The sequence below is a fragment of the Epinephelus fuscoguttatus genome, linkage group LG4, assembly GCF_011397635.1.
Source record: "Epinephelus fuscoguttatus linkage group LG4, E.fuscoguttatus.final_Chr_v1".
In the NCBI taxonomy this organism is placed as follows: domain Eukaryota; kingdom Metazoa; phylum Chordata; class Actinopteri; order Perciformes; family Serranidae; genus Epinephelus; species Epinephelus fuscoguttatus.
In genome coordinates, this window is record NC_064755.1 from 31419295 (window position 1) to 31545643 (window position 126349).

At 42.1% G+C, this 126349-nt stretch overlaps 1 protein-coding gene across 14 annotated transcripts; it reads left to right on the top strand.

Moving 5' to 3' along the window:
- The first annotated feature begins 496 nt into the window (after positions 1–496).
- On the top strand, positions 497–118690 carry LOC125887746 (neuronal cell adhesion molecule-like). 14 transcript variants are annotated; one of them, XM_049574790.1, is made up of 32 exons: positions 497–738; positions 50713–50791; positions 78681–78856; positions 81210–81315; positions 82336–82529; positions 82891–83013; positions 86367–86537; positions 87094–87150; positions 89894–90005; positions 90192–90376; positions 90565–90699; positions 92409–92552; positions 92661–92772; positions 92851–93017; positions 94463–94610; positions 94796–94920; positions 95248–95277; positions 96050–96151; positions 98447–98644; positions 99997–100067; positions 100264–100489; positions 100637–100752; positions 100844–101048; positions 102084–102206; positions 102580–102756; positions 104655–104690; positions 105167–105226; positions 105474–105590; positions 108719–108880; positions 109483–109614; positions 111736–111814; positions 116576–118690. In XM_049574790.1, the coding sequence occupies exons 3-32, from the start codon at positions 78772–78774 to the stop codon at positions 116820–116822; spliced, it is 3945 nt and encodes a 1314-aa protein (XP_049430747.1). In that variant the 5' UTR covers positions 497–738; positions 50713–50791; positions 78681–78771; the 3' UTR covers positions 116823–118690. The 14 variants fall into 14 exon arrangements, with proteins under 14 accessions (XP_049430747.1, XP_049430752.1, XP_049430750.1 ...); XM_049574791.1 differs by lacking the exon at positions 497–738 and adding an exon at positions 42722–42815; XM_049574795.1 differs by lacking the exon at positions 105167–105226.
- The last annotated feature ends 7659 nt before the right edge of the window (positions 118691–126349 follow it).

Here is a 126349-nt window from a genome sequence, read left to right on the forward strand (position 1 = left end):
ATGGCTCCAAGTAATTAAGGTCCTGAACAGCTGGAATGAAGTTCACTGTAAAAGGTGAAAGCACTCATACTGGACTAATGTTAGCATGTGGATTTGTTGTTTTATATAAATTTTGTTTTCATTCTCTCGCTCATATTTTGCAGACCTGATTAATGAAATGTAGGATTATTAAAGCTTTAAGGCCGGGAATTATTTCTGTGTTTTATTTCTGCTTGTAGCATTCTGATGCTTAAATTCAACAACAATAATGCAACAGATAAATTATAAAGCAGCTCCCTGCTGTTAAATAACAGAAAATGGCATTGCTGAGCATTAAGAGAACTTTTTGCTTGCTTCATCCTAAAACTGGTCCAGCTGTTGTCCATCTGTGATTGTGAGCCTGCAGGGGGCTAAAGTACTATTAATGTGCGTATTTGGATAACAATTTGCGAGAATGGTTCAGTGCCTTGAGGCCACCATACATCGGCAGCGGCGCTGCAGTGCGCGCAATGGGCGTGCGCACGCCCCGGAGTGCTGCTGCGCGCCCCCGCATGCGTGTATGTGTGTGTGTCGGTGAACTGGTGGGAGAGGAGAGGACCAGTGTGTGTGACTGAGGCAGAGGAGACAAGTGCAAAAGAGGCTCGGCGCTGAACGGGACTCCACGTAAATAAACACAGCAGACGGTATCGCTCTGGCGCAGGGGAGGACTGAAGACACGGAGAAGGCTTCGCGTTTCGCACCGCCGAGGGAGGAGATAAGGTGAGCCAAATTATACCATTCATAATAAACACGTGTCGTGTGGCTTACAGTTCGCTGTCAGGAGTTTGTGGGGAGAGGAAAGCGGCGCGTTGAGTTGGATGCTGATACTGTCCTCCTTTACCGCTTGTCCCTCATGAGCGCAAAGATGCGGGGGTTGTTTTCAAAGCTGCATCTCTAAAAATAATTTTCAGATAGCCTTCAGCTTGTGGTCATCAGCGAGAGCAGGTGCAGGTGTGCAGGATCCGGAGCGCGACTGTCAAAGCAAGGCATGACACATAGCATGGTGCTGAGAAGATGCTGAGACTCTGAACCTTTGATATGATCTGTTCTTTGCTTCATGATGCTCACATCAGATCACAGATAGATAGATAGATAGATAGATTTTCTGTGTCTGACATTTGTTTTTGTGCCATGTGTTGATGAAATAGCTGTCCTCTTACACAAAATCCTCCCATGTCCTTAAGCTGATTTGCTCCCCACATGTTTAATTCTCCTCATATTCATATCACAACTCTGTCTTGTTTTGACTGACCGGTCAGTTTGTTTAGTCTAATTTCCCCTCATCACACTCAATCTGATTACGATAGCCCCCCAGAGATTCACCAATTACATCCCATGCCATTTATTATACAAGCCAAACAAATGCTTCACTGAAGAAAAAAAACCCTCATTCCCACCCAAATCCTCTGCTTACTCCCCCTCCTCCTCATCCTCCCCCTTCCCTCTGTCTCCCTTTGGTCAAAGCTTCAGTCAAGGGGGAACTCACCATCATGCAACAACACCCCCCACCCCCTCTTCTTCCTCCGCTCATCCCCAGACACTCTCACACACACACATGCCTCAGCTGCACACTTTCGCTGCTTGCTCAGATAGCCTGTATTAATACAATGCTAATGACCTCTGCTTTATTGTGTGAAGCTCTTGTTCTTACTTTCTCTCTGAATGGGCTGACACACTTTCTAGCAATGTTTATTCACTCCAGGCAGACTATTGTTAATCTGTCTAAGAAGATAACAATATCCCCCCTATCTGTGCCTTATGTCTCGTTTGCATTAATTCACAAACAGGCGGCAAAATGTGTGATACCACTTATGCATATCCCCGAGACTCTGTTTGTGTGTGAGCCTTTTGGAGGTCTCTTTAGTCATATCTCCACTGTCGTAAATCAGGATGATGCTTAAGCCCGGAGAGCCACTACTCTGCAGCTACTCGAGCTCTACTGACAGGACATTTCAGGCTCATTTGACCAATGTGGAGAAATCGGGACAAGATATTGACCTACATTGTGCTGCCATCTTTACTTTCACCCTCAACACAAACGGCACTAGGCAGGGAGATTTGCATAACTAAGGGATTATGATGACACACGTTGGCCGGAGTTATTGTGAGAGCACCAGTCAGTCACAGTGCTGACCTAAAACCAATGGCGGGCAGCTCTGCTGTGGGGGCTATGGGAAAAGCTTGGGTGTTGAAGGGAAAATGCCACTAATTTCACCCCGTGGGCATCAGGAACACGCAGAGTATTCTGCGAGAAGTGATCAACGCTCCTTCTGTGAGCGGCCGTCTGTGGCATTATGAACTCCGCCAACCGCAGGACGGGACAAAGTGCCTCATACATAGAAAGACTTGTTCTTGTGTCACTTGTGATGATGACATCATTTCTTACAGGAACTGATCTGAACCTGAGAGGCTTTCATTCTGTGATTCATTTCACCAAGGACGAACTTCATTTATGTCACAGAAAAGTCTGTGTCATGTAGATGGGAATATTAAAGCGGCCTCAACAAACTGCAGCATTTAAAGAGAAGGAACTCAAAGTCTCCTGTATTGTCAGGCTTTGAAAAAGTAGAAGCAACATTTCTGAGGTTACATCTGGCAAATTACAACTTTGTTCTTACTTTTGTGGCTTTGACTGTTATTTCTTCGGTTTGTTTTAACTCACTCAGCCTGGTCTCACTCCCAGAGTGTCAAAAAACGCTGCTTGGGCAGTGTCTCTGGTGGGGATGCACGATATTGGATTGTTTGCCAATATCCTATATGCTGACATGTAATAATTAATTTGACTCACAAGCAGATGGAGACATGAAATAGAATACCTTTCAATGTATGTAATATTCATTCATTGTGCAAACTAAGAAAAAGCATTTTTGCCGATTCTTATGGTTCATTTTCAAGCCAATATTGGCTTACACAGATGACATGCTGACATTATCGTGCATCTCTAGTCGCTGGTGTCAGTATAATGATGCCTAAAGATGCGCTACAAATGCAAGTTGAGCTGGCTTTTTCAGTGCTCCAATGACGTAATGAAGCGTCAACCAATCCTATGTTTTTGTTTCTAGCCTTGGTACTGTGTTAGCTTAGGTAGCTGATGCTATGCTAGCTTTACGTGCACATATTGATGCAATATCTGCTGATACCGATAACAATTGATATTATTGAGAATCCCTAGTCTCTGTTGTCACTATAATGATGCCTAAAGTTGGATTCATGCTTCTGCGTTGAATCAATGCCATACCTATGATTTATGCTGTGTTCACACAACTAGCGACATAGCAACAGGCTACGGTTCAGTTTCAATGGAAGCCTGTGACATGAAGCTAAAAACTGATGCCTGACATTTGTCTCTGTGGAAGGTGGGTGTGATGTGCTACAAATCAAAATTGAGCTGGCCTCAACTTTTTTCAGCACTCCAATGATGCGGTGAAGCGTCAACCAATCCTGTGTTTTTGTTTCTAGCCTTGGTACTGTGTTATTTAGCGTGGCTATCTGATGCTATGCTAGCTTTATATGCACACAGTGATGCAATGGGGCAGTGAAATGCAATGTTAAAATGGGGCTCATACATTGAACATAAACATTTTTTTGCCAAATACAAACTTTAGATAATGTTTAGTCAAGGTGCTTTGTGGCAATTAGCAGACACACATAAGTCGGTGACAACATAACGTTAAGGAGCACTCGAGGAACACTTCAGTGGTGACTCAGCAATAATACAGCTGGTCATGCTGTTGCGTCATACAGCATTAGGCTCTGCGTAGACCTGTACCTAACGCCATAGCCTGATGTGCATCTCCCCAGAAATGTGAGTACACATTACAACGACACAGATGTCCTGTTTATTTTTGTAAGCTGAAAACATTTTCCCTCAGTGGAAACAAAGCTTTATTTACTTTAATTTCATAGATAAGAAACAAGTAATTGTGAAGACAATTAAGTCCCCACAAAATATTATTTTAAGTCCTGTGTGTGGCTTCATATAGAGAGGAAAGTTTGCTAGCTGCTAGGCTAATTTATGCAATGTCAAATGTCACAGACTCATGCTAATAATGTTAGCATGTTGGTTTTGTGGAGAAAACATGTCTACTATAAGACAGTTGTTTTGTCAGTGAACCTTTTGAGTTATAATGGAGCCAAGTTTTGTACTTGTGTTTGATATTGTCGCATAGCCATGTTTTATGTGTGTTTAGGTGTGTCAAACTTTCCAGCATTTCACAGAAACCCTGCCGCCACCTAGAAGGTGTCGTAGAGCGAGACAGACACAACACCATACCAGTATAAATGCGCTGTTGACCACTTGCGTAGGCTATGACACGTAGAGCCTATGCACAACTATAAATCAGGCGTAATTGTGTTTTTTAGCGACATCCACGATCTTTTCCAAACCATAACCAAATAGTTTTGTTGCCTAAACCTAACTGCCGACTGCTGCTTACTGCGGACCCCTTCTACTTCAAGATATAATGCAAAATGCTGCCACGGGCATCATTTTAGTATCGTTTCTGTACAAGCAGTCAGAAATATGAATGGAGATGAGGTCATTTTGACTCACCAAACTAATTGCTAAAATCTGGAAGAAAGGAATGCCATCTAAAAGGGTAAGAAATGAGCGATCAGACCAAGGCTTTTAATCAAATGATTGATTTTTTGACAGGACATTAATTATTATAACTGTTTTGATAATGAAGTTATCATTTTAGTATTTTTTCAAGCAAAAATGACAACAGTTCTTCGGTTCCAGCTTCTGTTTGCCCTCGTTTTCTCCTCAAAAAAAGTTAGACTAACCTGGAGGCTTGTTAACAACCTGTGTGGTCGTCTGGCTACTTGTATTTCCCACCCCGTCTCAGATCTCAGAGCAGTGTTAGTGTAGGCATTACTGGTAACAGTATGACCAAAACTACAACATGCACGCCCAAGTTGAATAAAACCCTAATTATCCTTTCATAAATTGCTGCGATAATTTATTTTCCGTCGAGAGTGGCAGACGCACAGTTAAATAAGGCCCCATCACAGGTCACTCCAGCTGATTGGCTGAATGATTGACTGTGTTCTGGAGACACGTGTACTCGGCTGAGGAGACGATCCAGCAGCCGTTGTGAATAGAGGAGCTGTGCTACTCAGCTGTGATGTGGCCAAATCTCCAGGGAGTGATGGAGGCCCATGCCTATCCATTAGTGTCACTGCGGTGTGGGTGTTTCTTCCCAGTGGGCCAGGCACACACAGCAGCACAGCACACTGTCATTGCCTGGACCTCCCTGTCACAGGCATGTTCGTCTCATTTTGGGACTGATGAGCGCCTCATTAGAGGACCTCAGAGGGAATGCTGTCCCCCCCACCCGCTTCACGGCTGTTTGAGCACTCGCCTTAGTTGTAATTTGGACAAATGTATGCAGGGGCAGATGAGTACATGCAAAGAAGGACATACATGCTTAATACACACACACACACACACACACACACACACACACACACACACACACACACACACACACACATTCTTTCTGCCTCCCTGTGTGTGTGTGGGTCCTGTATGGTTGCAAGCTGGTGGGCGCAATTAGAGTTTCACACTCAGTTAGGCAGCAGTCTCTAATGGGGATTGACACGTTCCTGCGGATCCACTCCACACAGCTGCAACTGTTGATGTTTACATACTAGACCTGTATTATATTATTAGGAGTGGATGATGACAGAAGGAAATTTGATATTGGATGATTTATCTGTTGCTCTTAGCGAGACTCTGGCTGCTTTTCTGAGTAATTAGATAAAAAGATGTGCATATACTTTTCTATTTTCTGTTACTATCTCCTGCAACAACAGCCTCAGCGGTTTATACGGAGTTATTGATTAAATTAGTGGGTTAATCAAAACAGAAAATAATCAGCAGCAGCTGACAATCAAATAATTGTTTAAGTTATTTATTAAGCAACCATTCTCCAGCTTCTTAAATGTGAGGATTTGCTCCTTTTTTCTGTTTTGTATGATTGCAAATTGACTATCTTGCTGTTTTTGACTGTTGGTTGAACAAAACAAGCGATCTGAAGACGTCTCCTGTGGTTCTGGGAACTTGTGATGGGCTCTTTCCAGCATTTTTAAGACTCACTGATTTGTCAAAAGGTAATCAACAAATAAACTGTATGAAAGTAATGCTAAATTGCAGCCCTTGTGTTGAAATAATATGGTATCCTAAGGTGCATTTCATCCCAAACAATTTGTTAATTAATCAGTTAACTGTAGAAAATTTGATGATGTATTATTTACTTGAGTTGTTTCTTGAAGCAAAATGCCAAATTTGTTTTGGTTGTAGCCTCTCAAATGTGAGTATTTCCACTGTTTAGTCTTCTGTGATTGTAAGCTGAATATCTTTGGGTTTTGATCTGTTGGTTGTACCAGGGATGCACCAATTTATTGACCAAACATTGATATCGGCCAGTATTTGCCTTCTTGGCTGACATCAGCCTATCAGCAAATATAATGACATTCATCAATGGCAGTGGCCAACCTTTTTTTTTGTTGTTGTTGTGTAACACCAATTTTGTGCAAGCTAAAAAGCAAGGGTCGAGACTAACGGTGTCTCATCGTCACGGGTACAACATAAAACATAAAACAGAGGTCTTCCCCAGAACGCCTCTGGGACAGAGCGACACAGTAAAACCACTATTGACGTGTCAGGGGACACACCCTATTGTTTCCCTGATAATGCTTTATTGTGAACAATAACAATTATTTGTTGAAATGAGCAGGAACAGAGTTAGTTAATGTTAGCTGTTAGCAGGTGGTGGCCGCACCTAAGAGCTAATGGACGTTGCATTGAGTTACATTTTGACGCTTACAAGCTAAATTCAGTAAAAATGAGTATTGGGCGAAGGTAAATTGTCCTCATGGTGTTTTCAAATGCAATGTTCTAACCTGTTTAGAACCAAATTATGTTTAAAAATATTGTAATAGTGGATTTCTATACTAAATGCACTCATAAATCATTAGAAAAACATTTGATTAGGATACTTAATTATGTGTTGCTGTTTTTTTCCGTCCACTCTAATGGTTGAAGAATCTTAACGAAGAAATCACCAAACTGGAAAAATGTCAATAAATGGTCTTAATAGACCTTTCTTCAACAAAAAATGTATTTATTTTCAATGAGTAGTTAACTCACATTAAAGGAGCTATATGTAAGAAATCTAAAGCAAATAGTCGTAAAATCATCCTAATATGTCACAGAGACTAAGGAATAATGTTCATATAACATACTGATCTCACCGACAACAATAGTACAGCCAGAATATTCGCATTTAAAAAAAAATTTTACGGTCCGCAAATCATGTTTATGTTTTGAATTTGTGTTTTGGCCTGTTGCGCCACCCACCGCCGTCTACCAGTCACGCAGTCAGTAGAGTCTCAGCATCAGTTACAGTTACGACTGAGCTACAGCAGCATGGCAAACAGCATTAGCAGTGTCCCAGTACATAGCATTAGCAGCCGGCTCCTCCTCAGCTGTATCCCGGCAGCAGCGTTAGCAGCAGAGAAGACGGACTTGCTTGAACGGTCCGCTGGAAAACCGAAGATCAAGGACGCGGCGACGCGGCCCTGCCACGGCAGCTGCCCGTGGGCAAACAAATCAGTCTCCAGCATGCCACTGTCCAGCAACCTCGAATCTGTAGGGGAGGGGGGGCGGACACGACTCGCGGCAGTATTTTGAATTTGAGTGCAGTAACCGTTTTGGCCACATTCTTACATATAGCACCTTTAATGAAAAAAGCGATGCATTATAACACATTGCATCTATATTTTGCATTGTATTTGTCATCAGGACTCAACATTTCTGAAGTATTTCCAGAAAACAGTAAGTTGAAAACTTCCTCAGATAAATAATATGTCTACATAATCAATGAAATGCATCATTGCAGATTGTATTATTAGAAAATCAAATTAGAGCAGTATTTCTTCTACTCATTTTCCAGTGACATTCAGATCTACTGTCCATTCCAGTGGGCGGATGTTTTTGAAAAAAATTAGTAAAAGCTACTGATGTTTTGTAGGATTTTTTGACATGTATAAATTATGTAACATCTCATGTTTACTTTAAACACAGTCTAAACACAAGTTGTATACTTCAATAGACTAAAACTTACCTTGCACTTCCTCCTTGCCTCACAGTCGGCCATGCTTGTTTAACAAAGGGGGTGTGGCTCTACTGCAGTCCACTTTAGATGATGTGGAACACTGTGATTGGCTCATAGACATCCCATCAAATAAATCTGTGCACTTGGGTGGAGTCAGATGACACTAATCATAGATCTAGACATAATAGAAAAGTTATGTCCACTGGAATGGACCGGGGATCTGAATGGGTTAACTGTAGTTTTTGGAGCGAAACTTGGAGGCCGTTTACACATACACGGTGATTTTGATAAATGGAGACATCTTCCTTCGTTTGTGCCCTTCGTTTACACGCAAACGGAGAGTTCTCCTTTGAAAACATGTCTTTCTAAAAACTCCAGCCAGAGTGGAGATTTTGGAAAACTCCAGTTTTGCGTTTGCATGTAAACTGAGATAAATGGAGATAAACGGAGGTAAATGGAGTTATAGGCAGCCGACGTCACAGTATGCGCTGGAACTTGCGCCTGTGTCAAAAGTGCAACTTATGTTGCTATGGTGACAATGGATACATGGAAGGCTTGAGCTTCTCGTTACACTGCCACCTACAGGTTTGGCATGCTCTTGTGTATATGTACACGGGTAAGTGTAAACGAAGATCTTTTTGAAAATGGAGACAGTGAAATGTCCGTTTATGAAAATAGCCGGCCACGTGTAAAGGGCCTCTTGAATAAATACAATTGTTTGAAGGGAAATTTGTTGATGATTTCGCAGCAGTTTAAATCAGATATTAGAGAATATTAGGGAATTATATTCATGAAGACGCTTTTGGAGCAGTCACATTTTTCAAGTGAAAGAAGCTTAGTTTAAGGGTTGTTTCAGAAATGTATGATTGAATTAGTGCTCATTCAATGGTAATCTAATGAAGGACAGAGTCACTTTAAGGCTGTTCAGTCATTTTGTATAATGAAGACTTTGTTGTTTCCCTGGCACAAAAAGGATAGATAGATAACAAAAAAAGCACACACTCAAAAAAAATCTGTATTGGTGTCCCAGAGTTTCAGTCAGCGCATCCCCAGGTTGGACCACACAAGCAACTTGAATATGTCAGTTTGGGCTCTGGGAATTAATCAGCAGAATCATCAATAGTGAGAGATGCTGTTAGTTGCAGCCCTGATATTGTCTTTTCTGAATTAGAGGGCTGTGCTGTTTCATTAGGTTGCAGTTTTTGGGCAGCAGGTAATGTTGACAGATGGCGGGTGAGTAGCGGTCAGTGCGGATGTCCCTGGACGGCCCACTGTGACCGAATCATTACACCAGAGCTTTACACCATGACAGTCATCAAGCCCAATCACTCAAGGTTACCCGGGGAACGCTATTATCGCCTCTGTCAGGTTATTACACCCCTTGGAGAGAACAAAGCATTTAGAGTTGCTCTTTTCTGTCCAAAGCAACTGCAAGGGAGTGACGGCAATAGAGGCCCCCTTTGAAGTGGGAGGTTGGGGTAATGGATCGTAGTGTTGCGGGTTTTATGTTCCCTCTCTACCCCCAGTAGAGCGCCTGACAGGTTAACTAGCTGCACGTAGCACTAGATCTGACTCGCAGTCAACCTTGAGTTTAGGGGCTTGATATGCACAAATGAAGATGAGACTTGAGTTGTGCATGCAGAGTATATTTTCTGAATGCTCATGAGATGATCTGCTGTCTTGCCACCCACTGGAAGAAGTGGAGGGAGGGAAAGGAAAAGCAGGAGTGTTTTTGAAGCTTTCAGGGTTGCAGGAGGGAGGAGGGGTGGATCATGTACCTCGCTCGACGCTGAGAAGGGGCAGGGGGAACAAAGGGGGTCTGTTTTCTGTGTCTGTACTGGCGGGGCGGCTGTCCTCGCCTCTTTCTTGCAGCGTAGGGGGGGTGATTCAGGGTTATGGCTGAGGAGATCCACAATAGAAACTCGGGTGTTGGAGCCTCTGTTTGAGCACACATTTGTTCCTGTTGAAGAGGACTGGAGAGGCAGTTCTTGCTACCGACTGCCTCGAGCCCGTTGAAGCTCTGGCCAACTTTGGATAGGCAGCAGATGTTGGAGAGAGGTAGTTGGTGGCCCAGTGGCATCACATAACAAGGACCACTGCTTCCCTTTCCCGTCCTGAAAACAACAGGAGGTGGGCATCGCTCCACCGGCAGGGTGTAGGCTCGCCAAAATTACAGAGAATTCAGGAAGAGTGTGCACTTGAATGCTTTTCTAGTCTGTTCTCAAGCCTCCATCTTCCTCCTATTTGCATAGAGCTTAAGAGTAACTCGGCCGCACATCCCACTCTCTGTTGGCACAGTGACGCAGCCCACTTGTGTTGTCTAATGGTTCAGCAAATACATTGCCACATTCTGCTTTTAAAATCTGAGATTTAAAGAGTGGGCCCTGCCAAGAAATCCAAGCCTCCACACTCTCTCCAGCCTGTTGTTGAGCGTTACACCCAATAAACTTAAAGAAGTGGGGGTATGCGGAGATAAGCAGAGCGAAGGCGTAGATTATCTTTTTGCCCCAGCACATGATGCAACAGTGATTGAATCAACAGGAAAGACGGGGACACTTAGCTGTCAGCTCATGAATAAAGTTGACATGGAGACACAAAGTGGCTTTTCCATGGTTCAGGAGGCTCCCTGACCTCGAGGTCTTATTTAGGCCAGGCCCTCTAATGCCCTTACCCTCTGCTCCACCCTCTACCCCCTCCCACACCCCGGCCGAGGGTAAGACACCATGTTAGCAGCTCAGCAGCCACCACTGAAGGGTCCTTAATCCAAGTAGGATGACAGCTTGGCTCTTGATGCTGTTTCTGTGGCGCTGAGACCAATGGGCTTTTCTTTCCCTCTTTTTCATCTCTTAAACCCCCCAAACACAGCCACAGGAATCCTGGGAAAAAAAAATTCTCCCGGGGGAGACAAAGGAATGGGATGGTAAACAAATCCAAGTGTAGATCTGAGATTCCTCCATTCAGAAGAAGATAAATGTGCATGTCCTTTGAGACATATACAATGCTGCCTTGGGTTGCTTTGTTGTTGTTGTTGTTTTTTTGTCCTGGTGCCACGTGTTGTGTAAAAAACATAATCTATACAGAGATAATCTTTGTCCGGGCTTCGGAATGATTAGGGAAGATTGAGGTCAGGAAACCATTAGAATCATAAAATTTGGTGCCACTGTCAAACCAGATCCCTTTTCCTCCCTATACGCCAATCAGCTGAGCCGACCACAGATCACATGCGGATAGAGGTCCAGACGGGCCAGTAGTCACCAAATGATACAACAATGAGCATCAGATACGTTTGCCAGTTGACTGAGTGACTCTGCCAGGAAGCTCTGACAAATTGTCCTTCTCCCCATTGATCACGCTGACACACTGATGTGTAGTTAACACTGGAAACATTCAGGAGCCTCAGTAACATGCTGCTTTTCCTGAAATGTGGGGGTTGTTTAGCCTTGTTTAGTTTGACTATTTGAAAATTTTTAGCTCTGAAATTTGTCAATTGATTTGTCCAGTTGATTGACGGGACAGCCATAGTCATTCATCAAGTGAAAAGGTCAAATATTTCTTGGTTTTATATCAATTTAAATTTAATCTGTTTGGCTTTTTGAGCGGTTGTCAGACAAATGATCATCAATCATCTTGCATTCTGGGCATTTGTTTTTAGTTTTTTCTGACATTTTACAGACTAAGCAAATTGGTAGAAGAACCAACAGATTAATACATGTTGAAAATGATTATTACATGTATCCCTAGAGATCTTTGGCCAGGAGATAATATAGAAAATATTTATCTGAATTTATAAAATAGACCTACATTAAAATAGGGCTGGGCAATATGGAGAAAGTATTGTAATAATTTTGACAAGCTATTGTGACAGTGTTGTAAGGTTCACTTTTTTACTTTTACAAAATATTCACAAAATGAGATATTTCATAAATAACCATCAGTGTTGTGGGTAAAATGACTAAGTGGATAAATGCAAATAATAGAACAGCTACAGCAGTCTGGTAAGTTCAGAAAATTTACTCTAATGCAGCCTTTGAAACCAGGAAAAGACAACACTTATCATATTACGATACCCAAAATCTAAGACAATATCAAGTCTCATATCATAATATTGATGTGAATCCGCTTTTACGTCTGGAATCTCCCGTCTACAGCGGGCTTGAGACGCGTACTCATTGAAGACGATTCCGAATTGCCGTCTTTTCCTGTGGGCTCCTTCAGGAATCCGATCCCATTTGGTTCGGCGGTGGGAACCCCTTGCGACCGTATGCCTTTGCTGACATCTACCCCAGCAGAATTCCAACCGTGGACATTCTGCACAGAAGACGAGTGCTCTAACCACTACACTGGGGAGGCCCCATATCTTAATATCGATGTAATATTCACATACTGCCCAGCCTTAACCAGAGGTGTGGACTTGAGTCACATGACTTGAACTCCAGTCGGCCTCAACGCAAATTGAATGACTTTAGACTGGAAATGAAAAATCACAAAAGACTTGACACTCAACTTGGACTTTGATACCAATGATTTGTCTCCAGTAAGTTCAGACTTAAGCTTCTTGATTTGAAAACACTTCATTTTTTAAGTACAGTGAATTTTCAGCACAGAGCTTTTATTTTGAAGTGCCATTTCCTGCTGTAGTGTGAGAGACTAACCAACAGCTTCTTGACAGAGACGGCAGACTAGCTCTACGACATGGCCAAACACAAGCATGATGCCAAATGTATGAACTCTGTGGACCTTGAATTAACGACTAAGGAGAAATCTGGACCCTGTGGCTGGACCAGCTGGGAACCACTGATTTAAAAAGTGCGCCACGAATCAGTGAATTTCCCCTCATTCCCTGCGAGTCGACGCTGAATTCCCTAGATCTACTTTGTTAGAGCCAATCTGACAGTGTCCAATCAAGTTGCAGCAAGGAACTATAAAGACTTAAAGTTGAGCACCACATGGAAAAAATGACACCAAAGATAATTTTGTTGGTGTTAAAAAGACTGCAGTCGTCAACATAAATGAATTGCAGTACGCAAAATGTGCAGGTGGAAAATTACAACTTCCAACAAACTTGTTTTAACAAATTAATACACTTTTTTTTAAAAAAGCAGGTGTGATTTTTCTAAGTGTAATATGTTTTTACTCTTTTGTTAAAATCATATTACATTTGGTGCAGAGTGCGTAATGACTTCGGACTCAACTACAACAACTTGAGACCTCCCTTTCACTTGCAAAACATTGACTCGGTCCTTCCTCTCATTTATACTGTACACTGTATGTGTGCCATATTTATTTTACCCTCTTTTTCCTGTAATTGCACAACACAGATCACCAGATTTAAGCAGTTTTCAGGACTCCGGTTTTATCAAGGACATAATTTTTAGGGGTAAATTGCCTACAAATTTGATTTATTAACAGAAACCCAAGGACATCCACCGTGGAGTTCACTGTGCTCAGGCCCTGTGCCAAAGCAATTTAGGATCAATTGCGAGCAATGGAATAGCAATCAGTATAATCTCCTTGTGGTCAGTCCTTTCCTGGGTTCTCAGCGCTGGGCGTCTTTAGGAGCTGGAAGGATGTAATTGTCACTAAGATAATTCCTTGCTGTGGGCTAGCTGGGCCCGGCTGCAAGGAGGGGAGGATGGACAAATGGCAACTTCATTTATCAGGATCTCCTCTGAGGCTGGCTGGCCTGATAACCCAATCAAACGTCTAGTGTGGCTGAGAGCTGTCTGGGCCAACACTGGGCTTTTTCAGCTCTGTGTTTGTCTCTCTGTCTGTGTGGAAATATCAATGAGTCTTTGTCAGTGTGCCATGGTTTATAGCCAAAGTCCCAGAGTGTTAAGTCTCTCAAAGCAGAAACAACACTAAATATCTTTACATTTCACAAGCAGAAGTCTTCTTGTCCATGTGCTCCGTTTCCTGTATATTTTATCACACAATTACACCATTGTTTATTTAGATCTTGGCGATGAATGACATTCCTTCTGTTGGTTTTAGTTGGTATTGTTCTGGCAGAGGTTGAAAAGGCTCTGGTCTGAGGCAGACCTAATGCTCGGGTCTTCAAGGTTGGCTGGTTTTGGGCCTCTCAGGGCTCAAGTCACAATGACCAGGTCTCTGTATGAGCGGAGCCATGGTGGACATGTTACTCAAAGGGGTTACAGCGTGACAGAGAGCACGCCTCCACAGATCCTGTGAGGGGAAAATAGGACACTTTGACTCACTAGTCATTTGTGATGTGTCATTGAGGTGGAATTCATATAGCTCCTGGTTCTGAAGTCAGTATCCTGATTGTATTTGACATGTTGGGGTATGTGGAAGGCCCAGCTTGGAGTCAAGGGGCACTCTTTAGATGTTCAGTGATGCTTTCATGAAATGTGATTGGTGTGTGGAATAGTAGATGAAATTGTTAGCTGCTGTACTCGCTCTTGGTTACATGCATTTTGTCAGCTTTGTGAGTGAAACTTAAGTGCACATCTGAAGCTTTTACATAATTGTTAAAACCGCTATCTCAGTAAAAATCTCAGCTCCCCTTGATTGAATGATAATGATTAAAAATTGTACTTTCAAAGCCGGCCTCTGAGATCCTGATGGGCACGGTGCTTATGGAATTATTAAAACCTGTTTTATAATCTCAGCTTGTAGCCATGTGATTTAAATAAAGGAGCAGTCGCTGCCCTGAGAGCAGATTATGCACTGATCTCTACCACTGTCTGTCTCTGACTCTCTCTGTTCCTCTGAGTATTTCCTTTCCTTTCTGATCCTCTTTCTTCTGTATCACTCTCAGACTATATTTCATATCTCCTTTTGCTAACCTGGCACCAGCTATTTGTAAATCCATTACTGACTTGAGAAGTCATGAAGTCAGGGTAGTAAAAAAGCTGCAGCACATCCTCCAGAAGCATGCTTTTAAAGGGATAGTACACCTACAAAATGACCATTTGTATATCACACTACTCACAGCGAGCCACCTTGAATTCATTAAGAGCACTTTGTTTTTCTTGCATGCCTCCACAGTAAATGGAGAATCCAAAAAAGGCGACCATTCTTCATACAGCAGCAAAACTATATAAAAAAATCTGTTTATAAACTCTCACACAACTGGTGCAGTATAATCCAAGCCTAACTTATCCAGTCGTATGCTCAGTACTTCCCAAACACATGCATTTTTGCTGAAATATTACAATTTAAAACAGTACAGACAGTTACAGGCATGGCTGAGTAGTGTGCCTGGGCACACGCATGCCTTTTCAACTCTGCTCAAACAGATGTTTTGACAGTTTTGTTGTTACAAATGTGGTCCCCAGTGACTCTTTGGATTTACCGTTCACTGGGGAGGCATATGAGAAACACATTTCTTTTTTTCCCCACAAATTCAAGGTAACACGCAGTGAATAATAAATGTTGATTTTGCAGGTGAAATATTGTCGTAAGGGAGTAAGCAATATAGTAAAATTAATTGCCAATCTCTTTTAAATGTAAGTATGACATTGTTGTTTAAAATGTCCATACTATGTTAAATATTAATTTATCAATACATATTGATTCAGAATATTTAAAATGGTTTCAATACTCATTTTCCACAGTATCCATACACCACTATCAACTGCTTTCTCGCTCTTATTGTTTATGTTTACTTCAGTCATTCTGCTGTTCCCTGCTACTAACCAAGAAAAGAAAAGTTTTACACGTCATGTTCTAGCCTTGTTGTATTTATCTTTGAAAAACATAATTCAAGTTTTATGCCTTTAATGTCAGTTTTCCTCTGTGGTATTGAAAACTTTTGAATACTTTATTTTGAAGTACTGCATCGGACTTAGAAATCCCAGGATTGTGACAACACTAGTCCATGTATGGAGAAATATGTGCATTTCCAAGTTAGCGTAGTATTCATGCACTTCAGAGCTGGAAATCTTATTATACTAAACTAGCGTGTCATTTTAGTTTGAGGAGTTTTTCTGTGAATTGTAGTTTAAAACCTTCTTAGCTTAGATCATGTTTAAACAGCATTTTGATCAAGTGTCAAGTCAGATGTGTCGACCATATGCTATCACCTGCAAGCTGCTGTTAGCTTACTCAGTTAGCAGCAGTCACACCTGGCATAGATATTTAATGACAGCTTATTTCTGTGTAAAAATTAGTTGTGTGGTGTAGCCTGTTTTAATTTAATGATGCATAAATCTCCACTCAGCGGCCTATATGACAAAACAACAATGGCTCCTACTGCATGAACAGGTCACAATGAGGAGAAATGTCACTGTCCCCCCCCCCCTTCTTCCCTTCCTTTCACTGGGTTTGTCAAAAGGACATTTAACCATATGAGTCAATGTAATGTCACTCACAAGGGGACAGCACTGCATGTTGTTGCTGCAGAAATGTCCATATTACAGCCTACAATCATCTGAGTCGACGTTATTATTATAATTCTTGAATCATACATGTTTACACTGTTTTATTCAGGGGTAAGGCCTTAGGCAAACCACTAGCATTCATTATATCCATGCATATTTTATGAATTTATAGATTGACTGTCTCCAACATTGCCATTAAACGTAGGAGTTGTTCAGTGATATAGTGTCTAATCAGACCAGAATAGGGGAACTACATGGAGGTCGGACTGATTGGATTCTCCACGGTCATTGGCGGTGAAAAAAATCTAATTAAGCCTTAGGCGTCCCAAGTCAAACTCCTCAGGATTACCCTGGCCCTGCACCCAAAACCCAACCCTGGGAGAGAGTGATAACTAGGCTCCCATAATCTGAAGCGATGGTAGAGTGTGTGTGTGGGGGGGGGGGGGGGTGATGATGAAATCATTGCAAACTGAATCTACCACCCAACTGCAGGGATGGCTTTCCTCACCACGGGTTCAGTTGTATGTCAGTCACGTCATTTTGGAAGCAATAGAACACCAGGTGAGTAAAAGTTTGAGAAAGTGGACCCTGTGTTAACGTTCAGCGCCACAGCAGGAAGCAGTGCATATAGCTACAGTAACATCAGCATGTTTTTTGGAGATAATGATGGAAAAACTGATTTCATGCAGAGTTTCATCCGTATAGCTCACAATCCCCCGCGCTTTGAAGTCAAATTAGAAGTGTGTCTGTATGGGTGGAAACGACAGACAGATTAGAGAACAGAAAACATGCTTTGAAGGAGCGTTGAACCCCTCCTCTCGTCCTCCTCTTCAAATCTGCCTTTTGTGACACAATATAAACCCTGCAAAGTATCTTCCCTTTTGTCCCAACTTTAGGTTGTGGGTTGGATGTACACTTTGAATTTTAGGGTTTGCCTTTCACTCGCTCTTTTGTTTTACTGTCCGCTGAGTGAAAGTGCGTGTTTACTGTGGTCGTTGCTCTTTTAACGGTCCATGAAAAGAGTCCATTTGTGAGGAGAATGACTCCCAACAGGAGACTATTGATCAGGTGTTTGCCCAAAGGAAGTAGGGATGAAGGGAGGAAAAGGTGAGGGGGTCAGGATGGGGTGAGAGACAGGGAAGAGCCAGTGACCAGGACATGCTCTCCCTCTCACCAGGATGCAGCCAGGTCTGAAATATGGCTCTTTTCTTTTGATTATGGAAACAATGCGCCTGCTGGAGGCCCGACGATATGTCCTCTCCCCATGTGTCCTCTCCCATGTCTCCAAGGTATCACTGACCTGTACCCATGTGAATACAGGCTCTGCTTTTCTATTATCACTGCATCAATGACTTGACTTGGACAATAACGCCGCAAAAGTTAAAAAGTTGCTTGTCACCTCTGTTTGCCTTCTCTTGGGATTCGATTGTTTGTGAGTTGTTTTTCTCAGCCTAGCATCAAAATGCAGCCAGAGCGAGAGCTGAATATGCTGTTTTGTCCTCAAAACAAAACTCCCTGAATTTGTTTCACTCGCTCTGTTTATCTAAGCTGTGATTCAACCGAAATGGGGCTTTAGATATGAATTTCGAGTGGGAGCAGAGCGTTGGCAGCAGTGGCAGGGCCGCGTCCTTGACAGCCCCTGTTGAATTAATTCCTTCCAAATGGCTGGTTTAAAGAATAAAAGGGTAGGTCTGAACAAAACCTACCACTGATCCAATGCACCGCTATGATGGAGGTCCATTTTTACCCATAATGTCTTGTGAAACCATCCTTTTTTATCCCTGTGACTCATATTGTGTGGAATGGAAGCATAATGGAGTAGGTGGCCACAGAGAAACCACCCGAGACAGCTCGTCATAGCACTTCAGTTTGATTGACACAGCACTTCTTTTTTCACATCAGACATGGTAAAGTGGTATAAAAGTGGCTCTTTAACATAACATTGGACAATTGCATGCCTAACCTCCTTCATTCACCACTGGGCCTCTGTGAATTCAAACTGGAGCAACCTCAACATATCTGTGTTTTGTAATGCTAAAATTAGCAGAATCTGAGGCATGTGCTTGATATGGTAATAAGGCAGGAAAACTGTGTTTGAGTGCTGGTTTTCATGTTACCATGGATATCTGCCAGGTTTCTTGAATTAGACTGAAAATTTGTTGGTTTTGGTTTAACATTTAATGTGGGAAATATTAATTAGTTATATGTACATATACATAGTTTTATATCAATATATTGTGATATAGTGCATTTTTGGAGAAATCAATATAGAAACTTGAGCTTTAAGGTTCATTCTTGACCTTGGAAACAGCAGTGTGACAAAAAATCTTATCACTAGATCCACATAATAGGTTTTTCAGACGTGACAGCCACATCAGGGTGCCTTTATCGGCAGCAGCTTTTACGGAGATGTTTTTTATATCTGATCACCTGATTTCATGTGACCGAAACTCAACTGAGATGGTTTATTGATAAAATAATCCATTGTGAATGCTTTTTTTTTTTTCATTAGTTCAATAAATTAAAGGTCCAGCATGTAGGATTTCCTTATTTAACAGAAAAGTAAAACTGTACTCCTTCTGGATTCAACTTTCTCTCTCTTATTGAACTAATTAGTTTGGTAATTAGACGAGCTTAACTGCCTTCTTAACTCATCGAAACATGACAGAAACAAAATGAAACTCACTAAAACCTTCTCGTCAAGTCTTTCCACTGTTCCAACAGTCACCAACTCTGGTTTGCTCCAGATAAACCCTTAAGTCACAGGATTAGATGTATAAATCTTCTGGCTCTACATGTTGTTTTCCCTCGCTGTCCCTCTCTGTCTCTCAGCTGCCCACTGAGCAGCGGCTCTCACATGTTCTTCAGAATGTAGCAAAATATAATGACAAAAATCACCACGAAAAAAAACAACAACTGCTGATGTATTTAGTCAGTTGCCGATAACAGATATATTCGTCCAGTCGCTCAACCATAGTTGCAGTCTTAAAATGTTTAAATTATTTCTTGAATTGTACATGTCCTATTTTGTATTTCACTTTCCTAACTCTAGATACAGTAGCTTTTGACTCTCTGTTTAGCTACTTCATGTTTCATCTACTGTCTCTTGTTGATGATTTTAAATGTCGCTTGCTTCATTGCTATTTAAATGGCTAATTTAACATTTGGTCAAGGGGACAGCAGTTGAAAATGATCCTTTTGGCTAACGCTTGCATGTTTACAGAGATGTCGGTCACTCTCTTAATATAAACTGACAGGGTCGATGATGTGCGCTGTCCCTGCAAATAACTAACTAAATAAATCATTTTGATGCAAATATAAGTTTGTTGGCTCAGATCCCGCTCAGAGTCCTTTAATACTGGGGCTGCAGTCTACAGTCCTTTTGCCAAAAAAGGTTCCTAACTGAGTGAAATGATGGAAGTAAGTGGCAGCCATGATAAGAGCTTGTATAAATGCTAAGGAAAGGTGCTCTCCTCGTCCTTCCTAATTTCCTTGAGCATAGGATACACTGACTAGACCATCTTTTATGAAAGGAAAATAAATAATACCTTGTGACAGCAACATTTTAAGGTGACGCAGCATTTGGTCATTCACAAAAGCAAACAATCAACAACCTTGGTAGTAAAGTCATATTTTCAGCTTGTTATCCATGTTTATATAGCTCGCATGAAACAACACAGTAACACACCTGCTCTGTTTGGTTCGGCTCAATCAAACTCAAGTTCATACGCCCCCATGTGCAGTTTGTTTGGGCAGGTGTGAACACAGCAATCACACTTAGGTGCGCACCAAAACAACCAGACTGAGACCTTCTTGAAGAGGTGGTCTCGGTGCGGTCACAGACAAACTCTGGTGCGGTTCGTTTGTGGTGAGAACGTGTTCCGACCTGGATCCGAACCAACTGCAGTCACATGACACATTGTTTGGGTTAAACATGAGCATGTTACAGTCCTGGAGAATTATTAATGTGCACCTCCTCCTGTACTGCCTTAATATGCACATTCAGCACATCCAATGCATCAAAACATTGTTTTCTAGTTGGAGCTGCGCCTCGTTTTCAAACTGTATGGCTTGACTAAAATGAACAATGACAGCAATATAGTCCACGATGAGTAGCGCTAAAATCAACCTGTGTAGCTGTCCCTCCATTGTGACATTAGAAAGTGTCACATTTATCTTGTAAGTGTACTCTTCTTCAACATTTTGTTTACTTCCTGGATTTTCCACATGGAAATTCTGACCAATCAAGAGCAGCTTTCTCGTGCAGGGCATTTGATCTGGTCTGCTTGTAAACACTGCTGTGAGAACACAAACCAACTCTAGGCAATTATGCAACTTTGTGATAAAATGAGTTCCTGATTCAGACCAAAGCAGGACCGGGAGGGACTTGGAGTAGAGCCGCTGCTCCTCCACATCGAGAGGAGCCAGTTGAGGTGGTTCGGGCATCTGGTAAGGATGCCTTCCGGGTGCCCCCCTTGGGAGGTGTTTCGGGCGTGTCCAACCGGGAGGAGACCTTGGGGCCGCCCCAGAACACGCTGGAGGGACTACATCATCTGGCTGGCCTGGGAACGCCTCGGGGTTCCCGCGGAAGAGCTGACGGAAGTGGCTGGGGAGAGGACTGTCTGGGCTTCTTTGCTGAGGCTGCTGCCCCCGCGACCCAGACCCGGATAAGCGAAGGACGACGAGTAGGACGACGAGTACGAGCAAGACAACTCTAGGTCTGACAGCACCCTAAGATGTGCTTTTGGCAGTCCATCTTTGGCACATCGTAGTTTCACAATGGCAGACTTGCATCTGCTGTCGCATAATTACATAGCCTAGTGGAAGTGCGGTCGGATTCTCTTCGCCTCGTGGTTGTCTTTTCCTAAATCCTTTTGAATTCTCCTCGACACCTTTTTTTGATCTCAGGACATTTTCCATCAAGATCAAGAAAGTGTTTCGGAAGAGATATACCAAGTCCAATTCAATAGTTATGCTCACTTAAATCCATCCATCCATTTTCATCCGGTTATCTGAGGCCGGGTCACGGGGGCAGCAGGCCAAGCAAAGCACCCCAGACATCCCTCTCCCCAGCAACGCTTTTCAGCTCTTCCTGGGGGACCCCAAGGCGTTCTCAGGCCAGATGAGATATGTGATCCCTCCAGCGTGTTCTGGGTCTGCCCCGGGGCCTCCTACCAGTGGGACGTGCCTGAAACCCCTCCAACGGGAGGCCCCCAGGAGGCATCCTGATCAGATGCCCAAACCACCTCAACTGACCCCTTTTGACGTGAAGGAGCAGCAGCTCTGAGCTCCCTCCAGATGTCCGAGCTCCTTACCCTATCTCTAAGGTTGAGCCCAGCCACCCCACGGAGGAAACTCATTTTGGCTGCTTGAATCCTCAATCTCATTCTTTCAGTCTTACTTAAATGTTGATCAGATATGTATCTGACATATTGAAGCAACAGCTGTAGCGTACTTGATCCAAATACTGACTGTCCTGCATGATGTGAATAATAGTTAGACTGGGAGAGTACGATTTCTGAAATTGATGTGACCTGCTTGGGAGAGGATGTATCACTCTATTGGATTTGTTGTACCTAAAGATACTCTTGCGATTGTACAGCATTGCTGAGTCTTCCCACACAAACAATATCTGGCTGTGTACAGTCAGCGGCGGCAGAGAGCACACTAACCTTGAGGCTTTATTCCATCTTTGTCTTTGCTCTCATGATATCACTGAACTCATCAGATGAAGTGGGACATTTGCTCAGCCTTAAACGTGGATCACTATGATTAGCCTAACCATTCTGACCACAGATATGAAAGTGTGGGGATTAAATATAACACAAGATATCATCTTATTAATCCCCATGGGCTAATTTAAAAAGCTTCTGTCATGGTGCTGCACAGTTTCTCCTCTGCGTCTAGAAGAAACTGAGTTTTATTAGAGAAAACTAAACAAAAAATAATGCAGCAAAACATCACACAGAATGGTGCATTGTGCTGGATGATTTCTGATAGTGTTGGTAGCTGTGGCATAAACGAGCACTTCTGTGACACTGAGATGTTTTCACACATAGGCTCACACAGTAGCAGCTCTCAGCTGTGCCGAGTGCGGCTCTAAATGTTTAATGGAGAGTTAAGGAATGAGGGGCATCTTCTGTCTCTCTGTCTCTGTCTGCATAGTGTCTCATTCCCACCTGGCCGAGCTCCAGTGCTCACTGCAGCATTCTGACCCACTATGCTGCTGCATTGAGACCGGATACAAAGCCTCATTGGAGACTTTTTAGCTCCACTGAAGTTATGCGGTATATTGACGAGTTTTTGCAGCACAGGCTTCTGTTCTCAAACTTGGCTGTGACTTTAAAGTTCCCCTGTCGCTTGGGTTTTGTGCACCTGCATTTTCTTAAGTGTCAGGGCAGTATGCAGGTTGCTTGACCACCACCCACCAGCCTGTGTCACGGTCACAGCCTCAGCGTTAGGGGAGAAGCCCTGGCTGTCCTTCAATGGCTCTTTCACTGCCGCTTTGTGACAATGCATTTTTTCCATGCCATAAAGCAGATGCTGTATTATAGCAGCACAATGGTGGCCCATCTGAAACTGTTTACCATGTGAAAGGCACACCGGGATCAGGATGCCTACCACTGTGTGGGGCTTTTTGACTTGCCACTCTATAATGAGTACACACTGGAAGGAAAAAAAGGAGCAGGCAGCTTTAACTGGCATTGTGATCACTGCATAGAGAGAGGAAATGCAGTATAAAGTGCTGATCCAGGCCATTCTTCTAAGGCTGGGACTTTTTATTCTCACCAGAATACAGAGATTACTGTGACATCAAATGAGCTTGTCAGCAGTTACACCCACAACAGATAAACAGGCAAGAAATTTGCAGTTTAAGTGTTTGTCCACCCCAAAAAAGATTATCCTTCATGTGATTTACTGCTATGAAGATAATTTTAGTGGATTTCTCGTCCCTGACCCGCTGCAGTCCGATACAACTGTGGCAGGTGTTCTCTGGGTGAGGACACTGATCTTTAAAGACCTCTTTCACTGAAAGTCAACAAATCAAGAACTAAGAAGTGAAGTGAAAACAGCTTGACTACAGAGGCTTAACCGGCGGAACAGAAAAGCCCTGCAGTTAAGTGATTAGCCTCCTTTGTGTGACTAGTACCTGTCTTCTCTTGTCTCGCTGTTTGTTGTCGGTCAGTTGAAGAGGCTCCCCTTGTTCCGAGTTATCTGCCCCAAGGCCTCGTCGTACTATATGATGCCCCCCCCCCTTATAAAAACAGCTAAAACAGTGTTGAACCAGCGCTGCCGTTGGACTTACTTGTAGCCTGGTAGTCAGCAAGGCTCTTAGTCACTAATTGAGCACTCAAGCAGAGAGGGACCTTGAAAGGCCGGAGGCACCCTACCAGACAGGCTGGTTGGTCAGTCACCCTTCAGTCAGACTGATTTCAGGCCCTAGAAGGGACCACTGGAGACAGGCAGCACTCAGACCCTCTCCTGAAGCTAAGTCCCCACCCCCCAGCACCTCTCACAGGGCTTATCCTCCCTGACAAGAGCTCTTTGAGGTCTCCAGTCCTCAACTGGCCATCAGTCATGTCAAGGACACACATCTATCATGTCAAGAGCCTGGAGAAATCAGAGCAGCACTGCACACATAAAAGCTCAGACGGGGACACGTTTAAGTACATTAACCCAACTCCAGTCCCACCTCAGAAGAAGGATGTCACTGTGGGAAATAAGAAAGTAACTGTGGGTGTATAAACCAATTGTGTAATTAGATTTCTGCCTGTGTAGCGGGTTGATAGAGCAGCAGTTGGGTGAGTGCAGCTGCACTCGCTGAGAAAACGGTGTTGCTGCCTGTATTTTAAAGGAGGACTGTGTTCCCCTTTCTTTTTTTCAATAAATACAATATCTCACTTTTGTTTGCCACAGTAACAAAAGAACATCAATATCTGTCCGTTGATTGGTTGGTTAATTTGACACTTTGGTCCAGACTGAAATATCTATTGGATTACTGGACGGATCACCAGAATGTAGATGTAGAATGTTGGCTTTTTCTCTTACTGCAAATCACGGATGTGTTGCATTCGTACATTTCACGTGTAGCAGATATGCTGAAACTTTACGGGTTTTTTTATGTTTTAATTTTAAATTTTATGCTGTGACACTGCCCTGTGCTACCTCTGCCAGTGACAGCTTACCGGCTTCAAACTGTAGTTGGGAACACGGTGGCTTATTAACATTAAAGTAGCTTGACTCGTTATTAGCTGCTAACTAGCTTCTAGCGGTCCGGACCGCTCTGCAGAAGGAAGGATAGTGAGGCATTCAGGTGCCATTCCCAACAATGGCTTTAGGCTTTATTGCAGTCTTTACCACGAAACAATAAACATGGCTTTCTCATGAGGTTTAACAGTAGCCGTGAGCTTATCTAGACACTTTTTCTAATGCTATTATCACTCTTTGCCGCCAGCTATCTTTACCATGACACCCTGAGAGAGCTGCTTCCCTCCACACACAGCATGAAGTGCACGTCACACCCTCACAGGTTACCCACAAGGCCATTGCTGTTAAAGGGGAAAAAGGGTGAGCTGGCAACATGTGGTTAAAATGCAGTTAGGTTTAGACACAAAACAATGAATGACATGGTTCAGTTTTGTGGTTATGGTTAGGAACACATGTTTTGGCTTAAGATAAATGTTCCTGTGTTTCAAATACATGGGCCAGACATGGCTATCGAACAGGCTGGGGGAGGTCTGGCACTTTGTAGTTTCCAAAGCACTTCCTCTTTTTGCATTCCTTATATGAGGTGGCACAATCCCGACAGGAAACACAGCGATGTCTTCGTAAAAACAACAGCTTGTTGTGGCTTTATCTTGGAAAAATAGCGAGGGCTTACTAAGATAAACCTACATTTAGGAGCTCAAAAGCTGCAGGAAACACAGTGATAGGTCCCTAAAAAATGACCGTTTTGCTGTTTGTTGGTCTGGAACAGAGGTCTGTAGCTTGGCATGCATCTTGCCTAGGTGTAATGCCATCCACTGTCCCCTCCATCTCTTGATGAGAAAGTCAGATCATATACCACGTCACTAACATGGCTGGACATGTCCCGAACTGTTGTTAAAACACATCCTGAAAAGACCTGCCGTTGTTGGTCTCGAACACTGGTCTGCTGTGTGTGGAGTGTATAAAAGTTACATATCTGTGGTTTAAAGAAATGTACAATGCCAACATTTTATTCTGGTGTCTGAGCTGTTTATACAGACATTCATGGTCCTCTGAGGATAAACGCTTCTGACTGTGGTGATCCTTTTGACACTTTATCTATCATGAGGCTCACATTTGTAATTTCAAGTGAAATATCTAAACAACTATTTGACTAGTTGCCATGAAATTGGGTACAAACATTTATGTTCCCTCAGGATTGATCGTAATAACTTTGGTAAAAGCTTAACATTTCCTTTCATGTTTTTAAATTTGTGATGACTTGCCTTAATGCAGTGTTTCAGTCAGTTTAAGTATAAGTGGGCACTTTCTGTCAAGAACTCTGTTGCAGTAGATCCAATTCCACTCTATATGCTACACAGCATCTTTGAAAGCAGTTTCGTGCATTTGCTTTTTTCTGCCCAATCTGTCCATAAAGGACATCTGGTGTAGATAAATAAGTGGAAAAACACTTTTAAGCATGCTGTCAGTACATTCAGCTCCCAATGAATCCCCGCCAGCCAATTTTTGAATTAAAAAATGTTGATCTATTCACCCAAAAACCCATTCCATCACTTTTCTTATTATGTAGCTGTCTACGCCGTCATCTAAGTTATTTCAGCAGTGAGCATCTGTCCTATTTTGTTGTATCATTTCCCCGAAGAGTACAAGGTGTCTTGTCACAACTGCGGCAATGTTAGTTTTGCTTATCAAGAATGGAGCAGAGGGAACACAGACCACAGAGACTCGCACACATACAGTGGAAGCTGTGGGAAATTCGTTGTGGTTGTGAATGGCTGAGCATGCAGCACAGATACCACAGAAATCATATCACTGAGAAAACTCAGGCCCAAAAGCCTGTAAATGACAAGGCTGTTGTCTCCAGCAAATCAAGTGAAGGCATGTTCTCGCAGCTTCTTCTTATCTCCGGAGCCAGTTTTCTCTGACATGGTGCATTCAGGCAGAGCTTGTCTGTCAGCTTCGTTTTGTTACTAATTTATTCATCTGAGCAGCAGCAGCCACATTCAAAGACAATGGTGCACAAGCTCTGCGTTGAATTAACCTCAATAATTATGCAGATTTGGGGGAAGAAAAGCCCAATTGTTACACACTCCTAAAAAATTCCTGCCCCCTCCTGTGCCTGACATCCAAGTGAATAAATTACCAGACTCAAGAAAATGTTCAAGCCTCCTCTTAAGACTGCACTCGCAACAACAGTGCACTGCATTATTTTTGTACGGATATTTAGATTGTACCTTCCAAGGTCGGCCATTCTTGTTTATGTTTGCATTACTGATAATTTTCTCATAGTCCTCAGCCTAATGGAGCTCATGTATCCACAATGAGTGCATTATGCCATTGCCTGTAGTGCAGGTGGGTCCATTTTCTCAAAACATTTTAAAGGAATCCACTTAAAGTGTTTCCAATAAAGACCCGGTTCAAAGTGCTAATGGGTCGTTTGATCAATACACAAGCTTTTCCACTGTAAACTAAAGTTGGTTGAACACATTTCAAGAAGAGCATCAGAATCCATTAAGTGCTTGAATCCAGTCATTTGAGCTGCAGTAGGATGTTTATGGATGTTGTGTTTTGGAGCTTGTATCATATAACTCTGATTTAGTCTTATTATGAAATGTCATTCAGTTCAAATTCAGTTACTTATAGTCTTATTCAATTTCATTTGGCCGCTCCCACATGGAATTACAGAGCAAAAATATCACAATATAAGAAGATATTTTAAATGAAGACATACACACAGCCACGAGAAAATCATCTACGTAAATACATCTGCTTAAAGAACAAACAATTAACAGAATAAGACAAGGAGAGTGATAAAGTTTTGCAGCTTTTATAAACCAAACAGAGCCGCACTAAAATGCTCTACTAATGGTAAAAAACCACCCCGGGATATCTTAATGCATCACCCATGTAAAAAATATATTTGTTTTTGTCCTAGTTATTAATTAACTGCATGCTTCCCAGTAAAAATAACAATAAAAACAACATGAAGCTAATTTTCAACTCATTTTCCACATCACTGAGACGGCAACAACGCGCTCTCACACGGATATTGTAAGGTAGTTCACGATAGTTAAGTTTGTGCCTCCTCTCTTCCCTTATAAATGTTTTCCGTGTTGTCCTAGTAAAGGTGCTTGCAACCCACTGCATGCTGTTCTGTGCCCGAGCTCGAGACCGCAACCAAGCATTGGTTGCCTTCACTGATGTAAATGGCTGTATGTTCAGTACTCACCTGCCCGAGTTAAGTAAAGTGCAGAAACAGAAGATTCCTTGTCGTGCAAAGTGATTTTCACTCACACACATCCAGACGGAGAGGCCTAGCTTACTTCATAAGCTGAAAGCTCGACAAAATACTACCCAGTTTCAGCTTGGGCTGTGACAAATGATTATTTTCATTTGATGAATCCGCCCATTATTTTAAAAAAATCAGTCCAAAATATTACGTTATTCAATTTATTATCGTGTATGACAATGAAATGCATCAAGTTTTCACATATAAGAAGCATGATACCACCAAATGTTTGACATTTTTGCTTGAACGATTATTCGGTCATCAAAATAGTTGCTGATTTACTTTCTGCCAATGATTAATTGACTAATTGATGCAGCTCTTGTGCCAGATCTTAACTAGGCATATAAAGATCTTTGCTTGCAGTGTTATTTACTGTCAGGAAACACTGTTTCTCTCAACATACAAACGATCTTTCACTTTGTAAAATAAAGGGTATACTTACCTACTTAGATCATCACAGACTGATATGTTTACCCTTAAACGCCCTGACACACCAAGCCGATAGTTGCCCATTGGTCAATGTCGGGACATTACTGAGCGTCTGTTGCCCTAGTTTTTGCAGCGTGTCCCGCAACGTTGGCACCAGTCAGCCCTTGTCATTTTTTTCCCCTGGCAGATTCAGCATGTGGAATTGGTGTCAGAGCTGTCATTGAATGAAATCACTCTGATTGACAGTGCAGCTCAGGGCACAGGAAGAGAAACAGAAGTGAGGAAAGCAAACAAACAGCTAAAGTCAAGAGGGAGTGAAATCAAAACAAACTTATTATATTGGTTGAGATGATTTTTTTAGCCATTGAGCTGTTCAGCAATGATCAGAAATGATTAGTAATTTCACCACCAGGTTGTCTTGTTCATGTGTCAACTGGCTAACAAGCGTCTTGAATTCATCCTGTAGGTCTTCTCATTTCCCTTTTTGGCTGAGGAATACAGACAACCACTGCCTGCTGGTATCGAGAGTTAATTCTTCTCACATAGGTACAGAACATACGTGCTTGTTGACCGTTTGCTGTAGTCTTTGTGGTGTGTTCAAGTGCAACTCTTCGGCTTAGACACAGTTGACCTTTGTCGCCACTTGTTCTGATGTGGGTTTGGTGTGTCTGAGCCATAATCAATATGTCATATTTCAGTAATGCATATCTTCCACTAAACCTCACATGCTTTCCATCCTATACCCCAAATTTGTTGCATATTTTCCTTTAAAATACTGCTGAAACTTTTAGTTGATCAATCAAGTAGTTGATTAACTTAAAGTATATTGCTAATTAGTTATTTATCAACTAAAATGCCAAATATTTGCTGGTTGCAGCTCCTCAAACGTCAGAATTTGCCACTTTTCTCTGTTTTATAATCGTGTAAATTAAATATTTGTGGGTGTTGGACTGAATAAAAGAAGCTATTTGAAAACATGAGCTTTGGCCCTGAGAAACTGCGACCTATATCAGAAGTTGACATGATGACTGATAATTAAAATAGCTGTTAGTATTACAAACACTCGAGGAAAACATATAAAACTCAATCTAAATGCAGGACAGATGCTTCAGAAATAGCACCTGGCCAGATCTAATCACACAGTGGAGATATAACACAGTTTTGGCTGACTGTGGAAGAAACAACAGACACCAGCAACAGTAACAGAAGCCCATTTGCATCCTGTACTCGGCTGCTAAAAACAAGGGCAGCTGAAATTCTGCCTAATGCACAACACAGTGGAGGAGATGAAAGCTTCTCTCCAGCAGTGCGTCTGGTACTCAGCCCGTCTCAGATGAAGTGTAATGACGGATCTGGAGGATAGGAAGCCCAAGGTTGTTGTTTTTATTCAGGTGTTTCTAAGAATAGGACGGCACGATTCCGAAAAAGTCTCCTCTCTGTCTGTGTTTACACGGCTCATAATTGGCTTAATATCTGAGGTAATTTGTGCTGTAATGATGCAGGATCAGTCAGTGGGACGCGCGTTAGCCTCAAACCACAGTTATTTCCTGCTTCTCTCCGTATCATTGTGTGTTTGTGACCATCACCTCCTCTAAATGCTCTCAGTAACTCAAAGACAACCTGCGTCAATGGTGTGTGTGTGTTTGTGTGTGCGTGTGTTTGGGGATATATGTGAGGGTGAATTATTGATGCAGTGTAAATCCAATCTGCTTCATGGCAGGTGCACCGTGTGCTGTTTGCTATGTGTGTGTGTTTATGTATGTGTGTGTGAGGCATTGTCAGAGAGGAGGAAGGAGCTGTGCTGTAATTAAAAGGCAGCACAGTCTGCAGTCCTGCCCACACACGTTCAGCTATAGGCACACAGGCTATAGGCTCAGTGTAGTTTGCATACACACACGACCACCAGAGTTCACACACACACACACACACACACACACACACACACACACACACACACACACACACACACACACACACACACACAGTGATGCTACAGAGAAGGCTGATCCTCCTCAGTCTCCTCTCCTTTCAGCCTCAGTGTTGCAGTACAGTTTGTTTTTCTTCTTCTCTCCCTCCTTCTCTCACCCTCTGCCTCCCTCTCGCTCTTTGTACTCTTCTCTCTCTCCCACAAACTCCACAATGTGCCACACTCGAGCTGCAGCAGTCTGTTATTGTGCAGCATGCAGACAAGCTGCTAGGAGCCGACTAGTGATATCATCCCATTGTCCCTGCGCTGTCACCTGCACCAGAGAGCATGGAGTCCGGGAAGAGAGGGGAGGAAAAGAGAGCTGGAAGGAGAAGGGAGTAGGAGAAAGGAGAAAGGAGGCAGGGGATGAGGGAGGGTGAGGGAGGGTGAGGAGTCTTGAGAGGGATGCAGGACTGTGTGGTCATTGTCCAGTGGCAGCCAGTCTCACTCCCAATTTGTCAAATACCGACGCTTGGTCAGTGGCCCCTAGTGTCAGATACCGAGAAAGTGAGGCACCTTTTAGTGGTGGTATGAGATGCACCTGTGCAACTGTTGTAGTATAATGACATATCCTCATACAATGGTTCATATGATATCCTACAAACACTTACAACACCCAACGAGTGATGTTACCTGCTTAATGTGAAGTAACATTCTTGACCTAAAGTTGCAGAGGTTACATTTTGCCAAGTAAAGTTACTGTGGTCAGGTTTAGGAAGAGAAACATGATAAGGACGTACCTAAAATGACCCAAAGTTGAAACGGTTCCAAACACCAGTCCCGGGGGAAAGTACCATGTTTTGTGACCCATCCAAAACTCCAACCCACCCCCGTAAAGGACCATTTCCTTCTGTGTTCCCATCAGTTTTAAGTTTATTTACTTTAGCGCACAGGTCACGTGATCTCGGCCTTTCCAAATACTTGGGTTACACACAAATTATTGGCCCATAATGACATGCAATATATAGAATTTTGGTTCATCACTTTTCATGGGAAAACGTACAAACTCTGCTTAAGAATAAAGAGTGACAAAGTCCGCATAGGGCGGCGGCAGTGGAAATGCACGGGCCAAACAAGCTTTGAACTTTCACCCCGGAGACAGCTGTGAGTCCTGTGGGAAACCAAAAGTCAATCAAGTTATTATAATAAACGACATAGTGTCCTAGTATGTGTATCATACTGTGCTAGTGAGGTTTATCAATAGATGTATGTGACATGTCACATGATGTTACATTACAGTACGTTAGTAACAAATGTACTCATTTTCAGCCAAACCACAGCTATTTGACAAGTTGCAGGCAGGAAGCAACCTCTGAGGCTGAAAAACGAAGCCAATGCAGAAATGCCAAAAACTGCAGTTCCTCTAATGGCCACTTGAGGCTGGCTCCAGAAGTGAGTCAATCCCCACAGACCCTCATGTTAAAGTGCCGAACCTTACAGTAGAAATAAACATGTTTACAGCCTGGCAGACTGGTACAAAAGTCTCTATAGCTAATTTCAACATTCATGACAACTATACAGGGATGAATTTTTATACAACTCACCCACATTTTATCAAGGCTTAAAGTTACGCATAATTAAGGGCGTGGCTGCCTAAGTGACAGGCTGTCTGCGAGATGTCACCACAGTCTATGAGTCAGATCCACCCCTTGCTCCTCCACGGCACCAACTTCTCATCCAAATATGGTCATTTCTGGCTCCAAAAAAACAAGAGGGTGAAGGCTGAAATGCTGAAGTTGAGTATTCAAAACAGCAGTCTATAAACCAATGCGTGGCTTCGTCCATTATTTTATACAGTCTGTGGTTGGAAGTGAGAATGTGTTGCCACTGGGCCACAGTGAAAAACACAAAAACTCTGCAAAGACACTTGTCTTCTGGGGCAAATAACAGAGAAGGCCAAGTAGTAATCATATACCCAACACTTGGGTTGAGGCCTGTATTTACCTTTATTTGAAACAGGGTTATGAGACAGGCCTGTATATCTACTAATTTCCCCCATCAACATCATACAGGTAATTTTCCCATCCCCTCAATGCCTTTTAGCCAGCCTTTATTTGTTTGTCCCGGCTGTTCACCCGGCTGTTATTTGAGAATTTACAGTGCACACACGCACTAATACACACTCACACAGGGGATTCATGTTTCAGTGATGTACTTGTATGCCAAACAGACACACAACTTCACACTGGCCACCGTACAAACACAAACATTTGCGGATTCATGTTGCAGGAGCGCATACATGCTTCTCCCTTCCCACTCACGCTCACATATATATATTGTTCAGTCCCCACGCACAGAGCATCTAACTAGCCAACACCTCCACTGGCCTTCACTTCTGCTCCTCTCATTTGCTCCTTTGGCATACCTTCTTTTCTCTATATTTCACTCCGTCTCGGTCCCTGCCTCTGCATTTTTATCTCAGCACCTGCAGCAACGTAGTGTGTGTGTGTGTGTGTGTGTGTGTGTGTGTGTGTGTGTGTGTGTGTGTGTGCGTGTGCACGCATCAGTCTGCCACAGACAGGCTGATTAAACCCTTCAGCGCTGTCTCCTTCACCACTGGCTCAGCACACCTCAACATAATGCCACGTCACTGACACTCCCACCCCGCCAGCTGTCTGCGGCTCGTTTCACTTCTATCACAAGTTATTTATTTTTTATGAAATATCTGTCAGCTGTATGTGCGTTGAAGAAGTGAGCAGTTGTTGTTATTTTTACTCTGCCTTTTCTTTTTTTTTTGCTGTTGACTCATTGAGCGCAATATGGATTTCACATCAGAGCAGGAGTAGGAGGCAAAAGATCAGATTGTCGGTTTTTGGACTCACTAGAAAGCAAATAATTTTGTCTCTGAGAAAAGCAAAGCGCTGAACATGAAGCATTTTCTGTGATGCAGGTGCTTCAAGGTGTTTCTCCTCTCCTTTTGTTTTGCCATCTGTTTCATCTCGGTAGCTCTACCTCGTGTAGTTGTGTATTTAAGGTGACGCCTGTAGAAAGACGAGTCTTCATCACATTTCTGTGCTCATTCAGTGCACTGCAGGTTGGTATGCCTAGGCAAACCCAAGGCTAAAAGCTGCAAATTCAAAGACATGACAGCCTTCTTTGTGTCTCCAGACTGTTGTCAGTTTGTCCACCACTTTGGTTCAGACTGAAATAGCTCAACAACTATCGGATGGATTGTCATGAGTTTTTACAGACATTCATGGTTCCCAGAGGATGATAGGTGAAAATGAATTAACAAATCTTTTCGAAGACTCTATTTAATGTCCAGTATGTTCAGCCTGTTGAATGTCAGTGCTCATGAATCCCCGACTTTTCCCACTCACCCACTCGCTGTTATCAAAGGGTGCTGCTTGCACTGTACTGCCTGCTATGGTGAGTGATCGAGAGGCGATTGAATCACACTCGAGTCAAAGCCTTCACCAGCCAAGGCTAAGTCATAATGTGGAAACAACACAGACATTACAAATAACTTGTGTCGTATTTTATTGCCCAGAGTGTTTAAACAACATGCTGAAAACGAAAAGCAAAGGAAAAGCTCATTTCTCAGATTATTCCAACACCACATGAATGCAACACAAGGCTGGAGAGGTAACTGGGATGTCTGCTACTTCCCCTTAAAGAAAAACAAATCGATGGTCAGTGACATTTCGGTAACATCAGAATGACCTTACATAGCCCGCCTACATAGAAGTGAAACCCTGAATCAATGTGTTAAAATTAATATTTATCTTTATTGATGTAAACGTATACATTAAGTCTAGTTATGCAGTGAGGAGAAGTTTTGTGGGGTAGGCACTTGCTGTTGAAAGTATATAAAAGAGTGTCACAGAGAAACGGCACCATACTTTACAGAAAGTATTAAAACTCTTAAGGTTCAAAATGTTCAATACATTTACACGTATCATGTCAAAGGAACTGATACTGTGACAAGACTCGCTCCAATCATCACTACAGAGGATGAATCCTACTGACTTTGGGGATCCCTTGACCTTTCCTCTAGGTTGACATTTGTGGTTTCAAGTAAAATGTCTTTACAGCTGTCGGATGCATTGACATAAAATGTGGCACACACACATTTGTGTTCCCCTCAGGATGAATTGTAATAACTTTGGTGATCCTTGAGCCACTATCAGGTCAGACTTTCTGTTTGTCTAAAGTCTAACACTTTGGTTTATGACAAATTTTGGCAAAAATTTATAATGTTTCAGTCAGCCTGAGCCGCACTTTATGATTTGTGAAAATTAGCAAATGTCAAACTAAGATGGTGAACATTCCCTGCATTCACGTGGTGTCGAAATGATCAGGAAAATGTGTTCCTGTATCGGAAAATTCACATGAACCCTTCCTCAAGTGGGAACAACAACTCAAAAAGTTTTGGTACACGAGTTGGATCTAGGTCAACGTCATATAAGCCTATGCAGAAACATAGCAGTGTTCATCTAATAAAGTTTTTATTAGTCAGGTAAAGCAGTATTTTGGTAGTTTTGGCGCATCAGCTGGTGCAGCAACAAGTCTGGGACAAAATCATTTTGTAATACACAGCTTCAAATGTTTATCAGTGTCATTTAAAGCTTTGAGCAATAAAGAAACAACCTGTCTTCTTTGCAACAGCCATGTTTTTTCCACATTTTGACTTTAAGCTTATGAGCCCACCAAAGTCAGAAGAATGACTTATCAACTCTGCTAATGGGGACCATTCGAGGAGCATGTGAAGACAGCACTTGCACCTTCTAAAGATTAACATGCTAGCATTATGATTGTCAGCATGTTAGCATGCTGACATAAGTATTTAGTTTAAAAATCGGCGTGCTTAAGTGCCCGCAGGGCTGCATGAATGGCTTTAGACTTTTACTCTTGTTTTGCGCTGAATACCTGTCAGCACTACTGTGTCACTTCTGTTTGTGTGGATACTGTGTGTGTTCATAAGGTCTTGGGAGGCTCGGGTTGTGCTGAGGAGACAGGTGGTGTGAGAGCTGAACACACAGCGTGGGTGAGGATGAAGAAGAGAAGAAGAAGGAGGGATGAAGAAGAATCTCATTCCCCTCCTGCTGCCACAAACATGCACTTCAAAGATGACACAGGGGTCCCTCAGCTGTTGTTGTGGTTCGCTAATGAAAACTAATGAAATGTACATTAGTGATGACAGTCGAGCAGCAAACTCAAGTTTTGTTTTTGTCCCTTATTGACGGGTGGATGCTCTAGCACGGCGTTAAATGAAACTGACGTCCATCCATCCAGGCCATGACTGGTGTGTAATGCGTCAGTGGGGCAGGTTGTTTGTGCTTATGGCTGCAGTGTTGCCAACAGTAATGAACAGCCCGGATGGCGCGCCCCGCACAGCATCGATCGCGCTCTCTCACACAGACGGCGGATGGAAATTGGTCCTGGTGGGGAAGCAAAGGAGGCGCACACATGCCTGCACCTTCTGTGGACACATATGGATGCAGGGATCAGCACACATGTACATACTGAGAGAGTGTGTGTCCGTGGGTGTGTGTCTGTGGCAGTGTGTGTTTATTGACGGGATGCTCACTGGACCGAGGATGATCTTCTTATTGGTGACAGTATGGAGCATATAGAGGGGGAGACCTGCTCAGTGGGCCTTTCTCTCTGTGTGCTGCATAAAACTCTGGATCTCTTCCACCTCCCCTCACGTCCTCAGCTGGTGCTCTCTGTAGTTGGAGGAAAGCCCCACACACACACTGTACCAAACCAGGCGGTAGAGCTTCCTCTCCTGCTTCATTACCACATGAATGGTTGCCATATTGCCATATACTGTATGGCTATTGTTGGCAAGTCAGTCAAAGTCATTGGCTCGTACATGGTGAGCTAACAATAGCAAATGGAGGAGGGGTTCCTGTTTGAGTTGGCAACAAAAGCGTAATGGTGGTCTATCTTTAAAGCAAAATTGTGGTTCACTATAACTTTGGCTTCATTTGTTGCAGTTTTGGCCATTATTTTAATCTCGTATTTACTCATCAAGTTGATTGCTGAAATCTGGGAACACAACAACACTGATGATCAAACGGGTTGTAAACAAGACAACACTTATTGAAACCACTTTATAGTTAAAACTCACAATGAGCACAGTGGAAATATCAGTGATTATGCTTCATTGCACGGGGAAGCTGTGAAACCTAACAAACAGGAGGGCGGCAGACAATAGAAAACAATCCTAAAGAGACCTCGGGGAACAGCACAGTCAAACAAAAACAGCGTCGATAACAAGTGTATTTGCTTTAAAGTTCTTCTGAGATACAAAGCTTATGATACTCACCGAGTGGGAAGAATAATATGGCTTATTACAACTTGAGTCATTAGTTTCCATTGCCGCTGATATCACTGTACTCACCAAAGTAATTACTGAGATCCGGGAACAAAGCAGCGTTGCTACGAGTAGGTGCAACGGGGAAGCAAACACAAGCGTTCAGACGATCGTACAAGTTCTAAACAAGTCCCAAGTAGCTTATTTAAAGGAGATAATTTCCCAAACTGATCATTTTTAACATCCATCATAATTAGATTGATTTCCTGGTTTAAATTTGAGCTACTCTGCTTGCCATTGTTGTGCACTTTTTATGCGATGAGGGATTGTTAGCAAAGTAAGAAAGCACTTACTTTGGGTTTGTTGGGTTTGTTATGTTCCAAGATCTCAGTAACAACTTTGGTGAGTGCTCATTAGACTTAGACCAGACCTCTGAACTGCCTCAGACATCTCAGATTTGTTGAGTGATTTGATTAGGTCAGGTGTTGGAGAAACAGCCGGCCAAGCAGACATCAAGAAAACGTATAAAGCATGGTCACATATGAGTGAAGGCACATAAGAGACCATCGTCTGCTAAGGCGATTTTGTTGCCGAGTAAGGACAGTGCCTGATGTGACAGATACCGAAAGTAGCTTGCAAGCTAGTATTAGCTAGGTTGCTAATAAACACTGAGAGATATGATGTCACTGACATTCCATGACTGTCTCCCGACTCACTGCCAGCCAGGCCGCATCTCATGTGGGGTAGCTGGTATTTTTCGTGGTCAGTATTATAAAATATCGGCTGGGTAGACACGGCAACAGTCGATGTCATTCATTCATTTTCCGTAATTGCTTATCCTGTTAGGGGTTGTGGGGGGGGAGTGGAGCCTATCCCAGGTGACATTGGGCTAGATGTGGGGTACACCCTGGACACACCTACGGACAATTTAGAGTCACCAACTAACCTGCATGTCTTTGGACTGTGGGAGGAAGCTGGAGTACCTGGAGGAAACCCATGCTAGCACAAGGAGAACATGCAAACGCACAGAAGGGCTCCCACACCTGGGGTTCGAACCCTCTTGCTGTGAGGCAACAATGTTTACCACTGCACCACTGTGCCACCACACATTTAACATAACATAAAAAAGAAAACATTACATTTTGATTATTATGTCACTTGCTACTGATTGGGTAGAGCAAACAAAATACCCCCCCCCCCCCCAACAAGAAATCTGCTTACATGAACACAGTGTCAGCCTAAATGAACAAAGTGAAACAAAATGACAATTTAGACACAATGACTCGAGCTAACAATAAAACCACAGCTGTAATAAACTGTTGTTTTTCTTGAACCGCAGAGCACTGAGTGTCAGTCTTTCCATTGTGCGTGCCAGATTTACTGTTTTCAGCAGATTATTAATGCAAAGTGATGGCACAACAATCAGGAGTAATCCAGGATTTTAAGATTGTTTTCTCATCAGCCAGAGTTACGATTTGTTTTTGTTTTCTCTTACAAATAACTTCAACTATGATGAGGGTTTGTTTTAAAAACGTGTGTCACCATTTGTCTTGTTTCCTTGTCTGACTCTTTCTTTGCAATGTTGCTGCTTGCCCAGATCTCGGCAATTAACTAAATGAGTGCAGAGTTATTGTTACTGATATGAATTATGGTCAAAACTACAAAAATAGGACCCTCATGGAAAGAAAACAGGAATCACAGAAACAGTATCGATGCTGAAAACCGTTAGGAGAAAGAAAAAAAAGAGACCACTGCTGCTCTGGCCTCTGTTAAATTAAGACTATTGTGTGTTTCGGATTGTGTCACTAAGGGTCTTTCAGTTAAAAAGAAATACGATACAGGCCGCCACAGGTCCTTAACCTCAGGGACGGTCTGCTGCCTGTGTGTGGTAAATCTCTCCTATTCTACACTTTCTTTGTTTTTTTACTGCGCTCTCTCCTGCGCTCTCTCTGCCTCTGTCTCTCCCTCTGTCCTCTTCTTTTTCTCTCCATCATCCTCTCTGTTGTCTGTGAGCATGTTAACACTCCAGCCCTGTCAGTGAGCCTCATGGCTCCATGGTAACCAGTCACACCATTCTCTACCAGTGTGGCTTTGTGCATGTGTGTAGCCGAGGCTTCCTCAGTGTGTGTATGTGTGTGTGTGTGTGTGTGTCGATGGGTGGGATCGGGGTCTTGTTTAGTTTCAAAAAGCTGAGGAGAGGTCGCGGCCGTCCCTGTGGGTCTCTTGCTGTAATTCATGTAAATTCCCTTAAGACCCCGACAGCTTTGTTTTCCTCAGTGTCAGATCAGATGCCCGTGTCATCGATGCAGCTTGACACATTTTTTTTTGGTCTCATATGTGAAATTCCTTCACCTAGCTCCTTTGATAGTTAACCAGATACCTTGATTTATCATGATACGCTTGCCACGTGATATCTCTGACACTAGACACCTCAGTGTTATTGTGCTGTAATGAGTTCAGAGCCAGAGTTAACAAGGCGAAAATTGATACAGACATGGATGAGGACAAGACCAAGTGATTGCCAGAGGACAGTGCTGCTCTGCGTTATTAGGGTTACTGTCACGGTTTATTACGCGATAGAAAACCACATTTAAACAATCACTGATTCGATTGCGACGTGAGCGCTCAAACAAGCGTTTAAAATTATCTTGTAAAAACAGGAATGCATCGGGAGCAAACTTAAGCAGGCTAAATCATCCATACTTGTCTTGAAGTATTTCACAAGTGTCCCCCCACCCTGCTTCGATAGCCTTGTGAACTCAGCCCCTCATTCTCTCCCTGAACCAATCATATTTCACTCCCATTCACATTTCTGAATAGGGGACTCGAAAGGAGCCCTTGCCACGAACACCCACTGATGCACACTCTCACACGCATACACGGAGACAGCGTGCAGCTCTAGTTAGGAGGCCTTGGTCTAGACCGCAGCATGAACTTTGTTCTGCTAAAAGTTGCCATTGAAATATGCAGTTGCCATTGAAATATTGCTATTCTATTGGTGTCGTGACAAAGAGCAGGGAGGGCGCCGCTCCTATCTCAGTGTGAGTCTGAAGGAGCAATGGGCCGGCGGGGTTCGCCCAGTGTCTCAGCTCAACGGAGTCAGTGTGCAGAAATAATGCCCATTAGACTTGGTCAATCACGCCCCTCGCTCAATGAAATATGGCCCTTTCACTCATTTCATACCATAATGCATACACCTCGCCGCTATCCATCATCTCTCTGAAAGATGCCTGCCACTATGAATGCTTTTATTTATGATACAATTTTTTTAAATTAATGGCTTCTCATGTGGTGACGTCGGATGCTGAGAAAGCTCAACATGCTGAGTTATGTTTGCACAGAAGACGACTGCAGCCGTTCATTAGTGAATTAGGCTGAAATTCCAGCGTAGAGGTCTCAGGTCTTTTGACCACCAGAGAAGCCCTGACGGCCCGTAGGCTGACGGTTTCATCATGGTAAGTGGGTGGATATTATATACTTGCAGTCGCGTGCAACAATGACCATGTTGTGAAGCTATTGAGCACGTCCCTCTGGTGCAGACAGGATTCATATGCCTTTGTGGGATTATTAAGTGGCTATTCCCAAACCCGCGAGGAACACTGCACCAGGAAACAACAGAGCAGCAGCTGTAGAAACACCCCGTGGGGTTTACTTGTAAACAAATAAAAGTTATGTTTTACATTCAGTGTTATGCAGCAAAACACAATGTGTGTGTTCTTGACTCAAGCTCAAACAAATGTGCTAAATGCATTTCCTTCCACATAAAACATTTGCAAAATCCAGCCACAGCTCAGTCGCCATAAGAAAATGTTTGCATTGTACATTTCTGCAAACCATGAATACATTGCGTTGCACCGACTACAGGTCTGTAGCATAAGAAATGACAGGAAATTAGGTATTATAGAAGTTCAACATGCAACCTATATTCTCCCACTCCACCCTCCTCCTAATGGACAGTTGATGTCAGTGGTACGTCAATCTACTTTCCTACTGACTACCCGCTGCTTTCAACCCATCAGGGAAGCAGGTCAGTTTTTTCCCCAATCTCACTGCCCCAGTCTTCCCAACACACCAGCATGGGATGAGATGTGCACCTGTATCACCCCACTGACCTGAACCAACATCACATTCTTTGTTCCACCTCCTCCTTATATTAAAGGTGTCACTACCTGGTGGTCCTCCTTTTTTCCTCTGTGCCACCTGCCACATGTTGCATTTGCACGTTTCATGTGTATCATAACAACGTTTCCAAAGTGACAGTATATAAGCTGACTTTGTCATCAGGAGGTGGAGGGGATGGTGGATGTTGTGTCACCTAGGCGAGACACTTGTCAAGCTACAGACCACTGTTCGAGACAAACAAATAACAAACCCAGTTGTCTTTTGGCGACCCATCACCGCTTTTCCAAGTGGCATGTGAGTCACTGAACCAGGGTGTATTTCACCGACCTGTTTGTGTTTTTGTGCCACCAAATGTGGGTGTTTAAAGCACATGATGATTTTCTTGGAGAACCATTGTGTTTAAGTGTGCAGTATTTTTCTGTTGCAGAGTTTTTGTTTTGGCTTTTTGCAACACATTTCTGTTGCTGCATTTGTTTTGGATTTTTTGTATGTGGTTGTGAATTGGCATCGTTTTTGAAGCTGCAGCACGTTTCTCCTAATAGCAATGTTATTGGCTGCAGCACGTTTGCCCTTGGCGACCGCCGCAGTCGGGCCCCTCCAAAGGGTCATAAGGTAGATCTGAAGCGTTGTATGGTGCTTCATGGGAGAGGAAAGATGAAAAACGAAAGGTTCTGCTGCACAAATCTTTTCTCAAATCGTTGCTTTTTTTGTTATTGACATGAAACCATAAGAGAAGAAATGTCTCTTTAGTTGAACTGCGAACAACTTGTAGACATCTGAAATGTGACAAGGGGCCCCAACTAGACAGGTCAGGAACCACTGCTTTAATATCTGTAAATTTTTTTTATGAGATCATGACATATATTTGTATTTAAAATCTTAATCTGAGGTTTAAAATAAGTGTAGTGGAGCAAAACTATCTCAAATTGTATACTTCAGTACAGTATTCAAGCAGCCTGAATGTACTCAGTTACCTCCCACCTCTGCCACTGAGAGGGGACAAAGTGTGAAAGAAAATGTTTTTCAGATACTGGAGTCTAAATCATTGTTCACTTTGATGGACAATGTGCTTTGAGGCAGATAATGTTACATTTTCTGTGCTTTTGTAATGAGAGGAGCATTATTTAGGGCCGGGCCCAGAGAATAGTGACTCTTTCAAAGGGATAGCTCCCACCATTGTTGCTCTCTGCAACCATAGCTAACGGACGTCTAAAGACCTTTTCCCAACATCTATTCTTTTAAAGCGGGTTGCAATAATACCAGTGAGGAGTCGGCAATAAATAAGCTTCCCCTCACTGAGTCAACTAGATTAGATTGCATGGGGACATCTGTTGAGTGTAGGTGAAGACTTTCTCCAGCTCTGTATGGGAAAGGAAGTCCTCAGGATGTGCCTTGAGGCTTTTTTTCCTTTCATTCGCGTAGCTTTAGTTGGTTTTACTCCACCTCCACCCTCTATTGAACATCCAGAGAGCCGCATTGACTCAAGCACAATCAGTGCAGCTGACAGTTATTCCAGTGTACACTGGGTGCCATTTGATTTAACATGCAATTACAGTGTCAATGTTGCTTTTATGCTCTGCCAAATTCATATCGCAGGATGTTATGCTCTGTCATCTCCTCATCCTGCTGACAGTTGTGTCAGATACAGAATGTATCTGTACAAATGTGTTTAAAAATCAAACAAAAAAAAAAACAACCACCCGGTAACTTTGTAGATTCTGGTAGCTGTTCATGTGATACCAGGAAATGTTTAACCTCTATTGTGGAGAGACAAAAGGTTGTTTTAATCCCACTGTGAGAAGGGAGGGAGAGGGGGAGGGGGGGGGGGGGGTCAGGGGAGGGACGCGGGAGGAGGGGAGGAGGGGTTGTGGGTGTGTTGTAGGGGGATGGCGTTGTGGGGGTGATTTTGTGAGGGAATCGGCTCGTCTCTCTTGACTGTCACTCAGTCACAGCAGACACATCGAGGAATACACAGCCGCTGGGATTATGACAACTGAACTATGCTCTCGCAGGACGGATGCACACACTGAGGGGATTTAACACACACACGGACATAAAGGTGATGTATGCTCTCTTTGGTTAATGGGCATTTTAGGCCATGTAGTCACCTGTTGGGTGGAAAGTGCAGCTTGTGATGCTCTTAGTTTGCAGGTGATCAAACTCTTCAAGATGTTTTACACTATTGGATGTTTCTACTGGTGAAACAGTGAATCAGTCTAATCACTAACAATTTTGATAAACAAGTAATCATTTAAGTTATTAATCAAGGAAAAATACAAAATATTTAAAGGTGCAGACCTCTCAGACATGAGGATTTGATGCTATTCCTTCTTTTATATCACTGTAAATTAAACAATTTGGGATTTTGGACTGTTGGTAATATAAAACTAGACATTTTGCAATGTTACCCTGACCTTTCAGAACTTGTGATGGCTGTTTTTAATGATAACTCTCATAACACATCTACATTTTACCACAACACACTCCCGTTATATTCTTACTGTTTATGAAACTACTGTTTTATGTCACTTTACTTTATGTTTTGTTGTATTTTATCCTTTATTTTAACTTGCGATACTTCATATCCTCATTTATAGATTCTCTTTTTGTTTCTACTCGTGTGATTTTAATATTATTTTCATTTTTTCATACGTCTTTCAAAGGCAACTGCTCTTGTAATTGTTGCACATTTGACAATAAATGACTTTGAACTTTGAAAAATAATTGATAGAGCTGAAACAGTAAGTCGATTGTCAGAAAATTTAGTCGCCGACTAACCTTTTCAGTCAGTTTTCAAGCAGAAATACCAAATGTACCATGGTTAAAGTTTCTCAGTTGTGAAACCTTTCTGCTTTTCTTCGTCTTATGTGATAGCCAAGTGATTATATTTGAGTTATAGACTGTTCATAGTTAAAAACAAGACTTTTGAAGATGTTAGTTTGGGCCTAATGAAGATGTTTTGGACATTTTTCACAATTCTTTGACATTTTATAAACCAAACACTGAATCAATAGGGAATATAATTGTCAGTTGCAGCCCTAGATGATTCCTAAAATCTCTAATAAAACAGCAAATCCAGTTTTCTACCTGTAGCCTGTGACATATTGACAGGTGAGGATGTTAAGATATTTCTTGCAGTGTGGTAAAACTTCCGGAGCATATGTCTTTTTTTGTAGTGAGACATCTATAAGAGCTTGTTTCCTCTGACAATCAGCTGTCTTATTAACATTTTCATGGACAGTTTACACTTTTCCAGCACTTTCATATCAACACATCATCTTCATTCTGCTGGATCTCAGCTGGTCCTCAGCATAATGGCATAAGAGCACATCTCTGTCTCTGCGAGCAGTGTCCCCGTAATGTAAATTCATCATAGGGGAAGAGTGTGTTTCCGGCTCTAATTATTTCTCCCCTCTTTGGCGGTAATGATGCTTCATCGGGAGAGCGGTATCGTCTGCAGCCACACTCTGCCTCTCATTAGGCAAGAGACTAAAATTAAACCCACAGGCCGCTACGCTGGTGCTGAGCCCCATTCCCCATCAAAACAACACAGCCTGCAGGAGAAAACCAGCAGACTCTAATTAGAGAAACGTGTGACACCTCACTACCTGGCATTATCTGCAGTGAGCCATGCTTGTTCAACCTGATGACATCTCATTCTACTGGACTCTCATATTCTGTGTGATGGGACTAGTGGAAACATAAACCATGTTTAAGTGTCTTTTTCTTTAGTCTTGAAAGCAGCATGAATGAATGAAATGAACAGCATTAATTCATCTTTGTGTGAAGTCAGCACATCCACATTGTTAAATACTAAATATTTTATATAACTGTATCTATATTCATGGAGATGTTTCTACTAAAATATATTGTAATAATTTACCCTCTTAAGATGAATTATTTATGTTGCTGTTCTACTTTTTTGGAGCTAACGTGCAGCTTTTTTTGGCCACTGGAGGGCAGCACAACAAGCTATTCCCACAACACTCATATATTATCACCTTTTAAAGCTAACATGGCTAACATGCTAGCAAGCACTTCCTAATTTACACATCTAGCAGATATGGTGCAACATTAAGCTGGGCATACATTGTACGATTTTAGCCTTGTTTAGAAATGTTGTTGTTTAATTCCGGCACGCACTGTACGAGAAAATCGTCTGTGATGCAGATAGAATGTTTTTTGCGTAAGTCTATAATGTTAGACCACCACAGGTTCACAATAACGCACTATTGTCAATGTATCTCTCCGAAACATCAAAAAAACACAAATACTGTTGCTGCAGCTCGACCACCTGGCCTCCAAATTCTCTGTCCATAAGATGCATTGCTTTGCCATGGCACTTTCAGACGCTCTGTTTGCCACTTTGCACAGGCGAGTGAAAAAGAAATGTACTGATATTGAGGAATCAACTTGTGGCTATGCTTTAAGTGAGCCTGAGGATGGCCGATCATAATTTCTGGCATGTCAGAAAATCATCCAAACATGTGATGGCCAGTTGGGAGCAGTGAATCGACCCACAGTCGGTCCTCACTCCTCCACACTGCACGGACACCGCCGCCCAAGGAAGCTGAAATCGGTCCAAGTCTAACATGACTCACGAGGCTCAAAAATTGGATCAGAAACAGGCTCAAATCGTACAGTGTATCTTAGCTTTAGCGTTCATTTGGACCTGTGTTTCCTGTACAGTTTTCATTCTCTGTTCTGATATTCACTCACTCCTGGGGTAACTATCTGTGTCTGTCTGATGTTCTGGCGGTGGGCAGGTAGTGTGCAGTGGATGTATCTGACCTTTTTTTTTTTTCTGAAAATAGCTTCCTGTTGCTGGAAATGATGCTGATGTGAGCAGTGTGAGTGAACCAGAACGGTAAAGTGGGCTATAAAACCAAAGCTGGTGAAAGACTCTTAAAACTCTCGGTATATCTGAGAGGAACTACAGAGTCAGGTGATTATTCTTTGTGGTTTCCTCACTATGAGAGAATCCTTTCTCATTTGATCCAGTGTTAACACAAAAATTTTGATCAGTGCAGCTTCAGAATGCTAACAAGCATTTCCTGTGTTTATCTGCTGTTAGCTCCTTCCTTGTTGTTGAGAAATGTTGTTATCTATATTCATGAAAAATTCAGCTGTCTCTTTGTCAGCACTCATGACACGAGAGCGCTCCCCGAGGTATTGAGGGCACCGCATGTCTCTTGCTGTGAGGTGTTTTGTAGTCCCGCTTGTTGCCCACTGTCAGCATCCCATCTCAGGCTATTTTCAGTCTCGGTTCTGCGGCCCTCTTCTCATCACCATGGCAGCAGAGCCGGACTGAGCCCCGCTCGACTCTGCGGTGTCTGAGGGCAGAGGTGGGGTGGCGGGATGGCTGGCTCGGTGTCATAGGGGGAGGCCGCTTTTGATGGGATCAGCCTTCAGCTCAGTCAAACAGGATGTGGAAAGGTCACTTTGTTGTTGTGTTTTATTCATAGATCTCAGCTGTAATCAGATGTTTCACTGCGATTCAGCAAATGCACAGTGAGGCAAATATTATCCCGTACTGTAAGAGCCGAACAAGATGATAGCTGAACTGTAGTTCTGTGCACAGGTATGGTGTCAGCACAGGTGTCAGCAATAATGCAATGTGAGGCTGTGGGTAAAGCATGTATGTCAGTAGTTTTTAAAATCTGGGTCAGGAGGAGCCTTTCAAATTCAGGGCTGTGTGAAGACCTGTTTTTTGTTGTAATATTCTGTAACAAGTAATATGTTATTGACTATGGTGCTCAGGCTTTCTGAATCCTTGAATTGTACCAAAGATTGCAGTAAATAATGCAGAGTTTAGGAGAATATAGCGTGAAAGAAACACCCCAAATGTTTTTAGACAGTGCACAGATGCTGGCAGAATCGAATCTTGGGAGGTGAGACAAAATGGGGATCTTGAGAGAAAACAACTGTAGAAACCACATCTGTTATTTGTGTGAAACAGAGTTAATGTAAACCTGTAGTTCACAATTGTATCTGCGTAGCGGTGCAGAAAGCAGTGTTCGTATTTAACCGAGTGGAAACGTCGGCGTCTCTCAATGGGGCTCCCACACTCTTATTTGGAGCAGCAGACTGAAGTCGATAAGCCTTTGCTAGAAGTAAATTGGATTGGCTTCTTCAATCATTTCGCCCATCGATTCCGGTAGGTGTGTCTGTGTTCGCTGTGACAGTATTCGAGGGGAAGAGAGGAGAGGAGTGGGCAAGAAATAAAGGAAAGAAGAGACTAGATATAATGTAAGGAGATTATAAGAGAGGTGGACAGCCTTCTCTGGTATGTGACCTCATGTTAAAGAAGCTGTATGTGTCATTCAGAGCAGTAACATAGCAACAACTATATGCTATGAAAAGATATAGGGAGTAATAGTTTCCTAAGCAAAGACCTAAGGGTGGTGATCGGTCCAACCACGTGTCCATGTTAGTGCATGTGAGTCCCTGTGTGTGTATCCCTCTAAGCGTTGCGAGATGCAAGATAATTATTGTGCTTCTACGATAATTTTGCCTTCTGTACGATCTATAATTTCCTGACATGATCAGGATCAGGATAACAAAATATGGATCCTATGTCCATGTTTACGCTTCTCCTCTCATGTGACCTCTTGGTGTAGGCTTTGATGAACATGACTTTTGAGCTGTCGCTTTGGAGCTTGAACTTTATCACTAAGGTATGCTGTGTTCAAGTGGAGTTGTTTGAATGCACCAGTGAGCCCAGTTATTTATCCAATTATCTTATGGCTTCCAGTCTTCCAGTCTTGCTGCGTATGGCAATTACCACGGATAATGCTATCCCAAACCCCAGCAACGAACGGTGGTGGCACAAAAGCGCAGCACCCACCCTCTGAGTTCTGCCCCGCTTAACCGCATTAGCTCTGTTAGCACTGTTTGGGCTGTTAGCACCGTTAGCTGCTAGCCGCCAACTCAGCCACATCCATGTTGAGAGCCGTGTGCAGGCAATCCTGGCTCAAACTCTGAATCATGTATGCGCTCATAATGTACAGTTCTTTTAGGGGCAGTCAGAATGGAGAACAAAAAGAAAACCGAAACCTTTTCTGACCCTTGACCCTCCCAAATTTCCACAATCAGAGCAAGGTGTTGTAAAGTTAGCATGTCAAACATACTTTAGTACTTTGTTTTTTAACAGCATGTGTTATGAATTCATTCATTCATTTTCCGTGCACTGGAGACTATCCCAGCAGACACTGGGTGAGAGGCAGGGTACACCCTGAACGGGTCGCCAGACTATCACAGGGCTGACACATAGAGACAGACAACCATTCACACTCACATTCACACCTATGGGCATTTTAGAGTCACCAGTTAACCTTCAAGTCTTTGGACTGTGGGAGGAGGCCGGAGTACCCAGAGAAAACCCACGCCGACACGGGGAGAACATGCAAACTCCACACAGAAGGGCTCCCCCAAGCCAAGGTTTGAACCCTCCATCCCTGGTTCGAACCAGGAACCCTCTTGCTGTGAGGCAACAATGCTAACTGCACCACTGTGCTGCTTGTGTTGAGTTTTTATCCAAAATCTTTAAAAAATATGACAAGAAGAGCATCCATATATTATCTCCCAAGACTTTCTGCATGGTGGTGTCTTGATCTTAAGGCTTAAAAAGTCTGGGATGAAAGAATGGAGGAGAATTAAGAAGAGGAGAGGATTGAGTAAAAAAGAAAAAAGGACATGACAGTCTAAAGGGCAGGCGGGGGCAGAAGAGGAGAAAAGGTGAAGTGAGGAGATGATCAGAGAGGTGGAGGGAAAGGAAAAGGACAGGATAAATCAAAGTAGACACCTTAGCCTTTTCTGCCCCATGACATTATGGTTTATCTCAAAACCTTTCGTCCTAGAAATCTCCCATGAAAGTCTGCACATTATGCGACTCCACATGAGCTCCTGAACTTAAGGAACCAAAACTCTCGAGATAAAAAAAAATAATGGAGGAGATGAGATGAGAAAGGAGACATGAGGGAAGAAAAGAGGATTGGTTTTGGCAAGTCAGAAAGCTGCAGATAACACAGGAGGGGTGAGGAGAGTTAAGGAAAATGAAGACGGCACTGAACCGAGGAGAAGACAGAGAAGGACATGAGGTGAGAGGGAAGAGCACAGGAGTGAGGACGACACTAGATAACAGAAGGACGAGAGGAAGGGAGAGGAGAAGTGTAGGGAGGGAGGAGATCAGGGAGATGAGACAAGACAAGAGGAGAGGGAGGAGATGCGTCTCTCTTCCAGCTCTTAGCAACAGGCTTTTGTGTCTATCAGTTTGGATTACACACTCCTGCCTCTGAAAATCCATGTTCACACTTTGGTTTGCACATCTTGGATGTTTGCTTTCTTTTCACCATCAAAACTTGTCACAGTTGGAATTGATTTAAGTACGTTTCCAAAGAGTCAACACACTCAAGGATGATTATGTATTTTTTTTTAAAAAAAAATCACTTCTTTCACAAGACCGAGCGTTTGATGAGGAGGAGAGATTTCGTGTGGGGACATCCTGGTGTGTAATCTGTGGTGTGACTGTGACAGAGCAGGAGACTTCAATATGAAAAGGATTTTAGCAGATTATAATAAAACCAAACATGGAGCAGTAGGCCCATTGTGAAGGCAAATTGATGCACCGGATGTCAGGAAATATGCATACTGTAGCTGTGCAAAACTCCCTCCAGGAACCTTATTAAGAAAAATTGGATTTTCCTTTCTGGTTCGTGTAAAATCCTGGTTGTTTTCACAAAGGTATTCTGACTCACTACATGTAGACTGCGGCTATAAGCCTGCCATTGGCCTGTTCTTCAGACCACCATTCTTCCACTGTCTGTCTGTTACTGTTATCAAAAACTCCAAACGATACCTGAATTCTATCCTATCTGCGCTGTGGTCTGATCCCAGACAGTCCCAAATCCCTGCCAGATCAGAACACTTTTTGTTGCCACTGTCTCTGGAGCATCTCTCCTCCCGTGAGTTTGCCTGGTTAAAAGGAGCTAATGCGGCAGCAGTGCCAACACCCAATATTAAGCTGTTAAGCCAACCTGATCTCACTCTGAGATTGAGGTGACTTGCGGCGTCAGACACTGGCGAGAAGAAAACGTCCTTTAACGTTGGCATGACACGCAGCCAGGCGCTGTTATAGTTTAACGGCATCCGGCTGCGTCGAGGAAATGCGGCGGGACAAGAATGAAAATAAGGCAGCGAAAGTCTGAGCGATGCGGACAGGAGGGGTGGAGGACAGGTCCAACAAACACCGAGTTTCACCCAGGAGAGTGGTGTTAGCATCCTGTGAGATTATAAAGACAGTCCCTGTTCTTTTTTCCTAAACCTAACCACATGCTTTTGTTGTTGAAGGGAAAATATGTCAATTTGCGGTGTTGTACTGGTGTAGTAGGTTTATTTTTAAGGGGACTGTATGTAAACGGTAAATTTCCTATGAAAACTGAAGTTTATTTTAAAAGAAGAAAAGGCATGTAACAGGCAGAACTTGACACAGCGTCCCAGAACATCAATAACCAACTCACCCAGGGTACCTTGCACGTCACATCTGGAAATGGAAAGTCCATGACCAAACGTCAATATGTGATGAGGTCTCACACTCACACTGATACCAAGACAGCTCGACTCTATCGACTCTATTAAACCCGTTAATAACCGTTACAGTTGCTGCGTGATGCTAACAGTTAGCCTTGTCACTGTGTGTGTTCCCCCCCGCTGCTACTTTGCAAGGGCACCATCGCTACAATGTGGATCAAGTGTCGCCCAGGACAGTTGTGATGGGTTTAAAGAAATACAAACAGTGTTTTTTTCCCCTAACAGAATGATAATGTGTGCACCTATACCTTAGTGCTGACAGCACTGTGGAGAATGGTCTGGCTATGTGAGACTACTATGAAGGAAGAGCAGAGAAGTCTGAATTCTGAGCACTAAAATTTGTTATTTTCTTTATTTCTCTTAACCAGATTGAAGAAAACCACAGAAGAAGAAGAAGCAGACAATTATCCAGGGAGGAGGAGGACAGAGGGGATTTGAGTTTCTCTGGTAAGTTGGAAACATTTCCGTCAGGCTTTTGAACCCGTTTTCTTTTTCTCGTCACATCATCTCTACCAACATCATCATTTTCCAAAACAGCGCGAACTTCCTGCCTCTCTGAATCAAACGTTCTTGTTCTTCTCAAAGGCATTTCCCCTCCCGTAGGATGTGAACACACACAAATGTCAGTCTGTTTGCCACGCCTGGCAAGTGTCTCCAGTCCAAATATCTTCATCTGTCCTGCTGCCAGAGTGTGAATGTATTAATATTAACACTGTAGCGCTCCGAAGTCCCCAAACGACCACTACGACTCTGTCTCTGTCTGTTGTGATGCCTGCTCCTTTTGCTCGGGCTGTAAGGCAAAGGTCACCGCTTGCTTGACTGGCATTCGTCCACTGGCAGAGTGTCTTTTTGTGTCGGCCTCCATTTTGGCAGCGAGGTTTGGCAGGCAATAAAAAAAAACAACAACACTGTGTTTCTAGTGTCCAACTGTCTGTTTGATGCATATGGTTGTCAAGGTAACACACCCTCTTATCCTTGCCCACTGCTGTGACAGTGGGCGTCAATACTTAGAAATCACAAAATAGCACTTAGAGGCTATATTGTGCGTAGTGCCTCTCTCTTATTGACACATAATGTGTCGTAATGGAGCACGCAGAGGTAGAGAAGTTCCCCTAATGGCAGTTGCACAATTAAGAGTGAAAGTGGCTCCCCGAAGCACAAGGTCTGAGTGTGCATTAGAGCCCAGAGAATTGACTCTTGGCTCACAGGGGTTATTGTTTTTTTTGAAAATGACCCTCAGTAACCTTTGGCTCATCCCCTCATTCAGCGGTGCTGAAAGTGTGTCTGTGATTCAGCGGGGAGTTGATATAATGCTCTGTGAGTGGAGGTGACACGGTGTGATGTGTGTCCACCGCCCAGTGGAGTGTGAAGGAAGGATCCCACCTCGGCCTTGCAGCACGCCGAGCCGGGCGGGGAGGCTGCACGCACAGCTGAGCGGAGAGTTAAGGGACTCTGACGGCTCGGAGCTCATCTACCTCCGCTGTTGGTGCTACGCTTGTTTTATTTTTGGCGATTGGTCGGGCTGGGCTTTCTCTCACTCTGTCAGTTTATCCATTTATGTGCCTATTTCAATCTTTCGCTTTGCTTCTGCCTATCTGTCAGTCTGTTTGTCTCTGAGTCTCTCATTCTTTCCGTTTTTCTCTTGTCATCCCGCTGTGGCACTCGGTTGTTGTTGTGAGTGTGCGCTGCAGGCCAGAGAGGCTGAGTCCACATTTTTTCAATGGCCGAGTCACAGAGGGCCACACTTAGGAGCTGCGGATTGAATTTGCGGTTTGAAACACAGCGAGGCGTGAAGCGTCCATTGTGAGCAGCAGCATTCAGGTCCCAGGCCCTTCAATAGAAGGCCGCAGAGGTTTCTGTTTACCTCCATAGTGCTGTCTTTCACTGGTTTCTCTCACGTGGCCATCAGGGAGTGTGGTATTATTGTTTGTGTGTTTTAATGCCAAGCGGGGGAAGGTGGGAAAAAGTTTGGGGATCAGCCAATCAGAGAAATAGCTGTTATATTGTTCACTCTACATGAGTGTTTGATTGATTACATAACCTGCAGTCAGACAGTATTTGTGTATTGATGCATTTTCCATTCGACTCTGCTCCAACACATCGGATTTTAAATGAAAGTGTGACTACGAGGTTAAAGTGCTGACTCTCACATATTGCATACTGGATGAACAGAAGGATGCTTAGCCCTGTTTAAAACCCCAATTTTAGCAGAGCGCTGCAGGACAACAATCCTTAGCACTCAGAAAAGGCGACCAAGGAGTTTTATGGCCAAGCTCTTGATTGTCCACCCGACCTGAGGCCAACTCATCATGTGTTTCACTTGCTCAAGACCAGACTGGAGGCAAAGAGCCCCTGAAACAAGCAAGAAGTGCAGATGGCTGCAGTACAGGCCTGGCAGAGCAACACCAGGGAGGATGCCAATCCTCTAGTGATGTCTGTAGGCCGTAGAATCCAGCCAGTCAGTTTCTGCAAAGCATTTGCAACCAAATATTAAATATGAGGAACGGAAAAAGTCTGGCTGGGGATATTTGTTTGTTGCATGTCATTCTACTTCTCTCTTCCCCTCATTTCCTATCAAGACTCTGATAAAGTGAAATAAAAATGCCACCAAACAACTTAAAATACGACTAAAAGTACTAATTTGTAGTTGTTTTATAGTTCTTGCCATCATTTGAATCAGTAATGGTAACACTGTGCTCATGAAAGTAAATGCTTGAATTTGGGATCATTCCAACATTACTCCACAGAAGGTCAGTGTTAACAATGGATGGTTTGGGACATCATTTTAATTTTTGGCCTTCCTGTTCTCTCAGATTAGCTTGGCTAAACCAGGGGTGGTTTAAACCTGTAAAATAAGGACACTCAACTTGCTTTGCCCAGGGGCCACTTTTGCAAAATGACAGGAGGCCAGGGGCAGTTAATAAACAACCACTGATAATATTTATCTGCATATATTATAAATTAATTGCCTGGTTTTAACCTTTCGATGTTTGCTGTCCTCGCTCGTCTTTGCAGGTAAGGTGTAGAGAGGCCAGGGGGTGTTTCTAGGATTTGAGGACATTTAGCGCTTAAATGCCAGGTGATCCTCCCCTGGCTATGTTTCTTTATAAAGGAGCTTTTTTATGCACTTTAACACCTTAATTACATCCACGGTACAAAAACAATTGCCAGTGTGAATCAGTTTCTTTTTATTGTGAATTGGCAAATGGACTGCTGGCCACCCAGCACCTTACCGCCTACTAGATTTGGCCTATAAAGTTGAGTATCACTGCTGTATCATGTTTTGTCCCGTAAAATTGGGAGGCTACATATAAAAGTGGTTTTAAGTCCTACACAGTGTGAAGCGAACACCTTCAAATTAAAGCTTAGAATCAGCACTTTAAAAGGATAATTCACATTTTTTAAGTGGGGTTATATGTATGTTTTACCTACAGTAGATGTCAGTCGGCAGCACCCAGCTCAGAGGAGCAGGATGGAGTCTGACATGGAAGCAAAGCAATGTACTGCTGTGGTGGGGTCAGCAACAAAAATGTTTTAGCCACCTGCATAAATCAATATCAGTTTAAGTGTACACTATATTGAGAGCATTTTTACTGCTTCACCTTTCCATCAGACATCTTGTTTCAACGGGGAAGCCATGACTGCTAACTAAGCTTCCTATGGTCTGGTTATTAACCCCACCAGACTACATTGAGAAAAGCAGTAATTTAAGCACACTGAACACAGGAGCTGCTGGTCCACAGCCGCTTTGCTCTGTTAGTTAGTTTGTGTTATTGTGTGACTTCGGGCAATCTGAACTAACTGTTTTAAAAGCTGAAGTCACACAATTACACAAACTAAGTACCTGTATGAAGCAGCAGTAGACCAGCAGCTCCTGGGTTCAGCGAGCTTAAATGACTGTTTTTCTCAATGGAGTCTGGCTTTGGAGAGAGTGCTTTAACAACTTCATTTTCCAGTAGGGAATCACTGTCTGACATTAAGGTGAAGCAGAAGAAAGTACTCTCAGTACAGAATATGCTTTACTGATATTGGTTATTTTAGATAGGACTTTTTAGGTGGATCTGATACCTTTAGCTGTTTTCCCATCCACAGCATCAGATTGCTTTGCTTCCATGTCAGACTCTAGCCTGCTTCTCTAGACTGGGGGCATGCCGACTGATGCCTACTGCTTGTAGTAAACCATCTATGGATAAGAACCCCATACAACCCCACTTCAAAAAACCCGAACTATTCCTTTAACCTCAGAGTTACTGTATTAGAGTAAAGATCCGTCTGTCATTGGCATTGTAACCAACTCCTTGTACCATGTAGTTACTTGGAATAACTGAGTTGCCAAATTTAAGCACTGGGGACTGGACTGTGAGCCACTGTCTGTCACACAAATAACCGCCTTTCCATAAATGCCAGCGTACGAACAGTGTCGTCAGTGAAACAGCATGAGGTTAGAAAGCAGTGATATTACACAGTAGCAGTTCTGAGATCAGACAAGCTGCAGATGAGTGAAGGGATTCAAACACGCACAGAGGGCCCCTGGGCTGCTCCCAGCGCACGTCGTTTCAGACGAACGCGTCGAGATATTTCTTAGGTATCTCTTTGATACGAGCCTGACAATTCTCTGACGGTTCTCAGTGTCAACACTCCCCGTCTCCGCATGCTGTGTTTAAGAGCTATACAGTGTGTGAGAAAACTGTGTGTGTGTGTGTGTGTGTGTGTGTGTGTGTGTGTGTGTGTGTGTGGATGTGATTGAGTGGATGTGTGTGTATTTGTCAGTGTCTCAGTGGCCGTATGAGAAGCGGAGACAGGGAGGTGCTGGGAGACACTGCTAAAGTGTCAGAAAGAAGGACATGAATAAACAAATAGATGAATAGATGGATACAAAGACAGTGAGGGAGAGAAAGAGGCTGAGTGATGTGAAAGAGGTTGGTGAGGCCCCTCCTGAGGGGCTTCTGCTCTCCTTCTCCGTCTTCCAGGGTTGTGGAGAAAGCTGGCTTCATGCACAACTGACTCACAAACTGTTCAGCAGACAGCCTGGAGAGTCTGAGGAGACATGGTTTTTATATCTGGCTCTGCATCTCCAGCTTTTCTTTTCCCAACTCCGTTCACCTTCTCTCACCTGCACAACCTTCCTCCAGGCCTCGTTCTACCTTCACTGCCCTCTCTGTGCAATTATCTGGTCCAGCCTCAAAGATTTTCCATGTTCACACTGCTGAATGCATCCATACACCTTATGTTTATGTGTGTGTTGTCCATTGTGACTAGGTGAGTAGTCTTGTATTAAAGATATACCATGCAGGAAGCACTTGTTACTGTTCGTAAACAGTGTAAAAGCGAAAGGCAGCCCCTAAATTTGCGATATTTATGTTTGGGGTTTTTTTTTGGTGCTGTGTCCAAGATTTAGAGCTTCCTCTTTGATGTGTGCACCTTATCACCACCTTAGTCCCGACTTCATCTTAACACTGTGCCCTGAAACGTCCTGAACACATCAAAATAAGGAGAAAATAAGAGAATACAGCCCGAATACAGAGTCTCTGCAGATAAATACACTGCCACACACTTCAAGCGGGCCATAAGTGATGACTGAGAGGGATTACTTTTACATATAAATACAGATGGAGAATTCCAGAGCCGGTCACCTCTAGTTACCAGACTTGGTCTACGGACGACTAGTGAGGGTAGGCTTGAGGATCTCAGGTCACAACTTGGAGCATAGGGAGTCAGAAGCTCAGCTATACAACTCGGCACTAAACTGTGTTGAGCTTTAAAAGCTATTAAATAGAATCTTAAAATCAATTCCGAAGTTCTGAAGCTTAGCATAAGGACAGGACACGGGGGAAACAATTGGCCTGGCTCTGTCTAAAGTTATGGTTTATGCTGGAACTATTTCTTGGACAGAGTCAGGCTAGCTGTTCCCCCCTGCTTCCAGTCTTTGTGCTAAGCTATGCTAATCAACTTCTGCTGTAGCTCCATGTTTAGCACACAAACATGAGAGTGGTTCTCATCTAATTCTCAGCAAAAAAGTCAATCTCTTTCTCATATGTCAGAATATTCCTTTAAATTAATACTTCACCTGCAAAAAGAACCATTTGTATATCAGTTACTCACCCCGTGTTACCTTGAATCCGTGAATCTGCATCGCATGAATCAACGCTAAATGAAGAATCCAAAAACGAAGAAAATTCTTGATGAATTAGGGTAAAAGGGGACAGCATTTAACACCGACAAAAGCCTCATTTATCCAGTCATATGCTTAGTACTTCCCAAACAAATGCATTTACGCTAAAACCTTTCTATTTAAAACACTTGCTCATAAACAGCCTCATGCACGGATGAGTCGTGCACCTGGACAACTCAGTGGAATGCATGAGCAGAGTTTAAATGCACAGCTTTGCCCAGGCATGCTACTCATATGTGGAAGTGTTTTGGGGGAATTAATGTGTTCGGTGCTGAGCATACGACTGGATAAATGAGATTGGATTACCCTGCATGAGGTGAGTGAGAGCTTGTTAACAGATGTTTTGATATAGTTTTGCTGTTGTTAAAAGTGTCCCCCCTTTACTTCAATTCATTAAAAAGTTTCTGTTGTTGGATTTTTCCTTTACTGTGGAGGCACGTGAGGAAAAGTGTAACGCTGGGTGAGTAATTGATATACAAGTTAGCATTTTGGGGGGGTAAAATATTCTTAACGGAGTGGCTGGCTTTCAAAGATGTGGATTTGTGGGGATTTTTTACTTGAGCTCAAGAAAATAAGACATTCAGACAGAATACTTGACTGACCTGAGAGGACAGATCTTTTTTTGAAGTGTGAAAGTAGAATGAGGTCTACTCACCTTTAGTTTTTGTATTCTTTATATAGACAGAGCGATAGCAGAAGAGAAAATAGAGCAGTGTGGTTTGAGATCCTGAGCACTTACCTGCCTTAGAGCATGTCGTCTTTTTTCGACCACATTTTAATTGTCCGTTCCAAGTGTTCAATCTCGAAGTACACTGCATGATTAAAGGTCTTTTTGTTTCATCTTTTTTACCTGATACGCCTCTGAATCCGTCCTCACACTGTGGGTGAATTCTTGGTGTCGATGTTGCTTCAGGACAGAGAAGATTGTCCTCGCGCCGCCATAAGCCGGTGGGATCTGTCTGGTTGGAGGGGCCTCTAAGAGACCAAATGATTTATGTGGCTGTTAGGCGTGGGTCCTGGTCCAAGGCCAAGTCTATCTGCTCATCAATATAAACAGCCTGCTCTCTGGGTGTTGTGCTGGAATACAAATGGCTGAATTTAGATGTAACCCCTCGCTCACCTGCATCTCAGCCGAGTCTAATGAGAAATCTCTCTCCTCTTTACCTGCTGAGAGAGAGAGTGGAGCGATGAGACAAATATGAAATGTGAGAGCACACTGAAATAACAAGCTATATACAGACCTCTGTCTTAGGATTTTCACTGCTTGGTAAATTACATCAAGCCTCCATCTACCAATATTTCATTTCTGTTTATAGATTTCATTTCCACACTATTGAATGTGGAATTATTTTAAGTTTAAGATGAAATTCTGCATCTGTGTGCATTCATTCCTTCATATTTTATGGAATATGAATCCAGTATAAAATCCACTTGTTAAATTAAAATCTATTTGACTATTGTATTGAATAATCTTTGAATCACAGTGACTCCCAGTCATTTTAACTAACAAAAATTTAAATAAACCCCCTTCATACACCTCCAGCTGTGTTCACTTACTTTGCCTGATTAAACCTGATTAGCGTGGGTGGGTACAGATGGAGCTTGACTAACATCTCTCTCACTCTATCGTTACTATTGTTGAATGTGCACGCCTCATGTTGGTTTGGATTCTTGATCAGATTACTGATTCAGACAAAGCATTTTTGCAGTATTTTATTTCAGCACAGTTCTGATATCAGCCCAGTCACAAGAAGTTTATAAAGTGACATAGTATATGAGCTGACTTTGTCATCTGGAGGAGGAGGAGGGGATGATGGATGGCGTGTCAGCTAGGTGAGACGGCTGCCAAACTGCAGAATACTGGTCCAGACCAACAAACAGAAAGGGATGTTTTTTAGTGGAGTTGTTCCATTGGGGATAGACCCACAAAAAGTGGTTGTTTTTTACTTAGCTGCTTTTCCTCTTGGGATAATGCCATTAAAAGTGGTTGTTTTTTCTTTCTTTTTTTCAGATATTTTTGGGCCATTTTTAGCCTTTATTTGATAGGACAGACAAATGTGAAAGGGGGAGAGAGGGAGTGACATGCAGCAAAGGGCCACAGGCTGGAGTCGAACCCGGGCCGCTGTGGCGACAGCCTTGTACATGGGGCGCCTGCTCTACCACTAAGCCACTGACGCCCCGAAAGTGGTTGTTTTTTCTACCAAGACATTGCTGCGTTTCCAGCCGCGTTTGTGCCAGCAAAGCCAGGTATTTTAAGCTGAAACATGATCCTTTTCCTAACCATAACCAGCAAGGTGGTTTTATACCTAAACTGAACCACACGTTGACCACAGCGGACAGCTGAAACATAAAGAAACATAGAGTTTCAGTGTATAGGCGGCATAGTAGTGCAGTGGTTAGCATTGTCATCTCAAAGCAGGAAGGTTCCTGGCTCGAACCCCATGTTAGGGGATACCCTTTGTGTGGAGTTTGCATGTTCTCCCAGTGTCACCGTGGGTTTTCTGGGTACTCTGGCTTCCTCCCACAGTTCAAAGACATGGTGACTCTAAATTGTCCGTAGGTGTGAATGTGTGTGAATGGTTGTCTGTCTCTATGTGTCAGCCCTTTGATAGTCTGGTGACCTGTCCAGGATGTACCCAGCCTCTCACCCAATGTCGATAATGATCGACAACTACAGAAAAAGGCAGTGGTGACAGATGTAGCAATCCCGAGCAACAGCAACATCAGGAAGAAGGAACATGAGAAGCTTGAAAAATACCAAGGGGTGGAAGAGGAGCTAGAAAAGATGTGAAGAGTAAAGGCAACAGCGGTGCCAGTGGTAATCGGACCTTACTGTGACCCCCAAACTGGGAGAGTGGCTCTAGCAGATTCCAGGAACAACATCTGAGGTCTCTGTCCAGAAGAATGCGGTCCTAGGAACAGTTAAGGTACTGCGCAGAACCTTCAAACTCCAGGCCTCTGATAGAGGATCTGAGCTTGAGGAAAACACACCACCAACCCCATGGCAGGGTGAGAAGGGAGATTTTACATATATATATATATTATTATTAATTAATACTGCATAAATATAATATACACATACACAATACCCAACTCTGCCTGTAAAAGATTGTAGCTAAGTGTATACCTGCATTTGAATCCCACTGTCTACTGTTATGCTATATTTAGGTGACCATAAAATGCATTTATTCATCGGTGATGTGACAACAGCGGAGGGTGAGGGGGTTCCAGCAGAGATACTGTACCATTATCTGTTATAGCAGTAATTTATTCTTCTGTCAAGTTTGACCCTGAGGGCACAAACACAACGAAACATCCCCAGTCTCCTCTCCTGGAGGCGAGTCACACACACCTTGTCCAGCCGCGCTACTCGACCTCCCAGCGCCGACCTTTTTCTAAACACCCACGGAAAGATAGATGTAGTCAGAAAACTCTCCACCGCGGCCTCGCCCAGCCATTATCCAACACTCAGCAGACTCTTCTCCTGCATTAGCGACCAGTCTCGTCCCGTCAGACACAGACACGGGACAGAGGCTGTTAGCGGAAGCCGGGCGGACTGTTTGTGTTAAACGGGAGCAATGTTTCCTCCGGAATCACCATTTGACAAATGAGGGCTGATGGAGCAGCTCTTGCCGGGGCCATTATTTCTGATGGGGCCAGATGATCTGTAAGGATGGAGCACTGTTTGTCTGAGCTGCGACGGCCTCTGGGCCAAACACCGAACCCACTCGAAACACACTCAAACGCTCCACATGATGGATGTAAAAGGGAAAATCTCTAAGCTAGGACACTGTTAAGCTTTTTTTTCCAGTTTGAGTCTCTGGTGAGTTTTCACACCACATCTTCACTTGCAAAGAGAGTTTTACAGCACATAAAGGGACTTCCTTTATGAGAAAGCTAAGTCCTTCATTAGAATCATTAGCACTCATTAGCCAACATTTCAGTCATTGAGACCCATAGGACAGATAGAAACATGTTCACACTAAGCCTTGGTGAAACGCCATCAGTCAGCCACCACCAGGGGCTTTTCCGTTGTATTCTTTAATCTTTAAAAGTCTCCCTTTAATTTCACAAAAACCAGTGCTTCAAATAAAATGGGGTCATCCAATTACATGCTAACAGAAAAAAAAATACTTCCATTCGCTTAAGGGAGATGTCATCTCTCTCCCTGTTTTTTCATTTTTGGTGAAATATCACAAGTCTCTCAGCCTCAGAACTTAATTAGATCAAATTCCATCACAAGTCTTTGGACGGGGAAGATTTAAAATGTAGAAATTCACAGCGCCACTCTTCACTTCAAATACAGTCCCGGGAGTTTACTCAAGGCGATCTTTGATGAATTGTTCACCTCCCTTGAGTTGTTTGTTGAGTTTAGCATATGAAAACCTGACTCGTGAAATAGAGTGGCCATAGCTCAAGCCAGTGTAATCAAAGCTCATTCAGACTTGGCTGAAAGAGAGTGGATCAGTGCAGCTGGCACACACACATATTTTCAGATCAAGCAGTGTTTCTGCGTGTGTTATTTTGGTGTAGATTATTTTCAGTGCAATTCAGTTTTCATATGCTAACAGGTTGGAGAAATGCTGCGTGTCTAGTTTACCAGCAACTTCTCTGTCACTGCTTCTGCATGAGTGGCGTGAGCACACAGTAGTGCATTAATAGACTGTTAATCGTCAGTGATTTTGATGATACCTGTAGATTTATTGTGCTAAGTTGTTTATTTTGTCTACAAAAATGATTGTGGCTGCAACTTATGATTATTTTCATTGCTTTTTAATTAATAAATTAGTTGTTTGGTCTCTAAAATGTCAGGAAATAGTACATAATATCAATCAGTGCTCCCAAAACCCAAGATTATATCCTCAAATGCCTTGTTTTATCCATAATCCAAAGATATTCAGTTTACAGTCACAGAGAAGCAGGGGCGTCAGTTTTGTTTCTTGGTTTTCGAGGAACACATATGAAATGGATAGAGTTCCACCCCCAGGATATTTGAGCAATAAACACTTAATTTCCTGCCTTCTGGTGAGTTCTTCTGCAACAATTTGTGCCTTTTCTGCATCAATTTATGGTGGAAAAGTCTTTAATTTCATCAAAGTAGGAGTCCTCTGTGACTTTCATGTTTTTATTGGGGGACAAATGCGCATGTTTTTAATACTGATATTTAATATCTCAAAGAAATCTATGCCTATGTAGACGGAACCATAAAATATTCACATTTAAGAAGTTCAAATCAGAGGATTTTGACTTTTTCCTTTTGAAAAATTACTCAAAGCGGTTCATCGATTATCAAGTTAGTTGGTAAATAATTTAACAGTTGACAATTAATCGGTTGATTTTTGCAGCTCAAAACTGATGAAAACATAAAGGACTGTCACACAAAAAGTCCTCTTTGAAAACTGAAACTACGATGAAAGATACTACTAGTTTTTTCTAAAATAACGTCATTTGTCCAGTTTGACAGAAACTATTTATTTATTTATCTTTAATTTAATTTAATTTTAATTTTTATTTTTAAATTTTATTTAATTTTGTATAATTTTTATTTATTTTTTTGATAGGGACAATGCAATTTAACATAGTTCCAATACAGAGCGTGCGACTGATGTGTTGCACAGAGAGTTTATAGCTATTGCTAACTTTCAACTCTTGTCCCTAGTTGGGCTTTTACATGCAGACCTAAAATGTTATTAAAAATATACAGTTGAAAATATAAAACCACAGTACTCTGTAAACATGGAAGGTACAATAAAATACATAAATCACAATCCACATACTACAATACACACACACCACAGTACACCAAAACACCTACACTTATACCCCTTAAAAGTTTGAGTGCATGTAGCTAAGAGTGGGTGTAGCTCTGCTTTGCTTTTAGCCAGCACCTGACCTTTGTTGTGAAGGATTTTAAATCAGTAATCAGTTTGATTTCAGTTAGTAATGTGTTCCAGAGTTGACAGTTCTTGATGGAAAAGCTGTTTGTCCATGAACAGCTTTTCCATATTACTGCTCCACATGTATAGAGTGACTATAAATTAAATGATAAATGAAATGAATTTTCCTAAATGCTCTGCCAAAATAACAAATGTCATTTCAGTTTAGCGCTGAAATGATTTGTCAGTTAATCAATTAGACAGTCCTTAGAACACTAATCATTGACGGGCGATATACAAATGTAAAGATTTATTTCTTTAATCTGGAAACTTTTTTCATAGCCAGAACAAACCAAAAATTAAATAGAAATTCATCTTTGACAACTAAAACTTTGAAGAAAAAGCTGAAAACTATGTGACAGATGGATGTACGAATTCATCACTGTTTTGATGAGGTCTGCAGGCATCTGCAAAACTGCACGTTTATTCTCCCGACTTGTAAAACAGTCTGCTGCTCCAGAATATCTCCTCTTTAGAAGTTTCTCTGCTTTACCTGTTGCACTAATATCAGCACAATCTTACATTTCAGCAACGTTACGTTTAACATATTTAATAAAAAGTAATGACAGATTAATCAGTAAAGAAAATAATCATTAGCTGCAGTCATATTTCAAAGCATTACACTTTTGTTGTGTAAAAATGTAACTCAGATCTTTTGATAAGTGTTGATGAGAAAAACATTTCCAGAAGTTGTGTAGCATTTTGGAAGGGTTAACTCCTGATTGTGTCTTTCATTAAAAAAAGAGAAGCCCATGATTTGATTTTCTCACAATTTGAAAGGACTATTGTTTGTGTCCTCCGTGTCTGAAATTGGATGGTGAGTCCTTTTAGGGAGCAGCGGAGGGGAAATGATTTGTATTCACCTGCCGTATCTGAATGGAGCTGAGGAGGGGCTGAGAGAGGGAGCGAGGGGGGGGGCAACTACATAGTGCTTCCTTTATGTGATAATGGATTGCTCTGACATTCACACACATTGTGGTGTGGTGTGTCTATCAGTCAATACTCACTAACTCGTGGGGTGAATGGCAAATTTTAAACAGATGCCGTTAAAGAAGTGTCTTTAGCGACACAACAGGTGACAGGGTTTGGTGTTGTGTCTCTTTCACATCTAAAAACAATGCACCAACACATGCAACATATGTGTCCTGTCATCATCCATTCCTGCAAATGAATTCTCATTTTCTTTCTCTCTTTTTCTGTTTTTTACGTAACTGCACTCTCTTTTATTGGCCCGGCTGGGCAACTGGATTCTTCTGTCAGCTGCACAAAGGAGACAAAGTGGAACCGGGGACGGGCGGTAATGAGCAACTCCTCTTACAGTGTTACATATAGACCGGCCTCGGTGTGGGGAAGCCTTCTGGAGACAATGGAGGGTTTTGAGAGGTCTGGAGCCCTCTGAAGCCCCTCTTTGATTGAGTTTCCTGGCACTGGGCTTCAGTGTTAGGGCTGATTGTGGAGTGGGAGCTGTGGGTTTAGGGAGGGGGCGAGGACCCTCCTCTGCGCTGACCTTTCACAGACACAGGTGGGGTGGAGTGGAAGAGGCTTGTGGAGGAGGAGGAGGAGGAGAAGGAGGGGAGCGGCAGGAGAGGCCTATTGTGGTGCTGTGTGTGAATGTAGAGGTGGCACTCAATAACACTAGACCTTGCTGCCTCTGTCCACCTGCCGGGGATTTTCTCACCACTACTTTATCACTAGTAAATTACATGTTCTGGTAACAGATTGTTCCCGCAGCACAGAGACAGTCTTAAGGGTTTGTTATCTGATGTTGACGATAGATTTTGGTCGACCAGTGTCGGCACAATTTGTTTCTTTTTAGTCATACTAGCACCATGGCTCTCCAGATAACCAATGTCTGTCTGTCGACGTTCATCAGTTTGTCATCAGTTCACTTTCAGACTCAAATATCTCAGCAACTATTACGTTGATTGCTGTTAAATTTTGCGCAGACATTCATTGTCCCCAGAGGATGAATCCTACTGACTTTGGTGATCCCCCTTTTTACACTAGTGCACCAACAGGTTGTTATCTTTGGCTTTGGTGAAATATCTTGACGAATCAAAGGTGGATTGCTATGATCTTTGGCGCATACACCAGTGATACCCAGATAATGACTCCTAAAAACTTTGACGGTCTCATGACTTTCCCTCTAGGGCCACCATGAGGTTCACATTTGTGGTTTTGACTGTAGTGTCTCAATAATTGTAAGCATGCTAACTAAGATTGCGCACATTGTATGAGCATTATGAACATCAGCAGTGCTCACAGTGCTGCTTGTAATGCTGTATCTTGGTTCAGACAATTAGATGTCTGTACATTCTGAAAGGCAGTAGACTACTCGAGGGTGGACGCCATCCCCCTTGTTAGCAAAATGACCAAAATGTGTCCCCTTTTAACCTACCATCCCTCTCCATCTGGGTCCAGACTCAGATACTGTTGGAAGGAAGATACTTTAAGCTTTCTTTGACATCAGTATTATTTTTGTCCTCCAAAAATAAAGCAAAATACATCACATTACATAATGACCGTCACAAAGCCATGATTTTGGTGGCTGCAAAGATCCGTGACAGAGCCCAGTGGCCCTCTAAACTGGGGGAGCGCTCTTTTATTTAGTAGCCAACGAGGTAACAAAAACAGGCATACCCAACAACATGGTGCAGGAAGACGAACAAACATGTCAGAAGAACAGCAGTCCATTTGATGAAAGAAGTTAGCATTCATAGTTAGCAATGGACACGACGTGACAATATTCACAACTTGGATTATTTCTTCGTGAAATACCCTTTGATTCTTTTTGATTCTCTTGATTGGTGGACCCTTACGGATTGAAGGATTATAAATAATCGAGAATAGGACACATATTTGGAGTTAAGGACCACTTCAAAGCCAGGGAGTCAGCACTTTTTTCCATCTCTCTTGTTTGTCTTGGGTAAATCTGAAGCAATCATAATGCTCATGGTTTCTGTACGTTGAACTTTATGATTAAATTGTGGGGAATCTAACCAAGCTAATGATGTACAACGATGTGCAGCATGTCCATATTGACAAAAATATTTAACATGCTGTTAAACCCAGTGGCAACCTGGAGGGTTTTAGGAGGATTTTAGTATTCTGAAAGCCAAAACTTTGTTATGTGTTCAGTAAAACAAACCATCCCCTTTGTAGAAAAAAAAATTATCGCCTACTGTTAACAGGTACCTTTTTAAAGACTGCAATTAAAAGTGTTTTGCTTTCATCTCCTCTACTTGAAATGCCTCTGAGTCACTTTGACGCTGTGGATAAATTCCGGCATGCTGTTTAGTCTGATTATGAGTACCAACATGGCCTCGGGGCAGAGAAGATTGTCCTCAATATGACTTCACCTCGCTGCCTTCTCTGTCCACCTGCTACTTTCTCTCTGGCAAATTACATGTTCTGGTAACATGCAGCAGTAAGGGATTGTTCCAGCCCACAGTCAGTGTTCATGCTTTGTTATCTGATGTTGTCGGCAGATTTTGCTAGACTGAATGGTACCACACAAAGCGTAGACGGCTCTAAATGACTCATCGCTGCATGCCCGCCTGCCTGCCAGCCTGTACTGTATCAGCACAATTCAAATTCCACCAGAAAACTGTTTATTATACAGTCGTGCTTTTCCAGAAAGGCCTAGTTGCATTAACTGTTGACTCTGAGCAATCATACATAGACACTGTTTCTGTGTTACCCCGGCCGACATTGCCCATAGGAGTTCATTTGCTGCAAAACACCACAGGCTGCTGGTTTCTGTGTGTCTGAGGTGAACAGTTCCTCCACTGCCCCTCTCACACGCTCTTATTGTTGCAGCCCTAAGCTTAAAGTAAACTCCACATATTGGCCCCATCGTGAGAGACCCTTCAAATGTGGAGTAAGCCATCCGGTGCGGACACGGTGGCAAACTGAGATTCTAATCATACCTCTTTTGTTGAGCTCAATGGAGGTTGAGACGTTTTTTGGGGGGCAGAGCAGATGCCAAGCGTACAGTTTCTCTCCAAGGTTACTTATGAGATGACAAATGGGTCTGGGTCTCTTTGTGCCCTTTTTCCCCTCCTTATATGTCTGTGTTTGATGAGTGGGTTGACATCTTTTTGTCAGCACGGAGATCTGAGAACAGGAGGGGATTGCCATGGATACAGAGTGCCCTTTTGGAGTGCAATTTTGAGTGGTTGTGCTCCGCTGAAAGCTGTATGGAGTGCCCCTATATTTAGCTATAATACATTTCCCTGCATTTGCTGAAGTATGAGTCTTATGGATTATATTGTACAGCTATGATAACAGTATTTGTCTTCACGTATGCATGGGTGTCTGCTGTCTCAAAGGATTTGCTTGTCTTCCCACAGCAGATTGGTTTTATGTTGATTACTCTCTCAAAGCTGTTATGTTTCTGTAGCTAAAGTGTGTTTTGTGACGTTGTATGCCGAGGATTTTGAGAGTCCTTTTAGCTATTCAGGGAGCCAGTCGGCATGCATTCCTCCCACTCTCCTGCATTTGCTCATGATAATGAACCTCTGCTCAGCATATGAATGGCCTCACCCATAACACACTCATGTGGCAGGCCAAGCAGGCTCAAGCTCCATCTCGAATGTCTGACGTCTATACTGACCCACGGACTCTGTGAACACACAAACAAGTAGGATGCAAATGGATGTAAGCAAGTATGAATTCATATACCCAAATGCATGAGCAGGACTGCTTGGCAATGTTGAGACATCCTCTTTTAAGGAGTAATTACAGCGTGGGGATCAGCTATCAAATAAAGGTCAAGTTCAGATCCACAGTTGCTCGTTCTGCCTTGTGCTGCTTCCCCTCCTGATCTCATTTTAATGAATGCTTTTTAAAAGTGCCTCTGCTCGCTTAATTCGCCAGTAATGAGCTACTGTACGAGTCAGATGTCAGACAAGCGTACAAATGCACTTTGGAGACTTAACTTTTGCCACCTCGCTACTTTATTAGCTATTAATTTATAGCTTTTGCTACATTGTGAAGCGGTGAAAAGATTGAAAGACCTCCAGTTTGCCACCAGCAATTATCCTAAGGAGAAAGAGAGGGCCTCATACACCCATCCAATCATGAGAAGGCTCTCAGAGGGAGCGCCGGTATAATGCGAGGACGTGACTCACCAACTATATGTCATATTTAGCCGGTCTGCAATGATAAGATGAAAGCAAAACGCCCTTCGGTTCCATTCAGGTTGAACAGGCAGGGATTTCCTCCTTCACACAGCCGTCCCATCTAGCGGCGCTGCCTCCATCTGCATGCTAAAAAGGAGCTCCCTCTCAGAAGTGCCGGCGCCGGCAGTGATTAGCATTTGGGCAGAGGGGACAGAGAGCGAATCCCGGAGTGTTTTTGGCGTGTACATGGAGGAAGCTCAGTGAATGCCAATGTGCGGTGCTCTATGAAAGGAGGAGGACCAAACAAATTGCCGGACACGTTGCATTAGTAGCAGATGCCCATTAGCATTAAGAGTTGAGGTAGATTGATAGCTGGAGGAGAAGTATAGAAAACAGAGCAACATATGTTTAAAGGGCTGCACCAGGGATTTAATATTGCGCTTCCATCAGGTTTACTGAGTGTGGTTAAAATCTATGAATCAAAAGCCCCAAAAAAATCCTGACTTTTACTTCAAGAACACCAGAGCCAAAACTTCCCATATTGCAACCTGCCCTGAGATATCAGCTGTAGACATGTTCGCCTTCTCTCTGATATAATAGAACTCGATGGCACTTGGCTTGTGGTGCTCAAAGTGCAATGTCTCTTTCCAGAAATCATGACCTGGTTACTCAGGATAATCCACAGACCTTGTTGTGAGCAGTTTCATTTATCAAACAGAAGAAAGTGTGCATCTACTCATGAACAAGAGGCTTGTTGTCGTGACAGCGTGACAAGTAATCATTAATAGCGTCCTCCTCCGCTGAGCTGTAACGTGAGCTAGCTCAGTCGTGCAAGGTTAGAAGTAGATGCGCACTTCTTCTGCGTAGTGATATGATAGGCGGCTGCAGTTTGGTAGAAGGTAAAATGGTTCACACATGAAACTGCTCACAACAAGGTCTGTGAATTATCTTGAGTAACCGGGCCATGATATCTGGAAAAAGACATCGCGTCTAGTTCCATTATAATAGAAAGCTGATACCTCCAACACTCTGCAAACTCACACCAAGACAGTCTGATAAATACACATAAGAAGAAAAATCTGTACTTTTGATGTGGGGGTGAACTGCCCCTTTAAAGATCCTCACTCTATTGTCTGGCATTGTACAGTGCAGATGAAAGGGCCGCGGCGTGATTTTGAGCTGTGAGGTCTCCCTGAACAACAGGGCCCCAATTCATATGTTAACCACACCAATTATTTGCATACGGTCCCTCAATTATAAAAGCTAATGAGAAGATTATGGGAAACGCACGCTGAAGCCGGCCTGCGGAATTTGCATTGTGATCCTGTGGCTGCGGATACAAGGCCTGAGAGAGGTATTAGTGAAAGCCACTGAACATTCAACCTCATGCATTGTGGCTATAATTCATGTCAGTGCTAATGCCTGTCCACTACGTTGGCTGTGAATCCTCACCTCATGGAAGCAAAGCAATTAAAGAAAATGTTCATTTCAGCTTTTGTTTAAAAGGACTTACACATGATTATTTGGCAGAGTGATAACTTTCAATTCCAGTTCAATATATTTGTGACTTTACAAACTTAAGTAACCAAATGAAGGACTGTCTTACTACCTCCCACATCAAGCTCCCCCCCGCTCCCCATAGATGTTTAATGGCACAGAGAAATGGGCATGCAGCCCTGGGCATGAAAACCATGCAGTGACATCCTGAGCTGCAGCGGGAGCACCCGGCAGCCGCAGAAAAATAAACTCTTCCAACCGTATCCGTTTTCTCATCACCACCTTCCTGAGTGTGGAGCCATTCTCATCATTATACCCCCACATTCAGCCGTCTGTAGGGGATCCCTGCTGCTCCATTAAGGCCATAGCGAGGCTCACAAACCCCTGATTTCATGAGCCATCAATAGCGCTGATTATAGGAGTTAATTAGGGTGCTTGGCAGGAGAGAACAGCTTTTCTTGCATCATAGATGCTAAAACTGTACACTACTGATGCAACAGAAGTGATTCTGTCAGTGTTGCAATGTTACATCACTATTGTTTGGCAAAGACAATGGCAATATATTTGCTAGTGGTTGGCAGAAAGCGTATGGAGTAGCATTATCTGTTGCTGTAAGGGAAATTCAATTGGGCTTTTTTCCCCGCTGACTGCTATTCATTTACACTGTGGTGTGCTTCAGTTCTCAGTGCTCGTGCCCCTGTCTGCACCATCTGTGCGCTCAGACATGTCCTGACCCTCACGTCCTGCAGCCAGCGTTCATGAATATGTCTTTGCTTATGTGTGTATGTGTGTGTGTCGCTGTAATGTGCTATGTCTCTGACATGTGCACAAAACCAATTAGTTTTGGGATGGTGAAGTAGCTGGCCATGGGAAAATGACAATGGAGTAATTGAAGAGGCTGGCTGAATGAGAGGCCAGACAGCTCAATGCAGCTTTTACACAAGTGCTGAGTGTTTTCTCCACGGACAAAATGACCAGAGAGAAAAGCAGGTCCTGAGTGAAGGCAGTCTCATGTAGTTGTAGCCGGTAATTAACATTACAGCCTTTCATTTTGGTGACATTGATTTTTACTGAAGGAACTCAGCTAGTTAGGTTGTGTGGTGGCATTTAAAGGTCCCTGATTGTGGATTTACGTGCTTTAACTCATAGTTGCCCAAAGCTTGGCCCATGGACCAATGGCAGCCCTCAGAAACATTTTGTGCACCCCTCAAATGTGACGTGAAATGGAAATGTTATATTTTAATACTCTCACTCTCAATAACTTACATTTAATACACTATTTAGCTCCTGCGTCAGACTGCACCCTCCAGCAGGCATCTGTCAGGTTAGGAATGACAACTTGTAGAAAGGTACTGGTCGCATTGTAACTAGTGGAATCTCACACCTGTCACAGGATTTACATCAATGTCAGTGCTGTTAGCTAAGATTAGCGACAACTCAGCACTTAAATATAGAAGTGAGACAGAAAAGCCACCACTGAAAATTGCTGTATGGTTGAGGAGAAAAGGAGGTTTCAGGTAAAATAGATAAACTCTTACTTCATCTGACCTCTGGGGACAGATAAAGTGGTCTGCCTCATTTGCAGACAGGAGAATTCAGTGCTTAAAGGATTTCGTGTTAAACGTTATTATGAGACTGATCACAAATCCTTCAACTCATTTATGGGTGAGTGTAAACGTAAGGTTAAAAAGTTTAATTGAGGCTCGTCTGCCCAGCAGTCAGTCTTCACAAATCTTATGAAAAGAGGTGAAGGTGTTACAAAGACAAGCTATGTGGTGGCTCAGGAAATTGCTAAAGTGGTAAATGCTTGTGTACTACAAAGTAAAATTGCTATCTCTGTCAAAGGAGTCTGGTGGCTGTGGATGCGAGTGGCAGTGAAACATGTTTTAGCCTCCTGAAAAAGAATCACCTAAAAAAATCAGTTTGTGTACACAACATTAAGATTATTTTACCACTTTACCTTACCGTCAGACAGCCTGCTCTGACAGGAGACTAGAGCTGTTAAGTATGCCGTCTTCAAGGCCACCAGACTCCATTGACAAAAACAGTAATTTTACCCCACAGCACACTGCAGTTGCTGGTCTACTGCTCTGCTACTACGTAGGTTTATATGGAGCAAAGACACCATGCAGAAATCTATTTTAGGTCACATGGGAAACTGTTTTTAGACGGGTTTGGGAATATAACATTTTGAGGCTAAAACATACACACCGACCAAAATTTGAATTTCAGGAACGCTACTCCTACACTACTAAAAACCTAAATAAATAAATAATAATGGAGCTAACCTTTCATTTAATACAAATAAAATTTAGCCTATTATTTTGCAAACCATGCTGTTGTGTTCCATGTTATTTTATCAGCCATTCCTTGCAGCCGTTGACCTCCAAACAGTAGACAGACACAGCTAGCAACTAGCTGGTGAACATGGAGCATTTAGCAGCTAAAGAGGCAGATATCTCCTTCAGGAGTTGGTGGAGACCAAAAACAGAGCTAAAAGGAGGGTAGATACTGGACTTCCATTCATCTGATCGCCAGAAAAATAACTTCAAATGTATGATGATGCTGCTCTGTATCTGCTGAATGTGTAAATAAGCAACTTTTTTTCACCTTAAATGAATGAAGTGATAACATATTAGTGAGCTTAAAACTTGTTTCCGCTGCTTTCAAGTGGCCAAAACATTAGTTAATCCAGGTTTAAGGAGTTAAAACTAGTCAATACACTTGTTTGGCTTTTTAAGTACTCTTCAGGCACTCTGGCAGTTGTCATCATGAGGCCTTTAGTAACTATTGTATTGAGTTTTCTAAGTGAGACAATAGCGCCATTTATCATCCTCTTGGCCTCATCTATTTTGAAAAATATCTAAAATTCCTTGCTGGAAGCGTCCGTACCAACCTGCCGTGTTTCGTTTTAAGAGACCATTTCCTGTTCGATTTTATCAGCAGTCTGACAGCTTTTGGCACAGCACTCCAAACAGTACTGTGTTTTTATCTCGGCCTCAGCAGTCTGTGCCAAAGTGAGCTTTATTGACTTTGGCTTTTCCAGTTCCGTCAGCACAAGATGCATAGGAGGGTTCAACAATTGTGATGGATATTTTCTGATTGCATGTCCCCTCGAAGAATTGTATATTCAAATGAGAAATGGGCTTTGAACTGTAGTTTCCTCTTTAAGATGCAGGGCTTCTCTAGCGTAAGCTCACAGTGCTCTCATTATGCAAACTTCTGCCATGTGCTACGTCGGTAAAAAGAAGGTTTTAGAATTAGGAACATGAATACTCCACTGCTTAATTTGAAAAGGGTAAAGTCTGGCTGTTTTAATCATTTTTATGCTTACTGTTCAGGCAGGATGTCAGTAGTTTTCAGGCCCTGGTGGCTGGTTTCACGTCTTAAGAGCCCCACTTGAGTTTCCACTGTCGCCCCACTGTGAGAGGGATGTAAGGGGTTGGTCCCATATCACTGCAGCTCACAGGGATAATTATAGCACACACACAAATGAACACAGCCACACATATACAGTATGCACACAGAGACACACACATGCTGACCAGCTTGAGCTGAGCTGCTACACCTCATTAAATTGGGAAATGAATCCTGGATGAAGCCCTGGCTCCTTTCCAGATAAGAATCACCAGGCTTTTGGGGATTCACCGTAAAATTTATAATTAACACATTTATTCTCTTGCTGTCGCAGGCTGTCCTTTTTTTCACTTCACCTGTGACTGTGCACTGACAAGTTCAGGCTGTGGTTAATGTTTTATTCACAAATTACAGTGATCTTAACAACTTTTTAAGACATGTATTAGAAGAGTAAGGCCCTTGAGATGAACCATTTCATTTACAAAGGTGTTCTTACCTCAAATATGCAGAGAATACAGTGCATGAAGCAAAACAACACTCACACATACACCAAGCAGTAACCTCCGGGTCTGAAAAATGAAGTCACTGTGCAATTGCAAAAAACTGCAGTCCCGTTAATGGCCACTTGAGGCTGCCTCCAAGAGCGAACGAATCCACATTGACACCAGTGTTAGAGTGCCCAACTATACAGTAGAAATAAACATGTTTACAGCCCTGTGCAAAAATGGTTTTGGTCCTAATAATTTCCTCATTCAGGTGATGCCATAGGTGCTAGCCTATATGTTGACAAGTTGCTACTATGACGACAACGTTGGTTAGGTCAGTGGTTACAAACTGGTCTAGCCACGAGATCCAGATTTGTCCATAGTTATTAGTTCAAGGTCCACGTAGTTTAAAATATTTAGCAACATACTTGCGTTTGGCCATGTTGTCAAGCTAGTTTGCTGTCCCTGCGAAGAAGCTGTCCTTTATATACTCACTCTACAGCAGAAAATGGCACTTAAGAATAAAAACTCTGTGCCGGAAATTCACTGTACTTCAAAATAAAGTGTGGTTTTTAACAAACCTGACATGTAAGTCACTTGCAGCAGGGCTTGACGCTAACTTTTTTCCCAAGGAGCACATGTGCTCCTAAGTTGAAAAAGTAAGGAGAACACAAAGAACTTTAGGGGCACAATGTAAATTGATCAAATAATGTGTTTTCCGTAATAAACGTGATGCAAAGAGACATTTATAAGCAAAATTATTTAATGAATTTGTATACAAAATGTACAGAAAGGTAAAATCATCAAGTGTTGAAAAAGTAGGCCTATTGCAATTTAATTTTGTATTTAATGTTATTATCTTATATATATTATCTTTGCAATATGATTATCTTATATAATGTTATTACTATCCTAAAACATTGTCCAGGTCCTCTGAAACTCTGCAGGACTTAAGCCTCTTTCACACAGAGCTTTCGCGGCGCCCACCACGGGGTAGGGCGCAGAGGACAGGATTTGGGGGAGTACAGGCTCGTTCAGGAGCTACAGCTCCATGGTGACCGCTTCTGGGTCTACTTCAGGCTCTTCTCTGCTATTGGACGCGTGGCGCCAAGGTGTCGTCACAGCGCGCAGACGCCGTGACATGCGCCCTCTCGCGCGCCGCTCAGCTCGGCGACATTGCGGTGCGCACTTGCGCCGCGGTAGCACATACACAATGAATGGGTTCGTCGGCGGAGGTCTGCGCTTTGTGTGCTCTGTGTGAAAAGGGCTTTATTTCCACCCTGCCCAGCAGCAGTACTGTGGCGAACGGTCACTAAAGGCCTCTACACATGATCAGCTGTAAAACCACTTTGCGCTGGCTGTCCCATTGTTTGTCTATGGAGAGGGCAGCAATGCTTGACAAAGTGGCACCGCTACCCTTGGCATCGCGCACCGCTCTGATTTTCCACCCGAGCGCTGCGCTCGGAGTTGAAATTATTTGAAGAACGGGGCAGGCTTCCCCCGGAGATCCGCTGCTTAACCCAGTCCATCTCCTCCACACTTTGACTTATTTCCACGCTGCCGACAGTGGGACTTAAGCCCTTTTCACACAGAGCGCGCAAAGGGCAGACCTCTGCCAATGAACCCATTCATTGTGTATGTGCTACCGCGGCGCAAGAGCGCATTGTGCTGACAGTGGCTTGGAAAACCGCCCATAACCGTGTCACACAGGGAAGAGGGAAGAGGGAAGGCGGCTAGAGTTCCTCCAACATTTGCGGTTAGATTATCATATTTTTTTATTGACAAAAATATAGGCTGCTTTGGCTGATTTTTTTATGCGCACATGTGCCCCTAAATATTTTTTACAGTTCGCACACACCTATTAGTCGCAAATGCGAGTGAAACGCTCGCACTGTTGAGCCCTGTGCAGTCTATTCAGAATGGACCCACGACCCGCTATTGGACCACAACCCACCAATTAGGAACCACTGGGTTAGGTAACTTAACCAGGGTGTAGTCTAACCCTAGATTTACAGAGTAGCCTGTAGGCGTGGCTTTAGCTGTTGCTGTTTTAGTGTGTTTTAAGTTAATGAAAGCTAATTGTAAAGTTTCAGCTGACTAAAAAAGTCTTTGAGTTGGATATTTAGTTTTTCTGGTAAGTACATTTTGTTTTAGTGGTTTTAAGTCTTTTTTTTTGCTGGCAAAATTAGCATTAGTATTAGTATTATAACAGTTAACCATAGCTGTAAATGCACTGTGCTAATTAGACTAGCAGCTAGCATTAGGGTTAGCTCAACCCTTTTGTCCAAATATGGTTACCTCTGGCCCTAAAAATCCAAGATGGCTACAGCTGAAATGCCAAACTAGAGGCTATTAAACGGGAGTCCACAAATAGGTCATGTTTTATACAGTCTTGTTTTGTTTTATACAGTGTTGCAGGAATGATTCCTAAAACCTGGAAATGAGTTAGCGATATTAGCAAATTAGTTGGCGTGTTGTCACTTTCTTTCCATGTCTCAAAGTCAGTGGGTTTTTTGAATGGGTGTTTGGTTAGATGTCTGAAATGAGGTCTGTGGTTAACACAAGCTTGAGAGGCATTCACATTTTGTTATTCACACAAAAATGTCTATACCACCCTAACCATAGCTGTAAATGCATCTTGCTAACCAAGCTAGCAGCTAGCACTAGGGTTAGCTCAATCCTTTCATCCAAATAGAATGCTGAAGTCACGCCCCTTCCGGTAGAGCTCATGGGACCTTAGATCGGAAAAAATATGAATGGCAGTGAATGGGGAGAGCAATATTATCTTTTGTTCCCGTTTGAGTTGCCACATGAAATCTAAATATGTTGTTAATGAATTTAAAACATACATTTTAAGGTCAAGAAAGTCATACTTTGTGGTAAAACTGTTGAGATATAAGCTTTTTAATTAGAAAGACTCAAGAGTACACAGGAGGAGGTCGCGTATGTGACGTCATAGCTTTCGCTCGCTTCCTGCAGCTTGGCCTCCCCGCTGAAATTCCACTGTTTTATGATTAATCGATTTATGATTGAAGATGTCTGTGTGTTTTGTGCCAGGTTGCAGTCACCCCAAGCTGCTGGAAGCGAGCGAAAGCTATGACGTCACATACGTGACCGCCTCCTGTGTAGTCTTTCTAATTACATTTTTTCAAAAGCTTATATCTCAACAGTTTTACCACAAAGTATGGCTTTCTTGACCTTAAAATTTATGTTTTAAATTCATTAACGACATATTTGGATTTCATGTCACAACGGGACCAAAAGATAATATTTCTCTCCTCATTCACTGCCATTCACATTTTTTTCGATCTAAGGTCCCATGAGCTTCACCGGAAGGGGCGTGACTCGGCACTCTATATTGTCAGTTATGGTCCTAAAAATCCAAGATGGCGACGGCTGAAATGCCAAACTAGAGGCTATTAAATGTCACCTTGGCCACATCCATTACTTTATACACTCTACAGTCTACAAGAGTTAGTATGTTGGCACTTTCGTCCCCTTGTCTCAAAGTCAGTGGGGGGTTTTTTAACGGGTGTTTGGTTAGACGTTTAAGAGACTTTGGTAAATACCTTCTTCATAAATTTTGAAGCTTTTATGTGTCTTATAACAAGTGGCTAAATGAGACTACTTAATGCTATCACTGTGAACGCGACTTTACTGCCCCGTTTTGGTGGTGGTGAAGAAGTAGCAGTGCCACCATGGTGTGGTTCATTTATAGCTTGAAAATAGTGCTTTTACTTCTGGTGATTTAATTTACGCTTTAAAAATCATAAAGTGGTATTAATTTGTGAAGATTACCTTGCTTAAAAAGTAGAAGCATTAGCAGGTTGTTTGAAGAGAAGTGATCCATCAACAACATCCTACTGACACTAAGAAATGAAGACAGTTTAATGCCTTAGTAATCACTATGAATTGATTTTGCATTAATGACATCTGATTGTAAATTCCTAACACACTGCAAGTTGAAAATAATCAAGGTTGACAAAAGTCTTTTCCAGGTTGTTTGCTCAGTACGGTTGCAGCACCCCTGCCTGCAGCCTGCAAATGAGCTTGATGAAATTGCCCCCCTCTTGATCTTTTTATGTCAAGTCCCAAAGCCAGAGCTGCCTGATGGCGTTCACAGCAGTGTGATTGGCTGCCCTAGGCGATTAATACAGGCCTTCCCTAGAGAGGTGTAGTGGAAGCTGGGGGCAGCAGACGTTAGCCTTGGTCTCTTCCCTTGCTGCCAGACACCGGCTCTAGGGCCGGTACTGAATCATGACTGTAGGGCAGCACTAGCAAATACATCAGTTCCCCACGGAGGACCGGGCCAGAGTCTGAGTGCCTAGCCTCTGGTCTCAGACACAACTTCCTCCACCTCATCTGACCCGCCCCACACCCATAGGCAGGAGAGCAGCACACGTAGGCAGCTCCACTTTTAATGGGCTCGATTTGATTCTTTCATACGGTAACCGGCATTACTATCCCAAATTTGATAGTGTGCTTTTGTGATAACGCAGCAAATTAGTCTGCCTGAGCTCTAAATTAAGCTGTGACATTTTAATATGGTGCCGGCGGATGCCTTGGCTAAGACAGGCAGGAGAGCAAGATAAAAACAGGTCAGGCTGCGGTTGTTAAAAGACAGAAAACGACTCCTCCTAAATTCAGTTTCATCATGCATTTTACTCGTCATTTGCAAGCTACACTCACATTCTCAGGAAAATAATGAATTATACTGCTCATTTCTTTGTGACGCCGCTGAATTATGCACATGAATATGAATTAGATTGAGCAAAATCATTATTATTTTTCTTTGAAGCTGGGGTCACACTGGTTTTGATGACCCCGGCAGTGATAATTTCAACAACGTTTTTCTATCATTACTTTTTTTTAGCTTTGTCTCAAAATAATAATTGCTTCGGTTTGGTTGGAGGTGTGATATGGCAACACTCTGCTGCCTGGCAACAAGAGAAAGATTTCCAACCTGGTGTGTTCATACAGTACATACATTTCTGTCTCCAGACTGTTCAATGAACTAGTTGTGATGGAGGAATAATTAGGTTATATTGAGTAACAAAGGAACAGAAAATCCTCACTTAATTAACAGTGAGTCAATAGCCAGTTAGCCTTTCACCAGTGTGTTCAGACCTGTAAACAAGTCGACTTGCTTGAACCTGAACACTGTGTGGAACTTGTCCACATTGAACGGTGTCTACTAAGATGTCAGAGATCGTAAAGCTGCCCAATCACACATGATGTTTCTCACTGCAACAATCCCATGAAAGAATGATGGTTCACTGTCTGAAACCTGACCTCATTGCGGATCAGGTTGCTGCTGGCTCAGCCAGTCAGTCAATCAGACTGATAAAGCTGAGGGTAAAATGGAAAGTAAAGTGAGTGTCCCCGTGTCTTGTCCCTTGGCGTGTCATGTGCCGGCTGACGTGATCGATATGGCAGAGAAGCCTAAAGGCATCATGGCCACGGCGGTGATTAGCCGAGCAAAGTGAGCCCATGTGGGCCACGTCGGTCCATATTGGAGTGCACTAGATCAAAAAGATAGCTTCCAGCAAACTGCACTGCATGGCAACTAACATCGATCTGTGGCCAGAGCTATATGTGTGTGTCTCTCTGTTTCTCTCTCACTCTTCAGCAGACGAACACCAAACAGAACTCAGGTTTATGATTGATGGCAGCAGTAACTGGATGTGCTATTCAACCCAGTAATCAGTGTTCCTGCCTCTGTCCTCTTATCTCTCCTTCTCTCTTTCTTTCTTTCTCTCGCTGTAGTTGTGAATGCGCAGGTGTCCTCACACAGTGTGACTGAGCAGAGAGGCGGAGCGTCGCTGTATTTGGGGGCAGACCTTCGCGTCATACACCAATGATGGAGAGGAGGAGGATGGACGCAGCACTGCTGGTGCTGTTCCTGGTGCACCTCGCCACTGCGCTGGAGGTCCCACTAGACCGTAAGGCAACACATCACACACACACCACATTTGTATCCAAGAGAGTGTAAAGAGAGTGTTTTGTCTGAGGATGAAATATTAGTCAATGAATTGATTAGTGGATCAACAGAAAGTGAGATATATAAATTACTTATGAAGAGAAAGTGCCATTTGCTGGTTGCAGCCTCTCAGACGTAAGGATTTGCTGCTTTTCTTTGTTGTACATGACAGTAAACTGAATAAGTTTGGGACTGTTATTGGGACAAAAGCTTCAGGTGGCTCCATATTTATCATATGAACAGCAGGGTGGTATTAAACTCCTCATTTACCTCTTGGCAAGAACAAAAATAAAAGTATTTCTCAAAGCAGATTAACTGAAACTGAAAAGGATCCCACAATCCTGATTTTATCAAAATGAGAATTTAGTTGGTCTCCCCTTACATTTCCCCTTAAGTAGCTTTATGGTTTATCTTACTCTACGCTGTTTGACATAGTGTCAAAAATTTCAGTTTACAGATTTGACTTTGAATATTAGAAACTGCAGTATCGGTACACTGGTACCAGCTGTGCTTTCTCACTCTCTTATTGTTAATGTTTACTACAGTCATTCTACTTTTCTCTGCTACTAACCAAGAAAAGAAAAGATGTTGCTGTCACATTATAGCCTTGACTTATTTATTAGAAAAATGTTATGTCCTCATTGTCAAGTTTTTCCTTGTATCAAAAATGGTAACAAATATTAATCGTTTTCAGTTATTTTATCAAAGTTAGAGATTTAAGTATTGTGACAGCAGTAGTTTGACATTTTTACATGTAGGCTTGCATTAATTTTTTAATACTTTTTTAAATGATTGATTACTCAGTGGAATATTTTTTGATGTATTTATCTTATTTTATTTTAAATATTGAAAAATGCCCATTAAACCCAAGGTCACATCACCATTTTATTTTGAATCTGATCTAAAGAAAATACAAAAATATTCAGTTTACTGTCACATATAGCAAATTAAGACATCAAATCCTCCCATTTGAAAAAGCAGGAACTCTGGACTGTTGGGTATTCTTGCTTAAAATCTCACTGAAACAATTTGATTATTAATGTAGTTGCAGATTCATTTTCTGACCACTGACTAATTATTAAGTTGATTCATCTTAAGTGCTATATCGTAGACAACTGGACTTGCTTAAGTTTTTTGAAGATGTTTCACCTCTCATCCAAAAGGCTTCTTCAGTTTTAACTGACAGGTGCAGAGTCACAGGCTTTATACCCTGGGTGGGTGTGACTGGACTCAAACAAGTCCAGTTACCTTGTGATATAGCACTTAAGATTACCATGCCCTGGACGACTGAGAACCTTCACCAACAATTCAGCTCTTTTCACATTTATTCTTATCTTTTACCTATACATCATCTACATGTCTACCCATCATTAGGGGTCAGACAGTTGATATTTTATTTTTGGAGGAACCTCACAGTACGTTGTTGCCATGGTTGTGTAAAGCAAACACTGTTCGACTCATGTTACTCATTCTGACTGATGTGGAAAGAAACAAGTTTGCCCGACTGCCAACAGCCCGATGCCACGGCGGTGCTGTAGTAGATCTACACATTGTTTGGTTGGAGGTGTCGACCACTGGAGGCTGGCATTTCTAAACTAGGAGCTGGCCTCATTTAAATCACGTCTGAAGCAGAAACAATGCAGGAGGATATTTTTCACCACTAATGTCCGACTCTCTTTACTGTCACAATTTGTCTCTTTTGTTTGCTGATTCTTGGGAACACACTAAAGTTCTGGAAGGATGTAAGTCTCAAACGAGTGTTGATTCACTGCAGAGGTTGTGCTTGCAGCTTTTTTTGTTGTGCTTTAAAGGTTTTATTTGATTTTTTTTGATTATATATTATAATTTATTTGTTTTATAAGATGCTAAATGTGATTTGGAGTGGATTTTAATTTATTGCATGCATTGCTCTCTTTGTTTCTCTGTTTGCTGTTTTCCTCTCTGTGTGTTTCTGCAGTGGTAGAGCATTTCCCATCGAGCGTAATTGCAAAGAGCATGAGTTCTTGTATCATTAGTTTTGTCATAGTCCATTAGTTATTTTCCCAGCACGGACAGGAATACATTAAGCATTGGATCATTATAATAAAGTGAAATGTACCTGAGCGTGCTGCATGGCTTTTTTTTGCTTTAGCACATGTTATGAGAGCTTTTCGTGTCTGTCAGCAAACAGCCGTCTGGTTTGATTCAATACGGTAAGTCTGCATGTGATTGGTAATGAATGACTGCTTGTGTGTGGTCGATACAGCAACAGCAAAAGGCTTAGTTATGCAGTAAAGGTCATGATTAAATATCGCCGTCTTTCTGATCGCTCTTAGTGCCGCAGCCACCGACCATAACTCACCAATCCCCCAAGGATTACATCATCGACCCACGGGAGAACATTATAATCCACTGCGAGGCGAAGGGGAAGCCTCACCCCAGGTAGGAATCTGTGAAGTGTGATTTTTTTGCATTCATGATGCTGTGTTTTTAGGAAGATTTTCCAGGTGTGGATTCAACCACCACCTGTCAAATTTCAGTTAAAAGCCTCAGCTGACAGCAAATCTCCAGAATTTCAGTCTGAAGTATAATGAGTAAAGTTTTGGTTTGTTCAAGGTGCAGTAAATAAAGAAGGCATTTTATTCCTGCTTATTCTGCCCTTGCCAAAGGCTGATTGTAGCTAATGCTTTTGAATCTTTCACTTCTCTTTCCTTTATCTTTCTTTGTTTAATACCTAATTATTTTGATGGCACCAACACTGCATGCACACACACGCTTGTACTTCTATACTTGTGAGGACCCTTAGTCACAGAATACATTTCTTAGCCCTGAACCTCCACTTTACCCTGACATAACCTCAACTCTGAAGCCAAGTCTTACATAACCTTCAAACACCCTTTTGAAGAAGCGAAGCCTGGCAGGTATACACAAGTTAGAATCTCTTGAAATGCTGTTTGAAAGCCCTCGAAAACTTGAATTTAAATCATAAGAATTTCTTTTTAACATTAAATCAAAGTTAAACTTTGCTTCAGATGTTGCAAGCTCTGATTGCAGGGTTCCCACACATTTTCATGGACAAAATTTCAAAAATTTTCCATGACTTTTTAGGGACCCATAATCAAATTTTCATGACTATTCATAACATATAACGCAAACAAAACTGTAAAGTATACTTTACTCCAGATGTTAATTTTATGATTATAAATGGTCCACAGACACAGTTCAGTAAAGCTCCCAGAGTGGGGGAGTGACAGCCAATAGTTGGGTTGGCCCGCTGGTTAATTTATTCATAGAGAAAGAGTGCTCTGTATCTTTAAACTAACACTACTTTCAGAGCAGTTAAAACAAAACCAAAGTGAGTATTGGCGCTTCAAGTGACAACTGAACGCCCGGGCTGCCCATGTCAGTTGCTGAATCTCAAAACTCAAATTGTTAGGACACTGATCTGTTTTTTTTCTTCAGTTTCTCCTGGACCAGAAATGGGACCCACTTTGACATCGATGAAGACCCCAACGTGACCATGAAGCCTCATTCTGGGACCCTGGTGGTGGACATCAGCAGAGCAAAGGCGGAACATTACGAGTGCGTGTACCAGTGCACAGCCAGGAACAAACATGGAACTGCTGTTTCCAACAACATTGTTGTAAAGCAGTCGAGTAAGTGCAGCATCGCCTGTCATTTCTGTCATTTCATTTTTCTTTTCTTCCATTTTCTTAATGTCATGCATATCTCACATCATTCTTTTTTCTTTTTTTAACAATTAAGTTGCATTTTACATCTTACGAGTGCTGCTGGAAGGTAAAGGTTGTATGTGGAAAGCAGCATGTTTGACTCAGAGCAAATATCCCTTTGTATTTCTCCTGATGCGTATTGTTATTCAGTCAGGCATCATCCCTCTCATCCTGCCTCGTCACCTCTGTCATCATGTCAGCCACAGCCCATTAGCAACCCATATTTCATGTCAAATTACGAGACTCCTCATCAACTCATGTGTGTATCCCTCTCCAACTGATGCAGGGTCCCCCTTGTGGTCGAAGGAGAAAATCAAGCCAATCGTGGTTCAGGAGGGTGTGTCCCTGGTGCTGCCATGTCGACCCCCTGCTGGCCTGCCCCCTCCCATCATATTCTGGATGGACAACAGTGAGCGCTTCAGTCATACATGAACACATCAAAACACACTGACTTACCTGTAAGGTTGGGACGATCCATGTTAGTGTTACTCAAAGTTAATGTTCTGTTTTCGGCTTTTAAATATAAATGTGTCACATACACATAATGTTTTTTACATTGAAATGATTGATATGAACAGCGGCAGCCATCACTTGCCTTGTCTATCGCAGAGAAGCAGGGGTTTATGGGAAATATGGTCTTCATGCTGAGACACACAATCACTCTGCCGCTGCAATTAATTAGGGCCACTATTAGTCTCATGCCTGGTCCTGTGTATTTAATGTTATCACACTAAGTATCATGCTTAACTAGTATTTCATTTTATACATTTGTTAATTTTAAAGGGTCAGTTCACCAAAATTACAAAAAAAAGCACAGGCTCACTTATCTAGTTGTGCAGATAATTTTGGTTTAGTTAGCTGTTCTGGATCATGATCATACAGTACAGGCCAAAAGTTTGGACACACCTTCTCATTCAATGCGTTTTCTTTATTTTCATGACTATTTACATTGTAGATTCTCACTGAAGGCATCAAAACTATGAATGAACACATGTGGAGTTATGTACTTAACAAAAAAGGTGAAATAACTGAAAACATGTTTTATATTCTAGTTTCTTCAAAATAGCCACCCTTTGCTCTGATTACTGCTTTGCACACTCTTGGCATTCTCTCCATGAGCTTCAAGAGGTAGTCACCTGAAATGGTTTTCCAACAGTCTTGAAGGAGTTCCCAGAGGTGTTTAGCACTTGTTGGCCCCTTTGCCTTCACTCTGCGGTCCAGCTCACCCCAAACCATCTCGATTGGGTTCAGGTCCGGTGACTGTGGAGGCCAGGTCATCTGCCGCAGCACTCCATCACTCTCCTCCTTGGTCAAATAGCCCTTACACAGCCTGGAGGTGTGTTTGGGGTCATTGTCCTGTTGAAAAATAAATGATCGTCCAACTAAACGCAAACCGGATGGGATGGCATGTCGCTGCAGGATGCTGTGGTAGCCATGCTGGTTCAGTGTGCCTTCCATTTTGAATAAATCCCCAACAGTGTCACCAGCAAAACACCCCCACACCATCACACCTCCTCCTCCATGCTTCACAGTGGGAACCAGGCATGTGGAATCCATCCGTTCACCTTTTATGCGTCTCACAAAGACACGGGTTGGAACCAAAGAGCTCAAATTTGGACTCATCAGACCAAAGCACAGATTTCCACTGGTCTAATGTCCATTCCTTGTGTTTCTTGGCCCAAACAAATCTCTTCTGCTTGTTGCCTCTCCTTAGCAGTGGTTTCCTAGCAGCTATTTGACCATGAAGGCCTGATTCGCGCAGTCTCCTCTTAACAGTTGTTCTAGAGATGGGTCTGCTGCTAGAACTCTGTGTGCATTCATCTGGTCTCTGATCTGAGCTGCTGTTAACTTGCGATTTCTGAGGCTGGTGACTCGGATGAACTTATCCTCAGAAGCAGAGGTGACTCTTGGTCTTCCTTTCCTGGGTCGGTCTTCATGTGTGCCAGTTTCGTTGTAGCGCTTGATGGTTTTTGCGACTCCACTTGGGGACACATTTAAAGTTTTTGCAATTTTCCGGACTGACCTTCATTTCTTAAAGTAATGATGGCCACTCGTTTTTCTTTAGTTAGCTGATTGGTTCTTGCCATAATATGAATTTTAACAGTTGTCCAATAGGGCTGTCGGCTGTGTATTAACCTGACTTCTGCACAACACAACTGATGGTCCCAACCCCATTGATAAAGCAAGAAATTCCACTAAGGGCACACCTGTGAAGTGGAAACCATTTCAGGTGACTACCTCTTGAAGCTCATGGAGAGAATGCCAAGAGTGTGCAAAGCAGTAATCAGAGCAAAGGGTGGCTATTTTGAAGAAACTAGAATATAAAACATGTTTTCAGTTATTTCACCTTTTTTTGTTAAGTACATAACTCCACATGTGTTCATTCATAGTTTTGATGCCTTCAGTGAGAATCTACAATGTAAATAGTCATGAAAATAAAGAAAACACATTGAATGAGAAGGTGTGTCCAAACTTTTGGCCTGTACTGTATATTTTTATGACTGTACAGCATCGATGTTTGATGTTATTTTAATGAGGTGTATTAGTATAGAAATGGGATATTAGTAGGATATACATGTGATTCCCTTTCCGACCAGCCTCCTAGCCTACAGCACATTCAGCCCTGACAAAACACAGAAACACATTTATTCAAAGGCAAACAGTGGTGTGTTAAACATCCTGTTGTTGCATAAGCACACTGCCCATTAATACAGTGGAGTTTAATTCAGTTTGATTCAAAGGGGCTTTATTGGCCCTCAGAACATACTTTTATATTGTAAACATTGCTGCTGATTTGGTAACACCTTTGACAGTGGTTCCCAATTGGTGGGTCACGGTCCAAAAGTGGGTCATGGGTCCATTCTGAATGGGCCACAAGTGACTTGCAAAGGTGTCAAGTTTGGAAATAACACTTTATTTTTAAGTACAGTGAATTTACGGCACAGAGCTTTTATTTTGAAGTGCTGTTCCCCTACTGTAAAGTGAGTGACTAATGGACAGCTACTTGACAGAGACAGCAAACTAGCTTGACAACATGACCATAAACGAATGACTAAAGAGAATTCTGGACCCTGTGGCTGGACCAGTTGAGAACCATAGACCTATGACACACCCAAGTGTACCTCAAAGCCTGTTTTTACACTGTTCCTAGGAAACCTGACGTTCAACCTGATAAGATAAGATAAGATACATCATCCTGAGGAATTTTAGTACTGTATGCACATTGGTGTACTGTATTTTAATTCACCAAGTAAATTCGAGTCAGTTGGAAATAGAAATGTAGATTTTCAGATTTCCATTTTTTATGAGCCACTTCTCGTCCATGCTGTGTTAAAGGTTGAGATTGAAAGTTCATTTCCGAACTTGGAAACAACAGCTGACAAAATACTCTCACCATAAGGTCCATTTAGTAGCTGTTATGGAGCTTTCAAAGATCCAAAAATCAGAACTCCATCTGCTGAGGACGATCATGCGATGCAATCAGAAGATTTGCAAATAAATGGCCTTTGGGGTGTGGTCTAGAATAAACACACAATCTTAAGTTTTAGATTAACTTGTCTAGGTTTTGAGACCATTCTCTCTGGGATGTACTCCTCTTTCCAGAAGCAGTATCCCAGTTGTTTTGGATAATCCACAGGTGTCCCAGAGGTGTTCCAATGAAAACTTAAGAACTACACCAGTTTATCTTTCATCCAACTCTCTACCTATAACTACAGTATCATGTATTGAAATTCAAATAATTAAACCTGCTGTACATTTCAGACTTCCAGAGGCTGCCTCAGAGCAGCAGGGTGTCCCAGTCCCTGAACGGAGACCTTTACTTCTCTAATGTACTCCGAGAGGATTCCAGGAATGATTACATCTGCTACGCCCGCTTCCCATACACACAAACCATCCAGCAGAAACAACCCATCACCGTCAAGGTCCTCAACCGTAAGTCTGACAGTGTATGTGTGTGTTTGAGGAGAAGAAACCAAGATGAAGGAGGTCAAATGAGCTACTATGACAGCGATAACTAGAGTGTGACTTTGCGTGTAATGTGTCCACATGAGCGGCAGTTCATTCAAAGTAGTATGTGCAAGCCTGACTGCGTAGGAGGAAAACAACATTTCCTATCTCTGATCCCATCCCCAGAGACGCCAGTGGTCGTCATCCCACTGAAAAGGCATATTGTCAGAGCTCTCATGGCTCCCAGCACTATCTGCCAGGCAGGCGTTCATTTTATTACTTCTGTGAGACGTTCTGTATACGCGCTCTCCACCAACAACAAAGGCTGCTCTCATTCAGCGCAGCATTTTGCAGTTGACATGACGGCATGCTGTTCCCACAAGATTCTTCTGACTGTCACCCCTCATCTCTGACTTTTGAGTGGTTTTAAAGTTTTGTTTTTATTCTGTAAGCTCTCATATTAAGTTGTTTTTGTTTTCTCTCCCATGTGCCTGATGATTTCAACCTGTGGCGTGTTTGATTTTTTTCTGTTGTGTTACAGTGGATGCAATCAATGACACAATGGCAGCTTTTTACAATGACACTGATTTATTTAGTGGTGAGTTTTGGCACCCTCTAGTGTTTACCTCCACCCAACCTCGAGCTCCAAACTCCAGCTTTTACCCACTAACACTAACCCTTCAACCCGCCAACCCAAAGCTTCCTACAATCTCACTGATGTGTTTAGGGGTGAGATGTGGCACCCTCTAGTGTTTACCCCCCAACATAGAGCTCTAAACTCTAGCTGTTACCCACTAACCCTTAAATCCAAGAAGTTAATGCTCTATCCCTCTGCCACTCCTGCTCTATCCAATCAAAACCCTTTTGATAACTGTTCACTTCCTCTTATGAACTGCTTAAACCAGCGCTGCATGATGATTCCACTGTCCATGTAATGAACATCTGTACAGTCTTAAGCTTTGAAAACTACATTTTAATTTAAAAAAAGTAATGAGGTAGTAATTTAAACAGTGTTGTCGCCAAGACCACTGGTTCTCAACAGTTTTTGTGTGAAGGACCCCTAAATTGATACAAGTTAGGTCATGGACCCCATTTGATAAAATATCGCTTCAGTGATCTTCATGTGAAAAGATTTTGGTTGTGACAAATGATTAAGACCAGAATTCTAAATCTGTCGGCTACAGTTGAGGAGATAACCTTGAGAGAAGAGAAACTTATCTCTGGAATAGTCACTCTTACTCACATTGGGCTCACTTTTATAGTGATTGAATAGAGAAATTAAACTGTTATGCATTTTTATGGGGACTCCCTTGAACTTCCTCAAGGACCCCTGGTTGAGAACCACTGTATCAAGACCACCTAAACTGAGGCTAAGTCATGACCAAGACCAGACCACTTCGAGTCCCACACCGCAAGACACACTTAGGATAAAATGCAAACTATAGACACTCCTCAAATTGATCTGAAAGAGACACATTACGATAAAAACACCCCCAAGAAACTAATGAAATTCCATCTTCATTTACTTCCTCTATTGCAGAACTGAATATATGTTTGTTAGGGATGCACAATAATATCGGCACATCACCAGTATCAGCTGATATCAGTTTTAAAATAAACTACATGAATCGTCAAACATGCTTTTTCTTGTTTTGCACAATGACTGAATATTACATACATTGAAAAGTACGACAAGAGTATGTATGTACTAAAATTAGGTAGGGGAAAATGTGGATATATCAATATTGGTATCGGTTATGGGTCAAATGACTTGTTGCATATTGGCATATTGGATACTGCCAAAAAATCCAATATCATGCATCCCTAGTGTATGTATAAGTGTACTTTAAGAAATGTCTGGATAAAATAATCAAAAGGTGTTTCAGGGGTGAATTTTTTAAATTGGAATTTTCTCTTGTTTTCGATTAGGAAACAAATACAAACACTGAGGAGCTAAAATCAGCCTGGTCTTTGTCTGAGACAGAGACTAGACCAAGTTCAAATAGAGTCCTAGATGAGACCGAAACTGATCTTAAGTACTACAACATTAAATTTGAACATAATAAAGGAATATCCATCCACAAAATTACCATTTTTGTATCAGTGAGTCATGCTGTTACCCTGAATTTGTGAAGAAAGCTTTGTTTCTCTGATGCCTCCACAGAAAACTGCAAACATATTGATTTATTTATTTACTGGGGATCACATCAACAACAACAAAACTATATCAAAACATCTGTTCATATACTCTCACACAACTTGTGCACTATAATCCAAGTCTCATTCATCCAGTGGTATGCTCAGTACTTCCTAAACACATACATTATCGCTCAAAGCCTTTATTGGAGCTTTGAAGAGAGTATAGGTAAGTTTCATTTTCAGGTTTTGGCGAAAATGCATGTGTTTGGAATGCGCTGAGCATACAACTGGATAAATGAGTCTTAAATTATACTGCACGGGTTGTGTGAGAGTTTGTGAGTGGATGTTTTGATATACTTTTTGTGTTTTGAAGGGTTCGCTGTTTTTTTTTTCACCAATTCAGGGTGACAAGTCATGACTAAATGATATAGAAGTGGTCATTTTGATTTGGTGATATACAATAAATGTACCGCCTAAAGTATAGATGTGTTAAAACTCTCCTTTTTGTTTGCCTTTCCTCTGTCAAACGACAAGCTGCAATCTTCATTTTCAAAACCACTCTTTTCCCCGCTGCCCATGCCTAATTATAGAGCACATCTAGTTGTTAAATTCTAATCTATCTGTCACCAATCATTTTCACTTGACTTCATATCTCATTGCTAAAAAGAACTTCTGGTTTGTTTCTTTGTCTAAACAATACCACACATTGTCTCACCCGAAACATGCAAGCAGTTATTCAACAAACTGCTCACATGCCAGGGTGTTAATTTATCATCATCACCATCATCATAAACATTTATTCTGTTTCTTTTAATTATTAGTTTAGCAGATTACTTCTTTACCAATTTAGTCGGCAGAACTTTATGTCGCTAATTCTCATTTCCATATTAGGTTCATTTTAGTCATAGAGGGTAATTAATTGGCTATAAATGCCCACAGACGGCAATAAAAGACAACATGACAGTAAAATTTACATCCAGCCATAAATATGAGCATTGTGGTCTGTAATGAAGTGGCTCAGTGCCCATGCATTGCAGACCCATTGTAGGCGAGAGGTTTCATTAAACCACAGAGTGCAGAGAGGAAAGTACTGTGAATGTGAAGGGCCCGGCTCAGGCCTGGATCTTCACTCTTTTATGGACTTGGCAAAAGAGTTGGTAATAGTTTTCTTTGTGAATTTGTGTGTGTGTGTGTAACTGTAGAAGACCCAGCGGATGAAAGGAGGCCAACCTTCCTCATCCCATCTGGCCCCTCCAGCTCCAAGATGGTGTTGAGAGGACAGGTGCTGGAGATGGAGTGTATTGCCGAAGGACTGTAAGTGAAAGAATCCGCCATTACTTCAGCTCTGAAAGCCTCAAGTGCCCACCTGCTCAAGTGTCATCATCATCACTCTTTGTCTTTGTCTCCTCTCTCTCTCTCTCTCTCTCTCTCTCTCTCTCTCTCTCTCTCTCTCTCTCTCTGTCTCTCTCTCTCTGTCTCTCTCTCTCTCTTTGAATCCAGGCCCACTCCTGAAATCTCCTGGACCAAAGTAAGCAGCGATCTCCCAGCCAAGCGCACATCTTTCCTGCACTACCAGAAGACGCTGCGCATCGTGGACGTGTCCGAGTCAGACGAAGGAGATTACCGCTGCACCGCCAGGAATCGGCTTGGCTCGGTGCACCACACCATCCACGTCACGGTCAAAGGTGGGTCTGTAACGAAGTGCACAGTATCCCATCAGGCTTTTGTTCACCATGTGGCGACGCAGTCAATCCTTCTCTCTGTCTCTTCATTCTCCCTCCATCTCATAATTGATTTATGCACAGATGCCAACAGGGCAGTGTGTTCAGTGATTAATTCTCCAGCCCTCTGCTGCGCTCTGTTCTATTTTCAGCTGCTCCGTATTGGATCAGCAGCCCCCCCAGGAACCTTGTCCTAGCTCCAGGAGAGAACGGTCTGCTGACCTGCAGGGCCAGTGGCACGCCCAAGCCCTTAGTCACCTGGGCTATGAATGGCATCCCAATAGAGAGTGAGTGCAACCTGCTCCTTTGAGTAAAACTCTGTCTACATGGCCTCTCTCTTTTTTCACACAAGTTTAGCATTGTTTAATTTCAGTATTTTAGACTGGACTTTTGTTTTCAAATGATGTATTTTGGTTCTGTTTACCATTTTTGTTTCTCCAATGGAGTTAATGTTTGTTACATTTACTTTTTTCAGTGCCCCACAGTGAGAAATATAAAGATGTTTTTCTTCAAAACCCCCTTTTCTATCCCACAAAAAAGCGCAATTTATCAGTTGCATCAGTGTTTCATTTTGTCTCTAATGAACAGTTAAACATTTTTGAAAAATACAGCAATTATTGGCACCCCAAAGGCCTTTAAACACCAGGGGCACTTTTTTTCTTTGCGCAATTAATTTGCATGTCAGTGTATTTTTGTCATGAGTACTTTTACAACAAATGTGAATATTATGTGGTAAAAAAGGCAATTTATTTTTTATTTTTTAATTTTTTTTTTGGAACAAGGCAGATTTTTTTTTAGCTTTGGCACAGCAACTAATCACATTGTGCCTATAAATAAAATTTTAAAACAACACAGAGGCTTTGAAGACAAAAAATGTTATTACTGCTCTTATTTTTGACCCTGACCAAGACAGCACACACCAGATCCACTTCTTCCATTCTTACCTTTCACAATAAAAGATTGGTTGAGCCAAATACTCGGATTAAACTAGTATCCGGTACAGATAATGTATACTTTATACAAATATGAGTACAATACAAGTGAATATGTCAATATCTGATCTTGTGATGAAGGAAATCCTTTTTAATCTCTCATTCTTCAGATCAAAAATGAACTGAAGCTAAATTATGAGGCTTTTGTATGAATAGATTTCTCATAAATAATAAATATAGCAACTTCTGGTCAACCAATGTCAATTTCAGGCCTAAAATTACAATTTGTACTTAGATCCCACTTCTACTTTGGATTGAAATCCCACCCACTCTTGGTCTCGGTACAGATACAGATAATTTAGTTGGTTAAACACATACAGACACAAGTAGTGTACTTTCTCATCCTTACTACACATACAACGTTACTGTACACATAACTGCATACCTGTATACCAAAGGGAACTGAATTTTACTTAAAGTATTTCAGGAAGAGGAAATTCAATAAAATAGCTTACAGTACCTGAGACTATATAACACCTTATCTGAGACAGACTGTCAGATGCTGCTCTGGGTCAGTGGCTTAGTGTTAATTTTTTGCAAATTCACATTGCTGCTGGCGAATCTATTTGCATTATTGTTGCAACTATCGCAAAGTCGTATCGCTGCCGGTGTGAGTGGTTTTGCTTTTTTATGTTATTTAAATTTTGCAACCAGCGGAGAGACTCCAGGAAGTCAGTACACCCAGTTAGGAATTTGTCCCACACGTAACCACTCATAAAACCACAGCTTTTCAGTTTTACACTTTGCTTTTTGCACATGTTGAACAAGCAAGATATGATGATATGAAAGGCAGATTTTGTTGCCTTTGCACAGAGACATGCTAGCTTCCCCCCAGTTTCCAGTCTTTAAGCTAAGCTAAGCTAATCAGCTGCTGGTTATAGTTACATATTTAGTGCACAGACATGAGAGCAGCATCAATATTCTCCCTTAACTTAATATTTTCTCTACAAGATTCATCCAGAGTTCAAAGAGCCAGAGTTTTATCTCTTGTTATCCATGAACAGATTCACCGAAGGATCTCAGCAGGAAGGTGGAGGACGACACCATCATCTTCGATAACGTGCAGACTGGATCCAGTGCCGTCTACCAGTGTAATGTCTCCAATGACTATGGTTACCTCCTGGCCAACGCTTTTGTCAATGTGCTCTGTAAGTTCATTACACAAGATCCATTTGTATTAGGACACTGTTTTCCATTTACATTGATTTCTGTGGTGTAATAATAACATGGCAATAATTGCTGCTGCCTCGATCCAGCGGAGCCGCCCAGAGTGCTGACACAAGCCCAGAAAGTCTACCAGGTCATCAAAAATCACCCGGCCCTGATGGACTGCGCTTCCTTCGGGTCACCCATTCCGAAAATTACGTGGTGAGTTAATGAATTTTTAACAGAGGAAAGTGTTTTATGTTTCTTCAAACGCTCACAGTGGCTGCCTCTCTGTCTCAGGTTCAAAGACAGTCGGTCCAGCACCCTGGATGGAGACTCTTACATCCTGCATGACAATGGGACTTTAGAGATTCACGTAGCTCAAGCCCACAATAGTGGCAAATACACCTGTGTGGCCAGAAACATCCTTGGCATCTACGAGAATCACGTCTACCTTGAGGTCAAAGGTGAGTGTTTCTGCACAGGAGAACCCGCTATTTTTAAATTCACTGCACCCTGTTTTTATTTTGTTCTGAAAAATATCTGCATTCTGGGGACAATAAATGAGGTGAAGACTTCTCTCTGTGTCACCACTGACAAGGAAATACAGTAAGTAACAACAACCCCACCCACATTTAAGAGTACTGTTTGTTGTGGAAACTCTAGGGTCTAGGCACCATGTCTGAGGGGTTACTTTTGGTTCCAAAGGTACCATACCGAAGGTGTTTGGTGGAAACGGGGATTTGGTCTTCAGCCCGGAATATTTTCTCAAAAGCCAAGAATTGATGCTATTTCCAAAACAAATCAGATATAGTTGAGTGAATATTCTTCTGTTGGCCTAATATTCAATTCATAGTATTAAAGTCCAAATTTACTTGGCATTGTTTGGGGTCCTTGGTTTATAATTAGAGCAGCTCAGATTTTTCATGGCATGATTTCAGATGTAACAGACTTGTGAGCTTAATATTCATTCTGTAAACTCTACTCCAGCAAAGTATAACAAGAATAGGTTTCAAGATTGGTCATGCTGTTTACACCACATTACCACCCAACATATGTTATGCAAATTAAAAGTAGTAACTTAAGACAATTTTTGCCACTTTTTCAGTGGCAGGAGTGAAGATTAGTCATCCTCAACATTTGTTGTGTTACGGTTTCAGGATGATGAAGACAGCAGGAGAACAATTGGATACAAAGTATGTTTTTTCCAGATGATGCACAGATTTTTAGGCAATCCATTATCTCAAATAACTTGAAAAATACCATACTATGCATGCTATAAAGATGGAGTGCATTTAAGTCCTGCCCCCACTGGGGGGAAAACAATTTTCTTTTCTCTCCATTGACTTTGTATCCTGTGAAAGTGCCTCCTTGTCACTTACATCTTCTGGTGGACAACAGAAAATGCCTAAAAGCTGCTTTGTGTGGGGATGCTCTACTAAGAGATGTAAGGCATCAGCAGGAAGACTAAAATAATCCTTTGACATGCTGAAATCTAATGTTTTTAGCTAGCTACAGGTATTTTATTAACGTCTCAGCTCTTGGTTGCATACTGTGGCGCTGATTGTTTTCCTCTCAGGTGGGTGTGGTTTTCAGGGTATGATGCATTGTGCTCTGACTCTATAGCTGCCGGGAATGTGGAAAAAAAATCTCCCTAGGGATGCATGTACGTCCCTACGTTTGAGCCGAGCCCCAAATGTTTACAACGTCTGGCTCTGGCCCTGGTTTTATAACCTAAATGATTGTTATGTGATCAATTAATAAAATAGATTTTTGGTTAATGAAACTAATAGTTGCAGCCCTGATAATAACTTTTGTGAAGTAACGCCCTATTCCAAACACAGGGTATATGTTTGCTTTGATTCTTTGACTTCACTTAATTCAGACTGAACCTTTCTCCCCCTCCCATCAGAGCCCACCCGAATCCTGAAGCAGCCGGAGTACAAAGTGGTCCAGAGGGGCCGATCTGTGGTGTTTGAGTGTAAGGTGAAACATGACCCCTCACTCATCCCCACCATGACTTGGCTCAAAGACGACGGAGAGCTGCCTGATGACGAGAGGTCAGAGCTGTCTGGAGATGTCTCACTTTGTTTACGCTCTCTCTACATTAGTTTAAATAGATCGAGACACTAATGAGCAGTCTTACCTTTAATGAAATTATACTGCTTGTTCCTGTTTCTCCATTAATGCTTGTTATAAAATCACGTCCAGAGCTAAACTTTCTTTACGAATGCTTTGTTTACAGGTTAATCGTAGACTCCGACAGCCTCACCATCACAGATGTGACAGAGAACGATGCAGGGGTGTACACTTGCATCATGAACACCACTCTGGACCATGATTCAGCCAGCGCTGAGCTCACTGTTGTCGGTATGTTTAGCTTTGCAGAGGCTCAATTTCACTGACTCATAAAACCAACTCACAAATTATTAAAGTGTACCCTTCCTCCATCTCAGGTCTTCCCAGAAAAGTGAATCTGTCCAATAATAACTTACACAACAGATTGCCTTTCAGGCCTTCAAGGTTAATTGCCTGAGAGTTTACTTAAGAGGGTCGGAGCGGATTTAGCCAGCTATCGTGTCAGCAGCATGAATATTTGATTGTTGTCTTCTTAGTGAGCCAGATAATCTTCTTTGTTTTCTTATGGCTGACTGACCACTAAACTCCCCATTTCACTCCTGCCCTCCTACCTGGCAGAGGCCACACCAACACCAGCTGTTGTCTACGGTAAACCTGCAGCACACACGAGCACCCAGCTGTGCGCAGCTGACATGGGCTTGTGTCATGTTTGTTCTATGTTACTGTTAAGAGAAGCATGTTATGGCCCGAAGATGTGTTGTTTTTTTTTTGCAGTCACAAAGCACTTTTAATTTTCATTTTGTTTACCAGCATTTATTTATTTTTGTCTTGAAGGGTTTTTTTTTCATAAGTTTTTGTATGTTTTTCCATTTTCCCAAAAGTGCATAAAGTTTGAATGCATTAAACCCTAAACACTAAACACTTCTGCAAAGAGGAAGCAATTTCCACTCACTCTTGAATGCAAAGATAATTTGCAAAGCTGACATCTTCCCATTGCACCACTTGGGATCTTTTCAAATGTGCCATTTCCTCATCACTCATTTATTCCAAGCATGCGTTCCACTTTATCATTACAATTCCAAAACATGAGCATCAATTTAACCTCTCTCGTGAGCCCAAGACTCCATTTCATGCAGAGTGATTATGGAAGATTCTCAGTCGAGCATCAGGCGTTTCATATGCATGATGCAGAGTCTGCATGCAAAACACCGTTAAATGAAACACATAAAGAAACGGGGGAGTAACTGAAAAGTGTGCTTGGTTAAACCAACATTTATTATGATTCTAGTATCACAGAAACACATTCATGTAACAAAAAAATCCCCTTTTGTTTTGCGTCATGTTCTTGTGGCATGAACCTTTCGTGTTCTGTAACTGTAAATGTGTGCTGATGTCGCTGCATGTTCTGTATCTCCCCCAGAGCGACCTGACGCTCCAACTGACCTGGAGCTGACGGACCAGAAAAAGAGGAGTGTGCAGCTCACTTGGACCCCCGGGGATGAACATAACAGCCCTATTGAGAGTATGTCTTAAATATGTGTGTGTCTGTTCGAGGAGTGTCTTTGTGCACCTTATCCATGATGTCTGTGCTAAAACGAAAAGTAAAGCAGATGCACAGAAGTTTTTAAAGGGACACTTGACATAATTCACACAGGAATAAAAAAAAACTGATTTAGAACCAGAATCAGAATAAGATTTTTTATCAAGTAGGTGATCGCACAAGGAATTTGCCTTGGACATTGGTGCATACATTTAACATACAATAAAAATATTAAAAGGAAAGTACTGTAACTGCAGGGAGGCTATGGAGAAGGACTTTTGCTTGGCCTCAAGGAAGTTCTGGCAGACTGGTAGACACCTCAGGAAGGGAAAGCAAGACTTGTCTCAGGCTGTGCTCAGTGGGGGAGGAGAAATGCCGACTGGGGATATTGTCGAGCAGTGGAAGGAGCACTTTGAGGAACTCCTGGAGGAGGCAGAGTCTGAAGACTGAAGACATCTCTCACCCGTAACCCTGGCAGAGGTAGTCAAAAAGCTCCCCTGTGGCATGGTGCCAGGTGTGGATGAGATGCTGAACACTCTAGATACTGTAGGGCTGTCTTGGCTGACACGCCTTTTCAGTGTCGCGTGGAGGTTGGGTACGGTGCCTGCAGAGTGGCAGACCAGGGTGGTGGTTCCCAATTTTAAAAAAGGGCACTGCAGAGTGTAATCCAATTATAGGGGTGTCACACAGCTCACGCTACCAGGGAAAGTTTATTCCAGGGTGCTGGAAAGAAGGCTCCAACCAATTGTCGGATTCAGGAGGAGCAATGCAGATTCCGTCCTGGTCATGGAACAGTTGACCAGCTCTGTACCTTTGCAGGGCTGCTGGAGGGGTCGTGGGAGTTTGCACATCCAGTCTACATGTGCTTTGTGGACTTGGAGAACGTTTACGACTGCGTCTGAAATACTTTGCTCAGCCTGCTGTCCCGACGACCCACCTTCAGATACACCGTTGAAAATGTGTCAGTGAGGCTCCCTGCAGTTGGAAAGAAACTGTTCTTGTGGTGTGAGGTTATAGTCCTGATGGTCGGCAGCCTCCTACCAGAAGGAGTGTTTCAAAGACTCTGAGTCCAGGGTGGATGGGGTCGGCCATGATCTCTCCTGCCCACTGGGATCAACAGATTGCAGCCGAACACCTTCTCAGCAGAATGAATGATATGCTGCAGTCTGAACTAATCTTCATGCAGAAAGCTTGCATTAAAAACTTGTGGTGTGTCATTTGAAAGAAGTGGGCATACGGCAGGCAGGGACTGTCTGATTAAAGTTGCTTTTAATTTGCATAATGGGACTTTTAGGATTCAGCACTTTTGGAGTCCCATACTGGGGACTAAAATTCTGCTGCTGCTTCAATTTTGACATTTTTGAAACATCTGTCTCTAATGAGTCTCCCAGCATTATAGAAGTGCAAATCACTGGAGTACCCCTTTGATTAATTACATTTTTGGCATATTGTCGACATGTGAACAGAATCAGACTGATACACAGAACGTGAGGGTTCAAAATTACAATAAACTAATGAAATAGCCAACAAAAGTCAGTGAAAGAATCCCTAAATCTGTGTTTTGGAAAGCAGACACATCTACAGGTAGTGGCTGTGGCTCTGAGGTAGAGCAGGTCGTCCACCAATTTGAAGATTGCCGGTTCATTTCACATTTCAAAGTATCCTTGGGCAAGATACTCAACCCCAAATTGTACCTGATGGCTGTTCCATTGGTGTGTAAGTGCATGTGAATGATTACTGAGTAGTAGATGGCACCATTTACGGTAGCCTCGGCCACCAGTGTGCGAATGTGTGTGTGAAGGGGTGGATGTGACGTAGTGTAAAAAGCACTTTGAGTGGTCTGAAGACTACAAAGACCCTATACAAGTGCAGTCCATTTACTATTTACCATCTACAGGCCTGAAAGCAAGCTGTAAAGAGTTTGTAGATTCTTCAGTGATGGACGACAATAGCTGAGGTCAGCTTGAAATCATTGGTTACAATAGAGTCTAGTGGTGACAAGTTTTAACAGCACAACAAACAACAACAACAAAATGTCCATAAAAATGCCTCCAGCCACCGCTGCAACATAATCTCCTCATGGCTAAATCCCCAGCACTGCCAGAAATAGCATGTTAAGACATATTTAAGCAAACCTTTTAGCTTTAGAGTTACAGTTTCCAAAAATAACTCAAGGATGTTCACTTCATTCCCAATATTCTGTCAGGCCGTGTATAAAATGTTCAGTTAGTTATGTTCAATATTTGTCTCTTTTTTTTTTTTTTTTTTTTTCCACAGAATTTCTGATCCAGTATGAAGACTCACTGCACCACCGGGGGCACTGGCATAATCTCACCGAGGTCCCTGGAACCAAGACGACAGCTCACCTCAAACTGTCACCCTACATCCACTACACCTTCAGAGTTTTGGCCCACAATGCCATGGGTCTCAGCCGCCCCAGCTTCCCCTCCAGAATGTACAAGACAGAACCTGCAGGTACAGACTCGCCTGCCCTGTAGAGTTTCTGGTGGCCTTGTGAAATCTCACTCTGTAAATTAATTGTGTTTTAATAGGACATAAATAATCAACAAATCTGCTGATGTTTTATGATGAATAATTCTGTCTTGGAAATCATGGCTCTTATGTGAGTAAATGATTTAAAGGGGACATATTTTGCTCATTTTCAGGTTCACACTTGTATTTTTAGTTTGTGCTAAAACATGTTTACATGCTTTAACTCTTTGAAAGCTGATGCTTCCAGACGCCTAGCAAGTATTGAAACCTTTGAACCCTGAGCAAATTGGTGTGATTTCTTTGAAAAACATGGGGAAAACGGCAATGAGCAACTCAGTAACAAATAAAATAGAATAAAGTAAAATTAAAACAATAGATTTAGAAAATTATTTTTAAAAAGCTAGGGAAAAAAACATTTTTAATTATTATTATTACATTTTAAATTCATGTTACAGAATTATTATAATTTTAAACACTCTTTCCAGGTCATTTCATTGTTTGTTTGTTTTTAATTTTCTTTCTTCCTTTTTTATTACTATTATTATTTTTTATTTATTTATTTATTTTTTTACAAATTTTCTTTTAAATTTTTTTTTCTCTCTCTCTTTTTAGCAATTTCTTGCAAATGTTTTGGGTAATTTCTTCTTTCATTGCTCACTACCTTCTTCTCATGTTTTTAAAAGAAATCCAGCCAATTTGCTTAGGTTCAAAAGGTTAATGGTCAGTGCCTGTGTTTTTAAGCCTCTTCCCCCAAACACCCAGTCTCCTCTGATTGGTTAGCATGTCCAAGTCTTTCGCATCGGTGTCTCTGCACTGTCATTGCAACAGGGAAAGATTGTAATGGAGAATAGTGGCACTGTTTTACAGTGAAACATCACCAATAAAAGCTTCTTAACACAGCCAGCCCATTCAGCAGGAATCGAAATCAGGTAGTAATAAACAACATTGGCAACAAAGATTACATGTTTCCCTGATGTTAGCAAGTAGTCTCATGTAGCAGTGTAGGCTGTGTAATGTGGAGTAGTGTGCCTGGGGTAGGTAACGATATAAAGAAATTCATCACAAGCTGACGTCAGCTCGTCTAAAAGTGGTAAAAACGCTGTAAACAGAGTATTCAGAACAGTCTGAAGCCTAATGTTTTGTCTCACGGGGATTATTTTTGCCTTCGTTCACTTCATCATTTGAAACTTTGGCCATGTTTAATATGAACATCCAACACTGTAACATTACAGAAAATAAGGAAAGGCATGATAGGTCCACTTTAAAGTAAGACTGCATATGTATCAGCTTTTGTTGGCAAATCATTATATTGATCTTTTTCTTTTTTGTTTCAGCTCCAGACGAGAACCCAACAGGTGTCACGGGATTTGGAACAGAACATGATAATCTTGTAATCTCATGGAAGGTAATACAGTTGTAGAAATCTGTCTGTTTTAACCCTGAAGCATTTCCTGTTTTCCAGGGAGCACCATGAAATATAAAAATGTCTTACACTATGAAGAATAGTTTTGTTATTGCCTGGTCTCATGAGCTTTCTCTTTTCTTACTTTGCTGTCTTTGTATTGAAGAACAAGTTGCATTTAAAACTTTCTCCTCTGCAGCCACTGACAGGCCTCCAGTCTAATGGTCCAGGGCTTCACTATAAAGTGATGTGGCGGCAGAAGGCTGTGGACAGTGTTTGGACCTCTGTGACTGTGGCTAACAACTCCAAGTTTGTTGTGTCTGGAACGCCCACATTTGTTCCATATGAGCTAAAAGTTCAGGCTATGAACGACTATGGAGCTGGACCTGAGCCTGCTATTGCCCATGGCTACTCAGGAGAGGACTGTGAGTTAGATCACCTCTAAGACCCTTAAAAAAATGCACTACATACAAGACTGTGGGGTGATGCACTCGGCTGTGTGACCTAGAACATTTACTCAGTATGTTTCCTTCTGTATTCAGCTGTTGTTGCATTCCTTGTCTGTCGTACAGTGCCGGTAGCAGCTCCAGGAAATGTGCATGCTGTGGTGCTGAACAGCACTCTGGTTGAAGTACACTGGGATTCTGTGCCCACCAAATTAATACGAGGACATCTCAAGGGATTTAAGGTACAGTACAATCAGTGTAACATGTACACCAATGCCACCTATTATACACACACACACACTTAACACTTAATATCCTAACTGTGTCTTGTAGGTTTACTACTGGAGAGAGCGCAGCCTCCACAAACACAACCCCCATCATGTGGAGAAGCAGATCCTGACCTTCAGTGGAAACCACACCCACGGCATGCTGCCCGGACTGCACCCCTTCAGTCTCTACTCATTCAATGTCAGGGTTTTTAACGGCAAGGGAGAGGGTCCCTCCAGCCCCACCCAGCAGTTTGAGACACCTGAAGGAGGTAGGAGAAGGAGTGCTCTTTCTTTTTTCTCCTCAAAAAATAAACTAGTTACCAAATTAAAAACTCTTAAATGCACATCAGCTATTTATCAGTCTAGATGGTTTTGGTGTGAGTTGTTGGAGATATCAGCCAAGGAGATTTCTGCCCTCTCTCAAATATAATGAAATTAGGTGGCCAGAAATAATACTTTTTTTTTTTTTTAAGATTATTTTTTGGGCTTTTTTGCTTTTTATTGTATGGGACAGAGTGAAGGGGGTGAGAGGGAGAGAGCGGGGGGTGACTTGCAGAAATGGTCACAAGCCGGAGTCGAGCCTGCGACCGCTGCAGCGAGGTGTCGCCTCTGTACATGGGATGCTGGCACTATCCAATACGCTACTGACGCCCCAGAAATAATACATTTGAAAAACTCAACAGCAATGTCTCTTTCCAGAAATCATGAACCGGTTCCTCAAGATAATCCACAGACCTTGTTGTGAGCAGATTAATGCAGGAACTACTTTCTTTCTACCAAACTACACCTGCCAGCAGTATCACTGTGCAGAAGGAAGTGTGCATCTACTGCTAGCTCACCTAGCACCACTGAGCTAGCTAACGTTACAGCTCAGCAGAGGGGTACCCTATTGTTTACATCTCATGCTGTCACAAGTGTTAGTCTCTCGTCCATGAGAAGATGAACACTTCCTTCTGCATGACGATACAGTTTGTGAGTATAGTTCAGTAGAAATAAAATAGTTCCCGCATGAAACTGCTCACAACAGGGTCTGTGGATTATCTTGAGTAACCTGGTCATGATTTCTGGAAAGAGACATTGCTGTTGAGTTTTTTTAAATCAATTATTTTGGCACTTTGAGCACCACAAGCCGAGTACCATCTAGTTTCATTATAATCGAGAGGAGGCTGAAATCTCTATGGCCGATATCTCCAATACTGCAACTCACACCAAAGAGATTTGTAAATAGCACAATAGGTAAAAGTAAAAATAACTATCTTTTAAAGAACTTATGTAAAGTCTGATTATTTACGTCTTATCTGCAGTGCCAAGTGCTCCGACTTCCCTCGTGGTCACCAACCTCAACCTGGACTCTCTAACCCTTGAATGGAATCCTCCTCATGACCGTAATGGACGCATCACCGGCTACACCCTCAAATATCAGCCAGGTAACTAAGCTTTTATATCTTTGCCTAGTGAATGTCACCTTCGTTCATGTAGTTTGTAGTTTTGTATGTCCTCTTTTTCATGTCTTGTAGTGTCATCCTGTTCAGAGATTATAAGGAAAAAAAGTAGTTTAAAGTAGTCTCAGAACACTTCAAGTTATTTGCCTAAATTATGACCCAAATTAACAAATCAACTTTTGTCACCTCGCCTTCTGTTCCTGAACCCTGCATCTCTGTGCCCCAAACGTTTCCATTTCCACCTTCTCACCGTTGACACTCCAACCCCATCTACGACCCCTCTATTCAACTTACCTCACTACTTCCCAACTTCCATCTCCATCCCATCATTCTTGTCACCCATCCTCCACTCCTGTAGTCAATAACTCCAATGAGCTGGGCCCAGTGGAGGAGCTGGCTCTGCCCGCCAATGAGACCTCAGTCACTTTGCTCAACCTCAAGTACAGCACACGCTACAAGTTTTATTTGAATGCGAAAACAGGCAGGGGAGCAGGCCCAGCCACTTCTCAGGAAGCTGTCACCATCATGGACGAAGGTAAGTTTAATACCTAAATAGTTTTAATGTTTCTCCAACTGGAAAGCTTTATAACTCAGGTAAAAAGGATCCAAACATGTCAGCAATCCACAGATCTCACATACACAATATGAAGTCCATGCAAACTGAAAACACGTCACATGACTCTTCAGTACAACACACTTCATTCATCAAAGGTTTTCAACTATCTTGCCTTCATCAAGAGGCTTATTTTGTAAACATGATTGTAATGTTGTGTTGTAGTCTTTCGTTTTTAGCAGTGGTTCCCAACTGGTCCACCCACAGGGTCCAGATTTCTCCTTAGTCATTAGCTCAAGGTCCACACAGCTAAATATATTCAGTGTCACGCTTGCGTTTGGCCATGTCGTCGAGCTAGTTTGCTGTCTCTGTCAAGTAGCCATCCATTAGTCACTCGCTCTACAGGAGGAAACAGCACTTAAAAATAAAAGCTCTGTGCCAGGAAATTCACTGTACTTAAAAATCTAGTTTGGTTTTTTTTCCATCTTGACGTGTTTGCAAGTCACTTGTGGTCCATTCAGAATGTACCTGTGACCCACTTTTGGACCACGAACCACTGATCTACAGTATATTGATGGACTGTATCAGGAAACCACAACCAACCTCAGATACCATCCTGATGAAGGCAAGACAGCCAAAACCTTAAGAACATGGTGTTCTGGAGAGAAGTTGTGCGATGTGAATAGGCGTAGATTTCAAGAGGAAGCAGGGGACACATACTCCTCTAAATTTAGAACATAGGCATTCGTGTGTCGCCCCCTCTCCCCACCAAAAAAATAAACAAATATAAATTAATATAAATTATAGCAGAAAAGGCACAGAATGGCACATAAAAATCACCAGAACAGAGGAAATTAACTGTTGGGTGCTCAAAATCTTCTGGCAGAGGCCCCCTTAACCCCCCATTTCATATATGTCCCCCCCAGTGTTAAAATGAAACCTACGCCTTTGATGACGTGTTTTAACTTTGTATGGACTGAAGCTCAAACTGGTTGCACCTCAGTGCACCTTTGTGTCTTTTCAAAGTTGTAAATTGCTGTTTTTTTGACTGAAAAACATTTCTCTCAACACTAAAATGCTGTTTATTGTGACGCATGATGTTCTGTTTTTGTGTGTTCTCTATAAAGTGGCGTGGAAACGATTAGTCGATTTATCGATTAGCTGACAGAAAATCATTTTACAGCAAAAAAAATTGGTAACATTAACTGGTTTCAGTCAGTCCAATGTAAAAAAAATAACTTGTTTTATATCATTGTAAAGTGAATCTTTTGCAGTTTTGACTTCTGGTCAGCCGAGACAAGTCACCTTGGACTGTGGGAAATTATGATTCACATTTTCTTACTATTTTTATATTATCACCTTGTGGAAACAAGTTAATTATCTTGTTCCAAGACGATAACTTGTGTGTACAAGATAAAGAATTTCACCTTTTAGGACTTTAGGTCATTTTATAGACTAAAAAATTAATCAATTAACTGCAAAACTGCTCCAGACACTAATCGATAATGACAATAATTGTTGGCTGCAGCCCAACATTGTTATGTGTTTTGTCTATGTGAAATCCTCGTCATTCTACCATGTACAGTTTACAATATGATGCACACTATTCCATGGCATTATCTTATATTTTTAGCATGATGTAAATAAGATCTTGATGAATGTTTAGTGGAACATGAGTGTGATCCAGTTGCATTGTTACACAAGCTGACCCATGCAGTTATAAACCCTCACACAGATCATCTCTTACATTACTCAGCATGACCCACATGAATGTCTTACTGTTACTGTTACATACAGTGACACAGATGGCTGGGGTTTGGGGGTCATCCCATAGTGACCCCTGTCCTGTGGTCTCTCCGTGTCCTGTTTCTCTCTACAAGCTCTAATATCACAGCTTGACATAGATGTGGACGCAGGTACCGGTCGTATCTAGCCTCGTGCATGTTTTACAGATACAGCCACGGCTTCGAAAAACCACCGCAGGCATGCACTCCTCTTCACTGAGCAATTTCCCTTCGTCTTTATCAAATCCTGCAGCCCGCCAAAATACTCTGCTGAGTTCAAAGCTGGGGAAAGTTCAAAGCCACATAGATAAAGATGCTATGTGACGTGTGCCTTTTTAATGTCATGTGATAAAGTCTTTTCAAAGCGGCTTTTTTCATTCTTCTCTTTACTGTGCCTTTGGCGACTTTGACCCCTCCTAACTTCTTCCACAGTCGCTGCTAGCGATGCTTCCCGCTGCATGGCGAGCGTTTGCTTGGCATGCCAATGAACTGTGTGCACTGCGTATAATGACTTCAGTGTCTGTGTGATGTGTCTGCATGTGGTGAGTGTTTATGTCACTGTGTCGTGTGCTTGGTGCAGTCTTTACCCCTCTCCATGTTGTTTACAGGAAACACGCAAACCCCTCATCCCATTGCACGGTCTCCTCCACGCCATCCTCCCCACTTGGGTACTGATTACTGCTGTGATCTTAGTACATTACATGTCTGATTTGTTACATGATCAGCTTTGTTTATTCTTTTGTTTGTTGGTATAGTGCTCTGATTGTAACTGTGTATGGCTATGAGGATAGATTGTGTGATGCTAAGAGCATTTAATAAGACCATAATTAAATCAAAGCAATTAATTGCCAGTTGTTGGACTGTCTATGACAAACAGGCCAAACTTGATGGTTGTCTTTTCTCCTGTGTGCTCAGCCCGGCCTGTGAGTCCTTTTGGGAACATTAGCTCCTCGGTTGGAGAGGATGGGACCCTGATCAGTTGGGAGTACTGGGGCCCGGAGAAAAACGTTTATGTAGAATACATAGTGAACAGTAAGCAAAGCTTCACACCTTTATTTCTGTCAGTTCTACACATAGGTGGCAAGAGACTCCTACTCCATTATTGGCTTGTGCAGGTGAATAGAAATATTGGCAGTCACGTTGATGCTGGCTCCTGCCAACGTGGACCCAGATGTGATAAACAAGGCTGTCTGTGATTGGATTTCTAATTACCCACTCCTGTTATTGACTAGAGTTGCGTGCATCTCCCGTGACAATCTTGTTGGAACTTATGTAGACAGACATTATAAAGAGCAGCACAAACACTCTTGTTATGCCAATTGATTTTGACTGAAGCACTCTCCATTGTTTTTATCCACCTGCAGCGAGGATGAAAAAACCCTGTGCTCTTGTAGTATGGCTCTCTCACACCTACTGTTTAATGGGGTCAAGGAGGGAATATCCTAGTCACAGATTCTCAGTCATTTAGAAAATGTCATTATCAAAAATATAATCAGTCGAACTCATTTATTATTTAGCCCAACACCACGTCTAATTCAGTTTGGCCGTGAGGGCTCGATGCACTGTCCCATAAGAAAACAAACGCGGATAGACTCAACAAAACAATTAAGTCTTATGACATCAATTTGACAACGCATGTGCAACAACAGACATCGCCATATATAAGTCATGCAGCTGTCATGGTGCATACTTAAAATGCTGCACTGTATGAAAACACAAATACAGAAAGCACAACCAAACACATACATAAATAATACTGCAAGTTGCACTGAACATGAAATGAATTACAAAACAGTTTCTGTATTTGGTTGTGTTTCGTGTTTTTGCAGCATGTTGCACATGATGTTGGTAAGGTTGATGAAATGTAACTTTGGTATTTGTCAACCAGGACCCTGTTTTCCCATGTTTTTGTGGTTTAGTGACAAATGAGAACAGGGGTTTTTGAAATTTGTTCAGTATTGAGCAGGAGGGCTGCAGCTGGCAGCTGCAAAACAGGCTGCAAACACTTGAAGCTTTTGTGCAATGTGAATATCTGTCCAGGAGAAGTGTTTGAGCCTGTCAGTGGCAAAAACAGATTGTTGAATGAATGAATGAATGAATGGATGGATTTTGAAACATAAATTCAGACAGCATTAAAAGGAGAGAAAATGATGATCACTCACAAAAGTATTTAACATGTAAAACTGAAAGAAAAAGATCAAAATAAATACAGTTAAACGAACCTTGACTTCTGTTCCAGGCTTGAGCAACAAAATTGTCAGACTTGAACACATCAAAATTTACCAAGCAGTCTAGCTTTTGGTCATCTGATCACCAAGAGATGTCAGGATTTAGACAAGCCATTTCATACAATATAAGCTCTCCTAAGTCATCATAGTTTGGAAACTCCTTTAGTTCTGTATTCCAATATGGCTTGGTTTTTTTCTGATTGGAAAAACCTACTGTTTTGTAGGTATGTCTATATTCATTTCTCTACACATTATATCACAAAATACCCCATATTAGTTATCAATACTACTTTGTGTTTTCTCACAGCCTTCTAATTTACTAATAAGTCCCAACAGAGCAAAGCAACATATGTTAGAAGAAAGAAAAGTGTCTGGAAGTATTCTCGGCCGTTTTTTAAATTTGAGTGAACCCATTATCAGCTTCAGAAAAACTTTTAGTGCAAGCATTAAAGAGTTGTCTGGTTAAGTGCAGAATGACACAATTTAAAGGATACCTACAGAGATAGACCCTTTTTGTTTAAGAAAAAGATCCCTTTTGTTTAACTGGAAACAGCTAATACCAAAGCGACCAGACTCCATTGAAAAAACAATAATTTTAGCATGAATAGAGCCAGCATATTTTCGCCTCTAACTAGCTGAATTAAAGGTTTATTCAAACCAAAGTAGAGTTAGTCAATCAATCAATCAGTTTTATTTATAAAGCCCAATATCACAAATCACAATTTGCCTCACAGGGCTTTACAGCATACGACATACCTCTGCCCTTATGACCCTCGCAGCAGATAAGGAAAAACTCCCCCTTTAACGGGGGAAAAAAACAGTAGAAACCTCAGGAAGAGCAACTGAGGAGGGATCCCTCCTCCAGGACGGACAGACGTGCAATAGATGTCGTACAGAACAGATCAGCATAATAAATTAACAGTAACCCGTATGACACAATGAGAGAGAGAGAGAGAGAGAGAGAGAGAGAGAGAGAGAGATGCAGGTAATGACAGTAGCTTACAACAACATTATTGAAAGTAATAATATTATAGTTATAGTTCTGGCTACTGCAGTACAATACGTTAAAAGTATGTATTAATATCTGGCAGTATACATGTGTGACAGTAGTCATATGTGTATAATAACAGTAGAAGTATGACTAATGACTAATGATGGCAGCAGCAGGAGGCATCTGGCAGGACCACGGCAGCAGCACAACCACACACGTCACGCTATCCAGGCACCGCTGCGATATGAGTTAATCTGAGAGACAGTGGAGCACAAAGGCTCCAGAGAAGAAGCCGAGTGACTGTTGGAACAGTAGAAAGACGAACCAAGAGGGTTTTGTGAGTTTTAATATGTTGCTGTTAACTTTAAATGAAGTGTTTTATGGTGATAAAATTACTGTTTTTTTTTACATGGAGTCTGGTGGCTTTGGCAATAGTGAATTTAGGGCTGTTTCTGGTTACACTTCTATTTCTGAAGGGATCCTTTCCAGAATGTTGTCAGACACGTAGAAGTGTAATCTGAGCCTGTCAGTGACAAAAACAAGCACTTTTAGTAAGCATAAATTGATGGTGTGCAAATGCTCTGTGTTACATTGCAGCCTGTTTCGTAGCTGGACGGGGTTCAAAAAGTGTTGTCGTCACTTAGACACAAAAACATGGGAAAAAAGTGTCCAGGTTGAAACCAAAGTACCCTTCAATTACAGTGCGTTGAACTTTCAGGGCTGTAATTTATTGTTAGACTAAATTGATTTTTACAGCTCCATACTCCTATGAATATTAAGTATTTAAATCTAATATAGACAGAACTGCCTGCAGTGTAATCCCAAGTCAGTAGATTTGTTTTTAAGTCATTAGATCCCATGATGTCATGATATCCCTGGCCCATTTGAAGCTGTGTTTGCTCCCTCAAACGTACCTCTCTTCATGAACGTCCCTCCTGCAGGTGAAGGTGAAGAGGAATGGCAGAAAGAGCTTGTGAACGGCTCTCAGAACGTAATGCTGAAAGGCTTAAAGGGGGGCCTCTCCTATAGGGTGCGTTTGGTGGCCAAAGGTCACCACGACCAGCCGCTCCACCGCTCTGACGAGCTGTTGGTCTCGATCCCAGGTGAGGCAGTTGTTGGGCAGTTGCCTCCACCGCGGTCTGGTCTGGCCTTGCACTGTGTCGTGTGTAGGATGTGTAGTAGCTTGTGCCGTTGTGTTATTGTAATCCAGTGAAGCATGGGTTTAACAGATGTGTTGTGGTCACTCTGTATGCCAGGCATGATGCATGATCGTGTGGTTGAATCTCAGCGTAATTAAAGTCAGTCCTGTAGATGTGGTAATTCTCATATAGAAGTTTGATTAGTTAGTGGTATAATCTCCTACCTAATATCACCCACAGTAAACCTGCGTGTTCAGTTTGTGTTATATGTGTGTATCTGTGTCTGTCTGTGTGTACTTGTGAGAGGAAGATTGATTCCCAACATTGCATACTAATGTGGTTTCAGTCACCATGAGCTTCATATAGGAGATTTCTAACTCGTCTAACATGAAAGTCGTCTTTTTCGGTAACAGTAAGCAATCATGATCCACTCATGAGCTGAAATCTCTAACAAGTAGATACTAAGAGATTGACTTGTTACATAGCATGTGATTATGGTTAAATGTTTCCCTTCCCTCGGGGAGAAGATCATCCAGTCGTAAATGTGAAGTCTTCCTCTCCTCTAGCTGTGGCGAGCAGACAGGTGGACATCGCCACTCAGGGATGGTTCATTGGCCTCATGTGTGCCATCGCTCTACTCATCCTGATCCTCCTCATTATCTGCTTCATCCAGAGGAATAAGGGAGGGAAGTACCCTGGTGAGTAGTGCCACTGACACCCTCATATATATCTAAACCTACACTGCAGTGCTCTGTGTGCCACCATTCAATCATATTTAAGAGGAGTTTAAGATTAGATTTGATTAGAATAGCGGCTTGTTTCTGCATTAAATGCACACTAAGACAAGGATTTAAGATTGCTTTCTATGAAGTGTATGGCTGCCAGAATTACGGCGAAAAAAATGTGTTTATTCTTTTATTACCCTTCAACATATTTTGATGCTATTTTGACATATATCTACATGTGCGTCTCATTATGCAATGTCTTGTTGTGACACAAAATCATTAAATCTTGTTAAAACAAAAATTTCATTAAAACTACATGCTGACTTACATCATGAAAACAAGACATGTTTCTCATTAAAGCAATGTATGGACGTCTCTTCAATATACCAATCCATTGTGTTTTAATGCGAGAATATTTTAATGCCTCTGTGCCGCTGATAGCTGTAGCCTGAGGCATTATGTTTTCAGGTTATCTGTCCATCCATCCCATTCTCATAAATGCAATATCTCAGTAAACTTTAGGGAATTCCTTTAAATTTGGCACAAACATCCCCTTGGACTCAGGGATGGTGGTCAAAGGTCAAGGTCACTGTGACTTTACCTGTTTCATTCTCGTAAACACAGTATCTCAAGAACACCTTAAAGGAATTTCTTCAAATTCAACAAAAACGTCCACTTGGACTGAGGAATAAACTGATTTAGAATTTGGTAGTCAAAGGTTAAAGGTCAAGGTCAGTGTGATCTCACAAATCACGTTTTTGGCCATAACTCAAGAATTCATGTGCTAATCATGACAAAACTTCACACAATGAATTCTATCTTCTATCTTCACACTAACAGGATAAAATGATGAGGTGATGACATTTTATATCCAAAAGGTCAAAGGTCAACTTTACTGTGACATCATAATATTCTGCATAAAACACTTTTCTGGCCATTACTTAACGCCATATCTCAGGAACAGAAGGAGAGACATTTGGTCAGATAAATATTGGCGACACTAATCTTGGGTGTCCACCTTGAAATTGTGCTGATTGTACAGATCATCTGTGCTGTCGGGGGCAACATGTGTGTGAAGCATCCATGTTTTCACAGACATAGATGTAAACTGTAAGAGAAACTTGACTTGACAACCATGGGGCAGTAATTCTAGTTATGAGATATGATGATATTTTGAAATAACAGGATAATTTTGTGACATAACAATGTTAAAGGTATACATTGCCATAATAACTAAAGTTTCTTGTTAAAACTGAATAATTTGTTATGTGGCAATGACCGAAAAAACATGAAGAATATCTTGTCATAGACCAGAAAACCATGACGTCAGGCTAACAGTAACAATCACGTAGACAACTGCCAACTGATTTTGCTTGCAGAGATATGTGAAATGGGCAGATTTGTTCATTTGTTAATATTTTCAGCCATAACGATAACATTTAAAGATGCATAATTCAACAATGATGTTTCTGTTGTGCTCATTTTATGTACAGCGTCTCTTTGCTCTTTAACAAACCACATCTACCAACATGGAAGCTAAACAATGTACTTCTGTGGATGGGGGCGACAGCAAAATATATTTTAGCCAATAAAAAAGTAGATATCATTTTGGAATATTTTTACTGCTTTACTTTGCACGCTAGCTAATCCAGGCAGTGGTAGACAAAAATCTCCCTTATTCTGCAAAGCAAAATGACTGTTTTTGTCAGTGGAGTCTGGGGGCTTTGAGATAACGTCTTCACTTCCCTATCAGAAATGACAGCCTGACTGCAAGGTAAAGCGGTGACAATGTTCTAAATATCATACACTTAAACTGATAATGATATTTTAGGTGGGCCTTTTTAAGGTGGCTAAAAACTCAGCTCAGCGTCGTTACATGGTAAACAATCATTGTGATTCAGTCTGTAGTGTTGAAAGGATCTTGTTAGGACAAGAAACTGAGCTTTTAGTCAAATTCAGACTGAATAATGAGCAACTATGAGCATGAGGACGGCAAAAACAACTTATATACAACATCACACATACACTGTCAAGTACTCTGCTTTATACGCTGTATGTCTAAATTGTCTAAATTGCCTTCTCTTTTCTCACCAGTCAAAGAGAAGGAGGACGCACACACAGACCCAGAGTTCCAGCCCATGAAAGACGATGACTGTACTTTTGGGGAATACAGGTGAGAGAAAGTACTCCGGCCTCTGGAGCCCCCAGAGCCCCATTTTACCCATCAACCCCTGCCCCGTCCCTGCTTTCTGCCCAGATCTGCTCTCTCTCTCTCTGGCTGGGCTGGAGCTCTGCACTCCCTTCCTCTTCTCAACCCTTACAGCTGACCAGTAACTGACCCAGGATCACCAATAACACAAATTCACAAGAAGAAGAAGAAGAAGTGCCCCTCATCTGAACTTTTACCACCGTGAAGCACAAGATATTTTTTTTTTCTGGGTTCTGGGACGTCCTGGATGATACTTGCGTCGGACTCTGTCGTGTGTGTGCTTGATATGACATTGCTGTGTCATTTGAGAAGCAGGATTCTTCAGGTTCAAGGGATTTAGTTGTTTGGGTGTTTTAAAATCTTTAAACAAGGCTGTCAGGAAGAAGAAATATAAGCTAGAGTCATTTGCAACACATCCTAAACTGACCCCAAGCATCGAATCCCATTCCAACTAATAAGCTACTCACATACATCATGTGTACAGTATATATAGTATTAACACTTTGCCTAGTGTATTGCTACTTACACATACAACCCTGATAGTACTGAGATGAATGAAATGATCATTCCTGCTAACCTACAGCAGTTCTCCAGCTACGCTTGTTAGCATCCTCATTCTAGGCTGCTTCTCCAATCGCACGCAGAATTAAAGAAAAATGAAGCACTTTACTTCTGTATAGCTAGCATTTTTGAATTGTTTTTTATAAGTCGATTTATAAGATGGTCTTGCTTTTATATTTTATATTCCTTTTTGTATTATGTATACATAAATCTGTTCTATGGATTTTATGCTGTGATAAATACATATCGAGATATATATACGTATATGATATGTGACATGCATGGCGTGAAGATCTGATATATGAAAATTTGCTCTAGGCAATAATGTATTGAATGGAATTATTGTTCATATATAGATATACAGTATATAGATGCATATGGATCTTCTACGAAATTATCAGCATGTTCGAGGGAAGTGATCATCACTGAGTGTACTGAGCTGGTTAATGCTGTCTCTATCAGGCCAGTAGCCATTCTTTAATAGTAATAATTCTTTACGGATAAGGCTGGTGATATTCAGCATTTTTATTACTGTCAACACATTCTTTAGATAGACCAAAACCAGCAATGTGTAAGTTTGTCCCTCAGTACTCACTGACTTCTCCAGCTTGTTTGTGGCTCTTTGCTTCAAACCATATCCCCATTGAATCTTTAAAAACAGACCTGTCGTATGTCCCGTCTGGGAGTGACTGAAATGAGCTCATCTTCCAAGTCCCCAGCAGCCACAGAGACAGATCACTGAATGTTAAAAACAATTTGGTTTATTTACAACCTTGGATGAAAAGACTAGAATTCCTCTCAGACCTCAGGGTGGGCCAAGGCCAGGAAAACAAAACAAACACCTCTAACATAACAAGTAATCAATCTAACCTGGAGACAATAGAATAAATCCAAGTGCTAACCTCCCTCACTTAAGTAAAATTGATACTAATATAACTACCTTCAGCAGGACAAACCCATCAGTATGGCAATCAGCCTAAGCGTGTGCTATAGACCAAATCACCATGACATCATGCTAACAATGATGAACACTTCTGTGTAGACAACTGTCGTTTTCAGCTCTAACTGTAACGTTTAAAGATATATAGTTAATAAGGTGTTGCAGCCTATCTGATGTTTCTACTCTGCTTGCTCTGCTAGCATCTTTGATAAACCAAATCTACCAGCACAAAAGCTAAACCATTTACTGCTGTGGACGGGGGCCTCAGCAAAATATATTTTATCTGCCTTAAATAATGTGGTAATGTGGTGAAGAGGGAGCTGAGCAGGAAGGCAAAGCTTTCAATTTACTGGTCCATCTACATCCCAACCCTCACCTATGGTCATGAGCTCTGGGTTTTGACCGAAAGAATGAGGTGCCAGGCGGCCGAAATGAGTTTCCTCTGTGGGGAGGCTGGGCTCATCCTTAGAGATAGAGGGTAAGGAGCTCAAAGTAGAGCCGCTGCTCCTTAGCATCGAAAGGGATCAGTTGAGGTGGTTCAGGCATCTGATCAGGATGCCTCCTGGGTGCCTCCCGCTAGGGGTGTTCCGGGTACGTCCCACTGTTGGGAGGCCTCGGGCAGACCAAGAACACGCTGGAGGGATTTTATATCTTGTCTGGCCTGGGAACGCCTTGAGGTCCCCCAGGAGGAGCTGGAAAGAATTGCTGGGGAGAGGGACGTCTGGAATGCTTTGCTCGGCCTGCTGACCCCACAACCCAATAATGTTGGGGTTTTTTTTAACACCAAAATGAGCTTTATTCTGTTGTAGTGTTCTCACTTCTGAAATAGGAAATGTACCCATATACTCAGAACATCCCCCTGTGTGCTCTCACTGTCATCTAGAATATCTTTCCCAGTTCATTGTTAATGGAGCAGCTCCAGACTTTACACCCTGTGACGTCACAAATTTGAGTCTTAGCACTCTAGTTTGTGAATTTGTGAAGAGTTACTCATGTTTATTGATATTTTTGGACTGTCTTAGACCATTAGATTAACATGAATGAATTTTGAAAACGGGCCAGTTCCCCTTTAAACCAATCAAAGCAGCGGTAGACCCACAACTACTGTTATGCAAAGCAAAACAACGCTTTTGCCAATGGAGTCTAGAGGCTGTGAGGTAACTGCTTCAGTTCCGTGTCAGAAATATCCTAAATATAGTGCACACTTTAGCCAATATTGATTTTTTAAGGTGGCAAAAACCAACCAATTGAAGCAGCATTGTTTCATTTTATATGTGACACTGAAGTTTACTACCCAGAAGTTATAGTAAACAAACATTGTGATTCAGTCTATTGTGGCCAGTTGGAAGATGAGGAAGATGCGCCTCTCTGCTGCTGCTGAGCCAACGCAATCTTGGCTCTTTATGCAGGGACTGGAGCTGTCATCAATATGTGCCAATCACCTGCTGAAGCCGCCAACCAGTTTTCTCCCCGTCCTGGCACACATCTATTGTCATACACACAGTACACCTAGCACACAGTCACAGAGATGCAACAATGATACAACCACGGTAGTAACAAGGCCATTATATACTTTTAATGAAGAAAAAAATCCCCCAAAACAAGTGGGCACTTCCTGTAGTAAAACATAGTCAAACAGGAGTGAACAGTGTATTTACTGAGAACTGTTTTTAGCAGCGGGCTTGTTACACTCTTGAGGATTTATGGCAGTAGGATGGTGTTTGTAGGATTTACTGAAAATAAACTACAGTGCCAATGTTCTTGGTGCAACAACGTGGCTCATTGGTAAGTTTGTGGTCGTTTTTGGACAATAATGGAGCACTGTGGCACAGAGGAATAATGTATGTCAGGCTTTGGATAGTATGCTTAATTAATTGCTGGTTTTGGTCTTTTCATTGGATTTGTTGACAATAAGAAAATTTTATCACCAGACTTAGCCATTAAAACTCATGTAGAGAGACCTATTTACACTGCAGGGGAACCTCTCCACTGGACATCAACGTAATGGACGCAGTAGACAATAATTCACAAGGCAAAGTGTACAAATATTATAGTGCCTTTGTGAGAGTATACTTTTTATCCATGCTGTTTCACTAAGCTCAGCTGGAACCTTACAGTATGTCAATAAAGGCATAACTCCACTCACCTGACCTGTTGTTGTTTGACTGCAGGAGAGCATACTGTAAGTTCAGACTGCACATGTACGTGACGTACACGCCTGTTAAAGTGCACAGTGTAATCATCCCTAGGAGTGACTGTTGTGTTGTGTGTCAGCTGGATCTCCTCCATCTGATCGCAGGGGGTGTAGTTCTCAGGAAAGGTAAGGGTGATGGTGGTGTGTCGGGGAGGGGGAGGGGCTGAGGGTCAGTGGATAGTCGAGTCACTGTGGAGAAAAATGCTCGCTGTTGAAACATCCCAGGTTCCTTCACGGCTGTCATCAAGTTTAATATTGGGTCATAAAGCCTTCATCATGTGCAGTGCATTGAAAAGTCTTTTTTAATCTTTGGCTTTACTCTGTGCAAGTTTTATCCCCAATAATGCTTTACTGATTCATATCTATTCTAAATCTAAAAACAGCATTATGATGGCTTTGTGATCTTATCTCATTGATGTTCAACTCGTGTATGTGGAATGTTGTCGACTATCTGATATCCAAAGAAAACTTTCTTTGCAGATTTTTCATGCATTTTGCCAATTTGTGATTATGATCATGCTTGCTTCGGGGGATGTTTGGCTGAAACCTTGCTTTCCAAGTTTTATTCACATCATTGCCTTGGATTTTCTGTTTTTCATCACGACCTGTCTCGGGGGGGAAATGCTTTTGTCAAACAATACATTTACCACTTCATATTTGGTTTCAGGGGGAATTTGAACAGGGTATGATTGCTTGAGCTGTATTCCCCTGTTGCCTGATGGAAACCAACTAATCATTCATTGCTGCTGTTTTTTAGACATGGAGCGAGCTAAATTCAAATTTGCGTCTTGTGCAAGTGGGCAGGATTGTTCACTGTTGCATTTTAATGGGCTGAGCTTTTAAAAAAGTAAAGACCTGAGAAATTTGGACAAAAACTTTTACCATCACCCACCTGACACACCTGTACAGTCGGTGTTGGTAAAAGCAGCAATCAGCAGTCGAGTGCTCCATCTAAAAAAATCACTAATCTCCTTGTTGCATCTGTCACATCATCTCACCTGTAACACCTGCATGTTATTTTCTCCTTCAGTGACAATGAGGACCATAAACCGTTAAAAGGGAGCCGCACGCCGTCTAATGGGACGGTTAAGAGAGACGACAGTGACGACAGTTTAGTTGACTACGGGGAAGGAGGAGACGGACAGTTCAACGAGGATGGCTCGTTTATCGGCCAGTATAGTGGAAAGAGTGCCAGCAGGGAGACTGCTGAGGGCCACGAGAGCTCGGAGGCCCCGTCCCCTATTAATGCCATGAACTCCTTGAACTCATTCGTGTAGCCAATCAGGCGCTGCACTGACTGCTCAATCCCCACGTCTCTCTTAGAGGGATTCCCCAACACCGCATGGCTTTACGATCACACCTCCATCCCCCAGTGCCACACATGAAACACACACAACTCATCAAAGACATTTATGTTTTGAAATCTTTATGGAGAGGCTTGTGGAGGAGACCTGTGGCTCATTATACCTTACGCAGCATTTAGGAATGAAGTAGCTCAACCAGACATTTGATTTTAACAATGCATGAAACACAACCTGATATGACCTAAATCCATATTTAAATTAACACTTTGATATTAACAAGTGTTGCATTCTTACCAGGAATCTCTTATGGACTATGCAGTGCTCGTCTGAACTATATTTGTTTTTGTTATTATATTATCTACTATGTTCAAATAGTAATCAGTGTCTACAGTAAAATGACTATACTCCATGTATTTTTTTTCCCAACACAGACGCTTGTACAGGAATCTGTATTTAATAATGTAACTCCTTCATGTAATTCCATCAGTGCACAAGGCAGATCATGTACAGTGTATATACATAAAGTGAATTATCTGTAAACTGAATATCGGTGGCATGCTCGCGGCATCGACACATCCTCATCCGTCACCACTCTGGAAATGATCCACCTATTGAGGAAAGTGGAATGCTGCGTGGCCTGTCGTATGACCTCGTGACCTTTGCCCTGCATGTAACCTCTTCTCGTTGAGCTCGATCTGAAGGCCAGTGGGGAGACGCTGAGGATGTGACAGCTTGCCTCGGTCCCCGCAGAGCTCCTTCAGCAGGTAGTGCCTTTTCTTCACAAACAAGATTCAATTCTGAAGTCTCTCTCCAGAGCTCAGTGACTGGAACAGAGACAGTAGTCGGGCTGCAGGAGTCACATCCAAGGATGGATAAGATAAGCTTGAGAAGAGGACTCTGTGGAGGGGGGAATAATTCATATACTCTTGTCATCTTTTTTCTTTTTTTTTTTTTTTCGCCTTGCGACACAGGACTGGCTTTGATTCCTCCGAGAAGCTAAGCGCACCTACATCGGATCAGACTAAAACATCATTAAAACCATGTCTGGTGCATTTTCAAAGTCTGCAGTCATCATGTACAGAACCTGATTGTATTTCTGCAGTGTATGAATGTATGGATATCTGAGTGTGTAGGTGCGTGTGTGTGTGTGCGCGAATTCGATACATTATTCAATTCTTATTAGGCGAAAATCATTCACTTGTACTAACTACACTTGAGGGCCTTTGGATGGGATCAAGATTTCTTTTCTCTTAACTTGCATCAAGTTTTTTTTTTCTTTTTGTTTTTTAAGACGTGTAGAATATTTGTTGAATTTGTAAATACCTTGATTGATTGTACAGGGACAAGCAGCTTATAAGGCAGCCTAAGAGGCAATGTTGTGCATGATATGGTTTAACTTGTTGATAGGACTGTATTAAATATAGAGTACTTGTAGAGAATATATATATATATTCTTTTTTTTCTTGCTGTGCACAGTGTACATTGTATTGTAACTAACTGGACAGAAAATTGCATATAAATTTGAATTTTGATTGTTTTCCGATTTGCTTGTCGGCGAGTTCTATGACTTTGGTATTGTACATCATGTAGGATATAGCGACAATATTAATTGATGCACAGAATTATATTACTCTGATTTGTTTTGGTTCCATGCAGTCCCAATATACTGCCAAAATGATGCTCTTTTCTGACAGTATTGCAAATGTTTTTTGTATTTAAAGAAACAGATTTGTACTAACAGAATACTTTCTTTGTCTCTATTTAAGTTTCTCCTTTTAGTGCAAGTATGAAATTCAAACTACTGGAAATATAATGAATGAATAAATCATTATCTGCTTTAATTTCAGTCGTCAGGCTTTTTATTCAGAGTGTCATCGCCCTCTCTGGAAGAGATGAATGAGCTCTGAGTCAGTGAGTCGTAAAAGCCCTGTTTTCAGTCAGTGCACGCTTAATGCAACATAATGTAACCATAAATGATTCATTACATAACAAAATACACCACATATAAAGTGTTCATTCTGGAATATGGGTTCCTTTGACTTACATATGAATATATATTACATTTCTTTTAATAATGATGCATCAAAGCAGAATTTTGCTGTCGTAGCTGGTTGAGGTGGAGTTTCAACTACTTTATATACAGTTTGGGTTGTTGTTGACGCAACTGAAACCAAAAAACCAGAAGCTATCATTCAATTTCAGGAACTCTGCTGTGCTGTTAAAGTATATAGGCCAGTTGAAAACTATGTCAATATGGAGGGTTAAGTAAGTGGATACCGAAATGTTTTGGTTTCTTATTTGAAAGTCAATATTATGTGATGTGCACAGACTAATGAAGCTCTAGTGAAAGTTCAGTCAGGACGACAGTATTTTTCGTTTCTTTCTCACCCTGCCATTCACTCCTTGTACATATGCTCACGCACTATCTCTAGGTGTCATTGTTTGGGTCTGTCAATTGAGTCATCAGCCAATTCACAATCAGCCAATAGCACAGCGACACACCTTCTCTGTCAGCCTATCATCTTACTGCTCCTCATTTTAAATATGGTTCTTGGATCATATGGATCACCACCCAGTCTTTACGGATTCGTCAGCCTCATCTGCCTCAGCAGCCACCACCACCACCATTAGTGTCTGGACTCTATGGGGGGATTTATCTCACTGCCACTCAGACGTCCCTCGATCACAAATTCTCTCTGGCGCCAAAGACTTCTGTCAACTTTTAGCACAAATCATCTGTTAATCCGTACAGTCAGATTCTATATTAAACATTACCTTTACGCCTCTCCTGATAGAAATACTAACACTAGTACAGTTATCATTTTGAGTTCCACAACAGTCCTATTTTACTGTGTTAAGCATCTACACGTGTGAAGGCACAGTCACAACCAAACAGACATCAAAGAACTAGTGGCGACCATGGCCGACTGTTGCATTGCCTCGTGTCACCTGTGTTGTGGCCAAAAAGAATACAGTCAGCAGCCAACTAGCTGTGCCTGCATGAGAGGAAACAACTCTCCATTCTAACAGGTAGTAAGAGTCTGTACTTGTCACACATAAAGGGAAACAGGAAGACCGACAAGATGGATTCAAGATGCTGGTTAGCCAGTTAGCATTAACAACACAACCCAATGTTGAAAGAACAAAGGATATTTATCATGCGGTACCATGACAGTAACACAAATTATTACAAACCATTTCTGCGAAAGAGCTCAGTGGCTAAAAAATGAATCTTATCCGAATATAACAAATTTATTTTTATCTCATGCCCTCCTGTTTGATTCCTCACTTCTCTTTCTCTTTTCCTGGAATGAGATGAGCTGCCAATCAGACTGATTTCATTAGCCGACGGCCTCCACCATCTCCAACGCCAATCTAACATGCTGGATTGGCTGAAAAATGCCACAGGGGCCAACAAGGTGTGGGACACACCACGAAAACTAGGGAGACTGATGCTTACCGATGGCCCAACAGTAACCAATGGACAACCATTGGTTGTCCTTTAGGGAAGACGATTAGGTAACCATGAACCCATTTTCCCTTACATATATTGAGACGAGAGTTCAAGGGACCCCTTTAAAAATGGCCATACCAGTTTTTCCTTCATCAAAATTTAGCCTAACTTTGAAGTGTTATTTATCCCCCTTCCTGCCAATATATGCTCACATGGCTGGTGCAAATGGATGCCTTAGATTGTGGAGTGCACCACAGCTTCTTAAAGACAGCAATTTAGGCCTTCAATTATTTTCACTGGGGGTGTTAGGGTTGTTTCAGGGTGACCATGCCCACGCCGGCCCCTTTTCAAAAGGTCACAAGATAAATTTGAACGTTTGTGAGATGATTAATTCAGAAAAATTCTCCTTCATAAATTTGTTGTCTTTTTTTTTAATATTCTCTTATCTTTGCTCTTTGTGAAATAATGGAGAGTTTTACGTCTTTGGGTCTCAACAATTATTAAAATGAAACCATCTGTGAAGTTTAGAGGGGAAATATCTTTTTAGTGGGGCTGCTAAAAACTCATTACCATCTCAAACGTGACAAAGAGCCCCAACTACAGACTGCTTTTTGGGTTGGGAATGCGTTTTATTTTATGCTTTTACTATGTGGTTTTTATGCATCGTCTCAACCAGGAAATCACCCAGTAACCTCACCTGTCAAATAAATATAATGGAGCAAAAAACTACAATATATCCCTCTGAATTGTAGTGGAATAAAAGTAGCTATATAGGAGCATAAAATGGAAATTCTCAAGTGGTTTGCCTCAAAATTGCACTTAAGTTCAGTACTTGAGTAAATGGCTCTCTAAAGTACTTCTCACCACTGTATGCGTGGGTGTGTTGGCGTTGGCCCAATACCATCTCCTGCTGCACCTGACTGGGATATATGTGGAGCTGTATGGATCTGAAGGGAACGATGCCAAACACACATCAGATTTCAGCCATCCAAAACTTCATGGCAGGATTAGTAGTAAGACAAATGCACACACAATCACGTACACCACACACACACACACATAAACCTGCGTTCTCACTGCACAATGAGCCGAAGCTTCGGGCTGTGTAAATATCGATGCCTCCACACCTGCCTCGGTCTCCTCAGTGCGAAGCAGCTATAGAAAGGCCCTTATGGAACACGACAGTTGGGCTCCATCTTTTTGGCGCTCACTTGTGGCACTTCTACTTCCATTACAGTCATATTGTCAGGGTAATAGCGAGAGAGCAGCTCGCCATCTGGTGCATTATCACACAGCAATGGTGTCAGGAAGTGGGGAAGGCTGGTATCAAGTGTCTTGGAAATACTTTCTCTCCCTCTGGCAAGGACTTTTTGCCTTCTGTTCGCTCAGGTACACCAATTTATTTTCCAGGGTAAAGTTGTTTGGGGATATTTCACATTTCACTGCTGGCAGTTCATAACAGCAGTGAGTGAAGGCAAACTGCTGCTTCACATATTAACGATCTGGACTTGATGATGATTTTTTTTTCTTTTCCAAAATGAAGCCAAAGTTTGTTTTTAGTTCATTTTATGAAGGATGAGTGCATCAGCGTGCTGCAGCTGGTTGGATGAATGTCCATTTTATTTCAACCAAAACAAATGACTCCCGCACCCAGCTGCAATGCTCCCAAAGACCTGATGACCTTCAGCTCATGGATGAAGATTCATCATTTTGTATTTGTTTGACAGATTTTCCTTCTTGACTTTACTGCCACCTAGTGATATGAGGCAATTACACCAATGTCTGAAATAAGCAACAGGCTTTTAATTGTTAATAGGAAACGGCACATGATTTAAGGCATCGATAAAGTTCTTTTTACTGGTATTGAATTTCAATGACAGCAATGAAAATATCTAATGTAGAAGCCACAACTGGGTCATGCTATAAATTGTTTTAATCAAGTTACAACATACTGAATGACCTTTAATTTTAGCTGATATCCTATGGATTTGTTTGGCCCTCTGTTGATGTCCCTGCTCCTCAATTACAAAGGCTTCCTGTAAGAGGTTTACCTAATTTCATGGCAACACAATCACATTATTTGTCTGTCGATTGGTGATCATTGCGACCAAACAAGCAGCTGCCCCATTACCCTTCTGAACTCCACCCGACCCCCCCTTTTCCTGCCGCTCCACACCAACCCCTCCCTCCCTCCATCCTCTCATCCCTCATCCAATCCTCAGTGGATTCATTCTGTGTCGGCTGTGCGTCTGCCATAGCATCCATTATCCATTTCCACCTCCTCTGTGTCCAGCTCCTTGATTTACTGCTGGGCTGAAAGCCTGGTTTGAATTGATCTATAGCTGGTTTTATGTCTACCTTCCAGACTGCTTTCAATGGGGGAAAAAGGATCGTTACATGATCTCATAGTGATGTTCTGTTTCCAGACAACCTGGGAGCTTTAAAGCGCATCATTTGCATCCCAGATGCTCAAGTGAAGGACGTGATCTCTCAGCACCCAGCCTCCCCATAACACGTCGTGTGCAATAAAGAATATCAAAGGCAGGTATTAGAAAAACAGCATCATATAGTTTGTGATATTTTAGAGCGTGTGCTGAGCTTCAGGGCGTCTGTTCCTTAGATGTATGTGGCAGAGCCTTTGTGTCTTTATGGAGATTTGCCCTTTTCTGATGCTCTGAGAGCTGGGAAGGATAATTGTTTATGATTACTCTGTGACATTTCCATATGGCTGACGAACGGCTCGCCAACACACACACATGCACACACTCTCCTACACACACACACACATCTGTCAAAACCAAGCTGTTTGGAAACTGAATAGCAGGTTTGGTTTGCCCGAAACTGAAAACCCCAATTGTAGAAAGGAAATCACCCCTTCCAGTGAAACGGTATCATTTCCCCACCAGTTTTTCTATCAACCCAAGGAAGCTGTTTCCCCTGAGGGGGGGCGCTGAGCTGATTTGGTGGCAGATATCATTGCACTCCTGTTGGATGGATGCTACATAAAGTGAAGGTGCTTTGTTCTATCGATCTAACACTTTCTATCAGACCCCCCTCCCCCTTTTTATCATGATAGCTTCAGGATTATAAACCTCTCCACACCCCTGATTCCTATTCCCCACGCACCCCCTACTATGTCCCATGTGCATTTGGACTGGGTGGGTGGTGGTGGGTGAAGGGGGGAGGGGTTACCTTTGCATGAGCCCCCTGTGGAGATCATTGGGGCTAAATCATATTTACCCTCGCCCCTCCCTCCTCCTCCTCCTCCTCCTCCTCCCCCTGCTAGGCAGATAGATGACAGCCACCTATTCTTTCCTCCAGACAGCAGGGTGTTTGCTGTTCCTCTTATCCACCCCAGAGACCGGCCTTGTAACTGTGTTATTCACCAGCAGGATCCCTCTTTATTTGCTCTGCCATGTTGTAAGAGGAACAAAAGTGTTTGTCTGAGGCTTGAATACACCTAGATCTTGGATAACCCGCGCACAAAATAATATCCTTTGTGGGCCGTGTATTATGATGCTCTATTTGGATGTCATGAATTTCCTCAGTGTTACTGAATCCCTCTGGCTTGGCCATTTTCTGTGGAGTGACATATTTTACTAATACATCCCCCCTGGCTGAAGATAATGTCTTTTTTCTTTATTAACAGCAGTTCTCATCGCAAAGGGAAAAAATACTTTTTTTTGATGAAAAGTCTGCATAATAACAACAGCCTTAGGGAACAAAGCAGCACCACTTGATACTGAGCTATAACCTTCATGTAAAGTCAGTTTCTGATCACATTAAAAAAGAACTTCTTTGATATGTTCCCCTAAATTCATCCAAGGGGGCTAAGTCCTTCAATTAATTCTACCCTGCTCTTTCTCAAAGATTCCTGCATTATTTATGGGCCGCCGCCACAGCAGATTATTATTTGCTGTGTGGTGTTTACATCCAAGATTTAAATCTAATCCCAGGGGGATTGAGATGGTCTCATGTTTGGACTGACACATGGGCAAGGCTTTGTAATTAGTAGAGGTGCCCTTTTGATATCTGCCTGATGAAAAACAGGCTGACGGTTAACATGCAGGCTGCAGTCTCTCTCATTTCTCGTCTAACCCCTGTTGGTGTCTGGTCATGCAAATAGATTTATCTGCTCATTTTCACATTTCTTTCTGTGAAACTTTTGCTGCTGCCGCCAAAAGAATTGAATGGAAAGGAGTTTGTGGTGCTCAAAGTTATAAGGAAAATTGTTAGTCTGGATAATTCACAAACCTCACTGTTATATTGTGATACAGTTATAGTGACTCTTCTTTGAAAGTGGTTCCTGGCTGCACACAGACTAGGCTAAGCAGAACTTTGTGTTAACTTTGAAAACCCTGCTTGTTCCCATATTGTAAAAGGCAGATTTCCATGTCTTTTTTTTTTTAAATTATAAAGCAGGTACAGGTGCTGCACAAATACTGTGAAAGTATGAAATTTCTTCATCTACAGAGAAATGCCAACAGTCTCTATTCAGAAACTGTGACTTAAACAAGCCAACAGGACATCTGTGAAGTTGTGATATCATAAACCATAACCTCCCGAGACCCAGAAGAAAAAATGTTTGAATATTTAGATTTTTATTTCATTTTTTTTTGACATAATAATAATTGGGATGTAGGAAACATATTATAAAGATTGTTATTTATTAACGTTCAATAATATGTCCCTTGTATTGGACATGGGGTCAATGTTTTCCACAAAACATACATTTCAGTTCATGACATTTACATTATATAATTAAATTCTCTTTTAAGATATGCCGATACGAAAGGCATTGTGAATGCTTTAAACTGGTTATACATAGTGTGTGCGTATGCGTGTGTATGAATCGGCTTTAAATAGCTAAAATGACAGAGCCCTCATTTATGTGTCACTTCATATTCAAAATTTCCTGCTTATGCCTTCTGAAGTATTGTTAAAAATGAAAAGAAGCCAGCCTCACTGTCCCTCATAAAGGACGTGTTAAAATGTATATTCTGAAAGGCTTAAAATGAACATAGACTTTGGAAATCTTCATATAATATAGCTAAGACTCATAAAAAAATCTATATGAAGAACAGAAACAATATATCTACAAATCTGATCACTTATCAAATATAAGACAAAAGATATGTTGTGTTGGTCACACCGCCACTTGTATTACATCTCTAAAAAGCCCAGGATGTCATTTTCAGAGTAGATCAGGAGTCAGATAGACTTCATGCATGGTGTTTAAGATAAAGGGCTCAGTGTCATGTCCCCACTGAGAACAAAAAAGAATTGCCAGGTCTTATGAGGATATAAAGGTAGAGGCTGCCACTACAGTGCCATTACAGTCATTCCTCAGCTTCAGTGAGGGTACAGAGACGCTGAGAGTGCACATCTGAAAGACCCAGAAACACTTACCATCAGAGCAGGCTTGGCTTTTTCGGAAGGTGACATAAAGATGTGTCAGACAGAGGTGACTACAGGTATATTTAGGCAGACAGTGTGAGGATAAAATATGTTTTGTGAACATTAGAAATCCAAAAAACAAGTGTGAATCTGAAATTAGCATAATATGGGACCTTTACATGTTTTTTTGAGAACCAGTGGTGGAAATAATATTTTTCAGTGCACACTGTGGCAGAGGTTGACAGGCAAAACACTTCAAATTCGCTGGCAGCCAGGTCTAAAAGCAGTCAAGAGGTCGCACACAACAAAAGGAGACAAAAACTACAGGAACATACAGCAGACAGTTTGGAAAAAGGTGAATGCTTTGTGCTGAGTACATACTACTGGGGGCTACTGGCTAATGGGATGCAGGTGTGTAGGCAGGAGACTCACTGAGGACAGCTGCTGGACAGGTGAGGAATGGCAGGAAAATGGGAGAACTAGAGTTAGAAGCAGATTAATTATCACAGTTGTATGGCCTTACAGATGATGAATCACTTATGCGTACCAGGGAGCTAATAATATGATGGAATTATTAATGGGCTGTAGGAGCACACAGGGTTTTAAGTCAAGAATACAATTATTTTTTGTAGGCACAAGTTACATTCTG

Coding starts and splice junctions, on each gene's coding strand:
- LOC125887746 (XM_049574790.1), top strand. CDS start 78,772: ATGATGGAGAGGAGGAGGATGGACGCAGCACTGCTGGTGCTGTTCCTG. Junction 90,006..90,191: donor GAGTGTATTGCCGAAGGACT/GTAAGTGAAAGA, acceptor CTTTGAATCCAG/GCCCACTCCTGAAATCTCCT. Junction 96,152..98,446: donor ACATAACAGCCCTATTGAGA/GTATGTCTTAAA, acceptor TTTTTTCCACAG/AATTTCTGATCCAGTATGAA.